This window comes from Mangifera indica, chromosome 2, assembly GCF_011075055.1.
Source record: "Mangifera indica cultivar Alphonso chromosome 2, CATAS_Mindica_2.1, whole genome shotgun sequence".
In the NCBI taxonomy this organism is placed as follows: Eukaryota; Viridiplantae; Streptophyta; class Magnoliopsida; order Sapindales; family Anacardiaceae; genus Mangifera; species Mangifera indica.
In genome coordinates this window covers 16,138,573-16,256,123 of record NC_058138.1, presented here as the reverse complement: position 1 = coordinate 16,256,123, position 117,551 = coordinate 16,138,573, and the positions used below count along the sequence as shown (strand labels likewise).

The following is a 117,551-nucleotide window of genomic DNA, read 5'->3' as shown; positions in this document are numbered from 1 at the left end:
TATTGATTACATCATCTATCAAATTAAATTTCTGGGATGGTCGTTGAAGGGATATCCTTAGGACAGGTAAATAGTAATTTCAAATTTTCAAGGGTGGTAAAAATATTTCCCCCTAAGGTTTGTGAAAATGATATTGTCCTCTCCTTAAGTTTTATTAAGTCAAAATTTCCCCTGTCATTTTCTTTTATTAGTGAATTATGTTAGTGAGAGGATAAGAATGTCATTGTAGATAATTTTTTCTATTATTATTCTTTTTTTCAAAATAACATATGTTTAGGAGTAAACATGATTTTTGAAAAAGTTTGATTGTTAATAAAATTTTGAGGGGGTTTGTGGAAAATAGAAAAAAGTTTTAATACATCATTAATAATTAAAAAATGACAATTACACCCTAAAAAATGACACTTACATACATTGGTTAGAGTTTTGCTATGTCTAGGGGGTCTAAGTAATACATTTTTTTTAATTACTAAGTAAATATTGATAATTTTATATTTATATAAACTATTAATGACATATTCATGATTTTAATCGAGAAGTAAAACAATCATTTTCAGGAAAACCAAATATAATTTTCTAATAAAAGTAAATGACCAATATAATTTTGATTTTTTGAAACTTAAAGGACAGGAATGATTATTCAGGAAATCTTGGGTGGGCAATAGTCATTTGGCCTTTCTCAAAACTCTAGGAAGACTTTAAATAAAGACAAAACCTTTGTGCGACAAATAAACGAGCCCGTAGATTCCAGAAATTACCTATGTCACCAAATAGTTTACAAAGTGACAATAAAACCACTATAATTATATTTTCTTTCAGAGCAATAAACCTGGCAAAGTTTGGCGATTTTGGGGTGAGTTAAATATAAAATATTGATTGAAGGGGTATAAGTTAGAGTTTTATAACTGGGGTTAAGATAAAAAGCTGACAAAATAATTAAAAATTCCAAGTTCGGTGATTGGTGGTGACATCAACGGTTACCAAACTATTGCAAATATTAACCAAGGGTTTTTATGTTTTACACGTTTAAGGGGCATTTTACACATGTTTTGTTTGGGTGACAGGATTATCACATTAGGTCATAGAATTAGCTCAATTACATCATGGGAATTTTTAAATTAAATTGAATAGGCCGAAAGACTTGTTTGAAAATTACATTAGTCAATTTTTAAAAATTAAGTCAAATTCTATTAAAATTTTGAGTTAAAGTTAATGACAAAACCGTTATTTGATAAAAAAATAAAAAAACTAATTATCATATTCCCCCCTCAATTTAATAATCTAATAATTTTCTTTTAGCTAAAGTTTGAAAAATTGTCATTTTCTTCTTAGGGTTTTTTTTTGTTTCTCTGGTGACTCATTCCTTCTTAGTCATCGATTGACCTTCCCTCCTCCTTCTCCCTACGTCAAACTAAGGGTAGACACTGGAGACGATAAACTCTTAGTCTAAAAGCATTGTTGTCATTTAGATGAAGGGTTTCATCTAGATTCTTTGAATCAAAATAAAATCTAACTAAAGGAAAAGGGCTTCAGACAGAGAGAAATCGTCGATGGGAGAGTCATCACTGAGAGGGAGAGAGCGGTCGTTGCTTGCCAAAAAATCATTGGAAAAATTGAATGGGGGGAAATGTTATAAATTTTTAGGGTTTTAGAGAAAAATGACAATTTTACCCTTCTCTCTAATAGAAAATTTTAACAGAAGTTAACCTATGAATGAGTATTTGAATTTTTCAACTGCCATGAGTGTGCTTTTGAGATTACGCAAAAACTTGAGTGGGAAATAGTCTTTTGGCCTATTTTTATATATAATTGGAATATATAAATGATATGTCATTATGTGATTAAATGTTATTTTATTTTTAATTTAAAATTATTTAATCACATGACAATAAATTATCTGTGTATCTAATAATTTAATTGTAAAAACTTAATGTCTCTACACTCTTCAATTCTTCATCATATACTTTACCAAACAATTTGAAAAATTCTTCAATAAAATTATTAGTAGATTTTTTTTTTCGACCTTTCACATTTTATATGTTATACAAATTTCAAAGAAAATTTGAATAAAAACAATGATAAAAACATTTTATGCAGGTTTCCATTCAATAAATATTTCATATCTATTTTTGACGCTCTTATCAATTATAAAATTAATTATTGAATTTAAAATTTATCATATTCAATATAATTAACTCATAGGACTGCTAAACGTGAATGAACTTTAAAAAACTCTACAATAGAAGACAAAAAGAGAGAAAAGACTATGAAATGGATCTCTCTTGTTCAGCTTAGAACTTTCATACGTAAAAATTCTTTTTTTTATCTTATCAACTTTCCTTTTATTAAAAGGAATTTCGTAATAATAAATTATTAAGATTTTATACATAAATTATGAACTTTTTTATAATTAAATATTAATTTATTTTTAATTTTTAATTATTTAATTATATAATAAAACATTATTATTTATATATATAATATTATTTATTTCAAAGTTACAAAAACATGCATGAAGAAAATCTTGGTGTCTTTTTTTAAATCAAAGCTTTTATTCACATTTTAGAAAAACAATAAAACTATGTGTACTTATTTTTGGTATACAATTTGTATACACAAATGAGGTGTTATTATATGATTGAATATTTCTTTGTCATATAATGACACATATTTTAAAATTATCTAATTACATAATGACATATTATTATATACATGAATTATATATAAAAAATAGATACACATAACATTACTTTCAGAAAAAAGACCAACATAAAAAACTGAAACTGTATTTTCTTGAACAAATACAAGGGTAGTCTAAGGAATAAATATTCAACCATATGTAGTGCATCAAAGTAGGAGATAAAACTTATGCACTTGAAAAAAAAAAACGAAATCAAAGGAAAGTTGAAAAACATTTCTCGGAGCTTTCCTTGGAACATGCCCATTAATTTACTTTAGTTAAATGCAGCCTAAGTGGGGTAGAGCACCGAAGTAAAATCTAAGGCTGTTCGGTTATAGGTTTTAACGATTATCTTGTTAATTTATATTTTATTTTTTTTTTTATCTATCAATAATAAAATATTATATTAATCTTCTATTATCTTTATTGATATGACAGATAATATATGTGATAATCTGATTATCACATTTAACTTAGGTATTTAAAGATTACCAATTGTAATCTTGATTTTATTATAATTATATTAGTATTTATTAATTTTTGGAGACAAAAATAAATTTATTTTTAATTAATATGACAAATAATATGAAAAATAATTATATTTAAAGATATTTAAATAAAATAATTTACTAATAATCTTTTATTACCTTTAACCAAACACAATAATTATTTATATTTATCAAATTTTATCAAATATAATAATTATTTATATCCAATAATCTTTTAAGTAATCTATCTTCAAGATAATCTTTCTATTTTGATAATAAAATATTACCCGAACGGAGACAAATGTAAAGCGGGAAAGTCTTTAAGGCGGCGTCATCAAGTTGAGGCTGACAGGGAACTGGTTAAGGTCTTAAGGAGATAACTACAAACACGACAACTGCTCTATCAATAAACAAGTAAATTTGCTTTTCAACTCCAAACTAGCGATTGAGTTGAGATGAAAAAGAAACTGGACACTCGTTTCCCAGCAGTAAGTTACTCCTTACTTTCTTCTTCTTCTTTTGTTTTTTGAAGGTGGTATCTCTGTTCATACATATACTGATAATATATCTATCATGCCTTAGGCTCGCATAAAGAAAATTATGCAAGCTGATGAGGATATTGGGAAGATGGCTTTGGCTGTGCCTCTACTTGTATGTAAGTTATTTTCCCAATTTTTAGTTATAAATTATGTCAGTTATAGAACATGCAGTACTGATGTTTTGCTATTAGTAGTGATGTTTGATACTTTTAATGGATATAATGTGCAGCTAAAGCATTGGAACTGTTTCTGCAAGATCTCTGTGACCAGACATATGGTATTACTTTGAAGAGGGGAGCAAAGACCATGAATTCTTTGCATTTGTAAGTTCATAATTTATTTTCATGTGTTAATTTTAACAAATTCTCTTCTGATATATGCTTAGTCGTATTCTTGTAGAAAATTGTTGCTTTTTCATCCTTATTGACTTGTTTGGTCTAGCTCTCATTTTAAAGTTTTTATAAGAAATTGCCTCCCCAAACCTCAAGAGTTGAGCTTAGTGGTAAAAGTCCATGTATTTCAAATACGTGGACAAGGGTTTGACTCTCCTTGAGGCCAGAGAATTGGGATATTACACAGCAGAAATTTCATGGCTATCAAATTTGTGGAGTCAAAAGTAGCTCCTAGTTTAAAACTTGATGAACAAGGTTGAGAGAAAGCTTACATTCTTTCATCTGAAGATGGAGACTGTTTCCCCAGCATTTATGTTTACTAATTTAAATTTGTTGATTTGCAGAAAGCAGTGTGTACAGACATTCAATGTTTTTGACTTTCTGAGAGAAACGGTTAAGAAGGTTCCTGATTTGGGTGGCTCTGATACTGCTGGTGAGAAGCGTTCTGTAGCCAAAAGGAGGTTTGGGAGTGTGATATTATATCTTCTTGTTAGTTGACAAAATATCCTCGCATGTTTGATGACTAAGAATGCTTTAATCCCTGTACAGGAGAGTTGATGGCAAGGACAGAGATGAGGATGAGTCCAAAAGCAGTAGAATGGTTAGTTAATCTTTTATTCTTTTGATCTTTCCTAAAAAAAAAAAAAAACTCATCACTTTGATACATGTAGTCGATCTCTTTGCTTGTTCTAATTCATTGTTGAACATAAATTTTGCCTTATTATTTTTAAATTTATTTTATGTTATAAAGCTTTTTCTTATGATGGTGTTGTGTGACTTCACTTTCTATTGTTTCTTTTTTCACAAAAAAAAAATAAAAAGGTGTGACTCGGGTTATTATTTTTTCTGAAAGATGAAATGCCTCTTATCTCTAAAGATTGGCATATTAAATGTTTGCAATATTTTAGGATTCTTTGATTTCGGGTTAAAAAGCAAATATTATTAGACTTTTGCATTCAAAATGTTTTCATATCTTCAGTCAGATTCAGATGTTGGTGTAGTTCATAAACAAACAATGACTTTTAATGAGCTTTTTGGGAATTTTAGTTGTTAAAAGTGGTTGTAATTGTTAAGTTGAAACATGACATGAAAGATTTTATTACTGCAGGAGTTTGGCCAGGCCAGTAGCAGAAGAAGAGGACGGGGTAGAGGTAGGGGCAGAGGTCAGAGGCAAGGCAGTCAAACAGAAGACAGAGATATATCTGTACACTATGAGAAGTTTGAAGATGATCCAGACATTTCAGATTACCAGGAGAAGAACAATCCCAGCAGACTAACCCTTGAAAGATCATACAGTGGTGAAGAACCAAAGAATAGTATTCCGGCAGGCAATATAGAATTGCCAATTAGAAACTTTGATCTTAATGTGGACTTACAAGTGAATGGGGACTCAACAGCTATGCCAGATCCTTCTCCTCAGTCAACAACAGAAACTATGCTTGAAACGAAGCATGAAGAATACCCCGGCTGGTCACTTTTTGACATTGACAAGACAGCTGTTGATCCCCGCCAATTTGCTATCCTAAAAAGGAGGATTGATGAGGATGAGGAAGATTATGATGAAGAAGGCTGAGTAGGAAATTCACCTGTGTAAGTTGTTATTTTTGAAAGATCTGGTAGGTTTTTTACTCTGATTTTCTAGTTTTAGGATGGAGTAGATGTGAAGGTAGTACACTGAAACTGGTGGTTGGGAGAATAGGAAAACAGAAACAAAACTAGAATCATTTTTAGATAGGTCCCATGGGAGAACTTATTCTTTAAAACTAAGAAAGTCTATAATGTGCAATATAACTATACAAGAAACAGCAATGTAGTGGTTTTTATTTGCAAAATGTTTTGAATATTCATCTATTATCCTTAATAACAGTTTCAGAACATTTTTCTATTTCAAGCACTGTAAGATCTTCTTCCCTATAATTTTTCTTCTTAGCTTTTATTTGTGAAATACTTTGAATAATCATTGCATTGAGTTTTGTCACCGTTCAGGACCAGAAATGCCAATGTAATGGCTTTTTCGCATTGTAACATAGTTAATGTTCAATGCTATGAAATCTGAGCTTTTACATTCAAACTTTATGTTATAAAAAAAAAAAAAAAAAAGAAATGGTTGCTTACTTGGTTCATGAGCTTGTAAATGGAATGGTTAGTTGTGGACCGGTCAGTGACTAAACTTGACCTTTGGAAAGTAACTTTTGGGGATGACAGGATGGAGAGAATTCATTAAACAGGCTTTTCAAAACTAACAATCATCGCTTTGCAATCAAGACTTTGGTTCTCTGTTCTCCTCCCAGTGCAGAAATAAGTTGATTTCATAATTAACTAGCTGGTATAAGTCTTGTCATGCATTTTCATGTGGCATTGATTTATTGGAATGTTTTTGTGGACCAACAAAAAATAAATATCAAGCCTATGTTTTCTGTTTATATTAATTCCCTTCTTGCCCAGCTAGAAACTCGAGTCTAGCAAAGTCCTATTGAGATGGATTCAAGACTGTTGAAGGCTGCGAGAGAGGGAGATGTAGCCACATTGGATTCATTACTTGAGGAAGATCCGTTGATCCTTGATAGAGTTGCCTTATCAGGAATTGCAGAGACTCCATTGCATATTGCTTCACTTGCTGGAAAAACTGAGTTTGTAAAAGAAATACTAAGGCTTAAGCCTTCATTTGCATGGGAGCTGAACCCAGATGGGTATGGTCCTTTACACTTAGCTTCTGCAAATGGGTATATTGAGATTGTGAAAGAGCTCTTGAAACTTGGCCCCCAACTTTGTCTAATCAAAGACAAAGCCGGGCGAAATCCTCTTCATTTTGCAGCCATGAAAGGTAGAGTTAATGTGATTGCAGAGTTGATATCTTGCTGTCAAAATTGTGTAAAACAATTGACAACACGGGGAGAGAATCCTCTTCATTTGGCTGTAAAGAATAAACAGTTTGAAGCGGTTAAGACAATGTTGGAAAAGCTGAAGGATGATGATGAAGATGAAATCGGTGAACTGATAAATGCCAAGGACAGTGAAGGTAACACCATCTTGCAGCTGGCTATGGCTACTGAGCAACTTCAAGTAAGTAATTTTTTGTTTTATCTATTTAGGGGTGATCTTTTAATGGGTTTGGACAGATATAGCTAACATGACAATCCTAATTTTTTAAAATGTAAAGTATAAATTAAAGGACAAATTTAGCATAAAAATAAATGATTCATCTGTTATACCGTTAATGAAAGAACAAAAGATATGTTCTCTGATGTAAAGCTGGTTGAGGGGTGTGGGAAGGGAGGACTGTTAAGTTGGGCCCCAACAATTAAAGAGAAAAAAGAGAATCCAGAATGCTGAACCAGTAAGTCAGAGAACCAACCAACAGTCAGAAAAGAGTTCAACTACCTTTCCTGCCGACAAATCAGAATAAGTTGTCAATAAAAGATAGACCTCCCCAGGAAAGTTTCTTCCTATTCAAACTATCTTCCATCTTTTAAGAGCAGCCATCATTGGCAACTTACAAATATTTTATTTTCTGAAATTCAATTGATAAAACAGTTTGACAAGAACATCTTTATTAATTCAAACCTAAAAATGATAAAATTGACCCTGGGCAGGTGATAGAACTGCTGAGAAACGAAAGCCTGGTTGAGCAAGACATGGATATAACAGAGGTGGGTTCAGCTCTAGAACACCAATTTGTTCATGGAACTAAGGCCACGACTCAAGGAACACCAACTGCAAATTCTGAGTCAAAGCAAAACATTTGGGAAGAGGTTCAGGAAATGGTGCTAGTTGTAGCCAGTTTGATAGCAACAGTAACTTACCAAGCTGGGCTCTCACCTCCTCAAACTATCTGGAAACAAGACATGAAAATGGATTCTAAATGCATCTTTCATCGCCATCACCATCCATTATCATATTCATGCCCAGATGTCTCTTACTTTCTCTTCATGTCTTTTAACTCAGCTGGCTTCTTCGCCTCTGTCTTCCTCATTTTCTTCTTCAGAAACCCATCTTCAGTTCAAGTTCTGTTGCCTATCGCCCTTGCATCAATGATGATAACTTACATTACTCTCTCTGTTAAAATGTCCCCAAGTGGCCTCGCATTGCTCATTATGTACCTCATCACAATTGCCATTTTCATCTACTGTGTGTTGGCAATTGAGCTTGTCAAGAAAATGCTGCACAGCATGTTTGATTTTGCAGCTGGAAAAGTTGGTGGCATGGCAAAAGCACTTGTAAAGAAGAGGAAACCAACTTCAGCTTCTGCCGATGCCTTGAAATTAGATGCTTGATTCTGAGTTTTGAAGCTATTATCTGCTTGTTACTTAAAACAAATGATAAAAAGTAAATTCTGTAGCGTGAGTTTTTGCTGATAACCATATCCCATTTTGTAATTGAAAGTTTTTGGTGTGATTTAAGAGCAAGTTCAATTCTAAGCCTCAAAGCTCCTTTGTATGTACTTGATTAAAAGAAAAAAACTAGGGAAAAAACTGACTAAGACAACAAAATGCTAAAGGCAAAAGCAAAGCACACATCAACAATGTTACTCCCAAACATCAGAGGCTGTAACTCTCTGATTACAGAAGCTTTAAAATCACATTATGCATGGAAGATTCTAAATGGCCAATCCAACTATAAATCAAAAGGAAAATCAAGTGGCATAATTTAACAACTTTAGGGATTACTAGTCAAAAGTGCTCTTAAACTTGTTTTGCTAATTCCTTTTGATAGTTGAATCCCAGCCTCAGCAGTTATTTGTTTTATCACCTCTAGTGCTAATACTCGCATGACTTGCGTAAAGAAAGTTCAAAAAACACTGAAAGAACATTTGGGTAGAAAATGAAGCAATTAGATAGGGATAAAATTTGCACATATAATGTAACAAATTTATTTTCACATAATTTGCTTGCATGTTCATGAAGTCTTCATTAGGCTGATGCATCACTTTGCACCAATGTAGAAGAGCTTCACAGAGTTGTACAATTTGTACAAAAGAAGAATCTACACACATATATTGCAAAGTTCAAACAAATTAATAAGTCATTTACATTTATTTCATACTGAATATAGCTTCAATTTCCTGATATTTTTCTTTCCATGTTTAACATATTGTGAACCAGTCACCTGAAATCAACAGATGGAAAGAATTCATTGAACAGGCTTTTCAAAACTAACAATCTTCACTTTGAAATCAAGATTTTGGTTCTCGGTTCTCCCAATCCAAAAATAAGTTGATTTCATAATTAACCAGCTGGTATTATTCTTGTCATGCATTTTAATGTGGCATTGACTTATTGGAATGTTTTGGTGGACCACAAAAAAATAAATATCAAACCTATGCTTTCTGTTTATAATAATTCCCTTCTTGCCCAGCTAGAAACTTGAGTCTAGCAAAGTCCTATTGAGATGGATTCAAGACTGTTGAAGGCTACGAGAGAGGGAGATGTAGCCACATTGGATTCGTTATTTGAGGAAGATCCGTTGATCCTTGATAGAGTTGCCTTATCAGGAATTGCAGGGACTCCATTGCATATTGCTTCACTTGCTGGAAAAACTGAGTTTGTGAAAGAAATACTAAGGCTTAATCCTTCATTTGCATGGGAGCTGAATCCAGATGGGTATAGTCCTTTACACTTAGCTTCTGCTAATGGGTATATTGAGATTGTGAAAGAGCTCTTGAAACTTGGCCCCCAACTTTGTCTAATCAAAGACAAAGCCCGGCGAAATCCTCTTCACTTTGCAGCCATGAAAGGTAGAGTTAATGTGATTGCAGAGTTGATATCTTGCAGTCGAAATTGTGTAAAACAATTGACAACACAGGGAGAGAATCCTCTTCATTTGGCTGTAAAGAATAAACAGTTTGAAGCAGTTAAGACAATGTTGGAAAAGCTGAAGGATGATGATGAAGATGATATTGGTGAACTGATAAATGCCAAGGACAGTGAAGGTAACACCATCTTGCAGCTGGCTATGGCTACTGAGCAACTTCAAGTAAGTAATTTTATGTTTTTACACTATTTAGGGGTGCTCTTTTAATGGGCTTGGACACATATAGCCAAAATAATAATCTTAATTTTTTAAAATGTGTAGTTTTATCTAAAGGACAAATTTAGCATAAAAGCAAATGATTTATCTGCTATACCGTTAATGAAAGAACAAAAGATATTTTCTCTAAAGTACAACTGGTTGAGGGGTATGAGAAGGGAAGATTGTTAAGTTAGGCCCCAGCAATTAATAGAAAAAAGAGAAATCCAGAATGCTCAACCAGTAAGAGAACCAACTAACAATCTGAAAAGAGTTCAACAACCTGTCCTGCCTACAAATCAGAATTAGATGTCAATAAAAGATGGACCTCACAGTTTCTTCCTATTCAACATCCTCCATCTTTTAACAGCAACCATCATTGGCAACTTATAAATATTTTATTTTCTGAAATTCAATTAATAAAACAGTTTGACAAGAACATCTTTATTAATCCAAACCTAAAAAAGATAAAATTGACCATGGGCAGGTGATAGAACTGCTGAGAAATGAAAGCCAGGTTGAGCAAGACATGGGTATAACAGAGGTTGGTTCATCTTCAGTTCAGGTTCTGTTGCTTATCGCCCTTATATCAATGATGATAACTTACATTACTCTCTCTGCTAAAATGTCCCCAAGTGGCCTCGCATTGCTCATTGTGTACCTCATCACAATTGCCATTTTCGTCTACTGTGCATTGGCAATTGAATTTGTCAAGAAAATACTGCACAGCAAGTTTGATTTTGCAGCTGGAAAAGTTGGTGGCATGGCAAAAGCACTTGTAAAGAAGAGGAAACCAACTTCAGCTTCTGCCGATGCCTTGAAATTAGATGCTTGATTCTGAGTTTTGAAGCTATTATCTGCTTGTTACTTAAAACAAATGATAAAAAGTAAATTCTGTAGCGTGAGTATTTGCTGATAACCATATCCCATTTTGTAATTGAAAGTTTTTGGTGTGATTTAAGAGCAAGTTCAATTCTAAGCCTCAAAGCTCCTTTGTATGTACTTGATTAAAAGAAAAAACTAAGACAACCAAATGCTAAAGGCAAAAGAAAAGCACACATCAACAATGTTACTCCCAAACATCAGAGGCTGTAACTCTCTGATTACAGAAGCTTTAAAATCACATTTTGCATGGAAGATTCTAAATGACCAATCGAATTATAAATCAAAAACTAGTCAAAAGTGCTCTTAAACTTGTTTTGCTAATTCCTTTCGATAGTTGAATCCCAGCCTCAGCAGTTATTTGTTTTATCACCTCTAGTGCTAATACTCTCATACTTGCGTAAAGAAAGTTCAGAAAACAATGAAAGAACATTTGGGTAGAAAATGGAGCAATTAGATAGGGATAAAATTTGCACATATAATACAACAAATTTATTTGCACATAACTTGTTTGCATGTTCATGAAGTCTTCATTAGGCTGATGCATCACCGTGCAACAATGTAGAAGAGCTTCACAGAGTTGCGCAATTTATACAAAAGAAGAATCTACACACATAAATTGCAAAGTTCAAACCAAATTCATAAGTCATTTACATTTATTTCATACTGAATACAGCTTCAATTCCCTGATATTTTTATTTTCGTGTTTGACATACTGTTAACCAGTCACCTGAAATCAAAATGAAATCATCATCAATATCGAAACTCAAGTTTGGCAAGTAAGATCTGTATGCATATCAATTCTAATTTATTGAAATTTCATGAATACTTTCTACTGCTTTATATATAAAAATAATTAGATAATCTTACCAAATATATTGAAATAACATTGTCCTATCGCATATAAACATACCAGAGGCCGATCAAAAAAATTCCCAGTTCATGACACAAATATTAGAGAAACAATATGTTTAGTCACTTACCATCTAATATTTCAGGTGGAAAGTGATTTCTAAATTGTTTATGATACTGCATGGTAGGCTTAAAGAATTACCTACTTTTATTAGAAAAACAAATATATAACTTAATTTTCTTTAGTTCAAAAGTTGAGGTAAATAAAGAGTCCAAAATCTTTTTAAGTTCTATAAGAATAGGAAAATCTAATGTTGATTCTGTAGTGCAGAAAAAGAAAAGTTTCACACCAGTGCCTAGGGCATCCAAATGGATCGCTTCACAATGACATGTTATATATAAATAACCAAGATTTTAAAAAGCCATATCCGCAAATGCATCGGCACGGTCAACATGACAAGTAACAAGGTGTAAAAATGAAAATGACTGGCACAGTTGAGATAGATGAAAACTTTGGACAACGGTCACTATGACCAGCTATACTGCAGAACTAATAGGTTCTAGTCTATGCTACATTCACTGAATTTCCCTCATATCTAAACATCTAATCAAAGGAAATTCATTTATGGTTAGATCATTCATATCAGGATCCTTCTAACCGCAGACCTATTGTATCCAATCACGAAATCAGTATTATGAAGTGACATGTCTCCTTAAACTATGCAGGACATTGAATTTATACTTTAAAATTAGAGAAAATGAGGGCAATTTTTAAACAAGAGATAAACAAAATGCAACAAAAATAGGTAACAAAAAAAGAGAAAGTCAACGTCTGCTAAAAAGCAACTAAATGCAGGCAATGAAAGAGAAGACGGACCAAATGAAACATTGAAGCTTGCATTTTCATCCAACTATCAGTGAGTGATTTCTTAAATGAACCCCAAATATGTTGAAGTGAAATGCTCATTTTCATCCAACTATTAGCGAATGATTCATAATTATGATGCAGCCAGAGGATTAATTAATTAATTAGCTTGATCTCAGTCAAACTACAGAGCCATTTAAAAGTTGAAATTTTAATACAATCGTATGATGAAATTTCTTATGTCTACACAATACAGATTTATCATACAAAATCACATCCTCTCATTATACAAGCAGATGTTTAACATTCAGTAATACTGCAAAAAAAAAAAAATTCTTTTTAGTCCAATGTCAATTGTGAGAACAATTACAGTATAAAATAAGTAAATCCGTTAAGAGCCCGTAAAAAGTTGTGAATTTTTTTATTTATTTTTGGTTTTCTTTCCTGATTAGGGTTCTTTTCACACATTAGAAGAAGAAGTAGAAGAATTAGTACCAAACTAAGCAGAAGCAGCATCAAGAAGCTTAAACTCCTGCAACTCCTTGAAGTGCAACCAAGGCTTCTCCCACACTTTGGCTTCATAAAGCTTCTTCTGATCCCCCTCTTTCGCCTCCAGAGTTAGATAATACACAGTTCCAGAAACCACCTGCTGCTTCGCCTTCACAACTTTCACAAACTGCAGCGTCGAATTCTGCAACGGAAGAAAGTAATAAATACAAAACCAATTCAATCACAAAAATAAACAAAATGAAACTGAATTGAATTGAAGACCTGTTTCTTGTTATACTCATCAACGGCGAAACGCGCGAGGCTATCGATCTCAATAGCGTTAGCAGTCACATCAATATCACGGACACCACCGAGGGTTGCCATTTCGTTCTCTGATCAAAGTAACTATTTTTCCTTCTTCCTCTGGCTGATTATATTTATAATTTAATATTATTGAATTAATAAATTATAATATATTAGAATTGGATCCGTTTTCGCACTCAAACGCGTGGTCAGTTTTGCCAACTGTGAACAGACAAAAATCAATTTGTATTCCGCTAAGAATTTTCAACCCAATAAAATTACGTAAATTGAAAATATCACGTGATTTAATTATTTTAAATTAAAAATAAAATATTATTAATAATATAATATAATATTATTTATATATTTATTGTATATTTAAAATTATTTTTTTCAAATTTTATTATATATTTATCTTATAAAAATAAAAAAAAAATTGTTAATTAATTTTTAATTAGTGCAGATTTCGGTCACACCAAGGGGTTTTGATCAGAGAAAGAAAGGTTTGAAAGGGAGAGTCTGATGGGCTAAAGAAGATGGTTGGATGTTGTTCCGATGGCTAGAAAAATTGGTCTTGAAAAACAAACACTAGAGCAAAAATATAATTTTTAAAAATTGAGATGAGAAAAAATTATGAATTTTTAAAATTAAATAAAGAAAATGAGATAGAATTAAATTTATTTTAATATTATTAATAATAAAATGATTTTACTTTTATTATAATAAAAAAATTTTATTGAATATTTGAGTTTTTAAATTTTTTTTAATAATAAAATATCATATAATTATATAATATTGTATTATTGATATATTTATTATATATTTAAAATTATTTTTTAAATTTTATTTATATATTTATCCCATAAAAATAAAAATTATTAATTTTTTTTACTCCATTTTTATCATGATGATGAGGAATGTTTTAAAAACTGCTGAAACTCTTATCCAAACTTTGTATCTTTGGAACAATGATGCAAAGTTTGGATAGATTCGCCAGCTGGATAACGGTTTAGACCCATAGGTTTTTAAAAGTCATATGTGCAATACAAGTGTGTCAGAATCTATCCATGCCTTAGTTTGTTTGCTCTTTGACTTTTCTTGAGTCAAAATTTTGATTATGACCATGAATTTTGTTATGCCTGCTTATTTGGATATATGCGAATGATATATAAATATATCTCAAAATCCAAGTATTTTCTTGAGGATGGTAGTTGTGTATATGTATTTCAAGATATTTTGAGTAACGTTAAAATAATACATATTTCGTTAAAAATCACATGTTTCATTTTAGGTGAATGAATTTTGTTTATTATTTGAAAACATAAAAATTAAAATAAAATCATAAATAAAACTTCGTTTCGATAAATTAATACAAAGATAATATTCTCAAAAATCTCTTGGATATTACACAACAGAAAAGAAACGATCGATATCAGCTCAATCTTTGGAGAGTAACTTGAGCATCGAAAGGAGAGGTCCTAGATTTTTGAATAATCTAAAATTGAAAAAGGGAGTTAAAATGAAGTTTTTAAAAGTATGGAGATAATTAGAATTAAAAAAAAGAAGATAAAAATCTTTGAATTAAAAAAATATATAACTTTTTAAAATTAAAAAACTTTAAATAATAATAAAATTATTAATTTTTAAAATTAAAAAAAATATTTTTTAATATTATTATTTAAATAATAAATTTATCCTTTACCATAATTAAATATTTTTACCGAAATTGGCTCTTACATGGATATTACAGTAAAACTTGCTGGGGAATAGGCCTTTGGCTGTAACCATGCAATAGGTGGGAATATTCTATGTAATATTCTTTAGTTTATTGATTTAAATTTTCCTTTTTCCACATCGTGATAATCATTTCTTTGTCTTCTTTCATATGCGGTAGAACAAAATAAATTGACTTTGAAATGATTTTCCTCAAATTTTCTCTAAATATTCATGCTTCTTTTTGTAAGGAAAAATGTTATTTCAATATCAATGTACATTGGGTTCTAATTACCCAAAAAATAAAATGTATATTGGGTTCTTTTTGATACCATAGATTGGACATCCATAAATTTAAAGAATAGTGTTTTCAAAATTGTATTTAGATCATGTTTAATTATTCAAGTATCTTTATTCTTTATTTGGGTACAAACATTCAAAAAATTGCTAAAAAAATTAGTTAATGTTATTAATTTTTCTTATAGATTTAAAAAACTTACCATTTTTTTCTATATTAAATTTTAAAATATTACAATTTTTCTCAAGGTTTTTGCTTTTTCTCCTTTCCTTTTCCCTAGCGTCATCACTAGCTAGCATTTTTGTCCCTCCTTTTTTCTTCCACATTTTTAACAATGTTAAGAGATGAAGACGATTTCGTCATTATACTTGGAGAAGAAAAGGGGAAGGAGAGGAAAGTTGATCAATGACAGTGTTAGAAAAAGGGAAAGAGAAAAAAAAAACCCCAAAAGGGAAAAATGAATATTTCAAAGTTTAATCTAAAAAGAAATTATTAATTTGTTAAATATAAAGGAGAAATTGATAATAATTTATTATTCTTAATATATTACTAGTTAAATAACAATTTTACCTTTAAAACTTAATTAATTTTGTTAAGTTTAATCATTCATAAGTGAGCGTTCGAATTTTTAATACTTAATAAATATTAATTTGAGAATGTAACAAACTTTGGGTGGGACTAAGTCCTTTGGCCTATAAGTTATTAAAAATAATATTTACATACAATATTCTTATTAATTTTCTCTTAAATTTTTTTTGAATTTATTAATTTAGTATGATAGTTTGAGTTTGATAATTGTCGGAAAACAATGCAATTACTATACAAATACTTTTTTTTTTTAATTTTTTATATAATAATAAACATGCATCTTCATGAAGGCTTCATTAGACTAGCATCCGTTGTGGCTTAAATTGGACTTCTCTTCTTTTTAAATCTTCGTACTGTTTTCATCCTATCTTGGGCTCAGGTAAGATGGTCCTTGAGTTCTCCCAAAATTTGATCCCCATTTTGAAAAAACTGGGTCAACCTCATCCACTTTAGAATCAGTAGGATTTCCAACATTTTAAAGGGATCCTTCCCGCTACCCTGCAAAAGGTGATAGTATGCAAATATTCAGTTCAAGCAAGTCATCCTTCATGTACAAAATACCCATTTTGAGCTCCAATTTTTACGTGTCTTGTTGTATCCGGTTAACAATTTGTGTTAAAAATTGATGGCTTTAATTTTTAACCCTAGGTTTACAAAAATCTAAAACCCTCCACATGCATGTGTTGTTAGAGTTTGTTCAAACTGAATTAAACTCAAAGAGTTTTGATGAACATGATTTGATTTTGAGTTCGATATGATAAATGATGCTCGAGCTCAACTTGCATGGGTTGTTACTATATATATGAGCTTGAGTTTAATAAACTTAAAGTAAAACGATGTTATTTTAATCATAAGTTACATAACAAAATAATATTACATCATACAACTTATATAATGTAATATTAATATAAAATAATATCATTTTATACACATATGCGAATCTATTGAATTGAGTACCCCATATTTGAGGTTGAAATTGATAGTATTGTATACTTATGACTTAAGCTTGATTTATCAGTGCTTGTTTCAAATTTGAGTCAGTTTAGTTTGAATCCAAACCCTCTTGTGTGGTTATTTTTTGCCCTTTTTTTGTCGATTTCAACGGAATTTTACAAACATATAATATTTTATTATACCAGAGGGGTTTCAAAGCAGTTATCACTAACTTTTGAATAAGATTTGAAAAATAAATTACATAACAGTGAAATTTATTTATTAAGATTCTTATGATAACTACGAAACAGGTATTTGCCTACAAATACTCACGATGGGTTTTTAGTTTTTACAGTTGCGCCTATTTTAATTTGTTTGTGAAAATGCAGAGTATTATATGCTTAAATAATATATATAATTATGTATACGATTAATAATAGATAATTTTTAATTAAAATTAAATAATATTTAATTAATAATATAAAAATATATATTCAATAATATAATAATATATCTAGATAATAACATTATATGTGTATAATGTTTAATATAATTATATATATAAATAATATATTATGATAAAAAAAATGTAAAAAAAATGTTTATATTTGCCCACTTTGGAAACAGTCATGTGAATGATTTTGAGAATAAAATAATAACCAATCATAATGACACATATGATGTTTAAAATCCAAAGTGGGCTGTTCAAACTGTTCAAACAAAAGTTATTTAAAATGTGTCTGAGTCTGACCTTTCTGTTTGATTTCAATAGTAGTTAGAGGTGGAACGGTTGAGGCATGCGCTTCCAGAGAATAACCATGGACAATTACGAGAGCTTATAGATGAAGATGCCTCAGTTACACCATCCTTTCCATCTATGAGCATTGCCTTAGAAAGATTTGAAACAAAATTTTTAAACAGTACAAGATGAAGATCGAAGACTCCAGTGAGAATTAGAGAATTCAGCGCAGAATTGCACACACCCATGTACTGTTTCTAATGACAAGCTGACAATCCGCGTACAAAAGAAGTTAACACAGAGCTTAACCTTTTTTTTCAATCAAAATATTAGAATATTTTAAGGCCAAAGCAAACTCAAGCTTCTCAAACATTTATGGTAAAGTTTTAAAAATTTAAATATTTATCAGTTATCTTATTTTTATTAAACTTTTTGGTTAGTTATAAGATAAAATCATTATTTTATTATTAATATTAAAATAAATACATCATTTTTTTTAATTTAAAAAATTAATAATTTTTTTTTCATTTAAAAGATTGAAAACTTGCATTTTACTTTTAGGGTTTGATGTTTACAAATCTGACAAATACTTCAAGAAGGTCAACTTCCTCCCTAGTGGTTTTTTGGTATGGAAACCACTAAAAACCAAACCAAAACGGTTGACAATTTGTGCAACATTACATAGAGTTATGCGTCATTTGATCAATATACAAATGACTATATATCACACAAATCATTGAACGTTTTATTCAGATTTTCAATGGTTTTCATACCAAAAAACCGTATAAAAGAGGTGGTGGGAAAACCAATCGACAACCTTCTCAAAGTGGTTACAAGATTTGCAAAAATCAAACTTTATGGGTAAAACAAAAGTTTTTAATTTTTTGGTGAGAAAAAATTGTTAATTTTTTAAACATAAGAGTAAAAATGAGATATAATTTTATTTATTTTAATATTAATAGTAAAATAATAGTTTTACCCTTATAATTAATTGAAAATTTTAATTAAAGTTATATTATGGGTGAATATTTAGATTTTTAAAATCTCACGAGTAGATTTTGCATGTTGATTAAAACTTGGGTGCCAACATGTACTTTGGCCATATTTTAATTATTCAATTATCAAATAATTAAAATTTAAATAAACTATTTTTAAGGAAAAATTTGGAAAAACAAATTGGTTGAAAGGTTGCTGGTGTCCGCAGTTTTACCCGTACGGATTCACATTTTTATTTTATTAATCATTTGGACCGATTTGGTTTGGATTAGTATCCGTTTATCCGTTTCCGGTTAGACATGATCCATACCCGCCCGTTTGGTTGGTGTACATGTTGATTATGTATTGTAACATAACCAGAAGAAAATTTCCAGTATTCATGGAAGCAGTGGTTCCAAAACTGGCGTCTTTCAATTTCTTAAACCCTAACTCAACCCTTAGCAGGTTTTCTTCTTCACCTTCTTGTCTCTGCCTTTCGTCTGCCACTGATGCCGTCTCTCTCGGCCACCTCGCTCGCCCCGATTTCCCCATCCTCCATCAGAAGGTTAATGGCTCCAAGAAACTCGTCTACTTGGACAACGCTGCAACTTCTCAGAAGCCAATTTCTGTGTTGAAGGCTTTACAGAACTATTATGAAACTTGTAATTCCAATGTCCACCGCGGAATTCATTACTTGAGGTTCTGTTTGATTGCATTTGTTCATAATTGTGTTTCAAATTATTGAGCTCAGTTGATTTTAGTAGTGTTTTCTTGTGCATGTAGTGCGAAGGCTACCGAGGAGTATGAATTGGCCAGGAAGAAGGTCGCGGCTTTTATTAACGCGTCGGATTGTAGAGAGATTGTGTTTACGAGAAACGCAACTGAAGCTATCAATTTAGTGGCGTATTCTTGGGGCCTTTCGAATCTTAAACCAGGAGATGAGGTATAGTTTTCAGTTTTTTTTTTTAAGGTAATGTATTTTATCATTGACCGCAATCGTGGAGCGGCTGAGTTTTGGACTCTTTTTTGAGTGCTGATAAGAATACCGATGTAAGAGTTAAGGATTAAGGATTAATTTGTGGATTTTATTTGTAACATCTCATAGCCACTTCCCTTGGCGGGTTATGTTCTTACCTACTGTCCAACAGGTTTTTCTCTCAGAGATTGTCCCTTTAGGTTCGAATCATGGCAGATGCGTTCTAAGCTCCACCGTAGAAGAGTGGATGGGAGAATCGGAACCCCCACCATGGAAGTGGGTAGGACAATACCTAAGAATGTAACTATTGGAGCCCCACTGAGGGAAGTGGGTACGGGATGTTATAATTAGAACTGCACTGTGGATTTTGGAAAAGAGGGATGGATGAACAGATTGACATTTTTTTTAAATATATGTGTGTAGAAGTAGCATAACATCCATTTTCTTGCAGATTACACTCTCAATTGCTGAACATCATAGTGCCATTGTTCCCTGGCAAATTGTAGCTCAAAAGACTGGTGCGATTTTGAAGTTTTTAGATTTAAATGAAGATGAAGTTCCAGATCTAACCAAGTTGAGGGGATTGCTCTCAAGGAAGACAAAACTTGTGGTTCTTCATCATGTCTCAAATGTGCTTGGTTGGTATCTCATTGATTATACTTCTTCTTGAGGCAATAAACTGTCAACAGTTGATCATTTGACAGTCTTGTTATTTGTTTGTTTTTTGTTTTACAGTATAAATTGCTCTTTGGCTTGGCATAAACTTTTCAAATACTTTGTCATGCTCTATAATCACAATGATTTTGTATGGCATGTATGATTTTAATTCCTTGCAGACCCTTTTAGGTCAGATCTGTGGTTTAAGTGCTTTGTTTACTTATAATGACAAACTGTGACCTTTTAAAATTCCTGCTGTTTACTTACAAGTTTTACCATGTTTCTGGTAAGCTCTGAACTAACATGTAGTTGTGCCTTTACGTAGTATAAACAAAGACATGGTTTCTACCTTTTTGTTTGTTTTAGTGGTTGATGCTTTGACTAATTCTCAGGTTATACTGTTTCCTTTTCTTCTCAGGACGGAAGGTTAACAAATTGGTTATGGTGGTTCAAAGTTTATTTTTTAATATTTTGTTCTTAAAGTGAATCTGTCAAAGAGTGCTGTAATCTCTATTACTTTTTTTGATGGGAATATTATATCTTTCCCTAATAGTATTGATTAAGTACATGGGTCATCCTTTAGGAGGAAATCTGAAGACCTTGGAGTTTTCGGTTTCTGGTTGGAGAGAGTTTAGAAAGAAATTGGAAGGATGGAAGAAAGCTTGTCTTTTTAGAGGAGGGAGACTTTAGTGTAATCAGTGTCACCCAGTCCACCAATATACCATTTGTCAATTTTTAGAATACTTGGAATGGTGGCTAGAAGGATTGAGAAGATAAGAGATTTTTTTGGGGAAGGTTATGATCAATGAAGAAGGATCGTTTAATAAGGTATAAGATAGTGTCTACTGTCTACACCTAGGAACCGTACTGGTTTGGATCTTGCTAATTTTAAAGGGGAACTTAGCTTCTTTGGCTAAATGGCTACAGAAGTAAGTTTCTTTGGCTTATAATAACTAAAAGCAAATTTGGCCTTTTAGATTATGGTTCTGATGTTAAAGTGGATACTGAAAACTCTAGTGGAAGTGCTGAGAAATTTACTTCTTATGGATATGACGACTTTGTTTTTAATTCTAGATTGGTGGTTGAAAATGATAGATGACTTGTATTTGAAGGACGTATGTGCTGGTTATTCTTTAGTTTCTTTATTTTCATGGTTCAATGAATGGATGCATTTCACTTTGATCTTTGTACTTTTAAGTGGCTTTTCCCTTGTTGCAAAGTAGAAATCCCAAGTCAGAAACACAATATACAGCTATGTTCTGCTGCCTATCGTGCCCCTATATATATTGAAGTTATTATTTTCTACACCATTTTCCTTTTACCTGACAAAGTCAATAAATAAATTTTGTATCTGTTGTTGTTTCATTGATTTTGATTCTGTAATTCTAAAACTGTAGCCTGATTTGTTTTATTTAAGTTCTTTATGCTGAGTTTTACATCATGTTGTCCCAAATGAGATCTGATTAATATGCATAAGTACACGATTCCACAAGATTAGCAATCTTTTGCTTAAAACTAGGGACAAATACTGATGCAAAGTGGATGCTCCTGCTCGTGTATTGATGATATTGAAGGGAGATATTATAGATATTAATCAATAGTGATTATTTGTAAATGAAAATATTAATATGTTTATATATAATTTTTCTGCAGCTTCTGTTCTTCCTATGGAGGAGATTGTGAATTGGGCTCACAATGTTGGGGCTAAAGTTCTTGTAGATGCTTGTCAAAGTGTTCCTCACATGGTAGTGGATGTCCAGGGCCTTGATGCTGATTTTCTTGTTGCCTCTTCTCACAAGGTTTGGCTATTGCCTTGTATAGTGAAATCAAAGCCTTATTGGCAAGTCTATGAGCTTAAGAAATAATCATGCTTCAGATGTGTGGGCCTACAGGCGTTGGATTCTTATATGGGAAGAGTGAACTTTTGTCTGCCATGCCTCCATTTTTGGGTAAGCTCTACTTTTGGAGCTAGAATTAGAGCCTTCCTTTGAAGTTAAATTTTTGCCTAGAAGAGTTGTGCATCTTTGGTTCTGTGTCAGTTTTGGTACTGGTTCAGTTTGAAGGTGGTTCTAATCTAATGTATTGTAATTTCTTTTGTCCTCTATGTAGGTGGTGGAGAAATGATTTCTGATGTTTTCCTTGATCATTCTACATTTGCTGATCCTCCATCCAGGTTGGTGGATTTTTTTACACTTTGACCAATATTTTTTATAAATAGACGCAAGAAATCCTTATATTAATATCATCTGTTTAATCTTTGGTGGCCTCGTTAAAGATTTGAATGTATTAAGTGGCCTTGTAACATGTGCTTTTTCATAAGAATTGGGATGAAGTTCTATGCAAAATGAAGAGGGTTTGTTTTTGCCATCATGGCCATGCAGTCCACTTCTGTAACTCTTTCATCATTAATATGCATATTTTTGTTCCTGTTGAGAGAAAAAGGGTTTTCTATTGGAAACATATGAACATCATGACTTATAAAAATAAGTTTTAGAATTATTGTAAGTAGTTTTATTGGAATAAAACTGATTTACCTTCTCATTCTAGAATTACTTCTTTTCTGCTATATTGTTCCTGTTCCTTTTTCATAAATTTTTTATTTCATTGACATTCTTTTGTACCCAAGTTTCACTATTCTAGATATTCTTTTAAGAATTTCTTGCCTTTTTATGTTACCAACATTTTATCACTCTCATCATGTACTGCACAAATATCATCACCGGGATATCTGCTCAAAAACCTTAGATATTGCTGTAATCCTAATATCATGGAGTTTTTTCAAAGAGTTTTTTCTCTTAGGGATAATATCATGGACCCCAAGATTTAAATCCCAATGTACCTCTTCTACTGCTAGTTTTGTCTGTTAAGTTTTGTTAGAGTTCACTTACCGTAATGCTAGGTGAGATGTGACATAAAGTATTGATTTATAGTGGTCAACGTTATGTGAACTGAAATTATAAGGTAGATTGATGATATTTGCTATTTTTTTCTCCATAATAATAGGTTTAACAAATTGGAAGATAGTTACCATAACACTAGCCCACTCTTTCTTTAATTTTTGGTGCAAACTAAGCTGTCTTTAGTGATTGATCCTTTTGAAGTTGCATTTTTTGCAATTGTAAGCATCATTCAGATGTCACTGTAATGAAGTTTTTGGTCAAGGAGATAATTCGATAGATTTCTCCTCATATTAATATAATTTGTCTCTTTTCATATGGTTGACTCAATTAATCAGGAAACCAATATTTGTAATATGATCTATTTATCACTCTATATCTTGACTGCATGTTATGACTTCCTATAGGGACATTGTTCCTTCTCCTTCTGGATGACTGCAGTATTTAAATCCATAACGTGCCACTATGTATGAGCATTTCATTGTACAGTATCCTGAACAATGTTCTCTTCATTAAAAAGAATTTTTAATGAAGAAAATTTGTCAGTTTATCTGGCAATTCTTTATAAACATAAAGTTAGATATCATTCAGTCATACATTTTTATTGTATAATCATCAATGGATCAGATTTGAAGCTGGAACACCAGCAATTGGAGAGGCAGTTGGGTTAGGAGCAGCAATTGATTATATATCAGCAATTGGCATGCAGAGGATTCATGAGTATGAGGTAATTTGTTTTTTCTGCTTCTGTATTTCCCAGACAAATGCTACCAGGTCACTACCCCACAAATTGCCTTTTAATATTTGCATGAAATGAAGCCCAGCACATCTGTTGCATTGCACTTTCCACTGAAGGAATGCTCCTAAAGGAATCTATATTTTTTTTGGTTATATTTTCTGTTGAAAATTTTAGATCTTACCAGAAATCCAGAAGATGCATAAATCTACTTGTATAGGTTGTTTGTTTAGTACAATCTCGATTTCTCCATTTCATATATGAAATTTGAGCTTGGATTGTAACATTTTATTTTTTATTTGCCATGGACTGGTACTGATTTGGTCAGAGAAATAGGAGATTAATTGCTGGTGCATTGTCCCGTGGCTCATAAATTATGTTCATTGAAGCATCAAGGGCTGAGTTTAGTGTTAAATGCCCTTTCATAGTTTTAGTATCTTGGTAAATAGGTGTTTTGTACTATTAATTCTTTTATCTGCACCCCTCATTGACTAATTTTATCCTTTTATTGTTTTTTTCTTTGAAAAAGGGAATGAATGGGAAACCATTTTTGTATGTTTAGTTTTATTACAATCTGATCATGGCCACAATTGCTGTAATACAGACGGAGCTGGCTAAGTATTTATATGAAAACCTCATGTCTGTCCCAAATATTCGCATCTATGGCCCCAAACCTTCAGAGGATGTTCACCGGGCTGCTCTTTGTTCTTTCAATATTGAGGATATTCACCCGACGGATTTAGCAACTATCCTTGACCAACAGGTACTATAAAAATGAGGCCTTTTCTACTAGCACACTAGACATGTTCGCATTCTGTGTTTCTGTCCTCCTAATATATTGATTTTTCTAATGTATTGTGAAAAGGCTTTGAAAAAAAAAAAAAAAAAAACCTTGCTCAAACAGATTGAATAGGAATTTATATTGATAGCTACTAACACACTTAGTACACAGCATGGAGTGGCGATCAGATCAGGTCATCATTGTGCTCAACCTCTTCATCGACATTTAGGGGTGAATGCAAGTGCACGGGCGAGCCTCCACTTCTACAATACTAAAGAAGATGTTGATGATTTTATCCAGGCGCTGAATGAGACTGTCAGTTTCTTCAACATGTTTAAGTAGAGGGTTTTGTTTTTCTTATTAAATCAATTGTTCTATACATTTACTGTGTATCATATAACTTAATCTTCTTTGATCTGTAATATGTTGGCCGATATTTTTCTAGAGATTCAGGCCTGACTGTGAGTTCACCTTTACAACATTTACACTTATGGTGTGTTTGTGCTGTTGGAATGTTCCATGTATACGGACGGAAAGATTGGGAAAATTATCAACAATAATCCCTTTTACTTTGTTTTTTTTTTTGAAAGTAATTAATTACAAGGTTTCATAAATACGATAGAAATTGGAATTCAAGTTTTCTCTTTGATAATTCTCATATTCTAACAATAACCCCTTTTGCTGTTATGGAATAAAACTTTAATTATTATGAGTCAATCAATGATTATCAAGTGCCTTACTATTGATTGTTTTAATACCTGGACTTTTGAACAGGTTAATTATTTATTTAATTTAAAAAAAGATAGTAATAATTATAATTATGATTATAATATTGTACTTAATAAAATTTTCTTCAAATTAAGGAATAATAATATCTAAATTTTTCAATCAAATTGTGTTTTACACCGCCTACAATATTTCAGACCTCAGGAAGGTCAAGGATTATAATCCTAAACAAATAGAATAAAATTTTCATTACAATGATCTACATTTTTACAATTAAACCAAAGTTAACAACCCTTTATTTCTGCAACCTGTATCACCTTGGTTTTTACAATGGGAAATACCAATTTCGTAAAGAAAAAAAATATAGGAAAATGCCGGCTTTTTTTTTTAAAAAAAAAAAAAAAACCAGTTGTGTTGGGAGCTAGGGGATGGCAAAGAAAAGAGGATACCAAAGCCTATGAAAACCAAAACATGATATGATCCTTACAAAATTGTATTTTACAGTGGCTTTTAGCAGAGGTTACAAAGACAAAGTAGCAGCTATTGCCTCGTCGGTGACGGAAGCAAGCAGTCGTACATCCGCACCATGCGTGATGTTATTCTGAGCTTATATTCAGTCTGAAGGCTCGGCTTCGCCAAATTGATTATATCCTGTTTCAAACTGTTCAATGCATTCTGGTCAGTTCACATTCAAATTCACTTCAGCAGAAAGAGCAAGTATAGGTCAGTGACTTAAACTTACCATTGCCATTCACCAGTCGCTGTCGCATGCCCCTCAACAGCATGAAACAGGCAATCCAGACTGTATAACACCAATCCTAACATACTTTGTGCATCTTTTTCCTGTAAAATGCAGTTGTGATGAATGTTCAGTCACATGGTTATTCAAAACTATGCACAAGTTAACCATAAATTAAACTTCTTTAAACTAGTTACACCCAATTATGTTTTTCAGTCAGATGTATTTCTTCTTCATTTCAATAACACAATTATGACACAGTTGCAACTTTCATTAAAAAAGCATTCATATTAATCCTCTCTAACCCTTTGCATTGCCAAAAATTCCTTTGGTAATCTTATCTCCTAAATGCACCAGTACGGTTTCATGTGCTACAAAATTTCTCAACCCTAAGCTGCTCAGGCATATAATTTCTTAATGACTTTAGAAGCAGCACTTATGCATTTCTTGGATGTAGATAATAAAACTCTCCAGACTAATTTGAGTTTGTCATGATAGTAGCATAAACACAAGATGCACTAAGTTTTGAGTCCATGAACCACCTCAAATGGAATCTTCTTTTACTGAACTTTTGCCACAACGTGATTAAAAAGAATACCTTGAACCCAAAATCTAAGAGACAATGGATGATGGCACACCATGTAGTCTTACAAACTTCTTTGAAAATGAATTGATAAGAAAAAAAAAAAAATTCTGTCAAGCAAAATAGAATCTTGCAGGGCAATACTTAACATGAAACTATTGCTGTCACTATATAACTCTTTCTATTGGTAACTTTAAACGTTACAAAAGAAACTTATCATTACCAAAATAATTAATAAATAGACAAGGGAAAAAATTATTTACACATAATAAAAAATTCTAGTAAATCAGAAGTTCATTTAATTTTGTTCTCTTTTAATACCCAGAATCAGAAGTTATCATTCCCATCATCAAATTTGTCCAAAAAACAAATTTAAGGATCAATAAATTTCTCATAGTTTGTGCATCAACTTAGTTTGACCTCTATTTTCTACAGGTTACACATAAGCACACAAGGCAAGGATCAACAAATGATTGAATGATAGAGCAACGAGAAAGATTTCGTGTTTTTTTTTTTTCCTTTATGCAACAAATGTTTCAATACAGGTTTCCACACAAAAAGATAGATTAACTCTGGTTGGTAGTCATTCCTATCATAAAATATGTTCACATAAAGCTGCTGAGGGAGAAAAAAGACTACAAAGAAATATATTCAATTTCTTACCAGCCCTTGGTCAACATAAATTTGGTACTGCATAATTCTTTTCTCAACCTCAACAATAATTAATCTCCTTTGGCGCCGAGCAACTCTTCCCCTTCCTTCTGCCCTAGAACCCTGATTCTGTAGAAGCAGAAAAATCAGATAAATGGCCAAAGCAGCAGCCAAAAGGAAATAATTTTGAAACATGACAAGTTGCAAAGTTAGACATTCACTTGTACTGCCAGTGTACTCCACGGAAAGTGTCAAAATACCTTTACTTTAAAATCTACTGGTAATATTAATAAAGAACTAGTTAGAATGGTCCAGGAAACATTGCCACCAGAAATGAGATGAATGATTCAGTTTTTACAATTAAATTACCAAAAAGAACATCAGAAATATTTCTATGCAGGAGACAACTTCAGAAAATTCCAAATAAAAATTCTTCAAGGGCTATCTAAAAATTTTCTAATATGGGCTACAATAAGGTTTCCTCACCTAATGCGACCAAGATGTAGAGAAAACTGAGCATGACAAATAGCCCAAATCACGCTTACTGATTTTTAGATTCAATTATTCTTAAACAGCCCACTTAACATTATAATGATTCCAAACACAGACAGTTATCACGGCCTTAAGAGCATGAGGAATCATTATATGCTATAATCATTCAGCTAACATATAACCAGATAGAGCTAGAGTGGAGTAACCACAGTAGAGAACTTTGAACCTAATCAAAATCTGCCTACAGGTGGCTTAAGAATAGAAGAAGCATCCTATATGACCAATAATTGGATTATCATCCAAGAAAATCACATATGACCAATAATTGGATTATCATCCAAGAAAATCACTAAGTGTAATGACTGACAGCAACACAATTTTATGAAAACCCTCTCTCATTCAAAGTATACTTTGTGATTTGAAGGGCATTTCCCTTCTCAATTCTCAACCAGAAGCAATAAGTGCAATGCATAGACTTCATTGAAATAAACCATCCAAAAAAAGACAAAAATGAAAATGGAAGAAGAATTAGCTATTCTACCCTGACTACTTCGATACTTTATTCTGCTTTTTACAGCTATGATAATAGTATCATCCCATTGACAATGTATCATGGTCCAGGAAAAGATGGTGGATTACACTAACATTTCAATTTGAAAAGAGCTTAAGAATTATGATTAAGTGGGCATACATTTTCATAAAAACTATTGTCTGATACCTATTGATATCAACAAACAAGTCAACACAGGTTGAAATATGATCAAGAAAGTATTCATCCCATAGCCAACTCCAATAGATAGGAAAGCAATTAAGTCACAATAGGTAGATGATGTGACTCATACTAAAGTCACATGGTGCACATGGAAAGGAATCGTGATTCCACCTACTGACTAAATAAGCAAAGGCATCAACCAAAGTAAGACTAGATTAGCAGAAATTACTCAAAGCAAGATGTCTATTTTACCCATTTACTGCCACAAAAATGCACTTTCATTCTGAAACAGTGGGTTTCTTGGTTTTGTATAAAATTTGTCACACTTTTTCATTAAACAATGGAGGAATTTTGTTAGGCCCCAATTATGGCAACATATCACAAACAACAAAGAAGGATAAAGTTATGAAAGTTTACAAAAGAAGGCAAGAAGAGAAGTTATGATAGAAGATAGTTGCTGAATAAGGCAGGAGATGGTTTCTATGGCTGATGTGATAGCGGGTCGAAAAGGTAGAAACTACTGGAATAAAATTTTAGGATTCAATAATAAATGTGGGTATATATTTAAGCAAGCGAAGAATAAGAGAATGACATCCAGTTGTTGATTAAGTTCTTTGTAAGCAGAGACGCTTTGCAAGCATTGTTAATAATCAGACGTAGCACTTGATTAACGAAATAAGTGGCTGCAACTATCTTTCTTTCAATAACAGTGTTTGTTCTTTACAATTTGTTTGAGAGGTTTGAGTGCTTATCAGATATATACAAACAATCTAGGATTTAAAACTAGTAAGAATACAGTACAAACTAGGAAGTGAAATAGAAAAAAGAAATCAGAACTATTTTAAAATAAAAAGATATTCAATCAACCATATTGACTTTCCAACACATTATTGTTAAGAATTCTTACCTGCTTAAACCATGCACGGATCAACATGAGCACGACAAATGAAAGAAAGAATGCAGGTAAGGCAGCTAGAATAGCAAAGTTGATTTCATTTGCCCTCAAAATCTGCTCCAGTTCAAGCATCGCCCTGTACAAGAAAACTTATCTTTAGGTATTGAATAGATCAATCAGAAACAAAAATACCAATATAATTCTATTATCTAGACAAGGATAAAATGTTAATTGAACTCACGTCTCAATATCCAGTTTCAGTTTCTGAACCTGCAAAGTACCAATTGTTACATAACTGAACCTTAAGAAGCAACAAAATTTTATGCATATGTACTACCTGGATGAGCAAACCACGAGCAAGCTCTCCACTTAGGAGATTCTGAATAGGATTTATAAGCTCCTTCTCATACCTTCATTCAAATAATTTATTATCAACAGTAATCCAGGCAAGAAGCAAGAAGATTATTTCAATCAACAATGTAGCGAAGAAATAGAATTTTTAGATTCAGATACGTATGCATAATAAACATTGAATAAACTTGGTACAAAATCAGATTTGGATGGTTCAATTCTATTATCAAGCATAATCCTAGCTGAGTAACAAAATAGTAATGAAAGTTGGGCTAAGTAACAATGCATTGGCTGAATTGTTAAAAGTAAATGAGAAGCTCAAGCAAACATAATTAAAGACACAACTCTAAGCTGGCATAAGAAATTGAAAAATTAAAAACATTCTTCATTATGTTCTTACACCCCCCATATGGCTCAGATCACCTTATGGAGAAAAATCCCATATGTTATACAATCAGATGCAATTGTCATACTTAGAATTGAAAATGTCAAGAAAATCAAATCTATCAAAACTAGTGGTTGGTCATCTTCTGTACAGTGTCTATGCATACCGATAGACATCATTGGGCACTGGACTATCTTTATTAATAGCCATTACATACTTAAGAAGGGAGACTAAGCAAAGGATATGATGCAAAGGCATAATCTTCCAACTTCATTCATTTGGGAAATAAGAAAGTAAAGCAATCAAAGTGTTGCAACATATCCATGTTGTGGAGGTGAATTTTTGGGATTTCATCCTCTATGCTTTCCCAATCATCCTCTTTGACCTACTGCATTAGTTTTTAATAACACCTTTAGTTTTGAGAGTGGAGATATGGCTAGATTCGAGCTCGAGTTTGTTGAGCTCCCTTTAAAGTTGTTCAAGCTTGGCTCGCTTGAAGGAAGCTTAGTTTTGAGCTCAATTCGGTATTATAGTCAAACAAAAAATAATTAAAATAATATTGTTTTAATGCGTATTAGTCAAAACAATATTGTTTTAGTTGATTCGTATTGAATTTTTCTAAGCTCCCTTAGAGAGCTGAACACTTCTTAAGCTCAAACTTGAGCTCGAAAATATTTAACTCTCAAGCTTGAGCTCAAATTTGTTTGAGTCAAGCTTATTTTCCCTAGTTCGTTTTTGAGCTTAAACAAGCTTAGCTAAAATCCCGGCCTAAGTGGAGGTATTTACTTTTCTCTTTCCAATGCTTCTAATGAACTATAACATAAGAGTTGAAAAAAAATATTGGTGATCCTACGTTAATTCTTAACACAGAAATTAAAAGGAGAGGAAGATGGACATGAGTCTAAATATGTTAACTACAATAAAACTTTATACATATGCTACAAGTGTCCTCATGCACATCATCATTTTTAATACTTTCATATTTAACAACCAATTAGCAATAGAAAATCCACCTGGCCATGACTATTTCTAGCATTTCCTGGTCTGACGCATTCTCAGGGAATTTTTGGCCTTTTGTCTGCTCACTAAATGCCAATAACATCCTGCATAAAAAGATGATAAATACAAGGTTAGATGGAAGTCAAAGCCAACAAAGATCAAGTATTTTGATGTCAAACACTAATCTAACATTAATTGACCAATGCATATCTATGCTCCATAATTAGGAATGCCTGAAAAACATACATATGGAAGTCCTTACAGGGGAAGACCAAGCATATTGCACTATTGTAGAACTAAGGGCATCACTAAATATGACTAATTGTCTAATGACTCTCATGGTCACCATGACTGAAACAAAGAAAAGGACAACTTATAGGAAGTTAAAGTTCCAAAATAATATAACATTATAGTAACTATCATGATAAAATTCCTTTTATACGCATGCAATATTTGATTAGGTAATTCTCTTGCCAAGGCTGCACAGATATAGGCGTGTGGTTTATTTAACTAGAGATGAAAAGGGCAAATGGTAGACCAAAGAAAGATTTGTTCAAGCAGTTTCCAGGAAATACCTCATATAGAGCAATATGGACGTGGATTCACCACATAGTTAAGGATTGAGACTTAGATGAGTTGATTCAGTTACTTTCCTACTACATTTCCAATAAAAACAACCAAATATATTGCATCAAATGATTGTTTCACATCACTTTTTTTCATAAGTTAATATACTGAAACAAATTATAATCATCTAGTAGTAGCAATATGTACACAAACATTGAATACAAACAATGACATATTATCATGTGATTATGTGTTATCTTATCTCTAATGCAAAATAATCCAATCACATGATGACATGTTATTATTTGTGCATAAGATTGCAAATTCAGATCACAGCTTATTTTTAATAAAATTAATATAACTTCTTAAGTTAACATATTGGAAGGATCCTCATTCATTTTTGATAATTAGTGAGAAATTGAAAATCATCAATAGGTCAATGAGCATCAACTTTGCAAATACTCCTCTGTTAAAAAGGAAGATCCAGGAAATTTGTTTAGCTTGGAAAGATCAACTTTGCAAGATCAAGGATGTTGGTGAGATGAGGTACTTTGGACTGTAACAAAAGCCAAAATTGGAGGCCAGCTTTGAATAAGGAGTCCAATGAGGATAAACTTAGCATTCAGCATTCCTGTACCCTAAGAAAGTTTTCATTGCCTGGACAGCTTTCTGAAGAAAGATTCAGTGTATGATTTCATAATAGGGATACATCTCTCACAATGAAGTAAAATCATAATATGTATCATTGGAATTTATTACCCAACATTAGACCAAGAAAAAGGAAAATAGAAGGCAGACTTTGACCTGTGCAAAGAATTTGAAGTCAACTGCACTTCTTCAATATCCATCATACCTTTGTGCCTCTTCCTGAATGTCTCAAAAAGTTCGTCTCTGATAGACAGAAGCTGGTGATGACTTGAGTTAGAATAGAAATCAAATCATTCACATTAAAAGAAGCTTAACATTATGTACTGAGAAACAAATTGAAGAGAAAAGGATGAAGAACAAGAGAAGATCTGTCCACATCATATAACTATCCCTAGTTCTGATTTTACTTATTTATTTCAGTTAGTTTCTATTTCATTACTTGCTTCTTATAGACATGTGAAAAAGAAAAGTTGGTGTAAGAAAAGCAACTGAAAAGAAAAGGATAAACAAGCTGTCCACCGACAAAAAGGAAAATTTTTTACAGCATAACAATTGAAAAAGTACCTTTAAAAAAACAGGATAGACAAAAGAGTCATATTGACAACAAAAAACAGTATGGGTATTTAAAGGTTCGAACTAATGGCTCCAATCAGTGATCATTGAAAACTAGGCTTCCCTTCTTTCAGCACAACTTTTTAGTTTTACAAGAAACAAAGACCAATTTTGCGTGTTGAAATTATAAAAAGATAAACAAGCTGTCCACCAACAAAAAGGAAAATTAAATACAGCATAACAATTCAAAAATACCTTTAACAAAGACAGGACAGACCAAAGAGTCATATTGACAACAAAAACAGTATGGGGATTTAAATGTTAACACTAATGGCTCCAACCAGTGATCTATGAAATCTGGACTTTCCTTCTTATCCTAATAGTACAAAGGTCGAAGACAGGGAATTCAGCGTTGGGAGGATATCCAGCATGGGGATATACCAGCAATGATTTGTTTCCAAACCTTTGGACTTCTGCTCGTTGACATGGAGCAGTGACATAGTTGACAGGAGCTATCAAACCTTCCATCCCTCGAAGGTGCAACTTTGTGAAAAGAAATGAAGTCATAGGATGAGTTATTTTTGAAACTGTGATTAGGTTGATAGTCTGTGGAGTGGATTATAAAGCTAACCAGAGGTTGTTTGAGCTCTGCCTCAATCTGCTTATCATAATTTTAGCACTGATTTGAAGGATTTGAAAGATTAAGGACTAAAATTATATGATGATTAGCAATGAAAGCAATACTATGAGCCATTTGGTATGATTAAAAGAGAGAGAGGAGAAGAGAGTGGATTTCTTAAGAAAAAGATGAAGATATTGAAATTTGGTGGGAAGAATAATATAAGAACATACCGGTTGCTCCACATGGTCATTAAAGAAGCTACGAGTTGAGTACTTTGCTTCGTGAAACCAATTCTCAAGATCAGGACTACCCATCAAACTACTATGCTTTAGTAGCCAAATAGAACAAACTGATAGGCCAATGGCTCCACATGTGTAGCGAATCCAATGTAGGGTTATTTTGCTTGGTTTTTGGTGTTTGGCAACCTACAATATGAGAAAGCAAGCAGGCAACATAAGTCTAAAAATAAATTAACAAGTTACAACTGTAACCCAATCAGTAAGATATTCACTAAGAATTAGTCCATGAAGCAGAAAATGCTAGATTCCCATACCACATGAGATAAGTATTCATCTAGTTTGTGTAGATTTTGGTAAATCAAGTTTGTAGAATCTCTAATTTCACAATCTGTCCACTGAGACTCTTCTTGATTAACTTCAGGCAGTTTCTCAAATAGTAAAGGAAATGCATAAGTCCCATCAACAGAAGATTTGATCTGCATAGCCATTGCACAAGTAAATATGGGTCTGAAATATCATCTCCCTCAAACAAAAGAAGTGACTTTTATTATTGAAAAATAAAGTATTGCCCATGTCTTCTTATTGTTACCTGGCGCATTGCATGTATATGGCCAATTGATGCTTCCAACTGCGAGAAGAAACCATTAACAGTGACCAGTAAAGAAGGCAATGACTTTTCTGGTTCTTTCACTAACTCCTCCCCACGTTTTTCAACTTCCATGTAAACCTATATGAGAATTAGGAATTTTATCCATGATCTATATAAGAAATGGTTTTAAAAAACATGAGAAATACAATTACCATGTAATACTATCACGTAAGAAGTAGGGAATAAAAGTGCATCTATATAAGATAAATCTAATGTAAGATAATGTTTTGATAAATAAGCAAGAAAAGAGTATAACAAGCGACAAAAGGAAACTCACAAAAACAAATAAGAAATGAAATGAGAACTACACCCAACAAAGCACATGCTGGAATAAATGTACAAAATTAAAACTGTTAAACTTAAACAACCAAAAACAACTTTTCAATCTATTAGAATAAGAACAGTGAATATCATTAAAGTGTTTTGGCAACCTAAACCAAAACGATGTTGCAAATCAAACTTTATCCCATAAAACCTCCATCGTATCTTCAATTCTTTCAAAAGATTCTTCTATTCTTTCATTCTAGATGTACCCAAAAAAAGTCCATGCATGCCACATTCTTCAAATGATAAGAAAATAACGAAAATTTTCAGATACGGCTTTCTGCAGACTACTCTAAGAATCTCAAAAAACCACATTAGAACTCACAATTTTGAATACAAGAAATAATTTTAATAATCTCATGGAAAAATGCTAAGAAATGGTCAATGGTAAGAAAAAAGTACAACATGAGTGAATATAAAAAACTAAACCAGGAACAAGTTGAGGCAAACCTGTGCCAAAAATGTGGCAAGGGAACATCTTAAGGTAGTTAAGACAACTATCCTCTCAAAAATATGAGCAGATGCATATTGGCATAGTTGTTCAATGGCAGATCGCTCAGATAAACAATCTTTCAACAACTGCGCTGTCCCATTAAGAAAGGCCTGTGGCCCTCTTTCAAATATCATAAAGTATACTGTTTGTGAATTAGATCCCTAAATTAAGAGGAAAAAATTACAGAATTAGGAAATAACAAAGTGCATAATAGCATTACTGCCAAGAGATAAAAGAAAACAGCGTTACTAATTCTAACCTCAGCTCTAGATTGCCAAAATTGCAAATTCTTCTGGATATTATGCAAATTTAAGAACATGTGTTCCACTATATCCTCCAATACCTCAAATGCCCTCGATGCCTCAGTTATAACCCTATATGCGCATCATCAAAATACCCTTTTAAAGCCATAGAATAAGGCAAATGAGTGAAGTAAAATTGTGAACCAAACAATGAATACCAAGCCTTAAAGTACATTTTAAAATAGTGGGAGAGATTTCTTCAAAACTATAAACAAAAACTACCGTTAAATGTTGCCCAGGCTAACCAAGGCACCGGCCTACATCTACGCTAAAAACAACAGCTTTTGAGCCAGTCAGGGACGGAACCACTATGGGTTGAGTCGGGGCTGGAAAATTCAGTTAATCCCTTTGCATCGTGTATGTGTGGTAAAAAGTCCCCTTCTATAAAAGTAGTCCACTACTTTTTCCATGCTTTGGTTTTGTTTTCCTCAACCTCCAATATTTTAAGCTTCGATTTTTTTTTATTGAATATGGAGTACATCAAGAAAAATACCAATCCGTTATGGAATTTCAAAATTATTTTTTCTCTTTTTACTACAAGCTTCATCTATTCAAGTATAGTATCAAAATTGAAACGCATTTAAGCGAGGATTGTAACCGAATTAAAATTTTGGAGTAAAAAAAAAAGAAACTTTTCTGATTCAAGAAAACGAAGAAAAAGAAATGGGGAGTAGAACATACACAGAGGAGTCGGAGGAGTAAGAAGGCAATGGAAGAGGGAGGGTAGGCTGGCGTTTGCGTGATGTTTGGCGATATAGAATCGACATTTTTCCGAGAAAATTGGAGGGTGAAAAGGGAAAGAAAGTGGTGAGTCGGTTCCAGAGGTAATTGGAGTAGAACGAGATTAGGGTTTTGAAGGCATTCGATTTGGTGTCTGCTTCGACTTGAGATTCGGACTGAGGTTCCATCTTTCAAAGTTTCGATTAATGAAATTATCAGTTGAAATCAAAAAGCGTCTTGTAGTTCTCGGATTCGTCTCCTTCCAACTGCAAATAAAGTTTCAGGAATTTGAATGTAAGATCTAACTACGTCAAAGACCCTCTCAGTTCCTTGTCCGAAATAAATTGAAAATAATATATAAATTTGACATGTATTTAATTTGGCTGGTTATGGAGCCACCACTTGCTAAGTAGCTAATATTATGCATCAATTTTTTAAAGGTTATGTTAATAATGTTTTAGTAAATAAATATGCATAGTTATCACTCCAACAAATTTGTCGTATGTCACCCCTGAATCATAGTTTAAGTGACAAAATAGAAAATTTGATGTATAAGAAAATATGAGTTTAAATGTTTTTGATGATATATTAAGATCAAACTCTTAACTTGTCTAGTTTAATAGTTATAGGGTTAGTCACTATACTCAAAATTTATCTTATAATGTGTAATTAGTTTGGTCTCAAATATAATGATTCGATTTGAATGAGGTTATTCGTTATAAAAAAAAAGTCTATGTGACCTCAAAGGTTAACAAAATTTGTAAAGCGTTAGAATTTTTAAGGAGAAAGTTTAAATTCTAGTATTTATGAAATTTTAATTTATCTAATTCAGTGGTTACAGATTCGATCACTATACTTTGGGTTTATTTGTCTAACCAATATGGACAAGGTCTGTGATCACAAAAAAATATATATATATTTGTCTTATATCAATTATTTGATTATTCTTGAGTTCATGTGTAGAATAAATTCAATGATACATGCCTAGTTTTATCTCCTATACTATATTATCTCCTTATTTGATTAATACAAAATGCATTATCTTCATATAATTATTACCTATATCATTTATATTGATTAAACAAATAAATTTGAAACATAATAATTAAATTTATAATTATTATATTAAAAAAATAAGAGTTTTACAAGTATTGTAAAAATTTAATCTCAAATTTTTAAAAAAAAATTTAATATTTCATAAATTTTGTTAAAGGAAAAAAAAAAGTGATGACCTTGAATATTGATTAAACTCATTTACAACCCCCTCAAGTATAAATGACTTTATTCAGATCCTCCAGCTAGTAAATACTAAATATCTCTCTTTGACTGGGTACAACAAGGGATGCCTTGGGAAGAAAGGTAGCTTCCTAGCTATTTACTAAATAGGCCAAAGGATTATCTCGCACCCAAGGCATAGTAAAATCTCAAACTTCCACTTCCTAATTTTTTTAAACTTAAATATCTATTTATAGTTAATTTTTTATTAAAAATTTCAATTAAAGTTATAAATAAAATCATCATTTGTCAAAAAATTAAAGTTTTATTATATTTTTCTCTTTCATATTTAAAAACTTATATTTTCCTCTAATGAAAAGTTTAAAAAATGACAGAAAGCCCTCTAAGGTTGGTTCCTTTTTCTCTGATGTCAATTTCTCTTTTTTAAGCTGTCGGTCAGCCTCTTTTCCTTTTTTATCTCTCCCCTAATTGAATCTTATGAGATTTTTGTCATTTTTTAAACTTTTAATTAGAAAAAATATAAAATTTTAAATATAAAAGAGAAAAATAGAATAAAATTTTAATTTTTTTTTTTGTAAATGATAATTTTATCTAATTTTAATTAAAAAAATTTTAAAAAATTTGATTATAAATAAATATTTAAATTTTTAAAAATAAAAAAATAAAAATTTAAGATATCACTGTATATCTTCGGTGAGAAATAGTCTTTTGGCCTTACTGAAAATGTCAATGTCTTTATCTTTGGTCAAGCATTTCCCCCGTGCGTTAGTTAGGTGGAGCTTGAGCAGCAAGTACCCAATCTATAATAGTAATTGTCATTTAAATGTTTCTGATTAAATTCTCCATTTAATCTTTGATGTGATGTGATGTGAAAATTCATATAATCATCCAAGACAGCATCATTCATGTATTAATAAATGCCACAGTTGGTCAAGTATTTATTTGGACGATTGTATTGCAATCTTTAAGAGTATTTTAATTTATATAATGATTATTTTAATTTGATTTAATTCATATATCTTAGATTGACCTTTTTTACTTAATGTAATTCAAATCTTTCAAGAAATTTTATATAGATAACTCATAACTATGTTCATTGGATGCATGTGAAGCCCCTTTAAGACTGTTAAATTAATTAAATATTTTAATGTGATTATATTTATCATAATTGAATATGTTTTATTATTGAATATGTTTTATTGAAATCTAAGCAAGGTTTTAAGGAAAAACTTCAACGGTATATATACTAGGTATTTAGGTGATCATGTAAATCCAATATTTGAGTTCGACAATTAGTATTTTCGAACTTGTCTAAGTCAGTTATAAGTTTAACATCTAGAAGCGTTAAACATACAATATCTTTGCGATTTTAGGAGGTGGTATTTGCTCATTGTCATTTCGAACTTAAGGGTTATCAATATGGGTCATCTTGTTTGTTGAAATCAATTATGACATTAATGTGTGGTAGTATTAAGTGAATAGTATCTTTTTTATGAAAGTTGTACTTTATACATCAAGAGATGGTATTCGTTGTATACCATTCTTGCCTTCAAACTTAACATTCCTTGATGATATGATCAAATGATCTTAGGAGAGTGAAATCGTGACTATAGTTATATTCTTCAAACACTTTGTCACTTATGGCTCTTTTGATATTTCTTCCATGAGTCATTTGGAAAAAGTCTTTTATGACGGAAGATTGATGAGAAAGAGTGTTTTGTTGAATTATAGAGGAGAACTATTCTCAAATTTTTCTTCTAAAACCAAATTGTTAATACAAAAATTTATATAACAATATATGAAATATCAAACCTCGCAAAAGGAGATAATAATGTTAACTGAAATAAGTGATATAAATTTGTGTCCATTATATAGGGTGATGAGTGAAAGTAACGGTGGAGAGTGATTAAATTTATTTGAGTGAATAATAAAAAAATGATATTTTTAATGTGATTTGATCCAGTATTTGAAAGTTTACGTTTACAATTATGTTATTTATATTTTATTAAAAAATATCGGTCCGAGTTATATAAGTACGATATATTATGTTCCTAATACAATAAGATATTTAGAGATTTTATTCCTATACTAATTCTATGATAATAAGATAAGATATGGTTACATTACATGTAACAAATTCAAGAATTAACCATGCTTATCATGAGGACAACATTGTAATTACAAAAAATTATTAAAAAAACATCTTTTGCAAAATGCCACAAGTTCTAAGACATTAATGGGCTAACCCAGGTGCCAACACGACCGAAGAAAGCCCGTACCCCTAACGGCTAGAAAATTCCAAACCATAAAGCGAGACGATAACCGTTAGATTGTTAGCAAATCCAACGGTAAATATTTGACCAGAAAAATTAGACCGTTGGGGCTTGCGCCCCTTCAAAAAGGGGACGAATGAACACAGCTCTTCTTCTCCAATTCATAGCAGAACGGACACAAACAAGAAATTGAGAAAGAATTTGTGGAAAAGAAAAAAACTTTGAAAGAAACAGAGAGAGTGGCGACCTTAAACGCAGAAGGAGAAGGAGAGACGCGAGGTAGTCGTCTCCAAAACTTCATTTCATCTTTGTTCGCAAGCATTGGAGGTGTCTTTGCCCCATTTCAAGAAGAACCAGACATGGACATCGCTTCAAAAGTTGTTCTTCCTCAACAACATCAGCTTAAAGGTATACCCTTTTTCGCTGAATCTTTTACCAAGTTGCATTCAATCTTTTTTGGTTTTTGGTTTTCGCAACTGGGTTTTCTGAGAAATGTTTATTTGGGATTTATTTATACTGTTCTTTATTTGATCTTGCAAGCATTTGGTTGGATCTTCTTTAATTAGTTTTCTGGGCCATTTTGTTGTTCATTTTTTCCTTCTGAAAGAAAGAAATTTGAAAATTGAATTTATTGGAAATCATTTAGGGGAAGTGAAGCAGAAGAATGCATTAGCAGATGGAAGGAGCAGGAGAGTTCTTCAAGATATTGGAAATTTATTAACTGAACGAGCCCCAGAAGGAAAGGTAGCCACCCCATAAATTATCTTCCTCTTTGTCAGTTTTGTTAAATCATAATTTTATACTCATAATTGCTACTTTTAATTGGCAGAAACAAGCGAGTGAAGTTGATGTTGCACTTGCAGCTAATGGGGTTGCGTTAAAGAGAGGCGTCGCAGGAAAGGCGGTGCCAGATCAAAGGAAGGCGATTGACAAGCCAAAACCTGAGACGAAGGCAGTGATTAGCTATGATGAAAGTGACCAGGAGACTAAACATGTTAGTAGAAACCTATCAAGAGAAGGGTCTTCAAGAAAGGATGGAAAGGCCTTTTCGTCGGTCCTGACAGCTCGAAGCAAGGTGATTTTCAATAGCTAATGGTGATTCTAATTTCTCTTTGTTAATTTTGCTTTGTTTTCTTGCTTGGCTGAATATGATCTATACTGCAGGCTGCTTGTGGAATTACCGATAAGCCAAAGGATCCGATCTCGGACATTGATGCTGCTGATATTGATAATGAATTGGCAGTGGTTGAATATGTTGACGATATTTACAAATTCTACAAACTCACAGAAGTAGTGATCACTTAATCTCTCTTTCTTTCTCTGTAAATCTGCGCCAGACAGTAATAGGAACATCTTGATGCAGGATGAAGGTCGAGTACACGACTACATGGATGCACAGCCAGAAATTAATGAGAAAATGAGATCAATATTGGTGGATTGGTTGACAGAAGTTCATAGAAAATTCCAGCTAATGCCAGAAACCCTCTATCTTACCTTAAACATTGTCGATCGATTCCTTTCGAGGGAGGTTGTGCCAAGGAGGGAACTTCAGCTAGTTGGCATCAGCTCAATGCTCATTGCCTGCAAGTATGAAGAGATATGGGCACCTGAGGTAGTATATACATATCATACCCTTTATTGAGTTTTTCTACATTTTCTACTTTCGTTCTGTTTGACATTCATATATGTAAAATTTTCAGGTTAATGACTTCGTTTGCATATCGGACAATGCCTATGTTAGAGAACAAGTCCTGGTTATGGAAAAAGCAATCTTGAGGAAATTGGAATGGCATTTAACTGTTCCTACGCTGTATGTTTTCCTGGTTCGATATATCAAGGCTTCTGTTCCATCAGATAAGGAGGTGAAATGAAGGAATTCACATTATTTTGCTCTTCCATGTTTAGTCTGATGACAACCCAGATTAGCTTACCTTTGATTAATAATGCAGATGGAGAACATGGCGTTTTTCCTAGCTGAACTTGGGTTGGTGCAATATCCTACCATCATTTTGTATCCTCCATCATTAATTGCTGCATCAGCTGTTTATGCTGCACGATGCACCCTTGAGAAGAGCCCTCCCTGGAGTGAAAGTCTCAAGCACTACACTGGCTATTCCGAGGGTCAACTAAGGTAAACTATTTTCCTGCCTTTTTCTTGTGCATCGCTTCTTTCCTGTATGTTTTTATAGAGTTGAGTTAATTTGCAGGGATTGTGCCCAAACGCTAGTGATATATCAATGTTTAGCAGCAAAAAGTAAACTAAAGGCAGTGTATCGGAAATTCTCAAATCCAGATCGTTGTGCTGTAGCTCTTGTTGCGCCAGCCAAAAGCCTAATGCCAGATTCCTCGTAAAGAAGTTTGTGTAGACACATTTTGGAGATACCTCGTCACTTTGATTCTTTTATTGGATTACTAGTCTGGCGTGATCATTTGCTTTGCTTTTTGTGTATCACTACGATGTGTGATTACAAAATACCTCTTTTGTGTAATCTATCTAAAGTGTTTTCGGTTATTTTTAAAACCCAAAAACTCGTAAATGAAAGAACTTTGTGCATGGCCATGGGTCGACAAAATACTATAATATCGACCCACAATTGGGCGATTTCGAGATTCACCTTTCATGTATGAAATACATAAATATCATCTATAATCATCAATCATAAAATATCGATCTTTCAACAGTTGTAGAATAAAATACAGCAGCAAATAATTCTCCACATGTCGTTGGGAATATGTACACTTGAACAGAAAGGCAAACAAAAAACAATGCCCTGATGCTATGGCAAAAAATACTATAATATCGACCCACAATTGGGCGATTTCGAGATTCACCTTTCCATGTATGAAATACACAATATTATCCATATTCATCAATCATAAAATATGGAACTTTCAACAGTTGTAGAATAAAATACAGCAGCAATAATTCTCCACATGTCGTTGGGAATATGTGCACTTGAACAAAAAGGCAAACAAAAAACAATGCCTTAATGCTATGGCAAAAAAGAATAAACAGGAGCCAGCCGCAAACACAATCATACAAACGGGAATCCTGGTAATACATACATGGATGCTCAACAATATAATTACAATTAGCGAAACAGAATGTGATGGAAGGTCGGCTAATTTCCTAAAGGTCATCTAACCCAACAAGCATGATATATATTTTTTTTTTGGAGAAATTAATGGCAACAAGCATGATATGCATTAGCATTGGAGACAAAAGACATCTCAGTTGACTTAAATAGAAAACAACTCAAAATAAAGATGAAAATAAAAATACAAGAACAGACTGAAAAATCAATATATTTTTCACTTTGAGGTAAAAATATGTTGAGCGAGATTGCCAAATGTAAAAATATATTGAGCGATATTGTAGACCTTGCAGTCAGCAAACCTCCTGGCAAGGATAAGCCGCATTCCTTTCTCTCTCTCAGATTCAAATGCTAAAACAAAAGAAAGCCCTTTGTTTGCTTGCCAAAATAATGCACCTCTAACTCCACATAACTGAAGTATGGGAAGGTAACGTCAGCAGCAAGAGACATGATTTACACACATGGGCACCAAATACCAGGACCAGGTAAAATATCAACATGAGAATAGTTAAAAGTTCTCAAACATAATTGAAGTATGCGAAGGTCATGAAATGTGAGAGAAAAAAGAAAATTAAATTCAGGAAGATCTTAATCTCTTTCTAGTTCATATCTCCAGAAGGAAATGATTAAAAAAAAAAGAGAACAGAAAAAAAATGTTGATTCAATCTTGGCCCAAGATATTGGTTTCTCTTATTTCAAACGTGAAAATCATTCTTTAAAATAAAATAAAGCTATAATACCAGCATTGAAGTGGAATGGTACACTTTAGCAATAGTTGTCTTTCCTTTACAAAGTTTCATCCTCATCTTTCCCACATGTAGTACATGAATGGATTCTGATGGATTATCAGCACCATTCATTTGGGTAACTACTACCTGTAAAAGATTGAAAGAAGAATATATATATAACACTATAGGTTAATGGAGATCATAAATATCAATACCTACAGGTACTAACATTAACACCAGATTTCCCCATGCAAAACATGTCCTATGTCTGGAAAAAGATGAAACTTTTCATGCATTATGTTAGTAAGAGAAAATTTCCAAATGACTTACAAATAATATGTGTTAGTATGGAAAATATAATATATGACCAGTGTTTTACTGTTTACGACCAGCAAAACAAGCCACAATGCAGAAAGTGGTATTCTTCAGTGTCTAAACTTTGGGATTTTGATTGAGGCCTTGGTTTTAAACATACCAGCTAATATAGCTCAAGAATAATAAGATAACCAACATCAATTCATCCTAAACATGACCCATCATCAAGTTGGTCACTAGAAAGGAAAAATGTAATATCACCAGAGTCACCGCCAAATGGTGGACAGTCTGCTATAACAGAAGAGTCCCAAATGCAAATACAGAATTTACATCCCCACATTAAACTTTAGTTATAGCCACAGAAAGGTGAAATTTTGAATATATGGAGTAACATACATTGAATTCAACATCACACTTCCTCACAAGTGCCTCCATGTAACTTCCCAAACCAGCAGCTGTATGAAAACAATAAATCAGCTGATGCTTAATTAATTCATACATTAGTATGGAGTAAAATTTGTATGGAGCTATGATAATTGGAACTTTAAAAATGTAAGAACAAGTGTGAATACAAACCAAGCAAAGCCTAAACACCCCTTGGTTCGAGTTCAAATAGAATGAAAAATAGGACAACTTGAGTTTGTCGAGCCAAAATTAAAAGTAACTCGAGTTTGGTTGGATCCCTAAGTTCGAAATTCGAAATTCAGCTTGAGTTCATAACTTGAATGCGTGATTCAAATTTGTAGCTTGAGTTTGGAGCTCATTGACAAAACGACATCGTTTGACCCAATAATAGACAAACAATGTCATTTTAACAATTGTTTGACATGATTCGAATCTAGTCACGAGCCAAAATCGAACCCAATTAGGACATCACCCCGCTCAAGAGTCAGACCGAGTCAAACTCTCTTTAGCACGAGTTTAGCTTGGTTTAAAAACAAACCAACTCTCCCGATTCGAGTTCAACTTAAACAAATTCGAACCAAATTGAGTTCGCTTTCAAGATTGAACTGGCTTGATTCGGGTCCAGCCCAATGTAAAAAAAGCAAGAACCTGCTTCTTTTGCTTCAGTTGCATGGAGATTCTTAATTAAACTAGAATTTGAGACATGATATTAATTTAATTTTTCAGAGGCGCAATGTATGCATTTATTTGATTTTGTTCTGCCCAGAATGTGGAAGTCTGTCCACACAATTTAAATGACTGATAGGTACCACACCAAGTTAGGTTTTTGAGGGCTAGGGCTTTAGCTTCCTTGAAATATTTAGACTTTAATTGCCAGGAGCCATTTTTTCATTTTGACAGATTTTAAGCTATTCTCTAACAGCAGTCCACCTTCCCTTTCCTTATTTTCTCTAGTCCCGTTGATTTCTTGCTATACTTTTCCGATATCTTTTGGCAGAAAATCATCTTCTTTCCTGTTCTTACCCATATCTATTGCTATCTCCACTTGATCATTACAAAGTGTGACCAACCTTCAACAAGCTCCAACATTATATCTTCTTCATTAACATCAGAATTCTACTATCACTACCATAAATTTTTCCAGCTGATTATATCAAATTCCTCATCAAAATCAACCTTTTACTCAAACCAGCAACCTGACCTGCAAACGCTTGCTGATTTAACCAATTTTTAAATGTTAATTAATAGCATTATTCTAATGTCATGTCCCATAAGTTTCTCAGTTATCAAGGTTGTAGGGCCAAAAACTAGGCCCATTGTTAGAGTTCAGCAACAGGTAGAAAAGATCAAGGGACTCCCAGCTATCAAAACGAAATATTACTTCTATGTCACTTCCCTTAAAATTATATTTCAAAGTTTAGTTTCTCTGTGAGATAATTATATGGTTGAGAGGTTAAAATATGATTGCAAACTTCACTGGTTATTATTTTTTTAGTTTTTTCCCATATATTTCTCAAATTTCACATCTAGGATCAACTGAAACCTTATAGTTGTATTACCTGCTTCCCTGCAGCATGACACATGTGTTCCTGCTTCTGAAGAGCTTCTTCTACCCTCGGGACTGCTGCTCTGGCATTCTCAATTTCAGCACGAGCAAAGGCCCTTTCCTCATCCACAAGTTTCTTAGCATCTTCTGAAGCCTACAATTTGATCGTTTCTCATTTATTAGACAAAAGAACATATATATGTGTTCAAGATAATTAACAATGACAAATAAGTTCACAAGTACCAGCAGTCATGAGAAAAATGCAATGTAGAAGTCATGAACTTGTGTAAGGCAACTATAATGAAATCTAGTTTGCATTTCCATTCCCACTTGTGGGTACTCGATAATGAGACCAAAGAAGCAAAAAAGAAATGTAAGAAGGTGCATTTATATGAATGTTAGGGCACGGCAAAGCTTTACTATCCCCAGAAGGGTTTTTTCTTCTTTTTAAATCAACAAAATTCAGTATAAGATTCAACCAACAGAAGAACAAAAGCCAAAGCCCTAAAAGAAGTTTTAAAAAATAGTGCCTCCACACCTTAATGTTGGTTCTTATTATTTGAATGTATTACATAATGTCAGTCTATTTTCAAAAATCAATTATAATAAAAAATACATATAAAATAATATATATACATGTGTGATGCATTAATTATATGCCTCCTTAAAATTATCAGTTTTTTTCCCACTATAACAGCCAGTATGAGACAGGGAGGGCATAAGAAGGCTATTCCATAATAGCTTTCACTTGTAAACCTCCTTTCAACCAATACAAATACTAACTTTTCTTGTAAAAAACAGTTAATTAATGAAAACAGGATTACATAAGTGGATCAGCTATCCACTAAAGGGGCCAGATCAGCAATTGATAAGAGGGTCAGAAATTATAGAAAATGTCCTTTACTTTCTTTATACAACGTGTACAGATTTTGTTAACTGAAGCATAGCCATACAGTGCTCCATAATCTTGATTAACCAAAGACCCCATTTTAGTTCAGATGAACAAAAATAAAGAATCGTCCAGAGATTGTTCTCAAACTGAGGCCCAGAGAAACTTGTATATAAGGCATTGTCCCACAACTATATCCAATTTACAAAAAAGAAAAATCATAATTGTGAAGGAGTAGCAATTCTGCAAGAAGTTGATTCAGAAGTTAATGTTGCAAAAGAGTTTGTGTAATTACTAAGGAGCTTGTGCGTAGGAATTAACAGAGTCCTGCTCTGTTAAGGAGTGTGTGAACAGTGGAATAGCTTAAGATAACAGAGCTAAACAGAGTCAGTTGATTAAATGAAACAGTGAGTTTTGTCAATGCTCACCGTTTCACTTAATCAATTCAAAAGTCGAAGAAGAAAAGTTTTGAAGACAGTTCACTGTTCATCTTCTTCATCGAGTTCTTTCACTATTTTTCTCTTCTTCATACTCATCAATGTAACAATCCAATGGTTCATTTCTACCAGAATAAATGGTTCAGATTAATTTTGATGAGGATTGTCAGGTATGATGTTGTAATTGTATAAATGCAGTGTACTTGATTTAGGTTTTGGCTGGTTGAATAGAAATTCAGATTTTACTCACAAAAATTGCTGTTCTTTGTCGAGATTTTTCTATAATAGACACCAAATGCATATTTCCAATAGAAGTTCAAAATACCTGTTTAAGAAAATTTGCCAGCTTTTTCTCTTCTGCTTTTTCTTGAATTAACTCCTGTTTCCCTTTGAGCCAACTGAACTGTTAAAGCTTCTACCTAAAGGAAATGAACAAAAATTACTTCAAATTTATGAGCCACAGATCTAGACAAATTGAGCCAGAAAAAATTTTCAAAGGAGAAGAGATATAACAGTGCAGTAAATTAACAATTTCAACAATTTGATGACTGGATATGGAATTTCAGTGAATCCTGTTCAAAGACACCATACCCAAACACATTCAAACATCATCAGACAATAAGAAAAATAAAATACATGAGCTCCACAATCCATTATACCATAAACAATGAATTACAAATCTTGTTGTAATTCATTAATGTCAAGATTAGATAATAATGGTAATAATTAAATAATTTGGAGTATTTGTTCTGTTTAGAGGTTCCTAACAATTTGAAAGGCAGGAATCTTATCAAAATAACAATGCCTAGGCAACATTCATCCCGCAGTTATATCTGTTTTTGTTGGTTGTCACACATGAGCGACACCATTTTACGAGCAAGAGTATCTCCTTTGATATCAAGACCTTGTTGAATTGACCCATTTTGCAAAAAGATATGAGGCTTTAACTCTAAATATCAAACCAATAAAGGAATTCTTTAGATAGGGATTCCAATATTCCTATATAGCATTCTCATTTCAACTATGCAGATCTTGCACATTTTTAATTTGGTCTTCCTTGGTCAGATGTTGAATAGTATAGACTCCTTGTGTAGACCTCGGAACCCTTGTTGGATAGGGAGTGAAAACACTGCAACATCCCGAGTCATATTTTCAATATCTAATAATGTGAAAAATGGTTCAATAATTTCTAAAGCATCATAGCTCTTTCTACAATTGAGTAATGCCATTTGATCACAGATGAGATGTATCTGTGGATCACAAATGATAAGCCTAGAACCATCTATTTTTAACTTCTCAGCATATCCTATGTTCTTGCAAGCAATGTCAAACACAAGACCTTGTTTCCTTCCATTCAAACTTTAAAGATACTCCTCCAAACTGGCAACACAATCTCCGTAAGTCTCATAGTTACTATTCTTAGATACACTAAAAACGATAAAAAGGGGAAACCTAATATACATTAAGGCAGGTTATAGCTTACCACCAGGGGCCATCATTGTTCATATCTTTAGATTCAAAAATCAATAAATTCTGATGGCAAGGTAATATATTGGACTAAGTAAAATTGTATTAACACCCAAGAGTCTCCTAAATGTTGCTGTATTCATTAATTGCCTGAAATAGAAAAAATTTCACATGTAAAAGATAAGTGTATATCATATTCACTTGTAAGCTAGCAGTTGGGGACAAGAAGGAAGAAAATATGTAGACAAATATATTCAAAAATGACATTTTTTAGCACCCAATACATTTTGGAATTGATACTTCATTGATTTTCCAGTTATAATACAATAAAATAACCAAACAGTTTACCATGTGGCATTAATGCATTAAATGGACAAGTTCAATAAATAAGAAAATTATACTAGACTGGCTATAGCAATAGCTTCCTCCACATCATCTTTGTCTCTACCTGACACACGTCCTTTCAAGGATTCCAGTGCATCTTTCAGCTTCTTTAAAAGCACATGTTTCTCCAAAGATGCTGCCTCGTCTGGCCTGCATTCCATAAATTACTAACTGATAACTCAATTACACATTCCATCCATTCTTTTTTGAATCTCCACAACCTTACAGCTTCAAAACTTAAAGGCAACGTAAGGAAAGTATCAGTACATATGATAAACATACGATGGAGAACTCCAAACTATTGCAATACTGCATCAATGCTCCCAATAGAAGGATTCCCACAATTGAAAAAAAAAAAGTAACAGCCCATAAAAAATTTGCAGATTGGTTTTTGCAAAATGAAATGAGAGAATGAAATTTGGCAGTCTACATGCAGTTTGCATTTCACAAGAAAAGATTATGGTCAGATTTGCCAGCAAGGTCACGAACTGGAGAGCACTTTCGTATCATCTTTGCCATCAACAATCTGATTATTAGCTCCAACTTTGACATTGGGAAAACGACTTGAAGCTAAAGCAACGTCGGATGACACAGCTAGGGTTGCCTCTTTTTGCACTGTGTAACCAAAATCACGGCTCAGTCTCGTCATTTTCGCTAACCAACTGCCCTCTGTTCGGTTCTGCTCTTCAACAAAAGGTAATCAAACTGACACAAACAAACCATTTATTTAATCACAACAAAAATATGAGTTTAAACCTAAAATGTAAAAAAAGGTGGGCCGACATTTTGCCAAACTAAGCAATCAATTTTAACAAACTACTCCCTGTTTGGTTGACGAGAAAATATAAGAAACGTTATTAAAACATAACAAACAAAAATATTAAAAAACATATAAAAATTTTGCAGAAACCAAGATATCCAAAAACTCAAAGCATATTAAGTATTTGTCCTCTCTTTCTCTTGAAGTTTCGTAGAAACCAAACAGGAATACTTGAATCTAACGTCAGTAATAACAGAAACAAGAGTCCCACAAGAAGTGAAAGTGAGTAAAAGAAACACACACTTGGAGAATGAGCATGGACTAGTAACTCATAAATTAATTTACTTGATCAATGTATTTTTTTTTTTTTTATTTCATCCATTTTTTTATAGAATTTATTCCATAAATTTGAAGTGTATTTTAAAATGAAAATGATAGAATTAGCGGAAATAATATTGTTTCATTAGAGAAACATTAGGAGGTCAGATGATATTGTACACATTCATGGGTTAATGGTTGTTTTCATAAACATGAGTGATATTTGGCCAAAAGACTTATCCCTGGGCATTTGGTTTGAATAATGTTTTATTATCAAAATAGAAAGATTATCTTAAAAATAGATTACTTAGAAGATTACTAGATATAAATAATTACTATGTTTAATAAAATTTGATAAGTATAAATAATTATTGTGTTTGATTAAAGGTAATAAAAGATTACTAGTAAATTATTTTACTTAAATGCTCTTGAATATAATTATTTTTAAATATTTTTTATATTATTTGTCATATTAATTAAAAATAAATTTATTTTTATCTTAAAAAACTAATAAATTTTAATAAAATTATAATAAAATCAAGATTATCTTGGTAATCTTTAAATACCTAAGGTAAATATGGTAATCAGATTATCACTTATATTATCTATCATATCAGTATTGGTAATAGAAAATTACTGTAATATTTTATTACTAACAAACTAAATAAGAGGATAAAAAATATATTACTAAAGTAATCTATCTTAACTGGAATCAAACGGCCCCTTAAGGTTTTATTTGGATTCTACCAATATTTTGTTTTTATTTGTTGGGGGGAGGGGGGAGAGATTAGCTACTGTTTGTCAAAAAATCATCAGAAAAGTTTAAAATTCTAAAAGAAAAAATAATTTTTTAAAATTTAATATTGAGAAATATTATCAATTTTTTAAATTAAAAAAATAATATAAAATTTTATATTTTTTAATATTATTAATTTTAATCAATAATTTTAATAAAAATTAAATGATAAATGAGTATTGAAATTTTTAAAATTTTGCAAGTGTGAGTTTGGAAATAAACTAAATCTTCAAGTGGAAAAAAGTCTTTTTGAGTTTTGGTCTCAATATTTTACGTACACGAAAAGTTGATTGATTTTTTGCTGTCTGAGAGCAAAGGAGATATCTATAACATTTGCGGTGAAAACACAAAAAGGAGGAATATTTGTGGTTAATTGGTTAATTTTCAAAAAAAAAAGTTTTTGTTAAATAACTTATTAATGAAATTATATATTATTATTGTTGGATTGATGGATATGTTAAATTTTGTTAATTTTTTATTTAATATGAAATGAAATTAATAAGGATAAGTGGTATGTTTGAGGCATAGAGAAGAAAATAATAAAAATCCTTATAAACCTAATTTTTGAGGGATTAATTTAATTACTTAGCAAATATCCCTAAATTAATCATAAACGAAGTCATAATCAGTTAAGTATAAAAGCCAAAAAAATTAATAATAAGAGGTCTATTAAAACTGTAAATTATAAAAACGTTGATTGTTTTATTATTCTTTCTCCACATGTGAAGTAACGCATTTATATTTTTGTGACTAGTACTCTTAAATCAAAAACTTTATCTTTTACGATCAATACCATTGATGTTCAACAGTCATATAATGATGTAATAGATATCAATAGTTTACAAAGACTTAAATATGAAAAAGGTAAACACCAATCAAGATGTTGATGAGAAGGAGATAACAAATATGCACGATGTCAATATATGGTCAATTGTAGAGGATTACGTACATGGAAATTATAAAAAAATTTGATTTTGGGTGCCTTTGACCATGATGACAAAATGGATGGTATTCTCGTTAAGGAACATGTGTTTGAAAAGAAAATCAGTGTTAATGATGGTATTAAGGTATGAATAGTTTCAAGCATGCAAATCTGTTAATGTTAATGTACCACTCAAAGTTGTGATTGCTCTTGGTGGTGCATTTTATTGACTATTTTCTTTCCCTGACCATTCGTTGATGTCTAACACCCAAGGAACAGAGAGTGACATAATCTTTCAAAGCGGATTATATTCGTCGATGTCTAACTCTGACATATGAATACTTATCACACATGTTCAAAAGATCAAATAAAATCACATCATAGATAAACAAGAGTTTAGACATTACGAAAAATATTGATGATAATGTTTGTTATGGTCGATTATATATAAAGATTAAAGGAAATCATTCTCAATATGGCTAACATGTATAAAATTGATATATTATATATGCATGTATGACAAGCAAAAAATAAAACAGGACAAACATTAAGAGATACACTAGATGAGTCATTTATGTCGTTATCTAAGTACTATTATACTCTAATACCATATAATTCTTAAACTATCACACATAATGAAATACATGATAAACAATGATTAAAGTATTTTTTTCATGATAATGAAGTGTTCTGTTTGGACATTCAAAAGTAATATTCGTCCAATGATCTAAATAGACATTGCGTTTTTATACGATCGATATCTTGGAATTTATATATTGGTGTAGTCAAAATGATAATAACCAAATTTTCTTATTAACTTACTTATGGAGTCAGATTTATATTAAAAGCAAACAAAATCAACTAAGAAAAGTGAATAATAAGTAGGTAATTAGATTTTCCAAAGTGAATGGTGGGGGCTTTTCATTACACCAAACCTGTGGGAAAATAGTTATATGCCCTATGTAGCTTCATGCATCATCAAAATAACACATGCCTCTTTTAGATCCATTACTATGCTCATTTAATATGAGTAAGTTGAAATGATTTTCATAAATATTCCAAGTATTCCACCGGCGTATATCATAAAGTACTTGAATAAAATGATTCAAAATTGTAGAGTTGTAATCATTACATTTTGAAAGCGCAAACATAGAGTCCTTAAAAGATGAATGAAGACTGGGGGGGAATATATTGACAAAACTCTCCAACCCCATCTTTGGTCCGAAAAAAGAAAAATGTCAGAGAGCTGTAACTCACGCCACTTCTCATGGCTTATGAAATCTTGCTTCCCCAATCCAAACGATAACAAATCCATTACTCCCCTTCACAAATCGAACCATTTCATTCATCCCACTGCCGCTACAACTATCTCTTCCCTCCCCAACGATCTTCTTTTGGAATGTCTCTCAAGAGTTCCCTCTTCTTCTTTGCCTTTAATTTCCCTCGTTTGCCGCCGCTGGTATCTCCTTCTCCTCTCCCCTTCTTTCTTCAACCTCCGTCGCAACCTCCACCGCCTCCACTCCACTCTTTTCGCCATTTTTCTCTCCGCTTCGACTCCCACTTCCACCCTCTCCGCTGCCACCCTGTCTTTACCCTACCAGCAACACTTGGGTGCTTTTTGGCAACGCGATTCTGATCTTGATACTGATTCCATTTTCTTGGGAAACTCGAGTTTGCTTCATGGGTTCTTCTCCCAAGCGCGACTTGCCGCCATTGGACCCAAGATTTATATCATTGGCAAGAACGTTACGCTTCTTTACGATTCTTGGACTAAAACTATAACTCCAAGATCGCCCATGTTGTTTCCGAGGAAAAAATTCGGTTGTGCGGTTGTTTTTGGGAAAATCTATGTCGCCGGCGGCTCTTCACGAGCTGATCCCACCGTCGAAGAGTACGATCCTAGCACTGATACTTGGCGCGTGGCGGCTCACGCGCCCAGGCGGAGATACGGGTGCTTGGGGGCTTCTGTGGACGGAGTTTTCTATATCATTGGTGGGTTGAAGATCGGTTGTAACGCTACGGCTGGAACGGAGGCGCACGTGTATGCCAGCTCGATGGATTTGTATGACGTGAAGTCATGTGCGTGGTTGAGAAGCCGTACGGTGCCAGGCGGTGGTTGTGTGGTGGCGGCTTGTGCGGCCATGGGCCACGTTTATGTTCTCACCAGTCATGCAGTGGAGCTCTCTTTGTGGAGATTCGACGCCCGTAGGAACACCGCCGGGTTTGGCGAGTGGGTTAGGATAAAGAGACCGCCGTTTCCCCCGCAAGTAAGGCTTGACAACACAGTGAAGTTCAGCTGCGTCGGCGCCGGAGACAAAGTGGTTTTGGTTCAAGTGATTGGTTGCATCGATGACTTATTACACGGAAGTGCGAGGAACACGAGGGGATTGAGAGAAGGGCTTGTTTTGATATACGACACCGTCGGCGAATGTTGGAATAGGGGACCGGATCTGCCGGACGTGATACGACGCGCCGCTGTGGTGAATGTGGAATGGTGAAGGAGGGGAATTTGCAAGGGACCTAGAGAAGGAGTTTATGTTGACATGCGATAAGGCGGGAAAGGTTGGGGGGTGGCCAGATTAGGGGATGTAAAGGACGCGCCGCCGTGGCGAGTGTGGTATGGTGAGGAAGGGAAAGTTGTGGGGGTGGTGTAGTCTGGATAGGAGACAAAAATGATTGTAGTAACATGTTTGTACTGTTGGTGCAAGGATAAAAAGTGGGTTTTTTAGGCGTTGGGTTTGTATTGAAATTATTGACTGTCTCGGCGTGGTGACATTTTATTCGAGTTTTGTCAAAACGATGCCTCCCGCATATCAATTTTTCTGTATAATTTTTTTAGATAAATTTATAGAGCTTTATTTATTTTTTTTTAAGTTTGTTTAATTGTGTTTTTAATAATATTCTTCACGCCTAATGAGATCAAATATGATATAGGTATTTTTTGATAACTTTTAAATATATTATATTTGATAAATTATGATTTTAAGATTCAAAAATTTATTTAAAAATTAATTAATTTTTGTTTTAATATAGATCAAAATAAAAAATAAACATAATTTTGAATAATGGTGTGAATGCAAGTGGATGCGTGTGGGTGTATATGGGTGTATGAGAGTGTGCACGGTTGCATACGGGTGCGTGAGTGTGTAAGAGGTTAAAAACATGCACACACTTATGTGCACCTACGTGCACCCACACGCACACACCCATAACACACCCTCTTGCCCTCATGTACCTTTACACACGCACTCACACTTGCAATTTTTTTCCACTTATGTTCATATTTTCGTTTTGATCTATATTAGAATAAAAATAAATCAATTTTCAAATTAATTTTTGAATTTTCAAATCATAACTTATTAAATATAATATGTTCAGAAGTTGTCAAAAACAATTATGTTGAATTTGATGTAATTATCCAATAGGGTGACGTAATTAGTTTAAAGGAGTATTATTAAAAATAAAATAAAATTTGTTTAAAAAAATAAACTTATTATAAGTTAATTGGTACCTATTTTAATTAATATAGAGTTTTGTCAAACTTTTACACATATTAAATTATTTAAAACTTGTGCTTTTTATGGGGGGTTAAGAGAAATTAATTAAATTAATCATTAGTTTTAGAATTTAATGAAATATAACCCGCAATACTAATTTTATAACCATGTAATCAATTAATTTAATTGAATATAATTGTATCATCGCCTCCAACCTTTTCTTTTAATAACTCTAGGCAGGTAATTTTATTAAATTTTTATCTCTATCTTATAGAATATCACAAAAAAATATATAATCAAGAGGAAAAAAAACACCTCTATTCAAATACACACGATGATGGACTGGGTTAGATTGGTTCAGTTTTAGTGTAACCCATAAGCTTGTAGGCTATTCTAGATCTAAGGCCTGCATAGTTGTCACCAATCTATTAAAAGTTAAACCACCACCAATGTTAACACTAAAATATTTATGGTCAAATCACCGCATCTCTCTCCCATGTAAACCATCACCGTTAACCTCCTCATCGTCAAACCACCATTATCCTTTCTCGCGAAAACCATCACTACCCCCTCTCGTGTAAATCACCATTATTAACTTTCTCACCATCTCTCCTTGCATAAACCATCACCACTAACCTCTTCACACAGTCAAGCCACCACCACCATTTACCTACTCATACTATTAAATTATCGTACAAAATTTTCTAATATTCAATAACTCCAAGAGTTTCCAATCTTTTATTCTTAAACACGTAACGAGGACAAATATCGTTCTTATTTAGATTTTTTGTCATATTGTCATTTTTATTCCTTCGCAATCTTCAACAACATAAAAATGACTTATATGAATTTAAATTAAAGCATAGTTCTCAACAACATGAGCCTCACTCTATTGCTTTTTAGATATCTCTGCAATTTGTCAATCCATATGTCAGCTCTTCCCTTAGGGTGTTTTCTTTTTAAGTGTATTAGGTTTGAGTTTACGGAAAAAAAAACTAATTTGATATGTGGGGATATTGACCGAAAAAATAATAAGCAATGATAGAGATTTTGAAAAAATAAAAAAGAATATAATAATGGTGGCAACATATCAATAAAACCATTGATTTATTTTTTGACAATTAAGAAATGAAAAATAAAAAAAAAGGAAAAGGTAAAAAAATTAAACAATAATGTGAAAATATGATTTATTTATATTATATGAGGTGTAAATAATAATAATTTTATTATAAATATTATACAAATATTAAAATTAACATTTGGTTTTGCCGGATGGGTGTGAAAATAATTTTTCAAACTTAAAGTTGTAACATTTTCATTACATTAAAGTTCAAGAGGAAAATTATTTGGCCTAATTTATTATTGTTTAATTATAAGCCAATTTATTATTTCAAAAAAATCGATACGATACTTCTAAGATGTCTCATGTGGCAGATAAAATTAGTCAAAAAATGGGAATTTGTTAGGGTAAAACGGGCTTCTGTGTCTTTGTACTTTAATTTCGTAAAACCTTCGGGGAGAAAACAATATTCAGATTTTAACTGGATTCAAACTTTTTATCTTACCATACAAAAAAACAGACGACCTAAAACCTAGAAAACGGGTAATTAATTAATCCCCTGTGTTTCAGGGATTTTAGAACTCTTTTCATTTACATGAAATTCTTTGCCACCGCTTAAGCTTGCAGTATTGAACAAACAATTTCAGCTGGTTTTGTTTTGAAATGGATTTTCAAGTGGTGGTGCTTGCCGGTGGAACTTCAAAGAAACTCGTCCCTCTCGTCTCAAAGGTCCCCACTCTCTCTGTTTAGTCTAATTTGTTTTCGATTGCGATCTCAATATGTTTGTTTCATTGCAGGAGGTTCCGAAGGCGCTACTTCCTGTGGCTAACCGACCTGTTCTGTCTTACGTTTTGGAACTATTGGAACTCAGTAATCTTAAGGATCTCATTGTTGTACGTTTCTTTTTGTTCATTTGAGAAATTTCTCAATCTGTTTTTTTTTTTTTAAATTTCATTCTGAGCTGATGCATGTGTGCTTTAGGTTGTTGAAGGTCAGGATGCTGCTCTTTGTGTCGGTGCTTGGATTTCAGGGGCTTATATTGATCGTCTACATGTTGAGGTATTAAAATTTTTTTTTTGCTTGGATGTTTTGTTTTTGGTTTATTAAGTTTTCATCTTTGTTGGAAGATTTAATCATGCTTTTACAAAAGGATTTCTTAGGTGTTTGAAATGATTATTATATATGTGTCTTGATCTTTTGTGGAAACAATTAGCGTTATGTTTTGGTTAGTTTTGAGTGAGGAGTGATGATACTTTGGTAGTGTCTTGAAAGATTTGTTTCTGTGACATGACTTGTGGCGTCTCATGGCTGAGAGTAAGAAAGCCTTGAAGATTTAATAATTACAGCCTAGAGTCTAAAGAACTAGCTGCTTGCCTTTTACGCTGTATGTTTGTTTTTACAGAATAAGGAGAGGAATAGTAGCAAATCTGACTAAATCATTTTTCTTGAAAGAGGTTCCGTGTGAGAAATGAAAAAGGAATAAAATGTTCTTATTCTGATTAGGTACAAGCTGCTATTGTAGGACCAGAATTTTAATGTAGTGATTTCTGGTATAATCAGAAACTTACTTTAAAGCTTTTAAAGATGAGCGTTGAGAGGACTGATGAAGATGATTCAAAACCACAGATATTTAAGGATAACAGTTCTTGGGGGATTGGGAAATAAAGTTTGTTTCAAGATTAGGATTTTGGAGACTGAAGCTCTTTATAATTTTCAACTAGTTTCAAGGACATTCATCTGAAGAAGAGTGAACATCTTCCTCAATTTTAATCTGTTGGAGGTTGCTGTGGAATAAATTTGAAACTTCATTCTTAGTGATGCCGAAACTTACAAATTCCAAGCATTTGTATAAGTTATTTGTGTTAGGGTTGCTGTAATTGGCCTGTAGATGTTTTGACAGTCTACTTTCAATTTTGGAAAAGGGTTTCAACTCAACGGAATCAGGTTTTTTAGTAGGAGCAGAGTCTAGGGGGCATTATTGTACTTTATTAGGTGAACCATATTTTAAGGAGAAAGAATTTAATAACAACCTTATGATTTAGATTTGACTTTAAACAAATTTATCTATTGTGCAGAAATAATGAATTTACGTCTACCAATTTAGAAAATGGGTTGAAGGGTTCATTGTGACTGTTAAATGAGTACATGGGTCCTTTTTTTGTGATGGAGGATCTGGGATCTAATTTCTTTAGTAAATAGTTTATTTAAATTTCCTATGATAATTAGATTAAAATAGTTTCTTTCCCTAATTCTTCTTAATTTCTTTGCTTTCTTTTCTGGTTTATCTTCCATTTCTTTCACTCTCTTAATTTCTGTACTGTTTGTCCTACAGCCCATTGAATCTGTCTTATCCTAGAGATATTATTAGCTTATTTTGTGTGTATATGGTTGATAGATCATTTGTTTTTGAGAAAAAAATGGATTTGTATGTATTTAAAATCTCGATTACTAATAGAGTTATTAAAAGCAGTTAAAAGTCAATACAGGTTAAACTAAATAATAAAATTATGTGCACTTATAATGAATACTAATTTGGGTACCAATGATGATGTGTTATCATGTGATTGACTGATTTTGAATTAAAGGTATTGTAACACCCATCACATGGTAACATGTCATCATTGATATCCAAATCAGTACTCATTATAAGTACACATAGTCTTATTCTAAACCAAAAACTAGTGTGAAGGACACTGTAGCAAGTTTCAAATGAATTCGTCTCATGGAAAAAACAAAGTTGAATAACTATCATCTTTTACCTGCTTATACATATGGGTGGGAAATATGTGTGCTTTGAATTATTGCAAAGTATTTTTGCCTTGAATAAATATCAAGGGTAAACTGTTGTTACTTGTGAATTTCTTTGTCAAAGAGGTACTCATATTTCTTATCATTTTCTTGGCCTTTTGTTGCTCTCCCTATTTTTTCATGGAAGGGCAGGTTATAACTACAGTTTTAAGGAAATTTTATTGCAAAAACTACAGATAAACAATTTCAAAGAAAAGTGGGCCATGGTGAGCGTTGGTCCACATTGTAGCTTATTTTTAGTATATAAAAAATTTGGTAAGCATTGAAGTTTTTTTGAGGTATGGTTGCATCCTTTCCTAGTTAGTTATCATTTCATGGGAACTTAAGCTGTAATCACTTAGATTCTATATCTTGGTTATTTATTAATATGTTTCCTTCAAAACCTATTTCTTAATTTACAGAAGCAAAACAAACTCAGAACCAATGATTTGGGCTTAAACCCAGTTCAAAGTCAACTTTAACCTTTTAAAAATGATCTATTTCTGTAAAATCGTAAGTGTAATTGTTTGTAGATCCAGCACCTACAGATTTTTGTTCAGATCAGCTTTATATCTACTGTCAGTTTCATTTTCTTTATTAATCACAGTTTTAGTTATGAGCTCAGTTTCATGCTCCACTTAAACAAGCTTAACATACTTTATCAATGATGTTTTTATTTAGGAACATAGCTAATGAGTCAAAGGTGACTGATTTATATTTCCATTGTTGTGGAAGCTATGGGTCCTCCGTGTTAGCTTATGTTGCTACATGCTAATTGTGTAAGAAAGATCATAAGTGGATGTGGTGGTGCTCAGTTAATTCTATGCTATGACAGCTATTAGTCTCTGATTTCTGATTTAGTCAAGTTACGACCTAGGTTTATGCTGAGAGGTGCCTGACTCTGGTCAGGTTACAATCATATTCAGACTTGAAAAGATTTGCTGCTCTGCAAAACAATTTTTGGAATTAGCCATTACTTTATAAGGGATTTGAGCATGACTCATAGTCGATTACAATACAAAAGTTGGCTTCAAGATGCTCTTTTCTAAGCATACAGTTTTTGAACCTCTATTATGATTTGTGGATAATCCTTTCACATATCTTGGTAGCCAATTATTGATGCTGTGTACCAAGTTAATAAGTAAAGTATAACAAGTGTGGTTTCAATATGTTTTTTGCATTATTTATGTATATAAAACATATATGTTATGATTTGTGGATAGAACTTTTGTGTATCATGGTAGTCAATTGTTGATGTTGCGTAGCAATATGTTGAAATTAATGTAACAAAGTAACTGTTGATTTGTGTAGCAATATGTTGATGCTTGTTAGTCAATTTTTACTTAGGAACATAGCTAATGAGTCAAAGGTGACCAATTTATATTTCCAGTGTTGTGGGAGCTATGGGTCCTCCCTTTTAGCTTATCTTGCTCCATGCTAATTGTGTAAGAAGGATAAAAAATAGATGTGGTCGTGCTCAGTCAATTCTATGCTATGACAGTTATTAGTGTCTGATTTCTGATTTCTGGTTTAGTCAAGTTATGACCTCAGTTTGTACTGAGAGATGCCTGACTCTGGTCAGGTTACAATCATATTCAGACTTGAAAGATTTGCTACTCTGCAAAACAATTTTTGGAATCAGCCATAACTTTACAAGGGATTTAGGCATGACTCAAAGTTGACTACAATACAAAATTTGGCTTCGAGGTGCTCTTTTCTGAGCATATAGTTTTTGAACCTCTATTATGATTTGTGGATAATACTTTCGCATATCTTGTTAGTCAATTGCTGATGCTGTGTACCAAGGTAATAAGTAAAGTATAATAAGTGTGTTTCAATATGGTTTTTGCGTGACTTTATGTATATAAAACCAATATGTTGTGATTTGTGGATAGAATTTTTGTGTATCTTGTTAGTCAGTTGTTGATGCTGTGTAACAATATGCTAAAATCAATGTAATATAAGTGTGGTTGAATATGGCTTTAACATGCTTTTATCTGTATGAAACAAAACTTTTTTTCATTTCCTTTTTTTCTCAAAATTAAGTGACTTAATGCTTGTGAAAATCAGTTTATTGAAGCTGATATATATGCCTTATTTATTTAATTTACTGCCATTTTTTGGGTTTTATGAAAGAAAGCTGTTACTGGTGCAGTTAGAAGTCAAATTGTAAATTGAATATTAATTTCCTCCAGTTTTGAGTATCCATTTAAATACAATATAGAACAATTGGCTTCTATAACCTTGCAGGTTGCTGCAGTACCTGAGGATGTTGGCACTGCTGGTGCACTTCGGGCCATTGCACGCCACTTGACTGCAAAAGATATTTTGGTTAGCATTGAGGTCCTTAGTGGTTTTTTAGTTACAGAAAGTTGTGGTTTCACCCCATTACCACTACATGTTCCTGCAGGTTGTGAGTGGTGATCTTGTTTCTGATGTTCCTCCTGGTGCAGTTGCGGCTGCTCATAGACGACATGATGCAGTGGTTACTGCAATGCTTTGCTCTGCTCCTGTCAGTGGCCCATCAGAGTCCGGATCCACTGGTGGAAAAGATAAAAGCAAGAACCCCAGGTGCTACAACATTATAGGGTTGGATCCCACAAAGCAGTTTTTGTTATATATAGCAACAGGTTGGATTTATTTATTTATTTTTAATTCGAGGAAATCACCTAGCCTGGTTCTTATATCGCATCTTCTAACTTTTGTCAGGAGCTGAGATTGAAAAAGGTACTCGAATTCAAAAGAGCATTCTCCGTGCAAGTGGTCAGGTACTGGGTTGCAATTTGTCCTCTTGTCATAGTTACTTCTGTTAAACCTCTCTGAAGCTGTAAGAAGTATCTAGCAAACTTGAGTAGTAATATGTTCACTATATAGTACTTCAAAAGCTTTTCACTTTATTAGCTTTGAAAGCTATTCCTAGTGCTTTTTCCAGAATATCACTTTTTCCCATTTTTTAAAATATTTCTGTCATTCATATGGTTTCAACCTTTCTCTGCACTACTAGATCAAAATTGATGTTGCTATTCAACTTAGATGCTTCTCCAAGAAGTATCCTAGTCCCCACTACTGCATCACTGTTAATCTATAATGTTGTTTATCTGTCCTGTAATATTTCCATTGAATGAAAGTGAAGTATCTATGAGACAAAGATGTTTTGAAGTTGAGAATGCTTGTCAAGATATGGTTAGGTTAACAAGATCTACTTGTTTTTAGTCTAATGTTGTATATTTCATATCTATTATTTTAGATGGAAGTTCGAGCTGATCTTATGGATGCTCATGTTTATGCATTCAAGAGGTTTGCCTATTTTGCTCTCTGCTTTTAATTTATCTGTCAAGTATATTGTTATCTATATTTACGAAAATTCTTCTTTGTGTTTATATCCCACAGGTCTGTTCTGCAAGAGGTTCTGGATCAGAAGGATACATTTCAAAGCTTAAAACAGGATGTACTGCCTTATCTTGTTCGGAGCCAGCTGGTTAGTTTAAAAGGTCCCTGCAAACATGGTTGTTGTGGGAGACATCTTTTATTTTCCCTCTCTCATATCTGTGATCTGGCTCATAATTTTTTGTGTGCATTAGAAATCGGAGGTACTCTTAAATGGTGTACAACAAGCAGAAGAAACTGGGAATGAGAAAGGTAGTTCTCAGAACAGTCACATGATTCTGTCTCGAATTCTTTCTAATGCATCTGCACCAAGCTTTCACAAACTGTATGCATTAGGTCATGATGGATCTGCTCCTGTTCGAAGAACTCATAAGTGCTGTGCTTATATTGCCAGCAACAGCAAGTACTGTGTACGCTTAAATTCCATTCAAGCATTTATGGACATTAATCGGGATGTGAGTTCATACTGCTGAATCTCTCAGTGCTTATTTTACAGTATCTTACTGTTATGCAGTTTTTGCATGATCCAGTTGGCTCACTTTCAATTTTGAATGTCAGGTTATAGGTGAGGCAAGTCATCTGTCGGGCTATTCCTTTTCTGCTCAGAAATACATTATGCATCCTTCAGCAGAGATTGGATCAAAAACTACTGTGAGTAAAAAACTATGAACACTACTTTTTCCTGGTTTAACAATAGTTTGCATGATTGCTACTGTAACCAATTAGCATTTAATTTTGTGTATCTTCCCCAGCCAAGGCTATTTCTCTTTGTACTTAATTAGTGGTTTCATGATTGTAGATTGGACCACAATGTATGGTGGGGGAAGGTTCACAAATGGGTGACAAGTGTAGTGTCAAACGATCTGTTGTTGGCCGTCATTGCCGGATAGGTTCCAATGTAAAGGTATGTTGATTTCTTGTTTATAGATGTCAGGATAAGTGCTACTTGTATCTGTATAATTGCTTGGTCCTATTACATCATTGCCTTTTGTCTCTGTGACGTCTTAAAGAAATTTGAATATTAAGCTGAAATAGTTGCCCTAGTTTGAACTGTTACTTCTCCTTTCATGTGTATGTAGGTTGTTAACTCGATTGTGATGAATCACGTCACGATTGGTGATGGTTGTTCAATCCAAGGTTCTGTGATTTGCAGCAATGCACAGCTCCAAGAGCGCGTCGTACTGAAAGATTGTCAAGTAATCTCTTTTTCTATCAATCTTTTCTGTAAATGTATATAGACTAGACTCATTGTTAAAGTTGTAATCTCTCTCTCGCTCTCTGCAAGCGTGGCTGAGAAGTGCCACACTGAACCAGACCGGCATGGGTTGGGCTTGACTTTTTTTGTAATTTTAAATATCAGAGATGTATATTCACGTAAAATAACTACTTGTAAAATTGAATGAATGAAAGAAAAACAACTTTGATTGTGCACACTTTTCAGCTCTAATAATTGTTATTTTACAATTTGCTGCAGGTTGGAGCAGGTTTTGTGGTTTCTGCAGGTTGTGAGCACAAGGGAGAGTCCCTGGCCAGAAAAGAGAAATAAGTAAAAAGGGGAAGCTCCAGGTTAGGAAGAAAAATGGCAATTAACAGTTTCAATCATCGAACTCATGCTGTCTGCCCATAATTATGTTGAAGTCAATTTTTGGTGAGTGCTGGTGAGTACAGGGTATATGTCTTGGCGAGGTAATAGGAATGTGTACCATGTTCTGTTGCATGTATCTGATTTTATTTGATTGATTCAATGTGTTGTTTCTTCCACCCAGAAACATGTGAACAGAGGAAGATTCTTTCAAACAGTTAGAGCAAACTTTGAATCCTCATTTTCTTCTTCATGGAAAATCCATTTTACAAAGTCTTGTACAAATTGATTCTTCATGGAAATTCTATTTTCAGATTCGGGTATTGTAGTGGTGATGGCTACTGCAGTGGAGAGAGGGTGGAAAGCTGTAGCTTTACTGGCTTCGGTTAGGGTTTTTCAAAGAGTTAGATGCAGTAACCTTAGAGGCCGGCCACTTTATGTAGCTGCTTGGTTAAGTGTATACTATCATAGCTATAAACTTAAGTTGAAAGTTAGAGGAATCCTTAATATCTCATACGTTCTTAGGATTAGTTAGGTGGTGCTTATGTGAGGGTAAATGTGGTTTTTATTTTTGCGTATTATCCACTTTCACCTTAGGCATGACTCAAACTTAGTGGTTTTGCATGAGATACTAACTATTAAAGCTAAAAATTTAAAGTTGATAGTTGAAGGAATCCCTTATTGTGGACCATTTCAACTGGATAGAAATAAGTATTGATGATTTTGAAAACAATCGATGCAATTGTTTTAGAGCATGATACATTAAAATCAAAATGGAATATTGAAATATAATTGAAAACAATTAAACACTCATGAAGATCTTCCAAGGGATTAGAGGTGAGTTAAGTTTTTGGAGATTTTTTTTGAGTAAAAACGTGGCATACAATCATTACTTGTTGAAATCAATCGTAGAATTACAACTTTTTCAAATTTTACAAGCTGTCTGTTTCGAAGAATTTTCGGCTGTCTTTGCAGAGAATCTTTCTATTCACCTACCATTTCGAAAAATATTTTTGAGAAAATCAGCAAAATCTTCTACGGATTGTTTTTCTTGCTTTCCTTTTATTTCACGACTCTTGTTTGTAGGGGAGCCAAATTTTGCAAGCTTCCTTGATTAGTTTTGGAATGATTTTTGACCTAATGGATAACATTAGTATGAGCTCACATGGAGAGGAGTGGAGTCTTTGCACAATTCTTTCGGTGCCATATATTCTTTAAATTACATAACTATCAAAAGTTTGATTTAAATATTTTATTTGAGGAGATATTTGGACACTTTTCTTGAGTTATGGCCCTTTTGAATTATTTGTCTGGACTTGATATTTTTGAGGAAATTAGAGGATTTCAAAACAGTAAATTTCGTTATTTTGGGTATAATTAACTGATGAGTTTGAATATTGATTGTTTGAACTTCGGTTGCCTCCTTTTGAGACAATAAAATTTTTAGTTGGAATATCAATTTCTCTTTGGATTTTGCTCTACCAAACGATGGTGAAGTCATTTGCTTGCTTAGGAGGAATTTGACAATTTTACGAGTAACTGCATGTGTGAGTTGTGCGGTATTGTATAAACATGTTTGGACTTTTTCTTTCTAACATGGGTGTTGTCATATTTGTCTCGCCATTTGACTTTTATTGTTATTATTATTCTTTTATACCTAAACAATGAATTTGGGTGTTTGATTTGGTGATTTTATATTTCCATGCAGAAATCTATGATAAAAAGAAGTTGAATGAGAAATGAAGAATTGGAAAAAAATGGGATTCTCTTGATAAAATACTTGAAATTTGATTTAAAATAACTGAATGACTCTTGGATTTTTTCTAAAAATATTTCTACCATGAGACCAAATAGTCTCTAACATCGAATAAACTAGTATGAGAATTTGAACAATTGTTTTTTTTTAAGTAGATCATTTGAAAGTGTATGAATTCATAATTTTAAAAAAGCAAAGAATGAAACTAAACATTTTTATAATCTCAATCAACCATTTGAAAGAATCGTTTAGATTTTGATATATCATTGCCTCAATGAGAAGGATTTAGGACCTTCACGATGTGTAAACAAGAATGGGTAATGAGTCTTTGTTTGGATAATGGTTGAACTCATAAGAATCTAAATCATCCTAGATAAATTCGTAAAACTTTTGGGTTTTTTTTTAGGTTGTTTAAGTAAAACAAATTCTTTAAAAAAACCTACGAGTGAAAACTAGTTTTACTAAAACATTGAGATTTTCTTTTTGAAATTCATCTTCTAGGACTAACCCATTGAGTAATGCTTCTTCAATTTCTTTATTTTTAGAAAGAACAATTTCTGTTTCCTTTTTCAAATCTTTAAACTAGATTTTCAAGTTTCGAAATATAATATATTTTTTGGTATTTTTTCTTCTTTTTTGGTTCCAACAATAGTTAAGATCACTTTTCGAGTTTATTAAAAGGATCATATCCAAAATATAATTTTTTGTTTGTTTGAGCTTGAATAGAGCTTATCGAGGGTTTGCCCTTTTACATCTAGGTTTACTTTTGTTCTTCTTCCTTATTGGAGACAATTTTAAATTAAGTTTTGATATTTTCAGTGTTTTGGACATATGAGACATTTGATTATTTTTGAGTGGTTGTTTTGGATGGTGTTATGATTACCTTCCCTTAAGAAATTCCTTGGTAAAAAACCAGAGAAGAAATTAACTTTTCCTTTGATATGTTTAATATCAAAATACTGCTCGACTCTTAACAAAAATTTGCTTTGATGCAATATTATAAATATCTTTTTATAAAACATTTTTTGCACTCGAACGATTAATTTGTAAAAACAATAGATAAAATTTCTTTTTTGATGGATGAGTAATTTGGTTTGGTTGGATTCTGAACTTTAGATATAAATTAAAGGCCAAAGGACTATTTCCCACCCAAAGTATGTGGTTTTCTTAAGTTTTTTCTTATTAATTTTAAAAAATCCTATTTATCCACTTATGAACTGTTAAAATTAACGAAACCTTAACCTCTAAAAAATTTATCTCATTTTATCTCCTAAACCTTAAAAACTAACAATTTCCCATAACCCAAGTTTTAAAAAACAACACTTTCCCCTTAGGGTTTTCAATTTTTGGGAGTTAGTTTTTCAGCATTATTTCTTCCTCTCCAACGACCTCCAGGTGATGCTTCTTTCTCTCCGACACGACCTCCTTCTGACAGTTGTCTTGAGCATGATCGTCGACGAAGACGACTCGTCTTCATCTCTAACAAAGATGAATCATTTTCGTCTAGAGATGAAAACGAGGTATTTGTCGACAACCTCGCTTAGGACAACTGCTAGAAGGACGCTGTGTCGGAGAGGAAGAAACGTCATCTGGAGGTCGCCGGAGAGGAAGAAACGGTGTTGGAAAACTAACTCTCAAAAATTGAAAACTCTAGGAGGAAAAGTGCTATTTTTTAAAATTTGGGTTAAAAAATTGTTAGTTTTTAGAGTTTAGGGAAAAAAAATCAAATTTAAGTTTATTTTTAATAATAAAAATAAAATAATAATTTTATTTTTAAAACTATTAATTTTAACCGACTATAGGGAAGTCACCAAGATTTTTGAAGTTAAAAGGGAGAAAACAATATACCTTGATTGGGAAATAGTCCTTTGGCCTAAACTAAATTATTTGTTTTAGAAGTAAGCTGTTCAGAGAACCGAAACTAATCCCTCTTTTAGTTAGTTCCTACTTGGAATCGACCACTTCCAACCCATAACTGACAATTTTATTTTAGATTTTTCTTGATTCATTTCTCTCTTTTTCCCAGAAATGGCCACAGAGACTTCATTCATTCACCCACCGCCAAAGAAATTAAACTGTTGACGAAGAATATAAAACGCTGGCCTGGTCCACACAAAAAGAGAAAGTAAGGTCGCTTTCATCGTAAATAACTGACAATAAGAAGTTGACCTGGAAGAAGGCAAGCTCCTGTATAACTCTACTTGGTCAAAGAGAAAGGGCATGGATTTTAGTCCAGCCTCATAATCTAGGGTTTTAAAAAGATTGTTTATGTGTTCACATCAGTTTACATTTCTGATAAATTTTTTATACGTTGAAAACTAGATAAACATCACCCAGTTTCTTAAATGTTGTGTTAGTGATGTTAAGGGCACTGTAGTTTTCTATAATTAGTGAAAAAAAACTTTCATTTTCATTATTTTTGAAGACTGAGTTCCTACTTAAAAATATGTATAATTTGATCTAAGCTGTAAAATCAGAATAAACTATTGAAAAATTACAGATTGAGTACTTTATTTAGAAGTATACATAATTCAATTCAAACTATAAAATTATACTGAATTGTTAAAAAATTACGATTTGGTTTGAGTGGATTCAAACTCAAACTAAACCATAAATTGTATTATATATATATATACACACACACATATATACCAAATCACTATTTCCCACTAAAGATACGAAGAAATGACAAATTCTTATTCTTTAAATTTGAAAAAACCATTTTCTCTCTTTTATAATAAATTTATAATCGTATATTTGTAGGTGTTTATAATTTTTGAAACTTTAGGGGTGTTAATAAATTTTTCAAAAGGTTTTTGGAAATTAAAAAAAAGTTTAAGAGTATTTTTAAATTTTATAAGATTTTAATGTCTTTCAACAGTTTCAAAAACAATCGTTATGCAACAAATTAGAGGTTTATATAACTTGGTTTTTATATTTATCTTATCTTTTTTTTTTTTTACATGTTTATTGTATATGTATTTCATGTTAATTTTACATTTTCTTTATATTCTAGATAACTATAATACATTATCATATATTAAGTAAGAAATATTTAAAAGTAAATGATTTTTAATTGATTCAAACCGAAACAAACCACAACTTTTCATTTTGATTTGGTTTGGAATTTTTTTGAACCATTTTTTTTAGTTTAGTTTGTAAAAGTTCTTAAATTAAACCAAATTAGACCCTGTACACCCCTAGTTTGGTTCCTACCCCAAATTTTGGTTCCTAAGAGTTTGAAACCAAAACCAAAATCGGAACCTACTGGTTCCAAAAAAATTGAAACCAGAACCTACCCAGAATAGGTCAGTTCAAATTCTTACCCAACGGTTTCAATTTCAATTTGGGAATTTTGCCCACCCCTAATTTATTCTTTTCCTTCCTTTATGTGTTTTAGAATTCCCCTATAGCTTATGTTTGAGGTATTTATTTCAACAACTTTGAATGTTTGTGAATTTGATATGTGTAGTGTAGGCATTATAATTGAACAATTTGTGGATTAATTTGTTTGCTAATATTGGTATGAATATTAGTCTTTGGAATTTTCTTTACAAGAAATGAATTATAATAGCCTATTTTTACCATGTTTAATTATGGATTTTACTATGTTGTATTGTTGTAATAATATTATTAACTAAGCTAAGTTTTGGTTTTGATTGTATTTATTAAATAATATTATATTTACATAATTTTAATACTTAATTAGATATATAAATAATATATTAATTATTATATGATTAAATATATCAATAAATTTTAGGTGAAAACCTTTTAATCATTAATTAGGACAAAAAGTTTTATTAAATAAATTAAAATTACCGATTAATTTAATGCTTAATCATCCAACTAAGACAATTTGATCATTGATACCCAAAGGAAAGAAACATTAAATGAGTGAGCAATTTCTCTTACTAATCTTCTTCAATGGACTTTGATAAATGGTGAAAAAATATGGACCTATTGCAAATTAACAACAAATTTATTGAAACTCCGTTTTGAATTAGTCATTATTCTATCCATTTATATTTAATTTTTTTTAGTAACTATAAATATAAAGAAAGCTTTAAATTAAAGGTTTAAATGAAGAAGAATACTCTTTTTTATATTCAACAAAACAGTTTCATCCTCACTAAAAAATTTAAAATTGGGCTATAGAGAAAAACAATAAGGGCTAGAAATCATTTCCCATTAGCCTTTGGTGTAGACTAAAATATGTAACAAGTTAACTAAATTTAGAAAACCATATAAAACACTAAGCTACAACAAGCTAGTACAAATACAAAAATTAGCAAAATATTTGGGTCTAAAAAAAACAAGCATCATGAAACCACAACTAAAATACAAATTGGAATATGTTAAATCTTCTTGATAATTATACCTACTGTCCATTCGCAAAATCATATAAACTTATATCTTCCTTTCTTTAGATTATTTCTCCAATGCCAATTTCTAGACTAACAAAGAAAAAGACAATATATATAATATAATTTAATATAATATAAAATCCATGTGAACCTGCCACATTTGTTAAAATCTTGGGTCCTTTTTTTGAGTCTCTCTGTTTTGATGCATTGAAAAAGAGAGAAACAAATGCAGAAAGTTTATTATTTGGCTAAAGTACTACTGATTGTGTTCATAATTCATAGATTCATCTTTAAAATAATTTCCTACATCCCGGAATAAGCTAGACTCAATACATAAGATTTTTTTATTACTAGTTATATCTGTTTCTCCTTTTTAACATCAACTAGGAAGGAAGAAATGTGTGGTTTTTTAGCTATATCAGTTATGGTAAGTATATATTAACAAAAAAAAATGAACTTTTTAACAGGAGGACTCTGGAATAACCTACACTCATCATTTTGAGTAGAAAGATGTCTCAAGACACAAGTTAAGACTGGTCTAAGTCTTTATAATAAGAACTAAGACAAACTAACATTTTCTTCCTTTGAAGACTTATAAAAGTTCTTACACCCATAAAGATTAAAATGAGAATCAAACAAAACCTTTATATCATCAAACTTTACAAATTAATGTGTAAGCTTGACCAACTTGTCTATGCTATACAAAAATTCTCACCCAAACAACACAAAAAAACAAACAAAAGCATTTGTATCAGTTTTAAGGGAGCTAAACATCCTTACAACTCTCTGGGGAAGCCAACACCCTATACTCATCAAAAACAAAACTTGAATTTTGAGGCTAAACCAGCAGGGTGCTTTCTTCCAAGTCAACAACAAACTAGATCCTCCAGGATTCAGATCCTCTCAAATATTTTTTTTTCTAAAATTTCATCCAAAATTAAGTTTAAACGGAAAATAAATTGACAAAAAAGATGGTTGTTAGTTGATAAAAATTGCTTTTTAGTTATAATAAAGTATGATTTGTGTATAAAAGCTATTTATTTTGCCAAAATATAATAGATTTTTTGGTAGAAAGTTTGGGTATGAAAAACCCAGTAATCGTTGTTCATCACACTTAGTTATTGTTTATCATGCCTAATGAACTATTTATTACAAATTTTGAAATTGTATATTTTTGGTAAAACATATATTTCTTAATTATATCCGTGTAATTCATTCAAAATTGGTTACATTGGAACTGTAAATAGGCTTAGAACCAATACTGAAAAGGTACAAAATCATAACAAACTTCAAATTTTATTGACACTAGTTCTACTGATTAAAAACTAGAAATTTAAGGAACAAGAATCTAATATTGAAAACCATATCAAAGACAAAGTCTAACTAAACCATTGAGCTAGCAATTATTGAATCAATATATATTTGTGTTTAGATTGTCTTACACGCATAGATAAAGGGTTAATCAGTTTTTGTGGATCATTCAGAGAATCAGTTCCTTGAGTTTCTGTTCAATTCTTGAAACTTCAATACCAATTCTAGGACTGGTGGCCTGCAATGATATTAATGAAGACTGTTTGAGCATAACCCACCAGTGTTAAACAAATCAAATGGTAAATAACAGCAATAATGAAGTAAATACATGTATGTACGTACCTTGGACTTGATTATGAAGATGAGTTTATCACCAGCAGTATGCTGTGAAGCTTCCACAACTTCAGCTGCTTCTTCCTGAAGAACACTTATAACTTCATGTAACAGAAAGTTTTTATCCAACGCACAAATCAGATTCACCTCCACAGTAGAATCATAGTGTCTGATAGTCATTTTAGTACGTAATTCATCAGTACTAGTATTACATGTTGTCTTCTCTTCTCCTTTCAATTGCTCTTTCCTTCTTTTAAGACGTTCTTCATTCTCCTGCAATTGCTTTATGTAACTTGTTGCTTTATCCAAGATCTCAGGCACTGTAAACTGGAAGCATATATATATTGACAGCATAGTTTCACATTAGACAGATAGAAAGATAGATATATATACATAAGAATATATGAATGGAGAATAAGAATTATAATTTGTTAAAGAGAATTAATATTTAACCCTAGCGCTCTGAAGAGGAATGAGAGAAGCAAGCTGGGAAAGCTGGTCTTTCATGTACATTCTTCGATCTCTCTCCTTCATATTTTTCTGAATTCTTGATGATGAGTGGTTGCTGGGCTCCATAATTTTCTTAAATTCACAAGAAAACAAACAAAAACAAAAACGGAATGGGAATTCAAGATGAAATGAAGGCTGATGATGTAATGAAGAAGCCTTTACAGCTCTTAATTTGTCTGTACATTTATAGAGCTGCAGAAGAGGCAGACTGTATGGAATACCAAGAAATTATTCACACGACTTTGTTGCAAATCTAAACAAGACAATTTTAATTATCACTTCTAATTACTTAGTTAATTATCTTTTACGGCAAAAAGATATGATTAATTATCTTCATAAAATGCCTTACTTAAATGATGTTTGAAAATTACTCTTGTGTTCCCACCAGTACCAAATGTGAAGTTTCATTTCTTAACTCAAATTACACTTCAACATAAATGATGTTTTGAAAAGTTAAATGTTTCACCCTTAAATTGAACATTTATTGTAGTGTCAAAAAAATAAAGAGATTTACTTTTTGGACATTTTTAGCTTAACAATATATATCCATCAATTGATGAGGGCTTATTAATTTAGGGTTTGTTATGTTTGTATTCCTGCAGCCAGGTTTAGGGTTTAGATTCATCAAATTCATTAGTTACTTTGTTCATGATGTCGACAAACTTGACTGTTGAAAGAAAAAACTTGAAGGAAGACTAATTGACTGGTGAAAGATTAGAGACATGTCATGTGCAAAAACAATAATAAAAAAAATTAAAAATAAAACAATATTCAATCACATAGTAACACATCGTTGTTTATATGCAAAAATTACACACATAATTTTATTAAAAAGACTTTATCTAAGAATTGTCACTAATTTGATAGTTGAATAAAGGAACTTGAAGTTAAGACTACATGAGTCTGTTATTCCATGTGACAATATTGAATTGGAGCTCCACACCATGTGACTGATCAAAGACATATTATATCAAAATATCAATTCTAAATCGAATTCGTTTTAAATTCGAAATAAACTGAATCGATTTTTGAGTTTAAATCAATTCAATTCGGATGTAATACTATTTAAAAGTGTGTGTGTATATATATATATATATATATATATATATATATATATATATATATATATATAATATTTTATTGTTTATAAATTTATCGGCAAGTGGGAACATGCAGTTGGAACTTCATATTTTATTTCTGCTAAGAGGTATATAGGTTCCGTTTGGGGGACACTTTCCTAAATACAAGGTATTTATTTTTCCTAAGTTTTACTGACCCGGGTGCATGCATAGTGAAATTTGATATAACACCATTGAATATAATGTTCATGATTGATAAAGCTAAGGCTAAAAAGTCTCCCAATTCCGCCCTTTTTTTTTGCGGCAAGACCAAATATTTTATCGGCTTCGGTCAATTAAGAAAATGAAGTTTATTTTAGTTGATTTGAACTTCTCTTACATGTGTCACAAGACAACGAAACAAAACTTGGCCAACTAACCATGTCCCAACCGAAATTTAATGGGACGAAATTTCCACCTTTTAAAAGTCTATTTTCCTGTTGGTTTGGCAATTCCTTAGCAGGACAAGCACGGAAAAAATAGTAATGCCAAAAATTTTAATAATTATTAGGTATTATTTTATTTTTAATTTAAAATTATTTAATTATATAATGAGATATTATATATGTATTTATTTATGTACTTAAAAATATGTATTGTTAACTAAATTAATAAACGTGTAGACAAATAATAAAGGGGAAAATTGTTGTGTTTGCGTGGGAACTAGTCATTTGGCCTTATCTATATAACATAATGTAAAAGGAAAGGAGATTTATGAGGCACTTCATTGACTAATTCCCACATTCTATTGTTCTAATTTCAATTTTCCATGGCTTGAGGAAAACCTTTTTCCAAAACTTCTAGCCGGCCAATAAGTGGTGCTTTGAAATTATTAAGAGAATCTTTTCCCTTAAATAAGCAAAACCATAGAGCAAACCCAAGTCCACTTTTTCTGTTATTTGAATCAATCAATAACATTACATGTACATTTTTTGAGTACATAAAACAAGTATACAAAATTTTAATATACAAATAATGAGTTATTATATAATTAAATAATTTTAAATTTAAGATAAAGTAATACTCAATCACATAATGACATATAATTTGTATACCAAATTATATACAAAAAAATGTATACATGTAACATTGCTTTAATACTTAATAACCCTCTAAGCTTATTTATGTTTATATTCTCTAATTTCAAACTTAGGTAGCTTTTTGTTTTACACTCTATTTATCTCAATCTAAAAGATGATCAAGTTATTATTTACACCTTTTCCCCACAATTTCCTAATTTCAACTGAATTTTCTCTTCTTCAAAACAAGTTACATCCCGTTGTTTAATTAGTTTTTTTTTTCCATAGTTTTAATATTATATTTTAATCAAACACGCAAGCATGGAAACTAAAATATAAAAGGGTTTAAATACCAAGTAGACTTAGGATTGGGTTATAAAAAAAATTTAGGATAAGGTTTTATCTAGGATTAATTTACGTGGACATTACATCATTCCATCTATTATGCATGATCTCACACAGGTTATTTAATAATGAATAAAATTTATACAATTGTCATACTTATATATCATGAAAACATATATACAATTGTCCTACTTAAAAGAAAACATAAGTTTTGAGACACATATTATACTATACTCGTATATATGTGCATATATTCATATACAAATAAGTATATAAAAAAAATAATGATAAAAAAAAATGTTAACTTAATTATAAAAGAATTATCATTAAATCGAGGTCAATAACCCTAAACACTCACATGTTTTTAACATGACCTTAAGGGTTATAAATTTAGTCATTTAGTTAAGGGCTTAGCCTGTATAAACTTTATATTTATGTACTTTTTCATAATGTGTCTCTTCTTTGTAAAGTTTTCGATTATAAAATATTATATTTTGTGTCTCAATCTATTAGTGTTTTTGTTATTCTTAGTGAATAATATAGTTACACTATCATCATAATAGATTATAATTTGTTTAGAAATAAAATCAACAAGTTGTTCAAAAATGTAATACTTTAATAATATAACTTGAGAAGTTATCCTATAGCAAGCTACAAATTCAATGCACATGGTTAAATCATATTTCTCCTTTGCCATTACTTTCTCTTCTCCTTTCTCCTCTTTCTTCTTCTCTTCTTCCTCCTCCTTTCCTCCTTTCTCCTCCTTAAGTACAATTTCACCGTCAATTATGGTTAAACTGTTTGCATAGTGTCACCCTTGAGCACAGGGAAACTTCTTACAAAACTTCTCCACTTTTTCCTCCTCTGTCTTTCAACTTTTTAGTTTTTCTATTTTGACTTTATCCTATTTTTCTAAACGTGTGTCGGGTTTACGTAAATCGAGTATTTCATCACTTTATTGACCAAACTACCAATGGCACATTAATGGTCAGGTGAGGAACTTTGAATTTATAGAAGGAATGATGGAAAAGATTTACAATACCGCTCTTTATTGAATTTATGTTAGATTCCTTAAACTAATTATGATTAGTAGTAATTACACATACATGTTGCATGTAATATCTTTTGACACTGAGCGGATATCATTCATGCATGAAATAAAACTTCACAGTATTATATAGTTGAAAATAAAATCCGAGTTAGCAGTTTGCAAATGCAACATGTTTGTCCTGTTGGAATTTCTTATTTAAGCATACAGTGATTATATACTTTTATTTGATTAAAATAAAATTGACTAAATATATAATTTAGAATCAATTTTGTTAGGCATTGTGTGATCATATTGTAGATATCAATTACATTTCATATTGAATCTTTTGATTTAAGTGGTAAGTGTGAGTTGTTACAGTTTATTGAACCTTTAATAAGAGAGTTCAATAAACATAAGCAATACATGTACCCATTAATTGATATTATGTTTTGGTTATATGTGTTATTAGGTAGGGAGACCGGTTCATATGTCGACAATTAATCGAATGGGCTACTGTTTCAAGTCGCTTAATCAGGTTTACCAGGAGCCAAAATCTTCTAATTTCATGTATTATATAACCTGTAGGTATACAATTTGTTATGATTTAATCAATCCTACATATCTTTCTAAACAAATTTAATCAGTAACATTTGTTCCTCAAGAAATGACAAATAAATTAACTATAAAATAAAGCTGCCTCCTATAACCTTAAGGTTAATACAACTCAGAATTAAATCAACACTATAACAATTTCAAATCTATTATTTTTCGCTATATTTTTCAACGCTGAGGGAATTTCTTCTTTCCTTTCTCTTCACTGCTGTAAATTGCTTAACTGCTGTAGGGTGCAGGTCTGGGCATGTCCTTAACAATACCACAGGCAAGAGCATGGTCAGGGAGATTATATTCGTCCCTGAGAGAGCGTGCAGGAGAAAGAACGCTGGCGTAGAGTTGTTGTCCAAGGTAAGCCCTCTCCCAGTTCTCTGATCTGAGATTCCACATTCCAGCATTGTCGAACGTTAAGACAAGGGCAGCCCAGGATTTGGGGAAGACTTGTATTGTATGTCTGCTTACTGCGTCTAGTAAATTGTAGTTGCTTCTCTTCTCTGGACTCCACTTTCCAGGCTCAATTCTATATATATTGTATTAAACATAAGGAAACAGTGATAATGTCAGTAATTAAACAAATTGTGGGGTGAGTGAAGAAAGAATTACTTTATTTACCCAACGGCAAAGAATGAGTAGCCATCCATTTGCCATGATTGGATGCTCTTCTCGCTGTTTTCCAGGATAATCTCCACGAAGTTGCGGAAGGTCGTGTTGAGGACGATTGGCTTCAATGAAACCTCTTTAATTTCAGCTGGTGGCTCATCAGGAATTGTGTCATACTTGAAAACTTTATCGGCGACTCCGTAGTACTCTGCGAGCTTGAGTGGGGTGCCTGGATCGGTGTGAGAGACACCGTTAAGGGCATAACGAAGTTTGCCATCCACCGTGCTGGCATTATTAACGAGCTTGATCGTGCGGGTGATGTTGATGGCACCATAGTGGAAGGAACCCTGAGGGTTCGGTCTGGCAGCGCTGGCAGTCAAGTTCCAACGGAAAGAACGGAACTGGTTGAGTGACCAGGCCCAATTATCCGGAGCCTGGGGAAGTTCCGGGGAGGCCAGCTCGTTGCTTTCAGCATAACGGATGATTGCCGTGGCTGACAACACTGTTTTGATGAATCGGGAGGAAGCCACCATGTAGTAGTCCTTGGGAGTCTGGTTAGAAGTCACAAGCACGGCATAGCACTGTCCAACATGAACATCTAGAGAGTCGTAATCATTCTGTACGGTGTGCGAGCCGTCCATCTCCACCAGCTTCATACTATGGCCCTGGATTCTGAAGTTGAGCGAGGTCTTAATCCCAACATTGCAGATTCTATACTTGTATGTCTTGTTAGCCTTCATTGTAAAAAGCGGCTCGCCCTGTCCATCGGGCTGTCCGTGTTTTCCATTGATGAGGATACCATTAGGCCGCCCAATTGAGCGACCACTATCCAACATATTCCTGAGATCAACGTGGCTTTTGGTATACCAATCACAAATGAGAACAGTGTAGTCATCTTCAGGATATCTGTCATAAGGAACGGGGACGAATTCCCGGGTATTTACTCGGAGGCCACCAAAGCCGCCAGCTGCCTTGTGAAACGCTGTGGAGGGATAGTAAATGTAGCTACCGATCTGGTCTTTCACCTGGAATTTGTAAGTGAAATTTGACCCCGGAGGAATTGGGCAGTTTGTTCCAATAACTCCATCCATCCAAGAATTCTTTCTCAGTTGAATGCCTTGCCTGCCAGGGATTAATTCTAGAATCAAACTAATATAACACAAAATAGGAGAGAAATGAATGAATGGATTTAAATCCAAAAGCAATAATATAATAAATTAATCACCAAGTAAAAAGGATTGGCTCGTCAATATTATTGAACACATTGACATGAATGTTGTTGTTGGTGGTGGAGTTAATATTCGGCCCTGGAAATTCATCATTAATGAGAATAATCTGTTGGAGAGTTCCCAGGGGTGAGCGGGTGCCATAACTCACGTTCCATTCTAAGAATATGTAGGGATCTTCACCCTGCACCCCTAATGTTGATGTTAAAATAACAAACACAAAAAGCAATATCAGCACTCTATTCATCCCTCTTTCTCAACTCTGTAAATTAACTTTGCGTCTTTTATACTTTATATTATACTTCCTCTGTGTTAATGGATATACATATTCATATAAAATATACAGATGGGAAGAAGATGCATAGTTGGGTTTCACTTGAATGGCCTTTCAATGTTCCATCTATATATATATGGGATAACAACCGTTCAGTTTCGGTAATCACTCTGGCGCTGGCCCTTCAATTGTGCTACCCCTATCATTCATGGCTATTCTTGGCAGCATTCTACTGTCTTCTTCTTTTATTTTTCAATTTTAATTTCTATTCTTAGTTGGTTTTCACCGGACAAAACATTGAAGACAGTGCCACGACTACTCTAAGTTTAGAATGACGCAGCATGCATGTGTCCCAAATTTTCTAAATTAGGGCAAATCTTAGTGGAATTTTTTAGACTCCACCCTCTAGATCTTTCAATCATTCTTTTACTTTTTTTTTTCCACATGTGACTGTTTGACAAAAATGTACCCCATATTTTATTAAATTTAAAGAACCGCCATTTACATAAAAAAAAATTAGCAAATATTTAAGTGGAAGTTTCAGCCTGCAATAAGCCTTATACAAATAAGATGACATATGATGATATCATCCCTGATTTGGGAAGGGTCACAGAATTACAAGCTTGGGAAGAATTTTAGAAGTGCAAATGCCAAGAATCTTCAAGAATATCTTAGGAAGGCTTATCTCGGTGTTGAAAATTAATTTGAATGTAACATTTCTTCACTTTTGTTTCATTGAGTTGATTATAGAGTGAATGAGAGGCACGCATAAGTTGTTTGTGCTTAGACACTCCCGAATTGCGACCCTATCATAGTTCTATCATAGAATGCTACTAAAATGAGTTTATAACTGATTTAGAATTCGTTTATGTAAATGATGGAGTGATAAGTGAAGAAATAGCTTGCATGCAATTCACTCAAGCAATTCTTGTGCTGTCTTGTTGAAGTTTGGTGCAAATATACTGATCTGCATGTGATGACTAACATGTTTAAAATGTGAGAATTATGTTCATGGAGATGAACAAATGAGAATATACGTGATAACCTCAAAATTTGGCCTAGATGTTTAATTGTAATTCAATTTTCGTTCCCTTGGTTTATAGGGGGGGGGGGGGGGGGGGGGGGGGGGGGGGGGGGTGGTCGTGAAATTCGATGTTCCTATGCTCCATTTCATTTCATTTAGATTTATTAACTTGTAATTGCAATGTAATACATCATGTAAAGAAGATGAATGATGAAGATGAAGCAAAGAAAAGAATGAAGAAATTGATGAAACTGTAACCAAAAGGTAAACCAGGTGCAATGTTGTACCTGGTGTGTTTGCTTGCCTATTTAGAATGTTGAATTTTGCTGAATTGGTTTAGAAATGTTCAAGGCTGAATTAGGTTGATGAAAACATGTTAATGGATGCATGCATATTGCAGTTATAGTTGGATTCAATGAAATATGGTCAAAGTAAACAGTGCTTAATGTAAATGAAATTTTGCATATTAGTTTAGTCACATTATGTAATCTAGTTTGAGTTCTTATAATGGCTATAATTTGGGTTAGATATGAAGCTTGACACTTAATTAAAATGGAAGTTTGGTTCTGGTGAGTATTCCAAATTGATTCAAAAGTTGTATGTTTTGAGTTTAGCTTTGTGCAGCCTAGGACATGCATATGCTGACCGGTTGGTAACGCAAAAACCTAGAAAATTTGGATGTGAATTTTTTATGCACAATTAGGTTAAATCTTAACCTAATGTTTAGTGTTTTTGCATTAAGAAGTTAGTGATCATGTTGACTACGTAAATGTGGACTGTTTTGGGCATATTTTGGTGCATACAATGAGAGTTGAACATGCTGCATAATTTGGTTTAATGTTGGCTGAAAATGGCAGCATACATTAGTCGACATTATGTCCAAAGGTTAACCAAAACAGGACACACAATGCATCAAAATCATTCCATGAGGGCATCATCTTGTGCTCTTGAATTGATTGAATATATGGACTGGATTGCATTGCATTCTCATTCTCATTCTCATTTCATTTCTTTTTCAATGGATGTACCTCATTCCTCTCTAACCAATAGTTACATATGTGGTGTTGATTTTTTGTTTTCATTTAGTATAATTTTTAAAAAAAAAATTATATATTCAAATTGTAATTCATATAAAATTAAATCATAATTTTTTATTTTGATTTTAGTTTGATTTGAAGCATAAAATAATTTGGTTTGATTTGATATTTTGTAAAAACTTTTTTTTTAATTTAGTTTGTAAATTTTTCAAATCTAATAAAATTAACCAATAAGTGCACAATATATTTTAAAAATTATTTTATTTTAATATTCAAAATTTGAATTTCATTGCGTAGATCTAGATTTCCCTCCTTAAAATTCGTATATTTTTTTTTTCTAGCTTTAATTTATAAGTAATATTACGTTATAAACACTTTTAACTACATAATTTAATGTATATATAATCTTTTATCATATAATTAAATATTAATTTATTTTTAATTCAAAATTACTAAATTATATGATGATATATTATTTATAATTAATTATATATTTAAAAAAATATAAACATATAATTTTATTGTTAATTTATACGGGCAAGCCAATCAAATCAAGAAGTAAACAAATGCATAAAAAAATTAATGTTGACCAAAGTGGGTTTTGTAAAACTAAAGTGATATTTGCTCTTGTCACCCTTCAGAATTATTGAAACTTCTTACAGTGAAACATTAAATTGGGCTGTCATGATGGAATCAACTCACATGCCAAGAAAAAAACGAAATCTCTTGTCTGCCCAATTCAACTTGTACATATAGGACCATTTCTGTTTAATTGCCAGGTCTTTCTATTTCTACTTAAGCAGGAGCATACTATTTTTGGAGGGTTCTTAGTGGTAGATTATTTTTCTATAATATATTTGAGCATTCAGCAGGCCCCCCCAATGTCCAAGATATACAATCAGCAAAGAAGCAAATTAACAACTATTTTACTAGATTTTTTTTAAAAATTTTTTGCTTTATGATTATAGATAAATTAGTTGAGAGAATTGAATTAAATGGGAATGCGGAAGTCATTTTTTTGCTTTTCTGAAATGGGGTGTTACATTATTATGTTCCCCATTTTCAGTTGACAAAAAGGAAGGAAGATTGTAAAGCTAATGTAATTTTGTATCAAATTCGGATTGCAACAACCACAATAACACCATAAAAACAAGTCTTATGGAGAAGACTAAGATCAGAGGAAACTCGATTCTCGAAGGTGTTGAAGAATTTATCAGAGAGGCAAGGGCCAAGGTGAGCCTGAAGGATGGGTCGGAGTGTGCCCCGCAGCATGTTAGCCTTGGCTCTACCATAGGAAACCGGATCCCTCATCCACTCCTTTTGCTGCTCTTCAGAATGCTCCTCTATTCTCTTGTACTCTAATTTTTCTATCTTAAATCCTCCACATCTCTTTATTCCTCTTTCTACCTCCTCTGTGCTCCTCATATATGCCGGAACATTGAACATATCTCTTGTCTCCTCCTCTATCAAACCCTTTCATTTTTTTTGGGTGCAAGAACTTTATTAAACATTTTTCATTATCAAACTCATGCTCTAAGCTCATACATATATAACTATTATATATTTATCATGCATACTTGTACATATTTGTACATATTTGTTTCTGCTTATTCATAATTAAGCAACCAAATTCTTTTACATAATGTTTTTCAAGAAACCAAGTACTATTATTCATGTTGGGACGCTAGAAAACTTCATCATCAAACAAGAGAATTCATCTGTATTTGATTAGGTTATGCATTTTTAGTCATCTGTTTTGAGTGTCAACTGTATTGCATGAATAAATTAAGAACAATATTATGCATATCCACTTTTAAATTCATAAATAAGTAAACATATTATGTGTCAATATGTGATATGTGTTATTTTAATTTTTAATTCAAAATCACTCAATCACTTGATAACACACATCAAGTGTATGTCAATTTATGTAATTAGAGTGAATATGTATATTTTTATTGTTATATTTATATTGAATGAAAAAGAATATTAATTTATATGTAATAGAGATGAATGTATTTGAAATACCTCATCTACTAGGTCTTGCCAAGCCTGATCCATGGAGTTAGTGAAGGGGTGTTTAGCTCTTGAGTCAGGGTCACCCAATTGATTCTCAGGAGGGCATGATGTAGGTCTTCCTCCCATTAATATGAACAACATTCCTCCTATTGCAATCTCTTCTTTCCTGCATTTTAAAAAATCATCCAAATCCTTTTCTGATTGCTTTGCATAGGCTTCCACAACTTCCTTCTTCGCTCCATCAATCCAGGCTCTCTCTTTGTTCCATGCTGCCGATCTCTTATCCAACACTTCATCCGGTATCTAATCATCACATAATTCATAAATTTATGTTTTAAGAACGGATAACAGGATATAATAATTCCAAAAAAAGAACATACAAATATCTTATACACCATACAAAAACCACACAAAAAGATATAATATTTACTTGGTTCGCCATGGAACCTTTCTGTAATCCGTCTATTAGAGATAATTCTACAGTAATACCGTAACTTAGTACTTACCCGGTTCCTTACTACTTAAATAGGAGAGTGGAAACATCTTAGTTTTTATATTCTCATATCATCCTTGAATAGATTCTTATCTCTTTCTCTCTCCATGTACATTACATAAGATATTTTACTTCTTAAAAGGAAACTTATTTTACTAATAATACAATTCATTATTATTTTTAAATTTGTAATTATGTTCTTTTTATATAGATTTATAGAATTAAAATGCTTAAAAAAATCTTCTTGTCACTTTAATATCGGCATTGTTAATTCGAAGCTTCATACTACCACATATATGTTAAGCTAATATATAGTTGAGGATGCAAGAAAAAACAATGGGTAAAACGTCAATGAAATAGTAAAAAGTGATGATGTATGGAGAGTAATGTGAGTTTCCAGAGGAATATGTAATATACACACACACACACACACACACAGTACCTGGGAGAGCCAGTGCAAGGCACTTAGGCTAACGGCAATATGAAGCTTTCCTTTGGGAAAGAGACGATGATAAAATGAACCAGGCACACCAGCAGCATAATAAGGCTTTGATTTCTTGTCACAAAACAAGGCATTCAACGACCGGAACAAAAAGTTGAAATCATTCGACGGAAGATCAGAAAAAAAGACTTCAAATTCGGGCTCAAACCCACACTCTTTGAGATACCGACGCTTCAAGCTCTCGACAATCATGTCAGTGGTGGCCAAAGTGTTATACCCAGTTGCACAACCCAAGTCGGCTATCCTTACGGAGTCTGCTTCAGCCTTATTGTTGAAGAAAAGCTTCATCGATTTGATGGCAGTCAAAAGCAATGGTTTGCATAAGGTTATAGCCGATGCAGGAGCCTGAGAATTCTTAGCGTAGCTTCCATCATCATCCCCACCTTGCATACACAAAAATCTGTGAAGACCTCCCGCCTTGATGATAATGGCGTTATCAGAAGTCGAAAAGTCCATGGGTCTCAGAGCCCCAAATCTTAGGCAAGGGGAAAAAAATGAGCGAGGGGAGAACTGAGGAATATATTTAATTTGAAAAAGGGACAGGAAACTGAGATGGCGAGTGTCCCACAAAACAAAGGGCAAAGAGGAGCTAGAGTTGAAGAGATCTTTCCAGTGTGATTTGCTTCTTTGTACACAAGAGAACCAATTTTTTCAGTTGTTCTTCTCTTGATATTTTTATGTATGGCGCTGCTGATTCTTCATCAACATGACCTAGCTTACCTGGAATTTAGTACGTACATAGTGATAACCATACAACTATATATGTTCGACAATTTTTTATCATTAAAATTGTCTTTGAAAACAAATTAAATTACATTTAAGTAAGCTCTAATCTTCTGTACTAGCAAAATCATTAATTAAATGTGAAAATATAAAATAATTATAATAAAGTTAGGGCTTGAAATTTCCTCTGCCCTTTTCAAAGATTGTGACAAATAACAGAAGATCTTATGATCTGACTTAGAGATTTTAATGCAAACAATTTTAGATGACCTAGAACTTAATTTCTTGGAAAATAGAGGAAATTAAACTGGTGACATGAACACTTTGTGCAACTGAATCTCTCTAGGGCTAGAAAATTAACTTTTTCAAGAAGAATCGTTGAAATATCAGAATTTCATCAAAAACCATACATGTTGAAAAAAAAAATGTAAAACTTTATTGTATGTAAATATCTGTACCAACTCAGTATGAAGTTTTGATCTCTCAATTGCACGTGGTTGGAGCAAAGGCAGAGGGGCCTGTTATACAGATATGGGATGTTAACAGTCCTTTTTGTTGTGTAGAAAGCTTAAAGCTTCTTGGTAACTAACTGCATTTGCGGGGATGGCCGGGACCAAAAATTATATTTCCCAGATATTGTACATATAGGAGATCAAAAAATGATTCTAAGTCAATTATCTCATGCCATCGTAATTCTAATTAATTATCTTCTTCGAAGACCTAGCTATCATTGATCATCGATCCTTTTCATCTGCATAATTGCATAAAGAAGGCAATAAATCTTGCGTGATCTTTCACTGAGAACAGGACCTACAAAGAATTTGCTAGGCATGGACGAGATATAAGATTTGATTAATTAATGGATTCATGAGAGCAGCTAAACACATAAATTATTTAGTGTATTTTCCAAGAGATTAATCAGCTTAATTGACAAAACTATCTGTTACTTGCCTTTCCTAGCTAAACATAGTCAGTATTACCCTATTATCAATACTGCAGTTGCTATACATGCCAAAGAAATTTGGCCAAGTCCATCTAATTCTGTCCAATCCGAAGGAAAATCGAAGAAAAGTAGTAATTCAAGCTCTTGCTGAAGTAATCAACACCGAATGGTTCCCTTAAATATGATAAAATAAATAGTTTGATTTTTATTATCATTTGCAACACGTTGTAAATGTAGTCTAAAAGATAGTGTTGGAGGTGGAATAGAGAGTGATCCTATGATAGGACTCTAAATACAAAGTATGAGATTTAGATGTCACATTGAAAAATATGGACAACTAGTATGAGGTTTATATAAGTTTGAGTTCTCTCATCTAAATAACTAGTTTTTAAAGTGTGGTTATCTTAAGGTTCATATTATTTGGTATCAAAACCATTATCATATCTTCCTATTGCAATCGTGTGGTGTTATTGTAGTGTTTGCCCAAGACTAGTAGGAAGCTAGCGCATAGCTAGCCCATGTGGGTGTTAGTGCTGTGGAGCATAGTGATATAAGACTTGGATTCCACATTGAAAAATATGAGTTTGAACTCTCCCACTCCTAAGGTTGGTATCATACTAAAAGGTTTCATAAAGTAAAGAGTTTTCATATTCTATGTGGAAATGTTAATGGTGGGAATTGAAGATGAAGCATCAAATTATAATGAAAACATAACACATATATATGTGAGGTGGTCCACTCCACAGCTGGGACAGCTTTCTAGTACAGACTTCTCTGATTATTGAGCTCAAATGGGCAGCTATATATGTCGCTATTGCCCAGAAATATGCATGTACTTGTCAGTTTTGAATGCCCTATTTCGTCAAATGAGCGCTGGATTTAATTGATATTAATTCACTTGACTTTGATTAGAGAAGGGCATAAGAGGCCCCTACCTATATGTTTCAGAATTAAAGGTAGGAATGGGGAGCTTTTTCAGTTTTTTTCGATTGATTGGACTCACGGTCATTGAGACTAACAGTCTGTCAGACCCAAACCATACACCTACCAAAGCAGATAACAGCTCCACTTCTCATCAGAAGTAAAAAAGAAATTTTTCTTAGTTTTACTTCATCATTTAAAGCATACATATATTTGAGTATATCTCCATCATTCAACTGAGATGTGTCAGTGAGGGACAAGTGGTATGTGTGGTTACTATCAGCATTGCTGTGACCCATCTGGAATACCCCCACCTTCTTTGTTCCCTTTATTTCATTTCACTTATTCTTCAATTAATTTCTCTACCTTATATATTATTCTTTGTTGGGAAAAGGACTGTTTCTCACCCAAATTTTAGTTGAAGTTTAAAATCACACATGTAACAGTTGAAAAACTCAAAATCTCACCTATAACCCAATTTCTGTTAACTTTTTCTATTAAAAATAAGAGAAAAATAGTCATTTTATTGTTTATATTAAAAATATATAAAATTTGTTACCTTCCTCCCAAGTTTCAGAAACTAACAATTTTATTATTGCCAAAAATTTTAAAACTTTGAAAAGTAACATTTTCACTTCCAAACTTAGGGTTTCTATATTTTTCAAACTCAGTTGCCCCTCATAAATTTCAAAAATAGCAATTTCACCCTCATTCTTCAACTTCAGCTTTTGACATCCTTTCCAACGTTCTCTTTGACCTCCTTGTTCTCTTGAGTCGTCTCATGGTGGTGCAACGAAGAGATCTCTGTCTCTTTGTCGTACCACCTACTATCAGCTCAAGAGAAGGAGAAGACATTAGAAGGAATGTTAAAAGTTAAAGTTGAAGAGTGGGGGTGAAACTACTATTTTTGAAAGTTCTAAGGGCGGCTGCAGTTTGAAAAACATGGAAACCCTAGGTTTGAGAGTGAAAATGTTACTTTTTAAAGTTTGAAAACTTTAGGCAAGGGTGAAATTGTTAATTTCCAAAATCTAGGGGGAAAAGTAACAAATTTGATATCTTTTTAATATAAACAGTAAAATAACCATTTTATTTTTACTTCTAATAGAAAAAGTTAACAGAAGTTGGGTCATAGGTAAGAGTTTAAGTTTTTCAACTGTCATGAGTGTGATTTTGAATTTCAACTAAAACTTGGGTGGAAAATAGTCATTTTCCCTTCTTTGTTTTATGGGTTCATAATTCTAACTCACAGGCCTGCGGTCCCCCATATAAACAAGCTTTTTGCTCTCAACATGTTGATGGAAAATTTTGAAATCTCTTTTGCAATTGTGTTTGCATATTGATTTGAGTTAATTTCATTTAGCGAAATTAATTATAATATCCTAATTGTTGGGGATTTATACTATACTAGTCATAACTATAGGGATTATATGAATATAGATAAAAAAAAAAAAGCCAAAAGACTATTTTCCACCCAATATTTGATGCAAACCCAACTTCTATCTCGCTAACTATCGAAAATCTAAATATCTACAATGTCTATTAAATTTCACTATTACTGTCAAGGATAAAATTATCATTTAAAAATATAATTTAAACTCATATTTTTAAATTCTCTAAAGTTTTAAAATGTTTATTTTTGCCCTCTAACCTCATATTTTTTAGGTTTAAAAACTGACTTTTCACCCCCAAGTCTAAGTTTCAAACATTCATCTTTTTTCTTATTACAACCACCCCCCAACTTTCTAAAAATTTTAGTTTCACCCTTTCTCTCTCCCTCAGTTTCCAAATATGATCTCTGGCGACCATCTGTTTTCTCTGACTTTCGGCTCTCTCCCTCCTGCCTTCACTCTACCTCTAGGCCACTCTCCCTCCCCTTTCTAGTTGTCTTCGTCTAAGATAAAGACTCATCATCTTCGTTTTAGAAGAAGACGACTAGTCTTTGTCTTCGACAAAGACAGTTAAAGTGGGAAGAGAGAGTGACTGGCAAGGTGGGAGGGAGAGACCAATGGTCGGTGGTTGCAAATCATCATTGGAGAGCAGGAGAAATGAAGACTGAGATGCAACTGAAATTTTCTAAAAATTTTGGGGGACGACTATAATGGAGAAAAAGATGAGAGTTTAAATCCCTAGACTTGAGGAGGGGGGAAGTTAATCTTAAACCTGAAAAATATGAGGTTATGTGGCAAAAACAAATATTTTAAAACTTTAGGTTAATTCAAAAAATGAGTTTAAATAAATTTTTAAATGACGATTTTATCTCTAATAATAACAATGAAATTTAACAAACGGGTGTGTATTTGAATTTTTAATAATTAATAGGTGAAAAGTTAGGTTCGTATCAAACCTTAGGTGGAAAATAGTGATTTAGCAAAAAAAAAAAAAAAAGAATTTGTCGAAATTGCCCAAGTGTGTAAAGAAGATTTGACCATCGTTGACTCATTCGAAATCACTTATCTTGCCTACCAAAAACTTCAGTTGCAAATCTTCAAAATTTTTGTCCTTTTTTCAGTTAAATTTATCTCCAAATTCGGTTATAAGGTTAGTATTAACTAAATTAATCGATTGTTTTAGCATTTATTATGTTGTTTTTCTTTTTGATCTAGAATTTTGAATTTTGTATTGAACATCATGTTTTTGAGTTTTCAGTTGATAGTTAGTTTGATTAAAAATGGTTATTCAATAGATTAGAGTGTGATTTTTGTGTTGAAACAGTCAATTTTGCTAGAAAATGGTAAAATTTTCTGTTGATAGGAAGTTTGGGGTTAAGGGTTAAATTTTCAAATTTTGTTTAGGAAGAGGATAGGTTTAGTGTTGCACTCCTTCATTCAGAGATTTTTTGACAAATAAATCGTGGAGACCCCTTAATGGAGTTTTGATTTTGGCTGAATGAAATGGGTGTTCATTTTAGCCCAATGAAATTTACCTTGATGACTAGATTGAGATTTAGTGACTAAACTGTCATACAATCATGTGTATCAGTCTCAAGGGTGAATCAAGATATTTCCTAGATGTAGTCCAGTTAGTTATGGAGATCCATGAAATTAGGGGTTTTACGTAATCTCATGCAAGATAGAGTAATGAGACAATAAAACAATATGTTTTTAATAGAATTTGACCCGTTTCCGGGGAGTTTGCATCTTCGATTATGTTATTGAAGTGATTTAACAATGCTAGCAAGGTGTACGTTAGTGTTTTTATGTATCTCAAAATTTCTTGAGTCCTTTCACATTTTTATAATCTTTAATTTTTAGAAAAAGAGGTAAAGTCAATTCTACTATTAAGAGGAAACTAGATATTAATTTCAATTTTATTTCTATAGTAGGTAGAAATTCCCAATGATTGATAGGATGTGATTTGCTTGTCCATAAAGATTCAAAATAAAACAAGAATGTGTTTTCGTGATAACATGAAGCTTGATTGGTTACTTAGGAAAATTGTAGGACGAAAGAAACTTGCTAAGTCCCGTTCTTCCCACTTCTTGTCAATGGGAAAATTCTATCCATGTTTTGGTCTTCTTCTTGGTGGGAATATTCTATCCAACTTTGGCTCAAACTACATATAGGTGAGACAATTGGTCATTGATTGTATATATTGTCACTTATTTAGTGTCATTTTCATGTGTTTGATCAAGAGTGCCATGAAGAAGAATGGTGGTTATGGATCCTAGCCTCGTCTCTGTTAAACAAGCAATGTTAGAATCAGTTGAACATGGTAGAAGAATAATCACCCCAAGTGGATAAGCTAAACAATGGTAGATCATGGTGGCAAGATAAAGGATAAATGGTGAAGGAGCTTAATGAACACAAAAATGAGCCATTGAAAGTCAAATTGATGTTGAATGTGTATCAAAAGTTGAATTGACATTGAGAAAGAACTTTCATAAATGAGAGACATAAATAGAGCTATTGAAAATAACAAAAATAGTGGTTAAATTGTCAAAAAGGATGGAAATGGTGTTGGTATACCAAAACTGACATAAAAGAGTGTTGGAACTATAAAAAATGATGAAAAATGTGTTAGGGTTTCCAAAAATGATAGAAAAGGTGACGGGGCCTCCCAAAATGACAAAAAAGATGTTGGGACAATTGAAAATGACATAAATGGTGCAACTAGAGTTGCCAATGGAGACATTAACATCAGATAGAGTGAGAGGGTGAGACTAGTGTGGCTAAGTTGAAAATGAAGAGGGTAGCGTGAGAATGGATCAGAAATGGAAAAACACATCATTCCAAAATGTAAAAATAAAATGTATTAAATGTAATACATTATTTAAGATTAGATCAACAGTTAAAAATTAATGATAAAAAATTGACGGTGTAAATTTGTTTAGATAGTGTGAGTACATGTAAAGTTGACAGATGGAGGGTGTGGATGTCATTTAACACACAAACAAAAATATTTCCCAATAAAATACTCAACATTTTAGAATTCTCCTTGCATATTTTATTTCTTAATATTAAATATTTAAGAACTAATATTTTTTCAAATTTCCTAATAGATTGTTGGATTAATGAAGGATTTTCAAATGAATATCATGAAATGTAAAAATAATAAATAGAGGATATTCTATTATCGGAGATCTTGTGTATACATGTTTATTGGAAGATGAAAATGACGATGTAAAAATGTATAATGAGATTTGCGCCATAAGTTAATTATGTTGGTAAATTGATAGATTAAGCTTAATTATATTGATTAAATTTATTTTTTAAATAAAAGATAATTTTGTATATTCAATTAAACAAAATATAAATACATAATTTAAATATATATTAATTTATTAGGGTATTTTGTCATTACATTAAAAAGGGTAAATTAATAATTTAATTTGAAAGCTTAACCAGATAAAATAATAGAAATGAATGACTAAAATGTTGGTTTTTTTAAAACTTAAATGGACGAGAATTTATCATTGTTTGAATATAAAGTTTTGAATATACAATTAGATATACAGATAATATATAAGATTTTTAAATTCAAATGTTCGACTAAAAAGTGAGTTATACTGTTGAAAAAGAAGGAACCAAACCAATCTACTCCTAAAATTTAAGAACCGAAATTGATCAGGACAGACTCCTATCCGAAACCTACATGATCGATTATGATTACTCCCAACACTGTTCAGTGCTCACAATTTCTTCGGCTCTTGTTTTGTTTTTGTAGTAATTGATGAAGATGATCTGTAAAAGGAAATCCTTTCATTTGTGCCTAGGACTTCTCCTCGGTGCGTCGTCTCAGTCGATTTTAAGCTTTTCTTGTGAGCCATCAAACTCATCAAAGCTTCTTGAAACATGGCATGTGTACAACACCCAAAAATTAACTTTGCTGTGGGAGGAAAAGGTCCATGGGAGAAAATACCAACCAGGGAATTTGAACATCACATCACAGCACGCTACACAGCTTCCAGGTGACCATTTTGTTGAAACATGACAACTTCGTTAATATCGACTCTGCGAAAATGGCACAGCTCAACAAAATCTCTCTACTTTCCACCAATTTTCCCAGCAATCGAAGAGGCATACAGAGATTTTCAGCTGGAGCATAATTCTTAAAAGATCTTCTCTATTAACGAAGTCATTTTACAAGAGGGAAGATAAATATAGTATCTTGCTTAGTAAATCAAATCCCTGGCAAACCTACAACATGAAGACCAGCTCTACTCCTCGATTCTCCCCCACAGGAAAAGGTTAAGATTCTGGGAATTTTTGTCTGACGTTTTTTTACAAGGTTTTAAAAAACAGTACTGATCCTGTATCCATAATATGATTCTGATTTCGGTTCCAAATTGGTTCGGGTTTCTTAAAAGGAGTGGAATCGAAATTTACACCGGTCAGTTCCAGAAAACTTGGAACCGAGGATGAGTTGATTTCAGATAGAAACCAGATACCTATCATTTCTACACTTAACTAGTAATTTCGCTCACCCCTAGGTCCGCACCAGTTTCCCTCTTTTACTCAAGATGAGAATGAATTGGTCACTTTCTTTAGAAGTAAAGCTGAACTTTGCAGCTTATTCATGCTCAAATCTCTTCAGTGGAGTAATCTATTAATTTGAGCCTTCATGGGACAGAACAACTTCAAGAGACCTGTTCTTGGTTCTAGACTTTTGCAGAAAGTCATTAATGGCTCAAATACAAATCACAAGTTTCTTGATTATCAAGACTCTAAATTTTAGAAATGTATCATATGGATTTCCGAGTACTAAAAGATAACCAACCTTACAACGCCAGCTATCCTTCTAATGCATGTTTCTTCACTTGCATATAATTCCGTTGAAATAGTAAAAGCTCTGTCCAATTAATCAACTTAGCATTCGACTGGAACCTGCAGAGTGCAGTGAGAGATGATGAAGCTAAAAAAACATTTGACAACAGTTCACCTCAGCAAAACACATCAGGAATGATCATTATTTAAAACTGTAACATGAGAGTCACACTATCAAACCGACAATTACAAGTATCTGGCTTTTTTCCCCTCTTATTTCTACCAAATATGCTTAGCAATTTCTCTTCTGATTGAACAGATAGATTGGATTATTTGTTTCGGACTTGAATGAGAGAAAGAAGAGAAGAAAATAACATTAACATAATTAACACAATCACCACTCCTGATCAAACGCTGTTTTATAGCATAGCAACCTTGCAAAATCATAGTATTTGTTTCACCGAACACTCAAATCATCAGAGTTTTATCTTTGAGGGGGATCCACTGTGCGAACATTTGCAGTGGTCATTCCTTCAATTCGATCTTTCGTGATTTCTACAAAATGTCCCACTATTTCATGAAACTGCTTTAGCCCTGACAGTGGGAGAATGATTGAGGATCGATCAGAACCTGCAACCTGCAATTTGACCCCAGTCCAATTCAAATTAATCTTATTAACATCTGCAAACATCAAGAACAGTCGAATCACCAATTTAGATAAATAAGCATAAATGTTCTCCATTTTCACCTCAGATATCCTTAGGAAATGACCTCGGTTGTTACTCCCTAGATCAAAGAAGAATCTCTTCTGATCAGCTCTGATTACTTTTGAAACCCCCATGTTACCTATTTCATCTTGTGCTGGTAAGTCAACTGACCTATCAACATTCAGTTCAGAAGCAGGGGCAGGTTGGCTACTGTGGCCAGGTATGAAGCCAGCCCCAACATCATCTGAAAGCCCAACAAGACGCTCTGAAGGTTCAGAACTTTGCTATTTTAACACATAAAACAGGACCAAAAAAGGATTAAGACATGTGATCAATGCAACAATTGTATCTGTGTAAAAACAGAAAAGGGGTTTACGCTCTGTCAGAAGACCTGATTGGGTAACATGAAAATTCGTGATGCTTCATTAATCTCAGCCAGAATGTTTCTGAATGCTGCCCACCCTTCATCCCGAGAACTTCCAGCTGGAACAATAATAGTACTGCGATTTCTACTAACAGATGCTTCTGATACCTGAAAAATTAATTTAATGAGGCAACAAGTATTATGAATGACAATACTAACCATTAGATTGCCCTCATCATCATCCCACTTTATAAAAACACATAAGGAGACAAGACTTGAACACAAAAATATTAAAAGCAAACCAAAATACAATTCTTTTTTTAACTAAATCAGTTATCATGATTTTATATGATGACACAAAAATAGGCATCATCACTGTGCTAACCACAAAAAACAAGACATTAGCATCTGCACTGTGCAAAGGTGAATATCTTCTCCCATTCTTTCAACTTTTCAAACAAAATTTCAGGGACAATTATACACCAAAGATTCATCGCAACAATAAGAACTTGAAAATCTCCAATTTTGCATTGGACTTCCATAAGGCAACTACAAATGATTCAACATCCAACAAGATAATGATTTACTAAAGACTGACATAAAAGAGACATAAAATACCATGTTTAATGGCCTATAAAGGAAAATGGCACACAGCTCTTTCACAAAAATACCAATGGAGGTTAGTCAAACTAAGCAAATATTCCAGAGATATTAAATCATCCCATTGATACATGAGAAATTTCAAAACAAGGAGCAAAGGCCAAGTTCAAAAATGATTTGACATTAATACATAATCAAAGATAAAAGTGAGAACAGAGACACAAGCCAAGACGGAATTTCCAGTTAAAATAGAGCAAAGGGTGTCCTGATTAAAATTGCCCATGTGTAGTAGGCATCTGAATATACAAAAATAGCAGTGATTTCAATCCAAAAGCAAGGGCATGATATTTGCGTTAAAAAAAACAGCAAAAAGGCTAAAAAACTTAATACATATTCCTGTTCAATATTCTAGTGACAGTCACAGATGAGCCAGATATATAGTACAGTTATGCAGTTGATTTGAAACTCAGTTATGCAAGTACCACATAGGGCACAACCTGAGACTCAACAAAGTGGTTGCTCTGGTGATTACATTCATTCAAAATATTAGATATAGCCATATATGAATTCAAATCTATGAAGGGGGTAGAATGAACATAATTTCTAGGACAAAAATTGCAAGCTAAGATCAAGCTCTTCCAGTAAAATATGCTTAACCTGTCATAACAACCTTTTACTAATATTTATAACACTTCAGAAAGTTGTAGGATAAGGAGCTTAAAAAAGTGGAGGATGGCAAGGAAAAATTGAATTATACTGATTATAACACTTCAGTGGATAGGGGTAAATACATCTCCTGCCTGCCTGTCTTGTAGTGAATTTGGAGAAATAAACAGGCCTCTTCAATCTTTCATCAAAATCTCTGGAACTGAGACATGGATCAAATAGGTTTATTGGATGTACCACAGAGTTGCAAGAAAAGAAAGATAATCCAGAGAATTAGTTGTTAAGGGAATAAATCAATTTATTACTTATCACAGTTCAGTACCATAGACAAGGCTTTTGCTTGAGTTAAAGGGGGATAACTGACATGATTCACAAAAAAAAAATTATAACTCTCACATTTAATGTAGCTTGGATTCACAAGGATTTTTTTTTTTTAAACAGTTCAACAAAAATATAGAGGAGTTAAACCTGTATCAAATATTTGATTTTTTTTTAATTCCATTCAACAAGATGATGTCACAAGAAGAAGCACGTGGACACAAGAAAGATGGCAAAAACTTTAGGAACAAGGAAGAGAATGTTAATTGATTTGAGGGTTAATGGAGACAGAAAGAATGATCCATTAATTAAAAAAGAACATAAGAAATTGCAAAGCTTTAGGTTATGAAATAAAGCAGGAGAAGATGAAGAATATCTATGTCTCAAAAACAGTTAAAACTGCAAATGTCTTTTTCAATCTAAGTGAAGAAGCCTTTCTGCTTAATTCAAACTTAAATTTTGTTATTTTCATTTAATAAATCTAGGAATGATTAGTCCCCAATACATTAATTTTTGGTTTTTAAGTAACAAAAGTCTGAACAGGAAAAGAAATCAATAAATTAATATTAGCTGAAATAAATTGACCCTAGACATATCTTAATGGTTTTGGGCTTGATTGGTTGCTTCAACATCTCCAGAAAGTCCTAACAAGAGGGTTAGTTAACATAGTTGGAAAAGTTCATTGAATTCAGTTTCTTAAGGCTCTAACTCCAATTTGAACAGGTCCATGAACCAGCACATTGGACAAACAAATATCATAGGAACAACGATCATGAGTTTATAAGTTCATCAACCATCTCAGCACACTTCTGTCACTTTGAATTTGAGCTTCATACATCCTCAAAACCAATTGGATCTGTTATGCCATCATCTCATGTATTGACATTTATTCTTTCCCAAAAGCCACAGTAAAAAATAAATAGCTCCCTCCATTGATTTTACAACGCAAAGCCAAACAAACTTAGAAATCTACAACTACATATAAACAATTCTATTACATTAATTCTAGACAGAATGAAATTCTGATGTTTACAAAAAAGTACTGATATCCTAGTACTTCTGTCATGAGTTTATAAGCTCATCAACCATCTCAGCACACTTCTGTCACTTTGAATTTGAGCTTCATACATCCTCAAAACCAATCGGATCTGCTATGCCATCATCTCATGTATTGACATTTATTCTTTCCGAAAACCCACAGTAAAAAAATACATAGCTCCCTCAATTGATCTTGCAACGATGAAGCCAAACAAACTTAGAAATCTACAACTATATATAAACAATTCTAGTACACTAATTCTAGAAAGAATGAGATTCCGATGTTTACAAAAAAATACTAATATCCTAGTATATTTGAGCAATAAAGATAACTTTTAGTAAACCTAATGGAAGCAGCAGGTAAAGACTTTGAAAATGGGGATACGAAAATGGCCTATAGAAACTACTTCAATGAACAAAAAGGAAAATACTGTAATGCAGGAAGCAACACTGAGGAAACCTCTAAGAGCTTAGACTGTCTCAAACAATTACGACAAATGAGAAAATAATAAAACTACGTGAACACACTTTTGAGTATACAAATAGATATGCACATAATGTATTATCATGTGATTAAATTGTGATTGAATGATTTTGAATTAACGATAAAATAAGATCTAATCACATGATAACACATTATATGCGTATCCACTTGTGTATTGAAAAATGTGTACACATAATATTACTCAATGAGAAATGTCAAAGTAGTTTGTCAAAGAAGTGAAAAGCTATGACTGAAATTGTTTAAACAACTTTGGAACCTATTTTCAATGGTGCCTGAGAAAAAAGACACGTGATAAGGAACAGAAAATCAAAACAGGCACTTTCATAGTGCAACTGTATAATAAGTAGTATTTATCCAAGGAAAATTGCGAAATGTATAATTGGTGATTAGAGGATATAAAGAACACACGCTTTCGTAAACGAGTCAAATGCTATGAATACATGGTTTTGCAGCCAATCATTGCCATAGGTGTTTCGATATGGGTTTAACATCAAGCAAAAAAGAAGAGAACACTAGAAATGTATTTCACTGTAGAATTAAGGATATAGCATAGAAAAAAGAAATTGCAAAATTATATAGTAATTAAGACTTGATATTCATGACAAAAAGCAACCATTTCCAAGTGGTAAAAGGAGTACCCTTTCTAAAAGTCATACCTTCAAGAAGCGACCCCTTCTGTTCTCGCCAATGTCAAAGTAAAATACCTGTTGAAAACAAGTAACAAAACAATAAATAAATAAAAGTACAGCAATTTACAGATAAAGAGAAGGAAGAGTATGATATTACCTTGGTGTCCAGCTGTAACTCTTTACTGAAGAGATCATGATCATCAGAAACGTAGTAATTAAAGAGATCAAGGAACCAAGAAATGCCTGAAAAAGGAACAATTATAGTGGAACGTGTAGCCGAAGTTTTTTCAGAAATTTTCAAGTAACGCCCACGTGGATTCTCCTTTAGATCGAAATAGAATAACTTATGCTCAACCTGCAGAGTTTTGCACACCAGCTCCACGTCATTTCCTCCCCCACCGCCACCACCACCGCTACCTCCTCCCCCTCCTGAATTCCCTTCCATTCAATACAATCTTTTAACAACAATTGCAAATAAAATCACAACTGACTTCACTCACTCCAGAGCCAAAAAGGTTTTTCCTTTACCCACAAAACAATGAAATGAGAAAGGAAGCAGATCTGGGAAATAATTGTGAAGTGGGTTAGTGTTATTGTAGCAGCATAGTGGTCAAGAAGGAAAGTAGTTGTATGAATTAGGGATTGTGGAAGCAGTACGATAATAGGAATTGACTTGGTACTAGTATTACAATTATTACCATAGTATTTTTCTTCCCATATTCATGCTATTAAATATTACTATTATAAAATTTAATAATAATACCCTTTAAAATTTTAAAAGAAAAGTTAATTTTATTTCATTTCTAATATTAATTTCATTGTAAGGTCTTGGCTTTGGCTAAAAGGAGGAAATTTTACGGTTCCTATTCTACTTGTGTGACTGACTTGCACATCCATAAAAATGTCCTTTCTTCTTCTAGTCAAAATCTCATCTAATTTGCTCTCTTTTTAGCTTTTTCATCTTCTTCTGATAAATTGTAATTTACCCTTTCTTCAGTGTATCCAATTTCAATCATCTCTACCAGTTAACCCATCTCCTCAAGGAATCATCTTTGGGCTTTGTGCCTACTTTTAGCCACAAATCATTGCTAAAAATATGCAAAAGCCTATTTTTTAAGTCTTTTTCAGACAAAAATTTCTTATTCACAAACTTGGCTTTAATAATACTAGCTACAATACCCTCTAAATTTAAAGGCTTTTTAATTTCCACTGAATTGAGAGAAAACAAATCTTTTCCAATCCATCTTTTTATTGAAGATTTTTTTCAATCCTCCATATAAGGGGAGGCACTGTCCCCCTTGGTTAGAGCGAGTTTACCATAGGATGAGTTGGCATCAACCCTCTTTAATCAAACAAAGGTGTCACTTCAGTACCAGTGGTGTACACCTGGTTAACTTGTTGAAGCATTGCTCAAACCTCAGACATATCCAACAAACTCATGGGATGATGATCTGTAGAGGCCTTGATCAGGAAAATGTTCACCTTAGTCGCTTCATTGATTCATGTTCTTCACTAGGTTTCTTCCATTATGCATATTCAGTTTTTACCCACAAATCCCAACCAAATGTTTATCTTTATAACACCATGGTCAAGGCTCTATCTCAGTCTCCCTATCCTTCCTATACTGTCATTCTTTTTAACAGAATTCAAGCAGCTGGCTTGAGACCTGACACTTATTCATTCCCTTTTGTGTTAAAGGCTGTTGTTAAGTTATCAGCCCTTGAAATTGGAAGACAGATTCATTGTCAATCCATTGGAACTGGGTTGGACTTTGATGTTCATGTTGTTACGGCCCTTGTTCAAATGTATGGTGCTTGTAAATGCATTTCTGATGCTCGAAAACTGTTTGACGGATTGAGCCTGAGAGTTGGAGATGTTGCATTTTGGAATGCAATGCTTGCAAGTTATGCGAAGGTTGGTGATTTGAAGAATGCTAGATTGTTATTTGAGCGGATGAGAGAAAGAAATGTAATTTCTTACACAACTTTGATTGCAGGGTATGCTCAGATTGACCTCAATAACGAGGCAATTAGTATGTTCCAGAGGATGGTGCTTGAAAATGTGGAGCCTGATGAAATTGCTTTGCTGGCTGCCCTTTCTGCTTGTGCTCATTTGGGTGCAATTGGGTTGGGAGAGTGCATTCATAACTATATTGATCAACATGGATTGCACAAGACAATTCCTCTTAACAATGCGCTCGTAGACATGTATGCCAAGTCTGGAAACATAGAGAAAGCTTTACATGTATATAAGAATATGAAGAATAAAAGTGTTATAACATGGACTACGATGATTGCTGGATTGGCTCTGCATGGTCTTGGCAGAGAAGCCATTGATATTTTCTCTCAAATGGAAAACTCTGGAACTAAACCAAATGAGATTACTTTCATTGCCATCCTTTCTGCTTGTAGCCATGTTGGCTTGGTTGAATTGGGTCGCTCTTTTTTCGACAACATGAAGTTCAGGTATGGGATTGAGCCAAAGGTTGAGCACTATGGTTGCATGATTGATCTTCTCAGCCGTGCTGGTTACCTCCAAGAAGCACGGGAGCTATTTAAAACAATGCCATTTGACGCTAATGCAGCTATATGGGGTTCTCTTCTTGCTGCTTCCAATATTTATGGCGATGCTGAGCTTGGAGAGTGTGCTTTGCAGCATCTGATAGAGTTGGAGCCTCATAATAGTGGAAATTATGCACTTTTATCAAATATATATGCTTCTCTTGGAAAGTGGAATGAATCTAGAATGGTCAGAAACATGATGAGAAACATAGGTGTTAAAAAGATGCCCGGATGGAGTTACATCGAAGTGAATTGCAGGGTTCATGAATTTATAGCTGGAGACACATCACATCCTGATTTTGACAGAATTTACCAAGTTTTATACAAGTTGCATTGGAATTTGAAGACTACTCAGCTTCTTCATAATGAATCTTGCTGCCTGCTTGAAATTGATGACCGATAGGGTAATTACACTTAACAGACACACAAATGAAAGCAGCTTCCAGTGCTTTGATGATTGTTATACAATGCAGTACCATGTTAGTTAAAGCTACAGTAATTCAGATTACAGCGATGTGTCTTTCATTAAGGTACAGATACATTTGAAGACCTGATAAAAGCCTTTTGGGAGAATGGGAGACTTTCTCATCATAAGTTCTAGTAAAGAAGTTACTAGATTTTTTTTGTTCATGATCAGAACTTTTGGTTCATTAAAATGCTTGTGCCAAGCCCAGCAACAATCAGGTATGTATCTGCAACATGTATACCAAGTTGATCAATAGGATACGTATATTGGCAAGTCTAAAGGGAAATCAATAAAAGGCCATCCAAGTCCATTCAAAATATTCATTAAACCGTGTAATTTTTTTTATGTTCGAGTAGAAATCCTGTTAAATTGCTTAGAAAAAAAAAAAAAAAGGATATCCTGTTAAATGGAAATAATTTGTTTGATGATTATGCCTTCATTCAGATATCAGAGGATTGATAATTCCAATACAGAAAAATATAGCCAAGTCTACCATATACAGCAGTAGCCAATATTTACAAATAAATACACATGTATTTATATACATGGACAACTTAACCATTCTTGTCACATGATACACCACAAGAACCTCATCGTTCTTAATTTTTTTTTTTTTTCCAATTGAAATTGAGAGATCTAACTTGCAGAATTGCACAGAGCTTAGAATGCATGGAAATCATATTGCTGTTCCTATATAATTACACAAATGTTTGTTGTTTTGGAGCAGCTTTTTTATGTTAAACCTATTCCCTAACACAGTAGATGGAAGCAGAAAACCAAGGCTATGTAAACATTCAATTTCATCCTAGAGGCAACCTCAGCCATCAGCAAGCCAAAATTTTTGAATTTCATCGTGCTTTCCACTACAGCTGCTTCAAAGCATTAAACCATGGAATAAGTCATGGTCAAGTCCTATGTCATGCAATCCGAATCCTAAAAGAGCACTGGCAAATACTATCTAAATTCTCTGTTTCAAAGACATGAAATGTTCCTGCCAAAAGTACAATAAAAGCAAATTGTGAAGAATGTACTAGCTCCACTAGGAGGGATTATTAAATGTTAGCTATTTCTTGGAGTTTCAATCATTCTCTGTTAAGATTAAGTTGATTATACAAAAAACTTGGTCAAACAGACATATTTATTTGTTTCAGAGCTTAAGATTTTCACCATCATTCTGTGCACTTCCTTGTAATGAACATATGCCATGTTTTGACACTTCAGATGTCCTTTGTCCATAAATAAAGCTCTTTGAGATGTCCATTTGAATGATCTAGGTGTTGTCCATATTGGTGAGGGTTGAGAGAAGGCATCAAAGTCTTCTATTTTTTTTTTTTCTTTTATTCTTATTTCAGTAGACACAACATGGCAGTGTGATTTCAGTTCTGATATTGGGATAGAGATACCAGTATCTCTTTTTGAATCAAAGATGTGATTTTCCTTGCCAGTTGGAGAAAAGGAGCAAACTTTAGAATTTAGTACGCTATCCGGACATTTCACTAGAAATTTCACTTATAGGAATTAAGTTTCAGCATCATCTTCATACTGATCTGGTCTACCACTGAACATGTCAGGTGAAGCGGGATGCTGGAGTGCCAGGTGCATTATCCACTAGCAGCAGGCCAACTACGAAATCTTGTGTTAGCATTGTTTTCTGTGTTGTATGAGATGCAGAAGGGGAATTTGGTCTTGATTCCTCATCAAATAAATCCTTCAACATTGTTTGTGGTTTTTCAGTTATTACTTCTGCTGTGGGTATTTCAACTCTCTCAACATCAGATTGTTTCTTTGTTTTATTATGGCTGACAAAAGCTTCCAATATAAACTCACATCTAGGCACCTTACTATTATGTGATATCTGTGTTTTTTTTGGTCCTCTCACATAACATTTCTGCTCTGCGATTGCAACAGCTTGGACTAGTTTACTTCTTCGAGTACGACTTCTAGTTAATGGTTCACTTTTTTTGGTAAAAACCAATCATCATGGGTCAAAAATTTAGTGGAGTTAACTTTTTCTTTCTTTTGACTTATATATTTCTGTGTAATTGAGGAAAGCCCTTTGACATATTGAAGTGCTTTGTGATATTTCTTGTTTCCTCGAAGTAACCATGTTTGTGTCACCTTGCACAGTTTCTTGGCTGTAATCAGTTTCTTAATATGCACCACGTTTCATGTTCAAACCACCAAACAAGTAGATCTGGTAGATTTGGAAATGCTATGCTCTGAGTTGTAGTCTGAATTATTTTTTACAGGTCCTTCTCCCAAGGACTTGGCCTTTCCCTTCAACAGTATGAAGATCTCTTTCAAATTTCCTTCTGCTGCAAAAAGTTGACCTCATAAATCCTAGCAATAGTGACAAGGCAGCTGTAACATCACCAATCTATTCCTTAACTTTGAGGTTAGGGAGTGACTCCTCTGAAGATAAATAGGGAACTAGTGGTTTCACTTCAAAAGAAGGGGCAGGCCTTGTAAGATTATCTAATTCCTTAGTTCTCAATATCTTTAACTTTTAGGCGCTCTTCTTCAGTCCTTTTTATTTTCTGCTGCAAATTCTTCTGTGAAGCTTCTTGGTGGTCTCTTATTTCCTAGTTTTAGTGGTTTGAACTCAGTGTTTTTATCTGAATTGCAGAAGATTAATTTGTAAAGAAATGAATGAACTTCTAGCTTCAGTTAATGAGATTATCAAGATTGCAGTTCTACTGACCAACCAGGTAACGCACCTAAATAGTTCGTTTTTCTTTAGGATATCACTAGACATTCTATTGATTAGAAAAGTTACTTAAATGTTTATGTTTGAATGCTCTTTATTGTATGAAGATGCTTGTCTACAATTCAATAGTCCTTTCTATTACTCTCTGTGTTTGTATATCAGGATATATCTTCTCTAAATAAACTGCTTTAATATCATATTAGGCTTGTGAACATTAGAACCAAAGTCTACATAAAAAAGAAGGGAAGAAAGAGAGCAGAAGGAAGGCTAGTTGGCAACAAATTGGGAGAAACACCTGGCAACCGAATAGGAGAAACAGATGTCAGGCAGCAAATGAGGCAGCAGGCTGTAAAGCAAAGAGCAGAGGCGCATATGCCCAAGGATGATACAGCACAGGTACAACAGAATCAGGTGACCACCAGAATATACAAGGTTGATGAGCTGGCAAGCTGGGATTGGTGCAACAGGGAGGAACAGGAAAAGAGGGATATAGGCCGGGAGGAAGAGAGAGGGAAGGCAAGGAGCGACTTGAAGGGAAAAGGGAAATTGGGAGATATACCTGCCTCTCAAATGCAGGAGAAGTTTAGTCTTGTAGTTGAACTTGTTTCCAGTAGTTGTTCTTATTTCCAGTTTATTGCCAGTTATGTAAAAAGAGTGAAAGAGTGAATCAAACTTGGTTGTCTTTCCATTACTGAAAAACTGCTCAATACAAAAATATTCTGTTTCAATCCCGTTACATTCAACTGTTACATTGTTTATAATTCCTGAACTCTGATTGCTTGAGTGTTGGTCTTCTTGCTTCTGTGTTTTCGTCATCAGCAGGACTTCACAGCAGACTTCCACTAATCACCACTCCAGATCTGTATCAGTGAATAAATGCATCAATAAGCTTCTTTTTTCTTCACTAGAACATTTTGAATGATACAAGAGTATTGCAAGTCATCATGTTTTTTATTTTTTTTTAATAATTTATGCTAAATTTACACTGCTAATCTATAATTTTATGGACCTTATTTTCAACAAAGCATGTATGTTTCTTCCTCTTTATTTCTAACATCTATCCTTAACTGGTTGATCTGTACTTTCTCAAACTGAATAAGGTTTCCAAGTTATTTACATAATTGAAAGATGATAATATGGCCCGTATTTGTTTTGTTCCCCAAACCTTCCAATCAAACTTAATTGAGTTCCAAGGTGGTTACACCAAAATCTTGATTTATTGGAATTTGGAAGAAAGAGGTCTCTATTCAAAATATACTTATACTTTGAGATTTATATTGATGATTGACAGATTGAGTGCTCCAAGTTAAAGATTACTTACCTTTCAAGTCCAGAAATTCATTTAGGACTTGCCTTCTCGGAATGTTTAATTATTTGTCTTTGCAGTTATAAGCAGAAAGTTCATCTGTTGACAAGCAAACAAACAAAGGAGGGACAATGTTGAAAATGAACGGAATGAGTCTGAGTAATGATTAAGAGAAAAGTGACAAAGATACACATAAAAGTGTAGCAACATTGCAAAAAACCAAGCCTACATACAAATTCAGAGATACTTACAGATATTCATAAGTATTATCTACCTTCTAGTTTTGAAACAGCGTTTCCTGCTACATCTACTCTATCTAAAAAATTCCCGTCTCTAAGGATTTTGCTTCTATATCAACAGATGATTTTTCAGATGGCAGGTTTTTTATTTTATCTCCAACATATTTAGAAGTTAAATGTGCCTTTTCTAGGTTTCCAGAGAATTCCCAGCTGAAAGTTTCACTTTGATTTTCGATCAAGCTTCCTCAACTTTACTTAGCTAGACTGCTGCTCCTATAACCACTGCATCAGTTAAAGTTAAAAGTTTAATCTTGAAAGCAAGAGTTTAACACTCGTGGAAGGCTGAATGTATGATCACGGAAAGAAGCCAGACATGGTCAGATAGATCCATATTTGATTATGTCAGTCAAAAACTTCATGAATAAGAATGCCTCATTTGAAGAGAAACAATATTAAAAATATTCAGGTGTAAAGAAAGGAAGAACCAAAGCGAGGGATATGGCAGTTGAACTTCCAGATATGGCTCTAAATATGTAGAAGAAAGAAAGAATTTATGGGTTCAACTCAACATAAAAACACAAAGCCTGAAACAATCTGAAAACCCCATTTCTTCAATAAGAAATCTCTGAAAACTTCATGTGAAAGCATCATGTACGTAACATACAAATAATCATTAAAGGAATGAATGCAGTGAGCTTCTTGACAAAATATAAAGATAATTATTATCATATTTTGCTTTGTGAAGGGAAACAAGCATTGCATTATTTCAATCATTTTCTCCATGAAGGTAAGAGCAAAAGGCTAGCTGTTCATATATCACAGTTATTAATGAATTCTTAAGATAGAATTAGCTTGTCTAATTACAACAATTAATGATTCTTATTAACTTGAGGCTACCTCACCAAACAGTCCCTCCCTGTTCACATACGCAAAATAGTTGGTTACATTTTTAATTTGGATGTAAAAATAGACCTATCAAATAAATTTATGTTACAACTTTCGACATAGCATATTATATTAATATTCACTTCATTTTTAGGCTCACTTTATTATATAAAGTATTCTGCAAGATCACTTAAAATAAAAAGCATTTGCTTTTTTCAGAAAATAATAAATCATTTTATAATGGAGTTTTTAATATCTTTTAGGAAGTTTTTAATAATTATTGAGATTTTTAATATTTTCTAAATAAAATCGATATAAATTATTTTATTGTATCTCACAAAAAGAAAATTGAAAAATGAAATTTCCTTTGTTGAATAGATATATTTAATCAACAAATAAATAGACAATACATGGATCTATTCTCTAAGTGAAAGAAAATGATTTTTCTCTTCTTTATAATGGTCTATAATTACTTAACTATAATATTTTTTTTTTTATTGGAAAACTCTGTCCGACTTCATTGAATAAATAAATTTCGTAACATAATAACTGAACTTTCAATCACTACACCGGATAATTTAAGGTTTTACTTTGTTGTGACACCTTACTTTATTTTTTAGTTCCACTCCATAAAACCTAATAAAAATTGAAAGAGATCAGTTGTATTATAGTACAATTTTGTATTGTAATATACCTTCTCATTTCGTCAAGAAAATGATGATATTCAAACGATAATTTACAAGGTTTATTTGTATACACAGAAGATTATACAGAAAGGTTTTCTCTTAGCACCTTTAAAATCCAACAATGGTATTCTATTTACCAACTTCAACTGTTTCAAAATAAACACATTAATTATTTATATGATTGTATCTCGAACCAAAGAAAAACACACTCATATAAACCATTATTAACTATCTACTTAACTAATTTTAATTAACTTATGGAGATGGAAAAGCACACACTCATATGTCCTATTATGTATCAATTTTTTTTTTTAACACATATAAATCTATCCATAGATAATTTTGAGTAATAGTGTGAATTCTTGACTGACACCTGATGAAGAAAACTCCAGCTGCAACCACCTAAATTAGAAGTTAAATGCATATCCCACATCTAGGTTTTGTTTTAGAGCTATGATGCCAAGAACTTTAGCCTATCATAAGCCAGGATTGAGCCATGCAAAACAGCCCTTAAAGGCTTCACCACCCAACTTATTGGCCCAACCAAATTTCTCTAAAACCCACCAGCCAACTTATGCATTATTCCAAGTAACCCTCGAATCAACATGCAATTCTATAAGCGGGCTTTAAAAATTCTCTTGTTCTAATATGTTAATATTCACTCATCCGAGGACTCTTTTTTAAGGTTAAACCATTATTAACCTTTCAAAATAAAAATATTAATTATTTGTATGATTGTATCTCAAACCAAAGAAAAACACACTCATATAAACCATTATTAACTATCTACTTAACTAATTTTAATTAACTTATGGAGATGGAAAAGCACACACTCATATGTCCTATTATGTATCAAATTTTTTTTTTAACACATATAAATCTATCCATAGATAATTTTGAGTAATAGTGTGAATTCTTGACTAACACCTGATGAAGACAACTCCAGCTGCAACCACCTAAATTAGAAGTTAAATGCATATCCCACATCTAGGTTTTGTTTTAAAGCTATGATGCCAAGAACTTTAGCCTATCATAAGCCAGGATTGAGCCATGCAAATCAGCCCTTAAAGGCTTCACCACCCAACTTATGGACCCAACCAAATTTCGCTAAACCGACCAGCCAACTTATGCATTATTCCAAGTAACACTCGAATCAACATGCAATTCTATAAGCAGGCTTTAAAAATTCTCTCGTTCTAATATGCTAATATTCACTCATCTGAGGGCTCTTTTTTAAGGTTAAATTTGTTTCTGCTATTCTGATTGATTGTGTTTATATACCAAAAAAATCAAACCAATTCTAATTTTTTGTCCATCTCTAAATATAAAGCAACAATATCTCGTGTTTATTAAAAGCACACAATAATAAAATTTCCCTATCAAAACCTAGAAATATACAGACAAACTATGGTACTCTATGTCACCTTATTTCCTGAAACAGTGTCTTGATGATTTTTCCTTTTTCATTTCTTTGTTTGATGCCCCTCAAGCTACTTGTGATGAATAAAAGAAGTTATAAATGTGAATCTAAAAGTTGGATTCCTGGATGATGATTGACAAATTCAACTTCACCTAAAAGTCTCATCTCACTTTGGCCAAAGGGGAAATCACCAGCTCAGGATTCCCTAAAACATTTTTTAGTACTAGAAGTTAGTTAACCAAGAAATTAATAGTAAAGTCATGACTAATAATAAAGAATTGAACCTGATGCAAATCCTGAAGTCTGCAGTGAGTTAGGCTTGATGTTGCACCAATTCTGAACATTGAAAACTTTCAGATGCTGCTGACTGAGAGTTTGATAACAAAAATACAAAAACCTTTAATTGACTACACAGATGAATCTGTATATATACATTAATTCATAATTTAGATTGACTTTATAATGAAAGCATTACATTAATTAACTCAGAATCAGACTGACTAGCACTATGTATGGCTAGTATGCAATGATGAAAGATCTCTGCAACAAAGCCTGCACATGTTTTTTAATAACTGATCTTTAATTGTTAATTACTTGGTATATATATATGATCGATGCAGAAGAAAGTTTATTAATTTAGTATATAATAAAATACCGAAAACCATTATTAGAAGCTAAAGCATAGCATTCTAAATTAGTCTCACCTTTCTAATTTGTTGCAGAAGCTCATTAACGAATAATATAAGTCATCTGAGGCCTCACATACAGGGTAGAAAGAATATGTAGCCAAGAACAACTTGCCAACTTCATCTCTGTGAATCTTTTTAACAGAAAACACCTCAGAAAACGTTTTGTTGGCAAGTCATCCTTGGCTGCACAATACTTTCTATGCCTGCAGGCAAGGCCTTTGATAAAAAGAACATAACTCTAAGAGCACCAGTAGGATCCAATATGTCCTCCACAAGCAAATTTACATAGGCTAGAGATTCAAATAAAAAGGGTATTATTCCAGTGGTGATAGCATTGTTTGCTCAAAAAGGGAGACCTCCATGATTGTTATACATATAAAATATACAGAATGCAAGGGATGAATTAAAAAGGAAATTGGTTTAGCAAATATTGAAAACTCCACAAAGGATCTGTACCAAAATAATATATACAAAAATGAAGAGAGGGGATTGGAGTAAGGTTCTTCCACATCCCATTTCCCTTTTCTGTCCTCTTCAGATGGTTAAAACTTTGAAAATCATGAGGAGATGAACATCTGTATGTGTTGAAGAATAACTTTTTAATCTAACTCTCATGCAGCAGCAATTGTCCAGGTCATATTTAAGCACAAAAAAAAAATATTTTAAAAAATGACGCAAGCAGATTTGGGAAGTTTCAATAATGGGGGAGAGATGAAAATTTTCAATTAGTGACAAACTTATTAGTCTTGTTACAGCTTACAGCATTCCCTAGACTGAAAGAAAGGAAGAAAAGACAAAGACAGATAGTGGATTCAACTTTCAATTGTGATATGGTAGTACAAATAAAATTCACGTGCAGTACCTTATAGATAGCTACCATCTCTACAGCAACCCGAAAGGGCTTGTCTGCATGAACAAAAGCTATACAAAACGACATCAAACATAAAGAAATATTGATTGTGAGGAGGAATAAGGGAATCTTATATACACTGACAGTTTGATATATATATAAATAAGAAAAAGGGTCACTTTCTTATTTTATTTATTCATATAATTTCCACCCAAATGTTAGAAATTTATAAAAATATATATCAGAGATCTGGGTGCGGAATAGCTAGGAAACATGCGGTGAATGTTTAAATCTTGGAAAGTGAGAGGACTCAAGCACCAATGCCTGCTGTGTTCCTGTATTGCTTCTTTGCTAATTTTTAAAACACTCACTTCAAAAACAGATATAGGATTCCTTCTGTTTATTCTCTCATTTTCATTTCTAGATTTCTGTCTCTCTCTCTTTGGCACATGCATTTTGTATATATGGTCAGTTGAATATAGCCAAAGAATTTAAGTGGGTTTCAGATTTACATAAACGAGTTGCCCCTTATCCCAAAAGTGGGTGGTCACAACTCACAAGGGCTCTGTGATATCAAGCAGAGAGAGAGGGCTGTAAAAGCGGCAAAAGTGAAAAGCTAAAGAAAGCAACATCACATTAAAGGTCACATACCAAAGTTGACAATCACAGAAAAAATCAATTTAGACAGTTCAAGCTTCAAAATTCACTTACTTTATGTGGAGGGCACTTAGCTTTCATTTTTTCAATAATTTAGAAATCCTCCTTGGCCCCCACAACCAAGTACCAAGTAAATTGAGAGGATTTAAACACTTACTTTCATGCTTAAAATTTTTTTTTTAATCACTCAAGCTACCAGATGTTTAGCAAATGGGAAATAATGACTTTTAGCAATACAAGACTCTAACCCAGATCTTGTAAACAATGACCTTTGGCTATGCAAGTACCCTCTAACCTTATTAAGATCTTAAAACCCAAAAGCCTGACCATTCCGCTAAGCTCTCATAGGTTTGAAGTGCTAATATCTTGACTACAGAAGGTTAGGCATATTCATTGCATTTTTAATTCCTCACTTGTTTGATCAGAAAGGTCAAAAGTTATATAAACTAAAAATTGAAAATGGAGAAGAATAGTTATATATAGAGATACTTCAACATCCCACTTTCAAGCAGACAAATGAACCTTTCTCATTTCCATGCAATATGGAAATTATGAGGAAACAAATAAGCAACTCTCCCATAAAAAGAAAATATGAAAAGCATATAGTATGAAAAAAATTTGAACATTTATGAATAAATAATACAAATGCCTTACAATAGATTCACAATCATTGCCCCAGGTAAGTTAAAGTTTTACAAGCATGATAAACGCTCAAACTTAGACATTCTTTTAAAAGTTCTAATACTCCATTAGTTTTGCTAAACTCTTAAGGTCGTTTTGGTAATTGTCTTAGCACTACTTCACACATTACATTCAAAAACCAATATTGTAGTCTTGTAAAAACTAAAACCATGCTCTCCCTTTGCTTTCAAGATCAAATGATTCATTTATGCATCACAACTCAAGTGTTACAGAACAAGAGCATGATTGAAGACATTATGATGGTAAGCAGGGATGCAGATGGAATAAGGAGTTTAGTCAGCAAAGAAAGTATCAAAATTTTAAGAATTGTTGCATTGCAGTTCCAACATCATGGGTCCTCAATTCGAAATTAGATCTTTACCAATACAAACACTAGAACCAAAACTGCACAGGTTAATAACAGAGAAATCATCCACAAGTGCACAGTTAAAAAAATTAACTCCATAAAGCCAAAGAACTTATTCAAAAAAGTTAAAAAAAAAAAAACACTAAAAGCTTAGTGACGGAAATAATTTAGCATTTCTGCATCACTACCAGAATGGCATTGAATAATTTATTTCCACAAAAAAGAAAAAAATATGACTTACACGCAGCCAGAAACCAGTAGGTCATTGGAGTGAAATCAATTATAATACCAATACGGCCATTGAATGTAACAAATGACCAATACATTTTCCCAGTCCTAGCAACCCATAACATTAAGCTATTATCTTGTACAAACAATCAATTAAGATTCATGGGGTGCCTCAAATCTTGTTGGAGTGTCAATGCCCATCATACAGCAAAGGCCTGATATTAAAATTAAAAGCAGAACAATCGCCTGAAATTCAAGCAAAGAGTGTATCAGGATCCTATAAATGTAAAAATGTACGATAGCAAGTAGCAACATGATCAGTGCACAGCAAAATTAATACATCATAAACAGTATGATCACACCCATTAATTCGAAAATATTCAACCCCCAACCAAGAAAAGAACCCTACATCAAACATCAGTCCTACATTATGAGAATATAAAAACATGACAAGATATACCTACTCTCACTAGTTTCATAGAAAGGTCAAGTGGGATACTAACAGTAATATCATGCACCTCAACTAATTTTAAATAATTATAAATAGGAAATTAGGTTCATACTAAAAGGCTTCATCAGTGGCATTCAAGACACAAACAAACTATTCACAATTTAACTAACCACTGTTGTTCAATCTTAATAACACTTACTGTCCTTCCTACAAGTAGCTAAATATCTTCCTATTCAAATGAGCACATCATCAATCATACAAGAGACATCAAATTAGCTCGTGGTGGCAGTTATGACCTTTCCAAAGGTCAAAGTAAGATAAAGAGATGAGAATGGTGTCTTGGCCCAAGGATTCCAGCCCTATTCAGACACACCCAAGAAAAAAAAAAAATTTCCACCAGGATACTAGATAGGCTGCTTTGAATAACTCTTTAATATGAAAGCAAAAAAGACTATTTAAGGAGCAGATCTTCTCAGATTAGCTAAATATCAAAGGAGAGTAAGAAATAAGCTCTCAGTATCTATGCAGAAAAGCCAAAACATAGCTGTTTAAGTTGCAGACATAAGTACGAAAGAGGCAACAACTTACTACTAGAATTCCCTCCAGAAGTGATGATTTAAACTTGCAAACTTGATCACACCCAGTGGAATTTGCTGATCCATTTCCTCCAGCACCATCAGCAAGAAACCTTTCTAACTCCCGATAAGTAGGATTTTGAATAGACCTAACAGGATCAGATACATAAAGAACTGTGTATTCTGCCCCCAACTGCTCCACAGAATTAATAAGCCCCGAGATAACCTCACCTGTATACATATTAATAAACTGAATCAGACGACATAAATGATACATCCTCCTGAAATTATTTAAATGAACTTAACATACTTTCAGGACGTGGTTGGTCAAGTTGATTCATAGACTCGGTGCCATCATAGCAGAAGACAACCAAATCAGCCTTGCCCTCTGTTTTCTTCTCCATTCTTGAAAGCAGATAATCCTATTCATTATTGGGAAAATTTTGTTAAATATCAATAAAAAAGAATGAAATGCAATAGGAATTGTACATTTAGCAAAAATTTCAATAATGAGGTATATAACGTTGTAAAAGCTAACTTGCCTGAACTGAGTGCAAGTCTGCAAGCTTCTGAAAATTTCCACCCTCTACAGAGCAGGACTCCGAAAATGCAACATTGTTAATTCTCAGATTATCCCCACAAGCTTCCATAAACTCTGAAGCCAAAACACTCTCCATTGTTTCCTCCCCTGGTGCAGCAACATATGGGAATGCCATGGAAAAATTGGACCTTGTAAAAGAGACCTATTGCCGAAATTTTGATTGGATTAAAAATCCCAAATGATGATATTAAACCCGTGAAATTCATCTAAGACAATGTGGCAGAACTCTAGTTACCTTGAGCAAGTCTACCAGAGCTGAGTCAGCAGGTTTGTTCCCAGCAACATGAGAAGATTCTAACTATAGATAACAAAAACAGACATTATCAGTAACCTAAACATATGAAAGTAGCAAAAAGATTGCAATGCATTAAATGGAAATGATTCAACAACTTAGGGGACTGAGTTCAGACTGTTATGGTTAGGGCTAAAAATGTTAAGCATAAATTTTTAATAATAAGAACCAGAAGCTTACTTTTCTGCCAACAAAAACAAGGGCCACATCAACAGATTGGGGAGACTGCTGCCCTGAGCACTGAAAAAGTAACAAAAGTTAAACTTTTTTATTAAAATTAAAAAGAAAATAATCAGAAGGAAATTATCAAAAGATGATAATAACAAAAAGAATACCAGTAAATCAGACCAGCCCCCTTGAGAAAAAACAGACTTTGCCAGATCCTTTGGAGATATTGTTTGATAATTCAAAACATTACCAGATTGCAACCTGTGAAACAATATATCCATTAAATGAAAATACCAGAATTCAAAATAATAACAATAAAGATTTTTTTTTTTTTTTTTAAAAAAGGCAGAAGCTTACTGATTGTGATGAGGAAACCAGAGAAAGGCGGGGGCAGTTGAGGGGGAAGCCAAAATATAAACATCTAGAAATTCAAATAACGACAAAAACGCTACGAGAAAGTAACTCTTCTTCATCTTCAACCTTCAATTCACGCGACTGATTGTTACTGTGCTTAATTAAATTGAGAAAGCAGAGAAATACGATGATCAAATCAACAGTAATCTAAAACGGAGATAAACTAACCAAAATTCCAAAGAGCTGAAGAACAGATCTTGTCCGATTGATGGAGCGAGTAATCCCCTATTCGAAATTCTGCAAGGAGCCACGCAAAATTGCCTTCCGTCCAGTTTTAATTTGTTTCCAAATAAACGGCTGTGTTAGAGTAGAATTTCGGGCAAAGCAAAGCCCACTTAATGGGCAGGTAGATCCATGGACAAACCCAACTCCTACCACACTCAGGCCCAATTTTTGTCCAACTATGCCTAATGTTAGATATTAGGTTGGATTCGTTGGATTCATCTTCTAAGTATTAAGGGCGTCCTTTATCAATATTTTATAATATATAATATGATATAATATAAATAAAAAATAATATAATAAATTAAATTAATACAATACATATTATTGATAAAATATATACATATTTTTTAAAGAAAACAATGAAATAGTATGAATATATATGAGAAATTTTATTTTTTTAAAAGTATTTATGATATTTTACAAAATAATAATATATTTTTTATTTTTTATTATTTTATTTTTTAAAAAATATCTCTTATAATATAATATAATATATATTGCCAAAAATTAAATTTTTAATATACATATTTATAGGTGATTTAACCATCACAATATTTCTTTGAAGACAATATCTTTTTTAAAATAAATTATATATATATATATATATATATATATATATATATATATATATAATTCTAATATTCTCTCGTTTTTACTAATATGAATAAAAAACTTGAAAAAGTTGGATATTGAAGATCGTGCACAATAGATCACCATTTTCATGGTCATCAAAATTCAACCTCAAATTTGTTTGAAACTTCCCTTGTTCAAAGTTACATTTACCAATACATTGGTGTCACAAATATTTATAATTAACGCATATGCTCAGTTATAGCTACCCTGAGCAAAACCTCCCCTCAATAAGAATTCTGATTTTGGTTATTACATTATTTAACACTATCCCGACTCCAATATGATGATGCCAAATGGGTTGGCATTATTCAAAATTTTCAGAGCAACTTAATTGATGAAAAGTGCTTTGGGGAAGTGCTTCTAGGTGCTTATTTATGGTATATGGGAAGTAATTCTGAAACTTAAACTGAAAATAAAACTGGGAATAGAGAAACACTGAAACTGAAACTTGTTCCATCAACAACACTCCAAGTATTATTTAGACAACAAGCCTTTTACAGTAACATGTTAATTTGCCATGGCAGAAAAAACCTCTGGCACTGAACAGGTGAAAACCAAAAGCATTGGATAACAAAACCAACTGACCTTAAGCGGGTGAAATGCCTTTTTCACCTCAGCCAAAATACATCACAAAAACAAATTATACATAGTTTGAGGATTTCTGCTGTTTGCAGATTGCCTCAGTTTACAGGGGGAAAAAAGGCCTAACTTAAAGATTGCAGTCAGGCAAAAATCCCACATGGGGGTGCTATTTTTAAAGCAGCCCACCATGATACACTCATAGATATATAATTAGAGAAAAAGAAAATCCTGCTGAAGTTAGAGGTTATGGGATCATATTGGAGGTGTGATTATGGTTAGATTTGTGTTGGGAAAATTAGAACTGGCCTCCACTGTAGGTTTGGCCAAAGTTCCAGTTGGATGGAGCCACATTGTTGGAGGTGACCGTGCGGCCATCACTTGTTGTGACCTTGAACGAGAGGGCTTGGCCATTGAAGTAAGAGTTGCTCTGCCAGTTCTGACCCCAGTTCCTGGACATGCATTGCCAGCCAGTTTTTGAGCCTTTTATTGACACAGCTACGACATCGCCTGCACCGCCTACATTGGTTATCAGCACCAGATTGAAGTATGAGTGTCCATTAATTGTGAATCTGATTCCTCCAGTCTTCATGCAGGCAACCCTTCAACACAACATCAGCAAAAGAAAAACAGAATTAATGATTTTCCTCCATAAAGTGAGACATTAAGCTAGTAAACTAAACTGTTTGATAAAATGGTATTTGGGCTTACCTCCTGTACTGAACTGGGACTATGCCAGCTTTGTACTGTGCAATGCGTTGAAAGATGGGCTGTGAAAGATCGAAGTGTTGAAGGGGAGGGTTACACCAGCCTCCATTGTTATTAGGGAGAGCAAAGTTTGGTGGGCAGAAGTTGGTTGCAGTGACAATAATGGACCCTGGTAAGCACCATTTGGTATTTGCACATTTAATCTCATAGCAAGATCCACATCTAAATCCACTGTTGAATAAAGCAGTACTTAGTGCAGCTGTGTTTGTCCCATAGCCCTGGCTGTAAAGGTTTCCATATCCACAAGCCCCACCTGCATAACAAAACATTTGAGTATGCAACAAAACATGCCTAAACACGAAAGAAGAAAAAAGAGAAAAAACAAAGTAGCAAACTAACCCATTGTTCCAGATGCATCACTGCCTCCATAGAAGGTAGCATGAGCATCAGTCCACCCACTGCCATAGCCCTCAACTGCTTTTAGTGTTGTGAGCAAAGTTACTATGACACATCCAAGAACTTCCATTTCTTAACCAAAGAAAAATTGAGAATGTGCCCAGTTAACACAATTAAAGAAAGGAGGAGGACAGTCTGAGAAGAAAGTGAGGGGATTCAATTGTATATATAGATGAGGAAGCTAGAGAAGTGGGAGGATATATGTGAAAAATATTATTATGGCTAAAATACTAGAAATCAGAAATTTTTAAATAAGGGTATCTGCAAGACTGCAACTACCTGAAACTGAAACCGTTAAAAATAGTTAAGAAACTCTCCACTTACATTTCTTTTGAAAAAAAAGCAATTTGCCTAGTAGTGCAGTTAAGTGGATTTTTTACCTCTGTTTTAAATACCAAGATACCTTGGGAATGTGCATAAATGGTGGTCAAGTGGAGCTGAAATTTTGATGAGGGAGTGGGTGATGTTCTCTTCTTGACACTGAAAATGGTACTGGTTGAGTGGCTTTCATACAATAAAATTATGTGGATTGTTTATTATTCTAATCTACTACCAAATAAAATCCCTCTTGCCAGTTAAATTTGCGTTGTTTTCCTCTCCTAATCACATCACATTCTTCATTAATTGATTATTGTTCTCATGCTATAAGATTCACTTCTTTCAGTAGTTAATCGTTGTAAAGATTAACAGAAAATTCACAGAACATAATGAACTTTTTCATTTGCAGTCCAAATACAACAGGAAGTGGACACCACTAATTCCACTGGCAGAATGGCAAATCTTTTTGGTCATTTATTCTTACAGTTATGATATTCCTTCCAAGAGGAAAAGATAGAAATTCTAAGCCCTTTTAGCACCACGCTTTAGCTATTAGCAAAGTAAACTGATGTCCTCTGCTTTTTGTAGCCATACTAGTAAAAGAATCTCCATAGTCAATAGTTTTATCTTTAATTTGAAGCCTTCTATAAAATATTTGACCAAATTATAGGTTCACCATTTTCTTAATTTAAAAAAAGGGGCACATGGGGTTGGAGAGTTCTTCATTTTGACTCATCAGCATGCAGCCTAATATTCTAGGAAGCTTTAAAAAATATGCTTTGGCCATTCCTGTTGGGAATCCACCTCTTACTTTTGACTCCACTACTGTCAAAATCTCATATCATATCATATATTTATATTATATAGTTTTATC

The 117,551-nt window shown here is 32.8% G+C and overlaps 15 protein-coding genes, 1 long non-coding RNA gene and 1 pseudogene across 25 annotated transcripts; 7 read left to right on the top strand and 10 right to left on the bottom strand.

Moving 5' to 3' along the window:
- Window positions 1-3,524: 3,524 nt before the first annotated feature.
- On the top strand, window positions 3,525-8,517 carry LOC123200733 (dr1-associated corepressor-like). 3 transcript variants are annotated; one of them, XM_044616107.1, is made up of 7 exons: window positions 3,525-3,656; window positions 3,751-3,823; window positions 3,937-4,030; window positions 4,444-4,560; window positions 4,649-4,700; window positions 5,208-5,689; window positions 6,545-6,683. In XM_044616107.1, the coding sequence occupies exons 1-6, from the start codon at window positions 3,624-3,626 to the stop codon at window positions 5,670-5,672; spliced, it is 834 nt and encodes a 277-aa protein (XP_044472042.1). In that variant the 5' UTR covers window positions 3,525-3,623; the 3' UTR covers window positions 5,673-5,689; window positions 6,545-6,683. The 3 variants fall into 3 exon arrangements, with proteins under 3 accessions (XP_044472042.1, XP_044472033.1, XP_044472024.1); XM_044616098.1 differs by lacking the exon at window positions 6,545-6,683 and having other exon boundaries at window positions 5,208-5,984; XM_044616089.1 differs by lacking the exons at window positions 3,525-3,656; window positions 3,751-3,823; window positions 3,937-4,030; window positions 4,444-4,560; window positions 4,649-4,700 and adding an exon at window positions 7,693-8,517 and having other exon boundaries at window positions 5,555-5,689; window positions 6,545-7,162.
- Window positions 8,518-9,388: 871 nt separating this feature from the next.
- On the top strand, window positions 9,389-11,084 carry LOC123200749 (ankyrin repeat-containing protein BDA1-like). The gene is made up of 2 exons (XM_044616120.1): window positions 9,389-10,072; window positions 10,593-11,084. Exons 1-2 carry the CDS (start codon window positions 9,488-9,490, stop codon window positions 10,938-10,940), a joined length of 933 nt encoding a protein of 310 aa, XP_044472055.1. The 5' UTR covers window positions 9,389-9,487; the 3' UTR covers window positions 10,941-11,084.
- A 341-nt stretch (window positions 11,085-11,425) lies between these two features.
- Window positions 11,426-13,759, bottom strand: LOC123200759 (cysteine proteinase inhibitor-like). The gene is made up of 3 exons (XM_044616132.1): window positions 13,476-13,759; window positions 13,200-13,395; window positions 11,426-11,717 (listed from the first exon to the last, which is right to left on the bottom strand). Exons 1-2 carry the CDS (start codon window positions 13,575-13,577, stop codon window positions 13,204-13,206), a joined length of 294 nt encoding a protein of 97 aa, XP_044472067.1. The 5' UTR covers window positions 13,578-13,759; the 3' UTR covers window positions 11,426-11,717; window positions 13,200-13,203.
- Window positions 13,760-19,108: 5,349 nt separating this feature from the next.
- Window positions 19,109-25,358, top strand: LOC123209594 (cysteine desulfurase 1, chloroplastic). Its single transcript, XM_044627694.1, has 9 exons — window positions 19,109-19,441; window positions 19,526-19,685; window positions 20,170-20,356; window positions 22,029-22,174; window positions 22,252-22,324; window positions 22,485-22,548; window positions 23,900-23,999; window positions 24,613-24,771; window positions 24,961-25,358. The coding sequence occupies exons 1-9, from the start codon at window positions 19,143-19,145 to the stop codon at window positions 25,129-25,131; spliced, it is 1,359 nt and encodes a 452-aa protein (XP_044483629.1). The 5' UTR covers window positions 19,109-19,142; the 3' UTR covers window positions 25,132-25,358.
- Window positions 25,359-25,788: 430 nt separating this feature from the next.
- On the bottom strand, window positions 25,789-36,790 carry LOC123209564 (protein DGS1, mitochondrial). Of its 2 annotated transcripts, none has more exons than XM_044627663.1 (14): window positions 36,400-36,790; window positions 35,676-35,790; window positions 35,374-35,577; window positions 34,540-34,677; window positions 34,265-34,426; window positions 33,942-34,136; window positions 32,694-32,794; window positions 31,337-31,426; window positions 29,925-29,997; window positions 29,829-29,857; window positions 29,600-29,723; window positions 27,501-27,617; window positions 26,258-26,358; window positions 25,789-26,176 (listed from the first exon to the last, which is right to left on the bottom strand). In XM_044627663.1, exons 1-14 carry the CDS (start codon window positions 36,624-36,626, stop codon window positions 26,056-26,058), a joined length of 1,797 nt encoding a protein of 598 aa, XP_044483598.1. In that variant the 5' UTR covers window positions 36,627-36,790; the 3' UTR covers window positions 25,789-26,055. The 2 variants fall into 2 exon arrangements, with proteins under 2 accessions (XP_044483598.1, XP_044483600.1); XM_044627665.1 differs by having other exon boundaries at window positions 35,676-35,814; window positions 36,400-36,533.
- A 3,307-nt stretch (window positions 36,791-40,097) lies between these two features.
- Window positions 40,098-42,501, top strand: LOC123209246 (G2/mitotic-specific cyclin S13-7). Its single transcript, XM_044627131.1, has 8 exons — window positions 40,098-40,355; window positions 40,594-40,691; window positions 40,777-41,022; window positions 41,112-41,237; window positions 41,311-41,559; window positions 41,648-41,809; window positions 41,897-42,078; window positions 42,155-42,501. The coding sequence occupies exons 1-8, from the start codon at window positions 40,307-40,309 to the stop codon at window positions 42,297-42,299; spliced, it is 1,257 nt and encodes a 418-aa protein (XP_044483066.1). The 5' UTR covers window positions 40,098-40,306; the 3' UTR covers window positions 42,300-42,501.
- Window positions 42,502-42,620: 119 nt separating this feature from the next.
- On the bottom strand, window positions 42,621-49,862 carry LOC123208610 (annotated as a pseudogene).
- Window positions 49,863-53,136: 3,274 nt separating this feature from the next.
- On the top strand, window positions 53,137-54,882 carry LOC123209245 (F-box/kelch-repeat protein At5g26960). The gene has a single exon (XM_044627130.1). It carries the CDS (start codon window positions 53,179-53,181, stop codon window positions 54,505-54,507), a length of 1,329 nt encoding a protein of 442 aa, XP_044483065.1. The 5' UTR covers window positions 53,137-53,178; the 3' UTR covers window positions 54,508-54,882.
- Window positions 54,883-57,041: 2,159 nt separating this feature from the next.
- Window positions 57,042-64,595, top strand: LOC123209397 (translation initiation factor eIF-2B subunit gamma). 2 transcript variants are annotated; one of them, XM_044627439.1, is made up of 14 exons: window positions 57,043-57,295; window positions 57,364-57,459; window positions 57,548-57,625; window positions 61,604-61,684; window positions 61,764-61,983; window positions 62,063-62,121; window positions 62,601-62,650; window positions 62,744-62,831; window positions 62,935-62,992; window positions 63,077-63,195; window positions 63,299-63,391; window positions 63,540-63,644; window positions 63,820-63,936; window positions 64,215-64,595. In XM_044627439.1, the coding sequence occupies exons 1-14, from the start codon at window positions 57,230-57,232 to the stop codon at window positions 64,284-64,286; spliced, it is 1,302 nt and encodes a 433-aa protein (XP_044483374.1). In that variant the 5' UTR covers window positions 57,043-57,229; the 3' UTR covers window positions 64,287-64,595. The 2 variants fall into 2 exon arrangements, with proteins under 2 accessions (XP_044483373.1, XP_044483374.1); XM_044627438.1 differs by having other exon boundaries at window positions 57,042-57,295; window positions 62,935-63,195.
- Window positions 64,596-71,850: 7,255 nt separating this feature from the next.
- LOC123196750 (transcription factor bHLH167-like) lies at window positions 71,851-72,733 on the bottom strand. The gene is made up of 3 exons (XM_044610861.1): window positions 72,543-72,733; window positions 72,099-72,416; window positions 71,851-71,994 (listed from the first exon to the last, which is right to left on the bottom strand). The coding sequence occupies exons 1-3, from the start codon at window positions 72,663-72,665 to the stop codon at window positions 71,926-71,928; spliced, it is 510 nt and encodes a 169-aa protein (XP_044466796.1). The 5' UTR covers window positions 72,666-72,733; the 3' UTR covers window positions 71,851-71,925.
- Window positions 72,734-76,844: 4,111 nt separating this feature from the next.
- On the bottom strand, window positions 76,845-78,796 carry LOC123208609 (L-ascorbate oxidase homolog). Its single transcript, XM_044626138.1, has 3 exons — window positions 78,549-78,796; window positions 77,336-78,445; window positions 76,845-77,243 (listed from the first exon to the last, which is right to left on the bottom strand). The coding sequence occupies exons 1-3, from the start codon at window positions 78,794-78,796 to the stop codon at window positions 76,943-76,945; spliced, it is 1,659 nt and encodes a 552-aa protein (XP_044482073.1). The 3' UTR covers window positions 76,845-76,942.
- A 3,055-nt stretch (window positions 78,797-81,851) lies between these two features.
- LOC123207806 (gibberellic acid methyltransferase 2-like) lies at window positions 81,852-85,216 on the bottom strand. The gene is made up of 3 exons (XM_044625287.1): window positions 83,839-85,216; window positions 82,913-83,206; window positions 81,852-82,357 (listed from the first exon to the last, which is right to left on the bottom strand). Exons 1-3 carry the CDS (start codon window positions 84,352-84,354, stop codon window positions 81,995-81,997), a joined length of 1,173 nt encoding a protein of 390 aa, XP_044481222.1. The 5' UTR covers window positions 84,355-85,216; the 3' UTR covers window positions 81,852-81,994.
- Window positions 85,217-92,864: 7,648 nt separating this feature from the next.
- Window positions 92,865-98,201, bottom strand: LOC123208435 (transcription factor Pur-alpha 1). The gene is made up of 5 exons (XM_044625961.1): window positions 97,673-98,201; window positions 97,543-97,590; window positions 93,787-93,927; window positions 93,437-93,679; window positions 92,865-93,325 (listed from the first exon to the last, which is right to left on the bottom strand). Exons 1-5 carry the CDS (start codon window positions 97,958-97,960, stop codon window positions 93,173-93,175), a joined length of 873 nt encoding a protein of 290 aa, XP_044481896.1. The 5' UTR covers window positions 97,961-98,201; the 3' UTR covers window positions 92,865-93,172.
- A 201-nt stretch (window positions 98,202-98,402) lies between these two features.
- Window positions 98,403-103,977, top strand: LOC123208433 (pentatricopeptide repeat-containing protein At5g56310). 4 transcript variants are annotated; one of them, XM_044625959.1, is made up of 5 exons: window positions 98,403-100,760; window positions 102,114-102,290; window positions 102,792-103,007; window positions 103,169-103,250; window positions 103,453-103,977. In XM_044625959.1, the coding sequence occupies exon 1, from the start codon at window positions 98,839-98,841 to the stop codon at window positions 100,477-100,479; it is 1,641 nt and encodes a 546-aa protein (XP_044481894.1). In that variant the 5' UTR covers window positions 98,403-98,838; the 3' UTR covers window positions 100,480-100,760; window positions 102,114-102,290; window positions 102,792-103,007; window positions 103,169-103,250; window positions 103,453-103,977. The 4 variants fall into 4 exon arrangements, with proteins under 4 accessions (XP_044481894.1, XP_044481893.1, XP_044481892.1 ...); XM_044625958.1 differs by having other exon boundaries at window positions 102,114-102,294; XM_044625957.1 differs by having other exon boundaries at window positions 102,114-103,007.
- Window positions 103,978-106,182: 2,205 nt separating this feature from the next.
- LOC123208432 lies at window positions 106,183-109,074 on the bottom strand. The gene is made up of 3 exons (XR_006500792.1): window positions 108,261-109,074; window positions 108,070-108,152; window positions 106,183-107,990 (listed from the first exon to the last, which is right to left on the bottom strand). It is a non-coding gene; the product is annotated as an uncharacterized LOC123208432 (long non-coding RNA).
- Window positions 109,075-111,222: 2,148 nt separating this feature from the next.
- Window positions 111,223-114,084, bottom strand: LOC123198782. 3 transcript variants are annotated; one of them, XM_044613557.1, is made up of 9 exons: window positions 113,927-114,084; window positions 113,702-113,824; window positions 113,512-113,605; window positions 113,357-113,416; window positions 113,120-113,182; window positions 112,826-113,026; window positions 112,594-112,705; window positions 112,297-112,514; window positions 111,223-111,503 (listed from the first exon to the last, which is right to left on the bottom strand). In XM_044613557.1, the coding sequence occupies exons 2-9, from the start codon at window positions 113,815-113,817 to the stop codon at window positions 111,411-111,413; spliced, it is 957 nt and encodes a 318-aa protein (XP_044469492.1). In that variant the 5' UTR covers window positions 113,818-113,824; window positions 113,927-114,084; the 3' UTR covers window positions 111,223-111,410. The 3 variants fall into 3 exon arrangements, with proteins under 3 accessions (XP_044469492.1, XP_044469498.1, XP_044469501.1); XM_044613563.1 differs by having other exon boundaries at window positions 113,702-113,839; window positions 113,927-114,062; XM_044613566.1 differs by having other exon boundaries at window positions 113,702-113,849; window positions 113,927-114,030.
- Window positions 114,085-115,064: 980 nt separating this feature from the next.
- Window positions 115,065-116,538, bottom strand: LOC123209421 (expansin-A10-like). The gene is made up of 3 exons (XM_044627482.1): window positions 116,303-116,538; window positions 115,907-116,216; window positions 115,065-115,797 (listed from the first exon to the last, which is right to left on the bottom strand). The coding sequence occupies exons 1-3, from the start codon at window positions 116,427-116,429 to the stop codon at window positions 115,494-115,496; spliced, it is 741 nt and encodes a 246-aa protein (XP_044483417.1). The 5' UTR covers window positions 116,430-116,538; the 3' UTR covers window positions 115,065-115,493.
- Window positions 116,539-117,551: the final 1,013 nt, after the last annotated feature.

Excerpts from the sequence above, each read along its gene's own strand:
- LOC123200733 (XM_044616089.1), top strand. The coding sequence starts at position 6,578 with ATGGATTCAAGACTGTTGAAGGCTGCGAGAGAGGGAGATGTAGCCACA. Across the intron at positions 7,163-7,692 it reads TGGCTACTGAGCAACTTCAA|GTGATAGAACTGCTGAGAAA; the intron begins GTAAGTAATTTT and ends GACCCTGGGCAG.
- LOC123200749 (XM_044616120.1), top strand. The coding sequence starts at position 9,488 with ATGGATTCAAGACTGTTGAAGGCTACGAGAGAGGGAGATGTAGCCACA. Across the intron at positions 10,073-10,592 it reads TGGCTACTGAGCAACTTCAA|GTGATAGAACTGCTGAGAAA; the intron begins GTAAGTAATTTT and ends GACCATGGGCAG.
- LOC123200759 (XM_044616132.1), bottom strand. The coding sequence starts at position 13,577 with ATGGCAACCCTCGGTGGTGTCCGTGATATTGATGTGACTGCTAACGCT. Across the intron at positions 13,396-13,475 it reads ATGAGTATAACAAGAAACAG|AATTCGACGCTGCAGTTTGT; the intron begins GTCTTCAATTCA and ends CTTCCGTTGCAG.
- LOC123209594 (XM_044627694.1), top strand. The coding sequence starts at position 19,143 with ATGGAAGCAGTGGTTCCAAAACTGGCGTCTTTCAATTTCTTAAACCCT. Across the intron at positions 24,000-24,612 it reads AGAGGATTCATGAGTATGAG|ACGGAGCTGGCTAAGTATTT; the intron begins GTAATTTGTTTT and ends GCTGTAATACAG. Across the intron at positions 24,772-24,960 it reads CAACTATCCTTGACCAACAG|CATGGAGTGGCGATCAGATC; the intron begins GTACTATAAAAA and ends CTTAGTACACAG.
- LOC123209564 (XM_044627663.1), bottom strand. The coding sequence starts at position 36,626 with ATGGAACCTCAGTCCGAATCTCAAGTCGAAGCAGACACCAAATCGAAT. Across the intron at positions 34,427-34,539 it reads ATATACATGCAATGCGCCAG|ATCAAATCTTCTGTTGATGG; the intron begins GTAACAATAAGA and ends ATGGCTATGCAG. Across the intron at positions 29,858-29,924 it reads CTCGTGGTTTGCTCATCCAG|GTTCAGAAACTGAAACTGGA; the intron begins GTAGTACATATG and ends GGTACTTTGCAG.
- LOC123209246 (XM_044627131.1), top strand. The coding sequence starts at position 40,307 with ATGGACATCGCTTCAAAAGTTGTTCTTCCTCAACAACATCAGCTTAAA. Across the intron at positions 40,692-40,776 it reads AACGAGCCCCAGAAGGAAAG|AAACAAGCGAGTGAAGTTGA; the intron begins GTAGCCACCCCA and ends TTTAATTGGCAG. Across the intron at positions 41,810-41,896 it reads CTGTTCCATCAGATAAGGAG|ATGGAGAACATGGCGTTTTT; the intron begins GTGAAATGAAGG and ends TTAATAATGCAG.
- LOC123209245 (XM_044627130.1), top strand. The coding sequence starts at position 53,179 with ATGAAGACTGGGGGGGAATATATTGACAAAACTCTCCAACCCCATCTT.
- LOC123209397 (XM_044627438.1), top strand. The coding sequence starts at position 57,230 with ATGGATTTTCAAGTGGTGGTGCTTGCCGGTGGAACTTCAAAGAAACTC. Across the intron at positions 62,122-62,600 it reads TTCTCCGTGCAAGTGGTCAG|ATGGAAGTTCGAGCTGATCT; the intron begins GTACTGGGTTGC and ends CTATTATTTTAG. Across the intron at positions 63,937-64,214 it reads TCGTACTGAAAGATTGTCAA|GTTGGAGCAGGTTTTGTGGT; the intron begins GTAATCTCTTTT and ends AATTTGCTGCAG.
- LOC123196750 (XM_044610861.1), bottom strand. The coding sequence starts at position 72,665 with ATGGAGCCCAGCAACCACTCATCATCAAGAATTCAGAAAAATATGAAG. Across the intron at positions 72,417-72,542 it reads TTCCTCTTCAGAGCGCTAGG|TTTACAGTGCCTGAGATCTT; the intron begins GTTAAATATTAA and ends ATATGCTTCCAG. Across the intron at positions 71,995-72,098 it reads TCTTCATAATCAAGTCCAAG|GCCACCAGTCCTAGAATTGG; the intron begins GTACGTACATAC and ends ATATCATTGCAG.
- LOC123208609 (XM_044626138.1), bottom strand. The coding sequence starts at position 78,796 with ATGAATAGAGTGCTGATATTGCTTTTTGTGTTTGTTATTTTAACATCA. Across the intron at positions 78,446-78,548 it reads GAGCCAATCCTTTTTACTTG|GCAAGGCATTCAACTGAGAA; the intron begins GTGATTAATTTA and ends AATCCCTGGCAG. Across the intron at positions 77,244-77,335 it reads TACTCATTCTTTGCCGTTGG|AATTGAGCCTGGAAAGTGGA; the intron begins GTAAATAAAGTA and ends CAATATATATAG.
- LOC123207806 (XM_044625287.1), bottom strand. The coding sequence starts at position 84,354 with ATGGACTTTTCGACTTCTGATAACGCCATTATCATCAAGGCGGGAGGT. Across the intron at positions 83,207-83,838 it reads CCTTGCACTGGCTCTCCCAG|ATACCGGATGAAGTGTTGGA; the intron begins GTACTGTGTGTG and ends TGTGATGATTAG. Across the intron at positions 82,358-82,912 it reads GGCAAGACCTAGTAGATGAG|GGTTTGATAGAGGAGGAGAC; the intron begins GTATTTCAAATA and ends AAAAAATGAAAG.
- LOC123208435 (XM_044625961.1), bottom strand. The coding sequence starts at position 97,960 with ATGGAAGGGAATTCAGGAGGGGGAGGAGGTAGCGGTGGTGGTGGCGGT. Across the intron at positions 97,591-97,672 it reads AGTTACAGCTGGACACCAAG|GTATTTTACTTTGACATTGG; the intron begins GTAATATCATAC and ends TGTTTTCAACAG. Across the intron at positions 93,326-93,436 it reads ATTTCCTAAGGATATCTGAG|GTTGCAGGTTCTGATCGATC; the intron begins GTGAAAATGGAG and ends GTCAAATTGCAG.
- LOC123208433 (XM_044625959.1), top strand. The coding sequence starts at position 98,839 with ATGAGTTGGCATCAACCCTCTTTAATCAAACAAAGGTGTCACTTCAGT.
- LOC123198782 (XM_044613557.1), bottom strand. The coding sequence starts at position 113,817 with ATGAAGAAGAGTTACTTTCTCGTAGCGTTTTTGTCGTTATTTGAATTT. Across the intron at positions 113,183-113,356 it reads TTGTTTTTGTTGGCAGAAAA|TTAGAATCTTCTCATGTTGC; the intron begins GTAAGCTTCTGG and ends TGTTATCTATAG. Across the intron at positions 113,027-113,119 it reads CTCTGGTAGACTTGCTCAAG|GTCTCTTTTACAAGGTCCAA; the intron begins GTAACTAGAGTT and ends TTTCGGCAATAG.
- LOC123209421 (XM_044627482.1), bottom strand. The coding sequence starts at position 116,429 with ATGGAAGTTCTTGGATGTGTCATAGTAACTTTGCTCACAACACTAAAA. Across the intron at positions 116,217-116,302 it reads TGATGCATCTGGAACAATGG|GTGGGGCTTGTGGATATGGA; the intron begins GTTAGTTTGCTA and ends TTTGTTATGCAG. Across the intron at positions 115,798-115,906 it reads GTCCCAGTTCAGTACAGGAG|GGTTGCCTGCATGAAGACTG; the intron begins GTAAGCCCAAAT and ends GTTGTGTTGAAG.